The sequence below is a fragment of the Rhopalosiphum maidis genome, chromosome 1 (assembly GCF_003676215.2).
Source record: "Rhopalosiphum maidis isolate BTI-1 chromosome 1, ASM367621v3, whole genome shotgun sequence".
NCBI classification, from domain to species: domain Eukaryota; kingdom Metazoa; phylum Arthropoda; class Insecta; order Hemiptera; family Aphididae; genus Rhopalosiphum; species Rhopalosiphum maidis.
This window is the reverse complement of record NC_040877.1, coordinates 41,108,817-41,230,712: the sequence shown is the minus strand read 5'-3', so window position 1 is coordinate 41,230,712 and position 121,896 is coordinate 41,108,817. Positions and strand designations below refer to the sequence as shown.

Genomic DNA, 121,896 nt, shown 5'->3' with positions numbered 1-121,896 from the left:
TAATATTATATAATTATAAAAATAAAAATTTAAAAATTAGGAAAGTAAGTAATACAAATTGTGAAAAAAAAATTGATTACCTATAGTTAAAAAAATTTTATAAAAATACTGGCACATATACTGAGTTAATAAGATTAATAAGAATTAAGAAATAACGTAAATACATGATATAATGTGACGTTAACCGTGATTAACGAACGAACACGTACTGCTTATCATTTCGTCGTACAATTTAGAATCTAGATGCCATTAGGTTGTACCACAACTATACAATTTATTACTGTCGATAAAAAGATTTATTCTTAAGTGACAAAGAAACTATCGTTTGCAGATGTACGAGTCAGATACGACAGATTACGACCTTAATTTATTTAAATAAATATTTTTAAATGTTTTTCAAATATAATTTTTTCCGATAATTTTACGTACATATAAATTTTAAAAATGCGAAATTTGCAGAAATATGAGAAATATTACTCAAATATGCACTTTATCTAAAATATGACGAATTATGCAAAAATGTGCAAATCTAAACTTATAGTATTTAGTTTCACCATTTCACAAAATTAATTTATATCTCACCTAGAATAATTTATGACCACTAAAAAAAACATATAAATGCAAAAAGTCCCAAACCCTACTTATAATTAGTTAATAAATAAATATAATTAGAGTGTAATAAACATTATTTTTTTATTTAAAATATATTATGTATTATACATTGTACACATTGTTGGCACTTATAAATACAGTCAATAACAGACATTGTATAAATATTTTTAATATGTATTAAATTTATTTGAACCCAATTTAAGCGCATGAACGAAACCGGCTCCATAAGAAGATGAAAGTGGCTGCAGAAATTTTCAAATTTTGGGTTTGATATTATCATAATAATTATTTATATAATAGTTTTTTTTACATTAATATATATAATCTTAATTTCAAATAAGTGTTACTATAGATAATATATAAATAACAAATTTATGTTGACAATATCTAAAAATATGCAGTACAAACCAATGGTTATATTATTTTAACTCTAAAACCCACAGCCGCTATAGGAATTTATACCTTTAAACATTAAAACGTATTTGAAGCCATCACATTCTTTTAAAATGGTCAAAAACAAACTTATATGCACATTTTTGGTAGCCAAACGGTTGTCGAGAAATGTAAAATAGTTTCCATAAATCATTCTCAGCCTCGCCCGAATACCCAATAATTTCTTTTTGTAGTTGACACCTATTTTACGATTTTTATGAACCTCCCCCGCAAACACTCACATAATGTTCGTATCAATGGTATGTATTATATGTATATGTATGGACAAATTGTCTGCACCCTCGTATAACGGACAATGCGCGAATGTCGCACTGCAGGACGTCGAATAAAAATATATATTATTTTCCCCTCCTCAGTTCATTCTCGCTGATAATACGCAGTCCTAAAGAATTCTATTCATTTGATATCTGTTCTCTTTTTTTACGCTTCTTGAGTTGTTATTCGTCGGAGTTTATGAGCGAAATAATATATACGTACATAAGTATAGGTGCATAAAAAAAAACACATGTCTTCGTAAAATCTTCTATTCTGAGCACCCGTGCTCAAACAATAATTATGTTCGGGAGACACTTATAAAGGTATTATGTTTTTATATATATATATATAATATAAACGTTTGTGAAAAATGAATTTCGAAACATTCATTCAAAAGTTGTTCATAAGGGTCAACGCCTTTCGACTAAATAACCTATACAGATTTATAGTTATTCTATTGTAATTTTTTTCCTTATCGTGGAATTTCAGTTAATATAAATAATAAGTATACATAATATCTATTGTTGAATTTATATTCTGAAATATTAATCGTTTACCATGCATTCGTGTACCTACGTGTCCACCGCGCGTTAATATGATACAACGAAGTTTATTTTATTTTTCATTGGTTTATACTAATTTCAATAATAGCAGTAGACAAAACAAATTCATTACTACAGAAGAAATAGTATAAAATATATGGTGGATATATCTATATATTCAATAGGAATTAAGTTTAATTTTTATTTTAAAATAATTGTACACGGTTATATAAGGTAATTGATTTAATAAAAATAATTCGGGAAAATTACACTTTATTTTGTTAATATATATGTAGGTATTATAATATAATGAATATAAAATGCATGATTGCTTTACACTTAAATGATTTTATTTAAAACCACGTTGCACGCTGTTGATATACATATAATATTTAAGCGTACTTATAGCTATTTCATATCTGGTTTTAATATTTCACAATTCAACATTAAGCTGGTTTTATAATTTTTTTTTCTACGCCACAATAAGAAAATAGTAAAAATTAATTTAATTAGAAATCCTTTTGCTTGAGCAAATATCTTGTGTTTATCGAGTTGTTATAACTTAAAGTGATGTTAACACTTCATAGTTGTATCTATTAAAGTGTTAATTCATTTATAAATCGTATAAATGTAGGTATTAGGTATATTGTAAATTTTAATAATAACACATTTTTATTTGATATTAAAATGCAAATTTAAAATTAATAGTTATTGATAATGATATTAAAAATATATTACATATATGTATATATACACAATAAGTATAAAAGAAAAAAATTATTTTGATCGTTTAAGACTTAAAGTATCTTAGTATTATGTAACATTGTAGTTAATACAATAAAATTCTCAAAAATTTGTAAAACGAATTGTGTATCTTTTATTCTTTACATCGTAATTCAAAAAATATATTTGCCGAGAATATTTAAGCGGATTATTTGAGAAAAAAATTCTTCATTTGTTGTAGGTACGTATACATAATAGTGACGTCGTATATTCCATCTGATCTCTCACGTAGGTGGGTACATTTTTTTTCGCCAAGAATATTTAAAAACCGTGTGTTTGTGAAAAAAACTGCTTTTAAGTACGTGTATCATGATTGTTATATATAGTGAGTGTGTATTGTTAGTGTTATGTAAAAGGCATATAGACGGATACTTGTTATAGTTGTTAAGCTGTTGTGAAGAATTGCACCGGTGCATGAATAAAATGAGATCCTTTACTGAATCTTGTACTTATACGCATGGTATATTCGAGTCTGTGATGAAAATGAAATTTTTTTATTTATAGAAATAAAAATTGGTACAAAATATAAAACCTTAAGAGAGCCCGACCATACAATAGTGCAATAACTATGTATATAATATAGATATATATTTATATTATTTAGTGATGGAATTCTTCTGAAATGAAATATATTCGCGCATTTCCAATATATATTATGTAATACTTGTTCATACATTACATAGTATAGGTATATACATAGAGATATATTTTACGCCTGGTGGCCTGTTGGCGTATCTACTAATGTTAGAAATGTAATTTTTTACAGAACAAACTTGAGAATATTCAAATATGTACTTTAAATTACCAATAAAAATTATAGTATGGGGTTTTTTCATACAGTTTATATTATTATTAGAAATTCACATTTTTTAAAAGCTACATTACACATACAAATTAAAATACTATACAATAATGTAATAAAAATCCTTGAGTTTATTTAATGAAAATATTTTGTTTCTACAAGAGTTTACACTTTTACAGTTTAAAATGTTTAAATAATTACAATAATATTATACTCATTACGATAGAGTTTGAAAAAACGAAAACATATTATATCTACATTTTTTTAATTGAATTGTTGTATCAATTGTGATTATTTATTTTAATAAATAAAAAATATAAATAGCTCAAAAATACATTATTGCAAGATAAATTGATTTTATTTCAACATGAGATTTTGATTTTAAATTAAACATTTTAATCGTTTTATAATATAGACGTTTATATCAATAGAATATGATAATAAAATATTTTGTTGTAGGATAAATTGTAATTTATATATATATAATACAATAAAATAATTTACGCATAGGTTATATACACACATTGAGTTATTAAAATAAATCATAATTTCAAATAGAAATATTATTGATGGTACATAATAATTTAAAAAAGTTCAATAACATATTTCTCACGGTATAAAACTATTAATATTAGGATCGATTAATATTTATTGGTTTTTTTTAACTATTTCAAATTTTACATTTATTTATGCTTAAATACAATGTTTACATTTAAACTTAAATGTAAGTTAATTTATAGGATTTATAGTTTAATAATATTTATTATATGCTAGAAATATATAAAATTCAGGTTTATATGTAAATATATGTTTTTTATAGAGTATAATTTACTAACTTTGACCAGTGTAAAATTCGTATAAAAAAATAAAAATTCGTTGCTAAATAAGCTTACTTTTATCTTTCATTATATTATTATGTTTACATATTAAACAAACATTGCGTTAATAATATTAATATGAATATGTATAGGTAAATCGTAAAACGATAATCAAAATAAAATTACACTATACATATTCGTATAAGGCGAAGATACACATTTACAAAAATTATTTTTAAAATTATTTATCTGAAGACGATGAAGACGAAGTCAAAGAAAAAGTATTACATGAAGAAGTCATATCGTAAATATACAAAACGCATTAACTGAGATAAAAATGTTACATCAGTTTGTTATTGATCAAAAAAATGATAATTTTCTTCAAATGGATTTTTCAATTAAACAATATACAGAAGGAAAAATAGCAGCAACAAACAAAAAACTCTTTATGATTTTTGAAAAGCCATTTAAATTTAATTACATTCATATGTATTATGCAATAATAAAAAAAGTCATTAACTCAATAAAAATTATAATTCTTACAAACTTATTTTTTAATATGAAAAATATAATTTAGAATCGAATTTATAATCCGGAATTTTTACATTTTATTCAATAAAGCGGAAAACTGCTTACAGAGGAATTTTGGGTTGATCCTATGCTATTCCGTATTAGACAGTTTCAGTTTTTCATTTTCACTATGTAGTTATTATGGAATAAATGGGGTATTATTGTAAACTTAATTTACTACTTGAGTCATTAAAAGTATGAAATATAAATAAGTACTACATCGGTTAAAGTAAATTTATAATTTTATCATCTGTAAACTATAAATGGTTTTTATTGATATATAGGTACATATTTTAATTTTTTTAATACATTCAAATCTAAGCCCTAGCTAGAATTAGTAATGAATATAATTTCCGTTTATTTTCTTAACCATTGTTCGAATATATGTTTTAAATTAAATCTATTTAATGTTTTCCAATTGAATTTTATGTAAATACATTACATGTTGGTTCCAAAATATCATAATGTCAATACTATTTGATATGTGGTTTTACGTTTTCAGATATTTCACACAATTGCGGGTATTTTGAATGCCACCACAGGTGACCTCTGTCTATGGCTGTCAATCAATAAAATACGTATTTATTGGTATTTTCGCTATAGATATTCTCATAATTTAATATATAAGGACCCCATAAACGTTATCGAACTGCGATTGTTTAAATCAGTACATATAGTCAGAACAATAGAAGGGGAGAAAAATATATATTGAGAACGGTCAACATAAGTATATTATATTATTCAAGTGTGTGTATAAATGTATTATATACAAACGTAAATGTTATTAAATTTAAGATCATAATTAATAAGAAACATTAACCAATAAGTAATAAACTAATAACTATTATAGTGTTATATACCATATTACTGTACAACTATTCAATATGTTGATTGTTAACAACAGTATAACGAAATAATAGAATCTATATTATAGATATATAATGCAGCATATCTCGTGACAAGATATATCATTTGCTCAAAAGTTACTAATATATATATATATATATATGTATATCGACAAATGAAGTATGAGGTTTTCATCAACTACAAAATATGGAAAAATTATTGAGATTTCATATCGCTCACAAATAACCTTGAAAAGATTAAAAATATTTATTTAAAATGGCATATTCTACGAAATTTCAAAAGCATCATGGTAAATCACTATAGTCAGAGGTGCTATACTTAAAATATTATTGATACTTCCTTGAATGGAATTTCGATTAAACAAACTTAACCTACCCATTCTTTGTGAACTAGGACTTTTCCCTAGACTCAATGATTGCGAAGTCAGAATATATCTATATGAACTAACCTATCTACACTAATAGTTATTTAAATGAAGTTCTAAGTCAGAGGTCGACAAGTAATTTCTATTGGAAATTAAAACAATAAATCAATGAGTTCAGTAAACAAAATCTTTGTAACATCTTTAAATTTGAAAAATAGCTGTATACAAATAATTATTTAGTTATTACAATCAATTTAAATTAAAAAATTAAGCCAGTTAAAAATGGTACGCGGACTGTTAGTTGCCTATCCTTACTATATACTATCAGAGTAAATAACATAATCAAGTATAATGTACTGATACGGGGTTCAGAGTTTTGTCTTTCGCAGTCCGGATCCGGACCGCAGTCCGCCAGTTGCCGACCCCTACTCTAAGTCTAAATGAAGAAAAATGCTACACAATATGAATTTAAGTCATAATTAATCACGAAAATCAAAATCATAAATAAATTCTAAAATTATATTAGATCATCTTCATATGTAATTGTTTAAAAAAAAAAAATTACTATCCTTAATATTATTTTAATAGTAATTAATCTGGCTAATCATCCATGTAATTCAAGTCAAAATAATTATAATAAAAAGGTAGTAAATTTAAATAGATACATTACATACATTTTAAAAATATGTGAGGAAATTCATAGTATTAATTATAAGCATTTAAGTTATATTGTATATTATACAGCTAATTACAGACGCACTAAATAATTGGTTTGTTTTAAATCGAATTTATGAATCATAAGTATACTGTCTAATTGAATTATGACAACATGTTTATATGTGTCCATATAGTTACATATGTATAATATTGTGTAATGTGTGATATATAGTACAAATCTGTCACACTTGTGATAATATGATGTACCTACCTAAATATACAGGTATTAGTGTATTATACAGCATTCGAATTAAATTTGCGTGTTTAAATTATAAAACGGTTAATTAAATTTATTATTATTAAATAATAATAATTTGAATGAAACGATTCTATAAGTTATACAATCTCAGGTTAATTAAATAGAAAATACACAAGCGTTTGTTCATAATATAAATATAGTTTACTGAACTAAAAATATCGCATAAAGTACTTTGAATAGTATAATTGCAACTTTCAATAAAAACTTTTCGATATAATATTAAACGTATTGAACTTGGATATAATATTGGATTACACGATCGAAAAGTTGTCTTGGTACCTCCACGTGAACATGACTTTTATTCTGTACTCAGTTCTCTTAGATTTTGATCTTGTCCGTCGCTTGTCGTAATTATCAGTATATTTCTACCTTAAATTAGTAAGTTTATATAATATTATAACTTGTTATTCATTTATAATTCAAGAAAACAATTTAAACTGAAAATGGAAATATGGCATGGATCTTATATTGTTATTATTGCTTATTGTAAGAAATATATTAAAATTAAATGCAAAAATAAATATACCGATAGGTACATTATATTATATATAGTTACAAAAAACATCGAAAAAAAGATCCAATTTTTTTTATTATATTTATAGATTATCGATAAAATGTAATTAAACTATATTTTGTAAATATAAAATGCACATTATTTTTAATCGTAAACACAAATCTTTACATTATAAACACTGGTCATATTTGAATTAGATTTAGCTCAATATTCTCCCTCAACTATATTCCTACACGACTACACCGACGTTTAAGTGTGTCAATGCAATTATATCTGATGTTTAGCAACGAGGGAGAACACTGTAGGTACACTGTATTGTGTATAATATAATATTATACATTTATAAAATACGTTTAACCCTGATGAACTCATCATTTAAGCTGACTGCCAAAAGATAATATCGCTTTAAAACGTAAATAAATCCCGCAATGTTATATAATATATTATATCGTGACCATACATACGTCGCTTGTATACTGTTTACATAGATCCTTGTTTTCGAAATGACCGTTTCTGTGGAGCTGAGGCGGACACACGTGTAATCCTGACTCATGAATTTGGTGACATCTTATACTTGACTTTTGATAAGAACATATTTTCCGCCTGAGATTCAATAAAAAAAAAAAGGTGGGAAATTTAATACCACTCTACTCTACGGTAAGTGCATTTCGAGTGGGCCACTGTAATGTTAAATTTTAATTCAATGATATATCATTGTATGTATGAATAACAATTCTGAGCAGATATTTATTAGCGGTTATTTTAGTAAGTACCTTTCATCTTATGTTTTTTCGATATTGATATTAGGTAAAACAATATATTATCTTTCTTTTAGTAATAGCTGGTAGGTCGTAGGTTGAATTAATTTTATGCCGAATATATTGCATTTAATATATCATTGTGAGTGTATAAAATATAATAAAATAATTAATATTATTCGTAATTCATTATTAAAATATATAATTTCATAAACATTTGAATTTAAAATAATTATAAATAATAATTGAGATTGTATATTTTTTAGAATTTTTGATTTCTGTATGAATACTAATAGAGAAACTCTATTATATTTTCAAAGATTGGATTTAAATATTGGAAATTATTTTATACATTTTCAATTGAAAAACACATCCAATTTTTGTTACATTAAAGAATTTAGCTAAACATTGATCTTCGAATGCTTAAAAAAATGAATTGCCCATATTTTAAACATTTTACATATTTATAAGAGTAACTTAATCTTCTATTAACATTTATACAAATAAAACTTAAAAAAAAAATTGAAAGTTGAAAATGAACATAAATAACTTAATAATCAAAATATTTTAAAACTTTACTATATTAATACTTAATAAATAAATAAATAAATATTACACCGAAAATTATCATATACAAATTCGGCGGAAATGTATCTATATTTAAAAAAGTGTAAATATCTATATGGTTTTTCACTTTTATGTCATAAGAATATTAATCGTTTGTGGAGAAACATATTATATATTTATATAATTATTTTATTTGTGAATATGCAGTATTATAAAAATTTGAACTTCAAATACTCATAACAAATTTACTTGACTTACGTAAAATATTTTTTTTATTTTAGGTTGAAAAACTTACAAAGAACTTTATATTGCATTTTCAAATATTTTCATAAATTTCTAACTACAAAACAATTTAAATTTTTTTAAGATTTTACGGATTTAGTCGAAATTCGTTATTTATTACGAGTTTGTATTGTTGTCGATATAACTATGTGAAAATATATTACTTCTAATTTTTGTAACAAAAGACGAAATTTTAACTTAAAATTAAAATGCATTTTGGTTTATATTATTTAAGTTATGACTTACGTCTTATTGTTTTATTAATTTTTTTATAAGCCAGCTTCGTGTGATTAAACGTATTATCCTACTCAGTGTCAGATTAAAAGATTTGGTGCCCCTAGGTGTCTTGTATAAAACACCACCCTTATTTTGATTTTTTAAATATGAACAAAAAAAAAAATTAAACATATTTCTTCCGAGCATAAGCACGTCTTATTTAAAACCATAAATAATAATATGCATTGAGGTAAAATATGTTTAAATACGTAACTATACTCGTAACTATACTGCATATACCTTCATGTAATTGATAATAATTGTGTTATAGTCGGCCCAAAATTGAAGACTATGTATACATATTATATAATGTATCTTACTTAGAAACTCGATGGATACAATAAACGACTGATATATGACAGAAACGAATGTATATATTATACATACTATGAACATATGTGGTGTGTGCGTGTGTTGTAGTATAGGTATATATTATAATAATATGTATTTCTCCGGGAAACCATGTGCGTTTCACCAAGCGAGAAAATAAACTCCCAAAGTCTTTACAGTGACTCGAGGCGCCTGATGATGCGTTTATACATTATATATATATATATAAGGAAATCGCGACTAATTCTTAGAACACTGCATGCGTGCTTTTCTGCAATGTGTGCGTGGGTGATGTACTCGACTATATATACGATACGTGTTTTCTTAAAGCCGATTCGTTTACATACGAAAGAGCGCACTTTGGTGCGATAATTATTTCGACACATGGAATACTACATAATATATATAAGTACCGGTATATCGTATATACTTATATATTTATATATATATATATATGTGAGTGTTTATAGTATATAGTACTCTATACGAACGAAAACGGCTAAACACACACTCATACATATACATTCACATACACTTGTCGTCTATTTTTATAAGTGCATGTGTGTGTTATAAGTTTAGAGTGACGGAAAGAGCACATATTATTGGCTTAATGTTTTCCGATCGGCCGAGCGGAAGCGCGAGGGAGTCTTAACGTTTTGACGTTGTACCCACGGCGGCGGCGATGGTGGTGGTGGTGGTGGTGGTGGTGGTAGTTCCTCATCTCTTGACACACAATTATACTATACTGCACCCTTAACATATATGCGCACGCGTATTATTTACACAGACATATCCTATAAATAATATACACACACACACACACACACACACACACACACACATATATATATATATATATATAGATATGTGTGTGTGTGTGTCAGATGCACACACACGCGCCCACGTCGCACTTGTTATTCGAATTTGGTAAATGTGATTAAAACTCGGCGCTATATGTCTATAAATACATAAATATGTATATATGTGTGTGTGTGTATGTGTGTGAATACGTTTCTATATATAATATGCAAACTTTCGTGATTTCAATATATACGCTTTTATGATTAGCCAGTTATTGTTGATAATATAAATTATAAAACATATATAGATATACGCGATTAATCCCCGACACGAGAATGTTTCTATTCTAATGCAAAAAATGACTACGATGCTTGTACTAGTCGTACCAATATATACTAAATATTTAAATAATCAAGTGTACATAATAGTTATGATAGTAATCACGTGATTGCTGAAAAGTTGTTAGTATATATTTAAGTACAGTAAGATACGCATGCAAAACCATTGTTATAATATCATATAATAAATCTATTGTACGCGTGTCACTAAAAATCATGTGCACATTTATCGATTAGTTAACAATTCATAATTGGTTATTTATAAAATATAATAAATTAACGTTAGAAGGTATACAAATATTGTAACGAAAGAATAACTCTGTGAAAGGAATATTTACAACACTATATAATATATGTATGACTATTATAGGTCCTTTTTATTGTAGCGTAACTAATAGTAGTTTAATGATGATGATGATTTATTACCTTAATAGATATTCACTATCGTCTATCTCCCTTGGTTTTTAGTCAAATTTTAATAAATGTCCAGTAAATACAGGTACAAAAATGCTCTCTTAAAAATAATAATTAAATATTGTGTTTGAGAGAGTTATAATAGTTATATACTTATATATTATATATTACATTACATTGTCATGATGTACTAATATAATGTATATCAAATGTCAGCGTTTTTTAAAAATTGTGTAGATCTAATTATTTTTCGACGGACGATTAACTTTAATAGTTTTTTGATAGATATACCTATTTAAAAAATATTGACTCATAATACATTAATGTTATACGTGTAATATAATGTTAAGAGAAAAAAAGTTTTATTTAACATATTCCTTTTTTGATGTGTCTATATAATCTTACAATTTAATTTGATTATAAAATAATCATTGTATGTATCCATTTACAATAAAAATAGTTAGTCCATGATATATAAATTAACAAAAAACTTGTATTAAAATCAATTTCGATAAATTAGTTATTTTATTTTATTTTTGTTTTAGTCGCTGTGTTAATTGTATTGTTAATTGTTAAGCTATCTCAGTTTATACTGGTAGCTAAAAAAAAAGTATTGTTATTTGCTTGTATACAATAAATTATGCAACTGAGCAGCTTCCTTTCAAGTATTATTAACGGACATATGAACATTAATAGGGTTACTACAATCAAGAAATTCAAATAAATAATCTCCTTTACTGATTACATCATAATTTAATTTATCTCGTAATATTTTAATACAAATAATGAAATAAAGAATAACACATAGTAGCTACCTATATAAAAATAAATAAAATATATATAATTTAAACTATTTGAATATTTATTATTTTATAAGAAATCGACTGTGGATGATTTAATACTTATCACATCAATCCCTGAAGTCGAAAACTTTTTATAAAAATTATGATCACCGAGTTCTACAATAGTAGAATACTATATATACTCAATATATTTTTACGAAATTAAAGTTTTAAAATTGATGGTTGTATTCAACCAAATGGATACTCGGATATTATACTGAAATTAGAGAAATATTAATATATTGTTTAGTTGTTGATATATCATAAATAATAATTGATAATATACCTATAAATCAGGCACGTATACAAGGGGGGGGGGGTTCAAACCCCAAATGTTGCGGCACAGTTTTTATTGCTAAATTTTGAAAATCGCCCCGAAATTTTTTTTGTGTACGTGCCTGCTATAAATGTACCTTATATATATTAATAATTTTGTACATCTACATGATTAAAATTATTGATGATCACTCCCTATTAACTATATATTTAGTATACACTTTTGGCTTTAGACCACACTGCATCCGATATCGTACTCTATGCATGTTTGTTGTGTAGACAATAAAGTTAATGATAATATTATAAACGCTTCCAAGACTCCAAACTATATATTATTTTATACTCTATAATTTACATAATTTATGTAACATTATCTACTTTCAGTACATACATTTTATTATGTCACAAAATGACAAAATAATAAAATGAAATTAATTTTCAAAAAAATTATAATTTCTCAAACTGATAAATATGATGGATTAGTTAGATTAAAGTTGAAAACTATTGCTCACATTTAGGACACTTTAAAATCGTCATACAACAAAATAATAATATTATAGTCTCATTGACGTTTTTAAAATGAAAATATGTATAATATTATATACGTACACCCACAACTCGAGTGGGTAATTAAAAAATCTATGCTGTTATTTAAATTATAAAGACTTTTTATTTTTATTGAGTGCATACACCTGAGCAAGATGAGCGCTATAAATTTGAAATTTTTTAAAAACGTGTTTTGCAATGTCAATATTATTTAGTGTTACATCTAACTTTGAACACACTATATTATATAATTATATGACGATAATTTGGAATCCGAATATATAAGTGGTTTATTGTGCTCGTTTATCATACATAATATAATGTGCATACTTATCAACATTTTTTCGCGAAAGACCTATATAATTTATTCCCACAAATAAAGGTATATGAGTATATATATGGGATCTTTACACTGCAGTATATAGCAATACAAGCGACGGTTTTCGGATGACTACTTCGTGTGATTTGTTAGCAGGTGTTATCGCCACGGTTGTGGTGAGTAAATACACACACACACATATATATATATATAGGTCCATGTACAATAAGTATATATATATATATATATATATATATATATATGTACATGAGCTACAGTAAAATACAAATATGATTTCCATATACGATGTATATTTCCGTTTCCTCGCCTCGTCGTGTATAGCCTAATTTGATTTGGCTGCGATATTTACCGTTCGTTAGAGCCTTCAGTACAATGAATAATATATTTTAATGCCGAAACAGATTTCATTTGTACCTCATCGCCGGAACCGGTAAACAGACCTTTTTCTTTTCTTTTTTTCTTTTTTTTATTTTTACTTCCCCTTATTCATTTCGCACAGTAGAATTATACGTCTATATAATGATATACACATACATAACTTCCCCACCTTCTCACTCGGCACCCTTGCTGAATACTCACTGTATAGCGCCGAAGAATATTATATAGGCACCTTAGAATATAATATATAACATTATGTGTATGTATTATAATATTTCGTATGGCCAAACGATGGTGGTGGATAGACGAATGGTAGTGGGTGGGGGTGATGGTAGGTGGCAGCAGGAAGGAAAGCGCCGTGTCTGTTTTCACGGCGGATTACACACGGAAATAATGGTCCAGTGAGCACACACGTCGCGGGCGGCGCGCGAAAGGGGGACTTTATAATTTCGTATTAGCTCTGAATTTTTTTTATCGTATTATTATTATTATTATTATTATTATTATTATTATTATCAGTAAAGAAAGGGCCGAACAATCGTGTAAATACAATTTTTTTTCATTCCCCGTCTTCCGGTCGGTTTTTTGTTCGGAAGCGACGAAAAAAAAAATAAAATAAATAATCGACGAAGATTTTCCAAAAATACTTTCTACGTTAATACTTTTCACGTTGCAAAAATATTATTACAATGTAATTTAAAAATTGGGAATCTCCCGAATTTTATTTTAAATTCAACATATTTCTCTTTTTTTCTAATGGATGAATAAATAAATTGTTATTATTATAGGTATATGCATATAAAATAATATTAAAATATTGTGTGTTTTATTACGTTTGACGAAAAACAAAATTCAGTCAAAGAATAGAAAATATTTAATGTGTTTTTGCGGACGTATCACACACATTCGCACTACGCATAGTAGTGAAGTTTCTACATCTCAACACCGCTAGACCTGCTGCTACGGCAAAAGTAACCTGCACATAATTTAATATCATACTATATAAATGTAAAATATACTGAAACGGTTTTTAATTGGTAGTGGGCAAGTCGATAAAAAAAAAAAAAAATACTATTTACTACTAGATATATTTTATTATATAGGTGAAAATATTAAAAAAACCTTATGGTGGACAGAATACAAAGGTACACCTGCACACAGCATGTATGCACTGTGGTGTCTCCACGTCACCGCTGCACCGTAATCGTCCGTTATTGCAAAAAGTTCCTATATAATAAAGTAATGCGATAACGGCTGCAGCGGCAGAAGCAACAGACGTTTAATATATCATTATAATATATATATTATTGTGTGTAGACGTGCGAAGCCGTGAGAGGGTGACGAATGACGATATATTATTATGAGATGTAAAAACGAATAACAACCATATCTGCAAATACACGTGTAATGTAGGTGTGTATAATATAATATATATATTATAATACTCATCGAATCTCACTTTAGTACCTACTTGGTGCCTATACGACTGCACAAGCGAATGAACAGCAATAATACGTTTTAACTTTGAGTTCTCGATCCTCGTGCGGATAAAAATATAATATATTATAATATACAACAATGTGATGATGACTACAGTATACGTATAATATATATTATATACGGTCATTATCGTTGAATCGTTGTGAACACGCGCCCTCGACGATCAACAGTTTCTCGTGATGATGTACATTTTTTTTTTTTTTTTAATACTAATAATATCGTATCCGTGAAATTGTGACGGGAACCAAAAAAAAAAATTACGATATTATAACGCGGGCGAGGGTTAAAAAACAACTATGTACGAATATTGGACATACACATGATATATATAATATATATATATATTTAAGTACGCAGTGGTCACGTGTCGTCCGTGTCTTCTAAACTTATGCAGCAATAATACACATATATAAGTGTAGAACCGTCCGACCCCTGAACGAAACAATAAAAGGGGTGAGGAGTGGGTCTAACGGGGGTGGGTGAGCCGCTTCCCGCTGTACATTATTATTATTATTATTATTATTATATAGATCTTATCAGTCGTTTCTGCATGATGTGTTAATATTATTGGCACGGCGCACGCGCGATATACGAGTATTATAATGAAAATGTTGTGTTTGGAAAATCGGCGGCAGCGTGGCAAACGAGACACCGTTTTATGTCGTAAGGTCACCACCACTCGAAATCGGCACACGCCGTGTGATGGTGGATTTGTATTTATATCACATTTAATAATATAGTATATTTATACATCAAAACGAATCTACTACGGTTCAAAAGCATCCATTATTTACTTATGTATATATATATATATATATATATAAGTGCGAGTAAACGAGTATATTATATAATAGTCGTATGACGTATTTAAAACACGCTATAATGTGTTTGTAGATGTATTGTATAAACAAAAAAACACGTATATGACATACACTTACCTATACTTCAAACAAACGCGTAGAGCCGCGTTAGTCGCGTGTTCTATATTAGACGATGTTTAGTTAAAGCTCAGTTGACATTGGAACGAGCCCTTTGTGTCCACTGCAGAGTGCATAGTACCTATATGGCTATAATATATTATGTTTGTATTAGGACGGGTTGTATTTTTATGTTTTAGAATCAATTTTTATAATCGAGTTTTTCACCGTTTATATAATATATATATATATATATTATAATAACCTTAAGAATAGTGAAATATATAGATTTTTGTACTTTCAGACTAAACGGTACATGACCTGCCAATGTCATTTCATTGCAGTATAAAAATGATTTTTGAATGATGATACTTCGTGCCTGCTAAATTACAATCCATGTACCTATTGTACCTATATAATATACTCGTATATCATACCGAACACCACGCCGCACAGTAATGATTTTGTTATTATCCATCACTATCTATTATTTTCATCACGATAAAATTTAAATATGTCATTATATAAAAATAAATTTAAATACAACCATTTATTAAAAAGACTAGTGTTTTTAATTAATAATAAAACTATTATTCAGTATTTATCATTGTCGTATTCAAAATTAAAATACTTGAATTTAAAAAATACTCGGCAAAGACACACATACAGTTTGAAAGTTTCTTGGTAATATATAGAATATATAAATACTATAAAAATATTATATCATTATATGATAAAATGATATACAGTGGCGTAACTAGGATTATAGGGGCCTGTGACATAAAATCTCCTGGGTGGCTGGGTCTTTATAATTTTTTAAATAAACAAAATATAGCTCTTTACTATTTAAAATTGAAAAATAAACGTTTAATTATAATGTAAAGTCATTTAAACATAAATAAATAGTTCAAACTATAAATATCAAAAGTGTCAAGGAATATTAACATATTTATAAAAAATTCATTCAATAATAAATATAAGGAAAACATTAACTAAAAATGTACAAATATAAAATATTTGAAATAGATTATATTAATTTGTTTCTTAATTTTAATTGTACAAACCATATAATTAAATATTAATCCATCAAAGTTTATTTTTGAAACCTCTTAGTGCAGATCTATATCTTTCAACTAAATAGCTGTGGATACTATATTAATAGTTTCTAAAATTTGCTAAATTAGAAGGTATATTCCAATAATAAATACTTTGTCTAAAAAAAAACATAAACTTTTTGTACTATATCAAAAAATAGGCTATTTTTAAATTATGATGACTGATGAGCACAATGCTGATTGTGAACTGAATTTTGTTCAATTACTATTTATTTGTACATTATTGTATATACCAGATAATATGTTAGGTCTGCCTCAACCTTGGTTTCTACATTTTGATAAAAACTACCCTTTTTTTCTTATTGCAGTTTGTGGATAACTTAAATGTCATATAACCGTAACAAATAAGATAAAGTTTAATCGTTACAAATTAGTAAATTTAAAATGATTAAATCAGGTAATATGAATGAACACTAATACAAACTACAAATGTTGTATTATGTATAACATATAAAACAAATTATTAGATAAATGTTTATTCAATATAAATATGTATTTAATAAATTATTTTAAAAAATAAATATGAAATAAGAAATATATACAAAAATATCATTATTATAAGTATAAGTAAATGTTTTATCTCGTTGACTTAAATATTGAGTTTGGTAGTAGCTTTGGGGCCCGTAGAAATGAGCTACCCAAGTCACTCTTTATTTACGCATTATACCATTGATTATAATATATTAAGGTGTCTACTGTCTAGGTACATTTAACAAAACATAATTTGTTTTTGCCATGCCTCCCTCCCCCCTTGACAGTATTATATTATATTTGTAAGGTCTAACATCAAATCCTAAATAAAGTGTTTACAAAATAATATGATATGATGTATAATAATATGAAAAATCCCCCCCCCCCACAGCAAAAAATCTAAATTCGCTTCTGACGCCCATCCGTACCTATCGTCAGTACCTTTCTTATATTTTTGAAATGTTTTTTTTTTTTGATATTTTATTAGTATAATTATTTACTTTCCATTTGATTTCTATTATTGCAAAATAAAAGTGTTATAAAAATGTTATATTTTGTATTAGTCTTATTTTTTTCTAATCCAAAGCCCCTAAACCTATTAAGTAGTAGGTACCAGTTGACATTTCAATGTAGAATGATATCGTATTGATATTTTGTTTTGTCAATTATCAATGTTTTATAAATAAATACATTATAATCAGTACGGTATTGCAGTAGTATAAAAAAAATTATTTAATTTTAAGTTTTAATTTATTACTATACGTCTATATTTATATACTATATGTAGTAGATGACATTTCATCATCACAATATTTTAAGAATCAACTCATTTTTCAATCTTCGTTATTAGCAGTCAATTTAAATTTTGTTGTTACTTCAAATTCATTTTTTCTAAATTGTTTTATTTTTAATATGAGAAAATATACTTATATAATGTTTTTTCAGATATTAATATTTTATTAAAATGTTTTTTTCCGTCACGTTTAGACTGACGTACAGCAAACGATTCCACATACGCGAAGCCCTTATTATTAGACGATAGAGAAAAATCTCGAGATTTCATACAGAATCCGCACGCGTATACCGTATACCCTCGGGGTAGGTGTGTGTTCTGTATATGTATGTATACACTACGAGCAACGAGCTATAACACTATATATATACAATATACTATGTATACTGACGGGCCAAGTAATTGAACTAGAACCCTCTGACAACCGAACTGTCAATGTTGTGGACGTTGTGGTATATCTTATCGGGTGAAAAAATCATTTTCCCTCTCTCAGTACATATACACACAGAGACCGTGCGGTCTCTGTGTGTATATAATATGACACCTCTTTACCAACACTATCCTTAATTTCTCTCTGATGTACAATATGATGAATGTGCGTGTGGGGGGTAATTTTGTGTAATTACTGTATTACACACACGTTCACGTATACATATGTGTGGTACTATAGCGCACTGTTCTATAGTACAATTTATTATGTATACAGATTATAATAATATATAGACAAGTAATTTGATTTAGGAGATAAACCACGAGGTCTGTAGAGGAGTATGGATTAACAAAGCGTAGAGTAGATTATTACATTATAATTACATATAGACATAGTGAGATCAGAGACTGATTTAAAGAAATATACGTCCTATAAACAATTTATTTTGAGTCTATATTTAACTTAAAAGATCGGAAAACATATAAATTATAAAAATAATGAATATAATATAAGGTATAGCTGACTATCAAATACAAGTTATCTATACATCACAATATTGTATTCAGTTAATAATAATACGCATTTTTTTTTTTTTTTTTGAAAATTCGACAATAGTGTTTTTTTTAACATCGCATGAATCATGATTGATTGCTATAGAGATGACAAAGAATCCAGTTCAACTTATAATGTTATAAATAAATTATAAATATAAAATTTTCTGTATTAATACAATAAAATGTGTGTATGGTATAAATAAGTATTTTTCTTTTTGTATCTATATAAAGTATATAAAGTATTAATGGGTTCTAAATATTTGAGGGTCTTGTTCTTGTAAGCCGTAAATAGGAACAGAATGGGATTGCATAAATTTTACAACCTCGTGCCGCCACACACGGCAATTCAAGTTCCCCATTTTTTTTTTAAATGTTACAAACTTAGATTTTACTCAGTAAATCAAAAATGGTATTAAGTATATCAACCTAGGTGGATCAGATTTTAAATTTTTATTAGTAACATATTATTCACATTTCAAGAAATAGACAAATATGAAAAATAAAGTATTTCACCTTTTATTTACCATTAGATTTTTATAGAGACTCCAGGATATTTAATTTCATGGATCCTTAACGAGCTTACAAGTTATAACCTAATTCCACTAAAAGTACCTATAACTTACAAGTAGAGTTTTGAGAGAAGATAAAACAGTAGAGAAAAGATAACAAAACAAATTTAAAAAAAAATACCAATAGAAATAATTAAGATTTATAAGAAGTACTTTTTTTTATTGAAAGGTAAATATTAAAACTATGTAAAGTGCATACTTATTATAGGTACCTAGGTATAGCTACTATATAGTTAAAATAATGTGGACTATTAATCTTAGACAAGCGTTTAACTAGGTGTCTAGGTCTATTGTCTATACCTAAAAACTAAAAGTAAAGTTTTTAACAATAGATTTCATCTATTATGCTTTAATCTCAAATTCAAACTCTCAATCAACCAGTGGCAAAACTTGAGTTTATATTTAGGAGGGGGGGCTAAAAGTACAAAGATAACACAGACCAACGGGAGCTAAGCCCACACTCCCATATCGAACATAATAAATTCACATTGATAATACATATATACAAATTCAACTCAATAATTGTAATACAAATTTTCTGTCTTTAGTATGTACAGTATAATTTTAAAATGTCTTTATTATTTATCAAGTTAACAACATCTTTCTCTATGTTCAGAACTTCCAAATTCGTGAAACGATCTTTTAGCATACTGATTCGTAAAAAATATTTGATACGCCTCATAGAAGAAAACGATCTGTTATCAGTTCTGTAGCAAGTGACTAAGCTTATGGGAATATTTATTGGTACTTATAACAACTTATAAAGATTAGGATAAACATGTTTTTCGATCATTTTTCTAATATCAATAATAGGTTTAATAGTATTCAGGCAATTTTTTGCTACAGTCATTTCTTATTTTAAAGCATGAATATTTATTATTAAAGCAATTAAATATTACAATAAATGTATTTAGAAAAAAATATAATTGAAAATTGTAATATTAACCGTGTAAAAATAAAATATAAACTTCCAAGTAAATATATTTTAATAAAATATTTAACTGAACTATTAAACTTGATAATTATTTCATTTAGATATTGAGATTATAGATATAAATTATTATATAATGAATAATGATTATTATTATTATTATTATTATTAGATTTTATCACAAAAATCACAAAATTTTGAGATTCAATGTTTTTCATCAGGGAGGGCTATGGGAATATTAAGGGGGGCTAAGCACCCCAAGCTTCCTTAGTTGCGCCATGCAATCAACAACTAACTTAATATACAAATCAATGTTAAAACCACCTTCCCAAGTACGGTACCATCCAGGTATAATTCAATTAACAAGGCCGTAACTGAAAAAAAATTCGGGCGGGGGGTGTCCAACTCTTTTTTTAATATAGATACTGAAATTTTATAGTCAATAAAATATTTTCACCTCTAACATGTTTCTATTTTTAAAAATGTTGACGGCGGAGAGTAAAAAAATATTCTATAAATGTAGTACGACAGAAATTATTTTATGGTTTAACTATACCTCTGAAGAGTAATGACAGCGCCATCTACCAGCGCTATTTTATAATTCTCAAAGTGCTCTCAAAAAACAAAACACACACATATATATATAGGTACAAGGTACCTACTTCGAAAATATTGTTAATCTTACACAGACGCTGAAAAATCTTTTCGTGTTCCTTTATCTTGGAGTTGAAATCTAAATTAACATTTAGACCTGATCATAGATAAACTATAACTATTAACTTACCCAGGACCCACATTTAAGATCAATAAGAAAAAAACTAAACAGTATACTACAGTAGCACAACTTTCCCGTCCTATCCTTAAATCAAATCTTTTCCTCAGCAATTAATTTACTATAATTAAAAATAAATGCTGTGACCCATTCGCCCATTTGGGTTTATTGAATACAAACACGGGGTTATTCAAAACCATTACAAACTAGAACAATTCACGCATTTTGATTCATATTACCTTCCGTTTACTAACCTTTGCTTTTGGTATGTTTCCAAAACCTCACTCCACAATAACATTAACATTGAAACCATGATAGATTCTATAACCTACCGTGATTGAAACATTTGAAACCATCAACGCCATAGGCGTGCGCAGGGGTGTTACAGGGTATGCTTATAGGAACACCTGCGGGCTGTAAATAGCAAATATTTACAGTTTTCACTCACAATTTTTATTTTTTCTAACTAACTATAGTTAGTACTGTTAGTAGTTACAACTTACAATTTAGAAATAAGAACCAATAATATTATGCTAAAGTGTAAATCGTGAATGGTTTGCTCTTGGTACTTGCACAGACTACATGAATAAAATGTTACACGACAGACTATATGAAATTGGCACCTCTATAAAAACTTGCTTAATATTTGCTGTGATAATGATAATCTGATGTCATGTAAATAATAATTTTTGCAATACATTTTTGTATCAATCAAATAAATTTTCAAAACTGAAGAAAAAGTGCTATTTTTATAAAGTATGATTAGTGTGAATACTCTTTTTTAAAGCTTAAACACATATAAATGAAAAATTTTCATCAACACCTACTACTAAGTGTCTAAGTCGGTATTATACTTAAAAGTCCGACGAAAAAAAGTCCCAAATTTAATAGTTATTAAGTTAAGTAACCTAATAATATCTGCTTAGGAGAATTCCTAACCAAATTATATGTTATATTAAATTATAGATGTTATAGAGATTTATTAAATCCCAAACATTATAATGCCATATCTGAAGGTTTTGTCACTGGACAGCATCTTTAGTCTTTATTATTGTAATTTAACAAAAAATTTCTTGTATTTTAGAAGCCACTTACTACTTTCAGTGTCTTCAAATAATATATTAATATAAATGTTTAATCTAATCAGTTCGTTTTTATTGTTGAGCTTAACTTTTAAAGTTAAGTCTTAATATATAAATTTAAAAATTTGTTCTTTAACTCAATATATACTGAGTACGCACATACAACAGAACAAAGACATACAATTAAATATCATTGACTATTGACAAAATTAAATCACTTAAAAATAGAAATATTTGCTTTAACTACCTTTAATTGTTATACTTACTGGCTACTTCATTACTTATGTCACCGTAAATAAGTGAACGGCTAACCTATAAGGATAATAAAAAAACGTCCCTTTACTCTTTAGGAATAGCTTTAAGCTTATAAGACATATTTTAAGTCATAACAATTAACAATAATTGATTAACCAATTCCGACAATTCCATAGTTACATATTTTTACGGTTATCGTCAATCAAGGTGATTTGGAACTACGAGATGAAATGAAACGATTTGATATCTACGAGGGTAAATAATAATCATAAATAGTCTATCTATATAGTAATTAGTTATGGAGAGTTAAAAGAGACTTAAAAGAGTGTTAAAATATTTAACTGTAAAATTTAAAGGTAAGTCGAGAAAAATGTCGTTGTTTGTGTAACTTAAGTTGTGAACTAAGATAAAAAGTACCTTTTTTTTCGTTTTTAAACTGACGGCGCCGCGGGACCATTTTAGCAATACTTCCGCGACGTCGATAAATAAAAAAAAGTACCTACTTTAAAATTAAAAGTACTTACATAACGATTTACAATCTTTGGATAGGTACCTATTGAAAAGGAAAAAAAATTATATTGTATAACATCAGTACAATAATTTAGACAAATTATTTCGCTATTTCAGCTACACTGATTTTATCATGACCAATCAGAGAATATTATTTATTTTTCCAAATGCTTTCGGTTCCGGCGAGTGTGTTACTGAGTTATCTGTTCTGTTAAGACTTAAAACTTAAAAAGTTAGGATTAACTGTTTAGTGTTTTAAATTTCAAATTTTCAAGTCTGTGATTCCATTTACCGACACTCGTTGGTATAAAAATTCTAACATAAATATGGACGATTCTACCAAAGCTGCAATATTTGAAGATTTTGATACTAGTACATGCATTTATACATTTTATTCAAATGTTTAATATTATTATTAGAACCTTAAATCATTACCACCATAATATGTGTATTTTACAGGCCAAAATGAATTTCAAATGGATTTTACTGATGATTTGACTAAATCAAAATTTAGAAAATCTCAGTTCAATTTGTCTGTTTCATTAACACCCGGGGAACTTAGTGCTATATTTGATACACCTGCGACTCAACCAAAACTAAATTGTAAGATTTAAAATTTCTATAATTGTCTCTAAAAATATGTAGGTTTAAATATAATTAATAATATATATTTTATTAGCTGAAAATGGATTGTACAATCAGTTTCTAGATGTTCTTCAAGCATTTCGTATTAGTTCACCTCTACAACTTTTAGAAATACTTCAATACTTTATTGATAATTGTATAGACACCATATCCGTCTTAAAAGATCAAAATCAAGTAAAAAAAAAAATTATCAATTTCCCTGTTTTTTTTATTTACTATGTTACTTTGTATTTTTGTAGAATGTAGATTGGTTAGAACAAGAATTGAATACATGGCGTTTATTGTTAACACTTTTTCAAGTACAACATTTAGAATCTGAAAAAGTTGATAATATAGTTAGTGATCGAGATTTATCAGATGCCTTATTCAAAGAAGATCAGAAATTAAAAGGGGTAATTTTAATTTGTGTTGTAGATAAAAAAAAATGCCAAACAATATTAGTGTTATTACTATTTTTAATATTAATTTATATTCAGATACAAAGAATTGTCGATTGGCTAGAGCACTGTGCTGCTGAAAATATGGAAAATGAATTTATGAAAGACGCAAAACATTTCTCTGATGAGGAAGTCGCTTGGCCTAATACTTTAGGTCAATTATTGGTATATATCTGAGTATAATATAATATACTTTGGCTCTTTTATTTAACAATTTGGAAAAATCACCTAAAATATAAATATTTACCTGTAATATTATTTGTTCTATATAATTTTAGAAAAAAGAATTGATATATCAAAGTTCTGGAGCTATGGTCACTAAATTAGATCCAGATGCGCCTAACAGGGAATCAAGATCTATTCACGATCTAGACCAGGTATGTTCTTAATTATGCTATTATGTATTATTATTTAGCTTTTGTATAATAAAGTATTTTAAAATTACTTGATATAAATGTTATAACTAACTGTTTTGTAATATTAAATGTTCAAACAATTATAATGCAACAATGTTTTATAGAAATGAATTAAGCCATTAAATGTTTGACTTTTTTATATTATACTGATGGTTAATATGTGGGAACAGTGGTATTGGTAGCAAAATCTCGACTTTTGAGAGTCATAAAAAATAATGAAGTTAAACTTTTTCCTTAAATAAATTAGTGTTTAATCCTCGAAGAAGCTAAATGATCTATTTTGCTATTTTCAACCGTAATTTTAGTATTAAAAATATTTCTGGAACTTGTTTCACGTCAAAAAAATTTTTTTTTCATTTTTAGAATACTTAAGAGTATTTGCAGTATGTGCATGATTTTTATAAAAAAAATATATAAGTATACAATGTATATTTAATGTATAGTAATGGGCCTATGTTTGGTTAAGATCTGTCACTGATTCACTGTATTAAAGGTAGATAATTTGTTATAGTTATGATTATGTATTTGTACATATTACTATACAGTTATAGTTTGTAAATATTATGTTATATTTAGATACTTTATTTGAAATTATTTTCCACCTTTAGTCCATAGAATTAGAACTTCTAAACTGTTTTTTTTATTCACTATTATTGTATAGTCTAGAAATAAGATCATCAAAATACTTTTTATTGTATTATTATATATATTTATTTGAACTTAATGTATTTATGATGTACAATGTGCACTTGAATGATTAATAACAATAAAAAAAAAAAAAAAAATGTTTAAATAATTTTATGTTTGTATGTTCAAACTGATTTTGAATTATTTGTTGCTCTGAACACAACTATTTAAATTATTTTGGTATTTATTTTTAGAGTATAGGCCATAAATATTTTATGATTTTAAAATAATTTATTTAAAACTAATATAATATGTAATTGAAATTATTATTAAATAGGTTGACGATGATAGACTTCTAACTCAAGTGTTTACTGAGATTCGTTGTGGTCGATTAGAAAAGGCTGAGCTGTTGTGTTGCCAATATGGTCAGTTTTGGAGGTCAGCAATAATGGAAGGATGGCGGTTATATCATGATCCATTTTATAAACCCAAAGAAGAACAGAACCCTTCAGATGAAATACTTGGGAATCCAAATAGGTATTCAATCTATTTTATATATATATATATAACAAAACAGTTATTTCACGTACTATATTTTATCAAAAATCATAGAGATGTTTGGAAAGCGTGTGCTTGGAAAATATCATCAGACCAGAAAAATTCACCGTATTGGAGAGCTACTATTGGCATATTATGTGGAAACATTGATGCTGTTTTGCCTGTCTGTAACCGATGGGAGGACATTTTATGGGCACATCTTCATACTATAGTTAACGTAGCTGTTGAAAGCCACATACAAACACACAAATCCAACAACTTTATAAGTTTACCAGAGAAATATTGGGAGTATAAGTAATGGAATATTTTCTTGTTTTCAATTAATTTTCCTGTAAATTTAAACTTTATATTAATATTTTTTTTTTATAGAATGACAATGGATGATATTATAGCTGAATTGAAATCCAATCCTAAATTGGCAGTACGTCAGGAAGCACATAAACCCAGACGTCAAATTCAGCAGTATTTTATGACCAATCAGTTTCGTGAATTAGTAAATACCATGGCAGATTGGGCTGAAAATAGTTTGGAATCTGATCCTCAGTTTTTACGTTTTCTTGCACATTTAATTTTAGTCATTCGATGGGCTGGAATTCAACATGATGAACTGGCTGCAAATTCAATAATACAAAAATATATAGAGGTATATTTGAATTTTAAAACACTACACAACATATATTCTATGAATTTAATCCAATTATATTTTTTGCTAGGTCTTAATCCCAATGAATGATTCATTATTAGTAGCTTATTATACATCTCAATTGGAACAAGCTAGTCAAGTTATTATATATTCCAAGTTTCTGGAAAAAAGTGTTTTGGCTGAACAACGAACTCAAGGATTGTTGGCTGCTGAAAAATTTTCACTTCCAGTGGAAGAGATAACTAAACGCATTGTAGAAACATACAGGTATGTATTCATTTTTTTATTATTAATGAAGTCAAATATTATTCTTTTATATCTTTCTTTGTAATAGTTGTAGAATATTCAGTACTTATCAGCAATCATATTTACTTATTAAAGTTTTGAGTTAACCCCTTAATTCTGTTATTGCAACTATCTCGGATTAACATTGCATTAATACATTTTATTATTTTAAAATAGTTCTGTTATAAACAAATCAAAATGATCCAATAAAATATATATCAACAAATTGTGTGTTTCTAAGTACAATTAGTATTTCTGACCCACATATTTGGCTCTTTGATATAGAAAAAACTTATAGATTGTAATATGGTCAATGTTCCAAAGGAAAGTCACGGCTAATTTTTTTTTTTTTTTGTGATAAACCTTAATTATATGAGATGAAATTATGTATTAAAGAGTACTAATTTATTGGCAACAGCATTGTTTTTATATGCTTGATACTTTAAGTTTTGTTTGGCAGAACTACTTATATTAATTTATTTTGTAAATAACAAAATTGCTTTAAAATAATATTACAGTAAATGGTATATTCAGTTGTAAATTGTAATAGTTGATAGATATTTAATATTCTATGTTATATATAAATTTGTGTTCTGATGCAAATTTTAAACACATTATTGTTCTTCATTTTCATATGTCAATTTATCTACATCATTGTATTGTGGCTTATTTATTTTTATTCATCCAATTATTATGAATAATGAATATACAGATGTCTACAGAATCAGAAAATTGATTAATAATTTGTATATCTTATTATAATAAACTATTATAATGCAATTAAAAGTTATGAATTTATGATTATATATAATAAATTTAAAAAAATTATAGAAACCGATTTACCAATATGACTACTGGCCAAGATCTATTTTCGGAAATTACCAGTGATGACTGTGAACTAATTTCTGCATTAGATTGGATAATTTATTATCCTCACCAAGTAGAAGAGGCATTTATACAAATTAATGCCGTTGTACGTAACTTTGTTGCTCAAGGAAAAATCCAAGCAGCCCGTCTAGCATTTAATAAGGTATATTATTTTATTCTGGTCAAGTAACACTATAATATCATTAAGTAAAACTTTAGGTTCAAAAGGATTCAATCAATAGATTATTAAATAACTCTGATATTGATATTGAAAAACTCCTAGAATTTGACATGGTATTAGTTTCTAAAAGAATACAATCACTCGTCTTGGAATATTTAGCATATAAATGTTACTTGGTAAGAAATATTCCTTAATTTTAAATGCCAAATGATAATTTTTAAATAAAATAATTAATGCATTTTTAAATCAGGACGCAGAAGAAGGATTTGCTGAATGGTTTCATGAATATCATCAGACCAAACCAATCGAACCAATCAAACTACATGGAAATGTAGATTATGCTAAAAAATTGGTCCATGATCACCACATGGAACAGTATCAAACAGCATTAAGCAACTGGAAAAAGAATGTATCCAGTTCATCACAAGTATGTGTAACTATTTTGTTGAATCTAAAATTATAGTAAAGCGTTAATTTAAATTTTCAGATTGTTGTTGAACAACTCTTTAATTTGCTTTTTTTTCCTAATGGCTGGCTTGTTGACCATGAAAATGAGGACAAAAATCGCCATGAACATTTTGAACTTTTGCGAACTATTTGTATTCCTAAGGTCAGTTATTCAGTATTTATAAAGAATTTTTTTTTCTTAACAAACTAAATTATTTTAAATTACCTGCAACTAAATTTGTGTCCGGATACTAAATATTGCCCATCTTTATTTTTATTTCAGATTTTTATGCTTTTACATACTATATTACATAGTGCTGAAAAGTATACTGAATGTATCAAGTTAGCTAGTTATATAACAGACAAGACCAATAAGTTCTATCAAGTAATAGAAATTAAAAATAATTTAATATTAATAATCATTAATAATTCCATAAATGATCTATTATTTGTTTCAGTTATTCACTCAAGCTGATTTAAAGAAGTTATTAGCAAAGATTGCTGAATCATCAGTTTGTTTGATGGAGTCAAATAATCAAGAATTAGATCCTTGGGGATTCTGATTGTCTTTATCGTATATTATGAAAAATAAATGTTTAATGTTGTAAATATTTTTTTTTATAACTAAGTTTTATTTTTAAGAAGACATCCTTTTTGTATTTTTTGTTTTTATCTTAAATATACATAACATAATTAATTTAAATTCACATCAATCAGTAAAAAATTGTTATTTTTAATCTACTAGAATAAATAAATTAATCACACTACATAGGTGTAGAAACTTTTAATAGACTTATATCAGTTTAATGAATTAAAGTTGATTAGGAAGATATGTAAATAATATTCAAATACATTTTTAACTTAAACGACAATGAGATACTTAGATTTTTAAAACTTGAATAGTAAGCACAGTATATAGATAAAAGTATAATTTTTGTTTGATTAAAAAATCTTTAATCAATTTGAACTTGAATTCATACGATAATTAAAAAAATATATATATTTTATTCCATAAAAATGCCACCTGAAATTGAATTTGATAATATAAACATCATTTTTTGAGTAAACCCTTATATTTCTTTAATTTCTATACAACAATTATGAAATATTTATACACTTTATTAAATGTCAACATATAATTATAGATTACAGAAAATGCAAAGGTACAACAGTTGTATAATCAATATAATATTTATTTTGATTTTACAAATAGGATATTTTTTTTTTTTAGTAACTAAAGTAACCTAAATAAATAAAGAAATTGCATTCGAGGGTTCAGAATTTGTATGATCTGTAAACAAAAACAAAATAAAATATTAAAAATGTTAAATAGTTCACTATGGTGCAACCAAGCCAAGATTACCAGTTAACATGGGACAAAACCAATTATAGATGGGTTAACTAGAAATTTTCTTAACTTGGTTGTACTATAAAATACAATGAAACTCCTAATTAAGAAAAAATTATAATTTTCAAAGTATGTTTAATGTGTAATGTATAATATGTATCTATACCCTAAAAAACTACACAAATTTTATATTTTTATCTACTACTTTATATATCTTGTATTGCTAAACATAAAATGTATATTATAAATTTTATGATATATTTTATAATTATTCTTAATAAAGATTATTTGTCAAGTAAATATCAGTCAACAGAAGCAAGTCCAAATTTAAGAATATTGATAAAATATTAAGTTTTAGAGCATATTAATAATATAACAAATCCTAATATTTGAGAAACAACAGAAAATTGAACATAAAAATTTAGTTGATTAGTAGGAAATGCTTTCCATTTTTTTTTTTTGCAAGAAAGTTATAAGTGTATGCAAACCATTTTAAGTTATAGTATTAAATAATAAATCTCAACGAACTCAATTTTATCTAAATATATCTTAAAAATATTATATTTTTATAACTTTTTTTATCCACCTTAATACATTAAAAAAAAATTAATTTAATTGAACTTAATAATCTGTTTGTTTTTTTTTTATATTAGACTTGTTTTAAATAAATATTTGTAAGATTAAAATAAATCAATGAAAATATTTTAAATTTATAAATATAATGTATATAATAATATATTATTTATTTTAAATATAAAAATATTTATATAATATTATAAATACATATACCTAATTCTAAATAAGTAATAAGTTAAACTTTATTTGGATGTAAGGAAAATACTTAAAAGGACCATGGAATTCTCACCTTTAATACTGATGACTAGGCTGATACATCCATCATTCATATTAATACCACACGCTCTCGCTCACATGTCGTAAACTGCTAGAAAATTCTCACATTACATCAAAGTAGTATCGAACATTTTGGTAGAAAACTATTATTAATGTAATTATTTATATAGTATAAATTATAACAACACTCAATGGAAAGATGAAAAAAAAAAAACCAAAACACACATTATTTATAATAACACTCATAAAATATAACAGTCATAAATTACAATTTATTTGTTTTTAACATGTAATACTATAAATGAATTGTAAATTGTAATGTGATTAAGTAATTAAATAATTGAAAAAGTATTTAATTTTTTTTTATAATTGGTTTGAATTATGAGAACTAGTTAATTAATATGACTAGGATAAATGAAAGGAAGGGAAGTTAAGGACACACATTTGGTCAATCATTAACCATCACAATTCACATTAATTTAGTCTAAAAATAGCAGATTACATTAATTACCCCGGCGTTTCCAGTCTTGTACTTTTCCATACGTACGATGGGTTTGGTAAGGAATTGGTTGTGTTTGATATGCAACTTGGTTAAGTGCAGCAGCTAGCATTCCGTTTGTTAGAACACTGCTCATATATTGTTGTTGGTTACTAACTTGTTTATCCTATACAATGCCAGCACCAGTATATAAAAATTGATAAAGATGAAAACGGTTATTCAACTTACCCTGTTTTGGTCAGACTTAGGATTTGCTTCAGATATATGGAGGGATACTCCTTTAACAATATGATCTTCATCACAGAGGCTTTGTGCTACAGAGGCATCGTTAAAGGTAACAAAACCAAAGGCTCTAAATGGTTTTGGTATGAATACATCAGTGATTTCGCCATACTGAGAGAAATATTTGCTTAAATCTGGTTCACTAATATCTTCAGTAAGGCGGCCTACAAATATCTTGTGGGGTACTTTAGAATAATATCCTTCCTAATAAAATATAACAATAAAAGTTGTGTTTTAAAATCTCTGTACTTAACTGGAAATTTAATTTTATAAGAATATAATATTAAATACAATACTCTAATCTACACATTTTTTTTTTAGCTTAATAGGCTTTAATCAAACTAGTAGTGCATATTAGTAATAAGTGTGTACATACTACATAATAATAGGCAATGTATTCTGGATAGTAAATATACTTAAAAATTTTACTTTTGAGGCAGGTATTTTGACTTCAACCCATCGATTATTAACATAATGTCGCTGTCCAAGGGCTTTTGCCTGAGAACTATAATCTTCATATCGAATAAAACCAAATCCTTTAGAATTTCCAGATGCATCTCGCTTTATCTGAACATCATTTAAATTGTAATGTATTTTTAATTAATATAAATGCTGTTAAATACCTGAACCATGACTAGTTTTCCAAATTGTACAAAATATTCTCGCATTTGAGTTTCTGATAGTTGATAGGGTAAACCAAGAACAATTAGATCCGTACAACTCATACTATGGTAACCTTTAGACGGTTTGCAGTCAGTCTCTTCAAGTTTTCTCTTATCGCCTTTTGGGAAAATAACCATATTAAATTAGATGCCCACCTCTATATACAGGCCAAATCAAATTGGACTATAATCTCATTATTAAGTAGCTATAGTAGTAGTTACCCACCCTTAGGATGGACACAATAGAATTTATGACCAGCCCAACTGCCTTCTGGAGCGTGGAATTTACCGTCGTACAGTCTAAGTGCTCTGTACGGTGAATACGAATCGAGACGGAACTTGAGACCTGTGACTCCGGGAAAATATGCGCTCAGTGTAGCTGTTGAAAGAGTACCGTCACTTTCCAACGGTATCTCCATAAAATCTTCGCCTTCGCATTCACACACCGGAATATACTTTTCTATGTTTTCCATCGTAATATTTACAATATTTTGCTATAGATCAAAAGCGTCAAATTTAAGCTACCAGAATTACTGATTGATAAATAATTAATATAACAACAACTGTACAGTTATTGCGGTATATGGAAGCAATACGGTAAATAATATTATTATTATAATAACAGTAGGCAAATTATCTGTAATAATGTAGCATAAATAAAAAATAAATGTAAATATTACAAACTATACAATAATAATAATAATAATAGTAAATTAGTAACAATACGATGTAGTATGTACCTATATAGTACGTACCAATGATTATCAATTGTTTTATCGAACGTTGGTGTTTTGGTTTTAAATGTGCTCAAGTTGCTCCCACTGTATCGCATTAACCTCAAACAGTTGTCCCGGTTCAATTCTGTTGGATCGAAGCAAAATAACAAGTCACTAAAAAAATATTATATTCTTTAACAGATACCGATTACAATATTCGCTAATCATTGTACTACAATTCTTTGTTTTTTCTTAACATTTAGTACCTATTTTTATAGACAATAAACTTCATTGACCAATTTGGATATAAAGTATATTTAAAGAGAAACTAATCCAAACATAATGGTAAGTTCAATAATTCATTTTTTTTATTATTATTACATATTATTTCTTTTCTGGACTTAAATAACCAAAGTTAGTGCTGAGATATTGAATGTAGTATAATCATTATTATTAAATACTAAAGTACTCATACCTTGTCATGTCTATTTCAGTAGAAGGTTATTTTCATTTAGGAATTTGGAATAATATGTCAGAGTGTATTCAATAATAATAACATAGAATAAAATAAAATCTTCACAGAAATTAATTCCAATAATAAGTATATACAATTTTTTTATTTAATATGTGAATGATTTATATTATATAGTATTCTGTTTAATTTTTTTCATCATCATTTTTCAATCATTTCAATTGTTCACAGAATCGATATAATTTTAAGTATTACAACCTTCATACTTATTTAGTATAGATATTCTGAAAATTTAACAATTTTTTTTTTTAATTATAGGTAAAATACATTTATTTATTAAAGATAGATTATTCTTAAGTAAATATATTTATGATTTTGAAATTAATAGATGTTTGAGGTATATTAAAATTATTCTGATATTGTTTGTTTTGGTATTCAGTTTTCATTCCTCTCGATTGATTTTATTACATTTTTAATTTATTTTATTTCTTATTTCAGTTTCGTAATCAGTATGATAGTGATGTTACCGTATGGAGTCCCCAAGGCCGCTTGCATCAAGTGGAATATGCTATGGAAGCTGTAAAATTAGGTTCAGCAGTAGTTGCATTAAAGAACAAAACACACGCTGCTATTGTTGCTCTCAAGCGTGCACCAAATGAACTGTCAGCTTATCAAAAAAAAATTATTCCTGTAGACGATCATATTGGATTTTCATTTTCTGGTTTATTGGCTGATGCTCGCATTCTTAGGTAAAACTTTTATGCAATATTTAATGCCACGTCTAGACACCCAACTATGGTTAGTAAGTAAGGAACATCCGACCATAGATGAATAAACAGTGCTTTTATTTGAACTTAACCGATGTTTTGCCTTAAGTTTTCTATTTCTGTTTTTTTTTTATAATTTTAATAATTTATTATTTATATAAATGTGCTTAAAATCAGTCAAATATTTACTTCTTATTTTGATTTCCAAAGTATTTTGGAGAAATATTAAGAATAATGTTTGTGAATTTTTGTTATCTTATTGTCATACTTTAAATGCAGTTCAACAAAAATATCCACAAAAATTAAAAAATTACTCCAAGTTTTTTTAAATAGTACTTTATAAAATTTAAAATAATATGTTCATGATAACAATTTTAAGAAGAGAAGTAGTACTAAGAATGAACAGCCATGATTCACTTCATAGGTATTTATATTAATTATTAAATTGTATTAATTATATAGTTTAGTACTTCGAAGCAAAACTGCTTATTCAAATACGCAGGAGTAATGGCTCTTGATTAAAATTTCACTTCTGGATGAAACCTATATTCAATACTACATAAATGTTGATTAACTCCACAAACTAAGTCAAATGTGATTGAGAAAATATTACAAAGATAACTATTTCAATTAGCTCTAAGTTTTTGATATTGGACAGCTGTTTCTCATCCTACTGTCTATGGTTGTACATCTAGACACAGACAATATTTTAATCTTGAAGCTTTATTGTGGTAACTTAAAATTTAATAAATTTATTTTTATTTGTTTGTAGCAAGTATATGAGATCAGAATGTTCTTCACATCAATTTGCACATGGAGATAATCTTCCTGTAAATAGATTAATGATCAAAGTTAGTAACAGAATGCAATTGTGCACACAACGGTATGATAAACGCCCATATGGAGTTGGTTTACTTGTAGCTGGTTATGATGTGAGTACTTATTAGTTATTATATTGTCAAATTTAATTATATGGCTTAGTGTAAGAAGGATCATGTCAATCTTAACTATTATTTTTATTATTGAGTGTTATTTTAAAAGCTTTAATATTTCATTCCATAATATCAGTCATTACAAACTAAAATCCAAATTGCTATGTATGTAAACAGTAGCTAAAATTATATAGTTATAATGATAGTTTTTACCCCAAACTACTGTGTGATCCACAAAGTTAATAGTTTAAAAATTGAATTATGTTATAATAGGATAATGGTCCTCATATTTACCAAACATGTCCTTCTGCAAACTACACAAATTGTAAAGCTATGGCTATAGGCTCACGATCACAGAGTGCTCGTACATACCTTGAAAGAAACTTAGAAGCATTTAAGGAAGCAAGTTTGGAGGAATTATTGAAACATGGTATGAGAGCTTTGAGAGATACTCTGCCCAATGATGTCAATCTAACTTCAAAGGTAAATTTTATTTTATTTATAATCAACAGGATTGTTTTAAATTTGTATCATTAATTTTATAGAATGTTTCAATTGCTGTTGTGGGCAAAGATCATTTATTTGAGATTTATGACGAAGAAAAAACTCAAGAAAAATTATCATTAATTGAGGGTGAGGAAAGAAGAGCTCCAGTTCCAACAACCGATTCATCAAGTGGTGGATCTCAGCCACCACAAGACGGACCTGATGCCCCTCCAAGTGATTCTGTGCCAGCAGTTGCAATGGAAACAGAATAATTATAATACAATTTAAGCTAAGAATATTCATTTTTTTTTTTTTACTAATATGTCTCAATTGATTAAAGAAAACATTGGTTATAAGGTTTTTACTTTATTTATTTTAAAAACAAAATTATAAATTACTTAACAGTAATGTTATGCTTTGGTATACACGTGTTCATAATTATTTACAGATTTTTTTCACATTATATTTAATAGTAAACTTGGTCGTTGAAGATTAGTATCTAGCACTCCTCTTCATTAACTTGGCAGTAATTTTAATTTAATAACTATTATTCTTATTATTGTAAGGTGCAAACTTATAAACTATATATTATTATTTTATTTATTAACATATAGAATAGTATCAGGTGAACAAATAGTATTGCTTCTGTATAAAAAAATTATCTTTATTATTGCAAGTATATCAATACTTAAACATTTCCATCAGATTGAATATTTTTATGACGTATACTTTTAGATGATTTATATTTTAACAATCATGCTTATAATTATAATATGCCTAGGGAAAACACCTCGATGAATGGTTAAATTATTTTTTTACATTTATCTGCTAATTCATATTTATTTTATTATTTACGTTTTTGCCAACTCAAAATTATAATATTGTGAATGTATTATCTGCTCAGTGCAAGTGCTAACATTTTAAAACTAGCTCTAATTCTATAATATGTTTGGTGCGATTGTTAACTATTAGGAAATCACAATACCAATTCATATTTTGTTTATAAATGTGTAATCCATACATTAATCATAACATAAATTCCGTCAACAATAATAATTGCTTTATAAAAATACACTTTGTCGTATATACATAATCGTTCAAATGTAATACATAGAAATTATAATATTTTAATAACGATAAAATTTATTGAAATGTACATAAAAAGTAATAATAACATATAGGTAGTCGAATAACATATACTGTTTGCAATGTACAAGGTAAACAAAACAAAAAAAAAAGAGATTTCAACATTGGGGGATTTTCACGCCCCATTGTGGAAGTATACAGCACAGCAGCACCGGATGTAATCATCCGGTCTAGACCAACGTGTCCAACACCCTGGTCGCGTGATGGTGGTTTTCGACCTGGTTCTGTGGATTGTGGTGGTGCCGGCCTTGCAGGAGTTCGATGGATCCCATCAAGTACTCGTTCTCGCTATCCACGATGGCCGCCTCGTACTGCAACTGTTCGATGTAGCTCAGCCTGGTGCGCAGTTCGGTGTCGGTATCGCGTATCAGCAGAGCGTTTTCGCGGTACATCCGTTCGGTGTCGGCCAGCTCGGTTTCGACCCGTTTCAGTTCGTCCAGCAGTTGCTCTTGGTCCCTGCATCGTTCCACGTTCACGTACAATCGGATCAGACGTTCCTCGTATTCGTACAATTTCTTGTTGATCTTGACGATCCTTTCCAGATAGACGATGGCTTCTTGCGTCGACGACGGCGGCGGGGTTCCGGAGTCTGCGATTTCACCGACGACTCCTCCTTTCCCTCTAACATCACAACCACCATCGTCGTCGTTTTCGTCATCGCGGTCATCGTTCTCTACGCTAGCGCCTTCTGTGATACCGCTGTCCTTTTCCTCCTTGTCGTCGCCGCATCCACTGCCGCCCAGGTACGCTTCCAACAGATAATTCGATCCCAATGCGTCCGCCCGGTTTCTATGCGTTTCCGTCTCGATCTTTTCGATCTTCTTGTCGCGATCCTGCAACTTTTTCAGCTGCGCTCGAATCGTGTCGCTCTGTTCCAGTATGAGTTTCAGTAGCTCCTCGGCTGCCTGCGTGTTGCTCAGTCGCTTCGGGTGTAATGTCCGCGAGGCATATTTGACTACCACTTCCCGGCGGCGTTTCCTATGAGCGCCCCGGTAACCGCTCATCTCAGACGTTACGTCGTCATCGTCGCCGACGCCGCCGCTGGTGACGCTGTCGACGATGTGACCGTTACGGTGTTGTTGCTGGTAGCCATTTCCGCTCACTTTTCGCAAGCACAGCTTTTGGTCCGGCCGCAAGCTCTGCCAGATCTTTAGCACTCTGACGCTGGGATCCGCCACCATGGTGGCTGTGTGCGCACCGTCTACGGCCACAGCGTAATCACTGCCGCGGCCTGTCAACGTGGTCGCCACGTCGGCGCACGTGGTATGCCTGTCCGCGTCGTTGATCCAGAGTTTTTTGTCGTAAAGCCATATGGGAATTCTGTCGGTCGTCATCTCCTACGAAAAAAACAATTTAAAGTTAATACGCGTTTTTTAATTTCATATTATTATATTATTATGTATTCCAACAATGCAACATAATGAAGTATGAACACTATGATACAATATAGCAGGGATGAGTAACTGAAACTTATTAGATGGCCAATTTTTAGAAAATTAAAATTTAGTGTGGGCCAGAGTATCGAGTAAAAAAAAAGTCATTCAAAATATGCATTTTAATTTAGCATAGACGATTGACTTTGAAATTGTATGATGTAATTTGAAAATGTAGCGTGGGCCGCCAGTTGCCCACCCCTGCAATATAGTATATACTATATACATTATGAGTTTATGACCATTATGTGTATAATGCAGTGGTTTTCATATTTTTTAGGACCACGACCCAAATTTTCCCCTTAAAATCTATCGCGACCTATACTACATAGTTTCACTTTTACAAGATCAATACGTAGTTCTAAAAAAGTTTGTTTATTACTTTAATTATTAGTTATTAGTTTATTACTTTTTAGTGTGAAATTTATACTATAAAGTGCAGAGGTTAATACATTTATAATTAATAATATTAATTTACAAATTTACATAAGTATCTTAGAATCTATATAATTAAGAAAGACCCACTAAAAATTGTCTTGCAAGTTTGCAACCTACAGTTAGAGAGACTCTGCCACGCTGGTATAATAAATGATGCGATTATGCGAATATGTTTAAACCCGAAAACGTGCTTTCATATAACATTTTTTTGTTTGGTTAATTTTTGCTTATTTAATTAAATAAAAACAATCGATTTCATCGAGATATGTAAGATATTTTCTAAAACATTATTAATAATATTGAAAACGGCCTATGGGTTGCATAAAACCTCAGCGTAATCAAAAGTTGTTGCTACTCTGACTCACGCGGCGAAGAATGATAGTTATTATCATATCATATTCATATAATATTATAGGTAGGTGTATCATTATTAAAGTCTCTGCGCGCGGTACCAATTGAAAGTACGTACTATGCTCGTATGCACCTAGCTATCTCACCTATCTACATACCTATAAAAATTGTATTACGCAATAGGTTTTCGGTTTTGAAGAAGTGAATTTCCGACATTTTGTTATACCTGCACGCCACATAGTGATTAAGCTCAGCTAGGTAGTGCATAAATTTACTTAAAAATCACTTAGTGATAAAAAAAAAATCCATGTAAATATACCTAGCTATTCGACAAAATTGTGCATGTTACTATATAGTTGGGTAGTAATATACTTTTTGTATTACACGCAAATGCGAATTATTTACAAACCTGTTCTCTTGGTAGACACCTAATTTTCAATCCGTTGACTGCCTAATTTGGTATTAAGAGGACGTCTCGCCGACATTTATTGTCTCTGTCTTACAAATGCGTAATCCATTATTATCATACCTATGGCAGCAAATTTACGCTCACACAGTATAGTTGACGTTTAGTTTCGTTAATTATATATTATAATGTTAAAGGCTGTAGTACATGGATCACCAAATTGGTCTATTGGCTACTATTCAACCTATAAAGGCAAGAACATATATTTTAGTATCGAAACAAATATTAAATAAGTGTGTAGAATATTAAAATTAAAAAGTATTAATAACTTTCAAAAATTAAAATTTTGAAAATAAACTCCGACGACAAAATAAGTAATGACTATTTAATTCTTGACTTTTATTCGGTTGCGGAGTAGGAAGGTGTCATTGCAATGTCCCCGGATTATAATTTTAAATTTCAATGGAAAACTTATCTTACCTAGTTATTTTATTTCTGGTTAAATTTGACATAGAGAACGATGAAAGCAATACACTTATACTGTTAGTAAAGTATTAGTATTAAGGAATTTTCAATATAAAATGAACGTGCTACAAAACTACAATAAGTGTCGCACATATTCTTATTTATTTTTGAACAGTGATTCTACATTAATGACGAAAAGAAAAATCGAGAATTAATATAAAACGTGTATACAAGTTATTTTATATTGTTTATTAAAAGTTATAACGACGACCTCGGGCACTTTTTTCACGAAATTTTCTTATTTTCAAGAAAATTTTCTATGTACCTATAGGATGTATATTATTATAGAATATTGTGTTCTGGAAAAATGTAATAACACATTTTAACACTAATATCTGTGTTGTTGAGATAATACGTAATTTAATGTCCTAGTCCTACACTAAAAACGTGAAGATATAAGTATGTAGAAACGTGACTTTATATTGTAGCAGTACATGAGCTGCAAGGCACTTCAATTTCATTTCGTATAGGTAATTATTTTTGCTTTTTTTCAAAAATATTTTGATTGCATGGTGGAAAGTCTGATCGATTTCACGATTTTGAATTATGACGATTCTTTAAGGCTTAATTTTTGTATTCCTATCAGAATATTAATGTTTTCCTTTGTCGTCGTCGTCATCATTATTTATTGTCGGAGCAACAGATAGCAATGGGCAATGGCAGTACTGCAGCGGCAGTGAAAGCCAAACGCTTTAAAACGGACCGACGCGGCGTGGACAATAATAATAACATTTATTATTATATATTATTAGGACGACCACTGCGGGGTAAAAACGTGTTGGGATGTGAACACCTACCTACCTACCTATCTACGAGTTTTTTTCAAGATTTAAAAAGATAATTTTTGGTTTTCGAATTAGACTCTTCTATGCGCCACACGCATCTAGATTTTTTTTTCTCTTTCTATTAATCCAAATGTACGCAGAGGCAGTGAGGCGCGTCATATAATATCCACAAATATTTCGTTAAAAAGTTTTTTTGTTTTTTCACAGGAAACCACGTACCTCTCTATTCATCTGCATTATTATACCCATCTATCACTTGAACCTGCAAAATGTGTGTATGTGTGTTTGTGTTTGGTTTTCCGGCGGATTTGACGTGAACAAAAAACTTTTGTTACATAGATTTCTCCTGCGGTATTACAATATTTACAAGTATCTAATATATATATATATATATACCTATACTTTATTTATTTCGGTTTGTATTCGCACAACGTACCTATCAGGTTCCTATAATACAGTTACAGTACCTATATTACACTGGTGTACTACACGCACTAATGGACTTTCTACGAATAATAACAATGATAATAATGGAAATAAAAATTAATCGGACGATTGTACTGTATGAAGTATTAATGAAGTAATAATTAGCGGTGTGATATCGTGGATACAGAAAAGTAATTCAATTTGATTTTCTGTTATTTGCTCCCGAAAGGTGTTTTCTCTCGAGTGAAACAATAGTTTATCCGAACCTAAACCGGATATTATCACGTATCCATTATTATTTTGTGTATTCCTAACTATAACATAATATGTAAACAGAAAATAAATTATACCTACCTATATAACTATATATAATATAGTTTATACTACATATATAATAAATATCATAGATATATGGTATGGTAAATTGGTAAATAACATGTGTTAATTCTTAAAACACTACTGTTGTCATTTTGGACAAACAACAGTTTTAAATATATAATATTAGTTATATAGTATTATATAATGTTATTTTATAGATACGAGTGCCAATGTACACGTAATATTATGAAATTGATCGTCGTGCGCGCTAAAATATGAAATAGACTCGGAACGACAAACAATTAAATAAGTACATTTATAATTTATACCAGCCGACAGCCATCAGTCTCAGTTACGACTATGGTATTAAGTATTAACCAAGTGTAAGTCGAAAAACCGCATCCTGTCTATTATTTAATGTACGTTACGGCGCAAGACGAATTATTATTAATAGATAATAATTATCGTCGCGTAAAATTGCCGTATGTATACATACTTATATATTATTGTTTCGCGGTGAGATGATAATCATTCGATTGTGCACCCGAATGCAGTTATTGTTTTCTGCGGTGTCTAAAATTATTATATTCTTGTAATATTTATGTGTTAAGTTTATAGCGTGAACAGTGCACACTACCCATATATATATATATATATATATATTCTAATAACACCACATTGTATTGTGTGGTCCGTAGTGGTGCACTGGTGCCTGTATTATATGTTTTATACGCGCCACGATTTATAGAAGTCATAATAATATAATAGGACGAAACGTCGTGCGTATTTCTCATAGTGCAGTGTAGGTAGGTACATGTTATTATTATTATTATTATTATATTGGTCCATTATTATAATATATACATACATATATATATATATTATACATACATACATAATATAATAATCTATCCCTGGCTATCCATTGTTGTTTTCGTGAGTACGATAATTATTATATATATATATATATACATGTTATGCGTATTATAGTACATATATTACATTCACGAATACGACACAATAATATTGTTATAAATTTATAAATACACCGTTGCAGCCGAGAGTAGTGTTTCACTGCGATGCTTGTGGCTTGTCCACTGTCGATTACTTATTTATCTATTTGATGATATTTTTTAAATATAATTTATCTATCAATTATATATAATTATTATATACTAATATTATTATTTTTACGGTCGAATTACTAATTTCTATTGTATGTTCAAATGTATAGTAATATAATATATTAAATCATATTTTTATATGTTTTAAAATTTAGACGGGAATGAAACAGTGAAACTTCCGCTAATGGATACTTCCGAGTTCCGAGTATCAGACAAAATTGCAGTTACTGAGAGTGATATTTAGAGGTTTCACTATGATAAATTTCCGATTAAGTTGAGGTGTACGATGACAACCACGGTGTAACTGCACTCTATATGCAAGTATGAAATATTATTACTTCCTATAGTACATAATATATAAACGATATATATTAAAATAATGAAACTTAAGTGTATAACTGTACGTCTTTTCTAAACACATTTCCGATGGTGGAGGAAGTACGTGTTTTTATTTTTTTTTTTAGAAAAAAATCATTTGGTTTCTTTAGTTTAACTGAATACTTTTTTGAAAATCAGTTGCCGTGTATAAAATATAAAATATTATATAACTTCGCGTGCAATTGAAATCGCAATAATTTTTAAACCGTATTTACGTGCGCGTCCAACGCTTCAATGTTTTTAGCGCTGCATTCTGGCTGTTACTTATACACATCACAATAATATATTATATAGTTATACATTATAATAATAAATGTGTATAACGTGATATTATATTATATTATTATTATCATCATCATCGTCACTTTAATATTATTTTGTTATACTTACACTACTCTATCTAAATGGTCGTTAGAAGTAATTTTTTTTCTATAATATAATACATAATAATATTAAATTATATAATATATAGTGCCTTTTGTGAACTTCAAAGCGGTCGTTTAAAATGTAATTTCTAGTTCGTTGTTTATAATAAAATAATAACAACACGTTCATAATACCATTATACTGCTCGTGTATATAAAAATAATAATATATTTACTTTAAACCTATATAGTATTAGGTATATATCGAGTAGTTGTTTTAGATGAATCTACTACTAGCTAATAGCTACAGGAACGATAACAACGATTCCATTTTGTTTAAATTTTATTACGTACAAAATATTATGTAGGTACTATATTATGTAAACGGATACCGGCTTACATAGCCATATGGGTGTTATATTTAATAACTAATATTGCAGAATAATCAACATTTTGTGTTAGAATAACTATTATAACTTAAAAATTTTGGTGGAAACTGCATTCAATTATAATGTTGATACCTCCTATAATCTATACAGGTTTTTTAAAGTAAAATCTGGATAATCCGATTTATATACTCAGTATTATTTAGTGTGTATACATATATACTCATTATTCACGTATATTAAGTACCTATAATAGTATAATCTACGTATACTATAATAACTACGGAAATATTATTGTAAAGTATACGAATAACGAGTTTAATTTATGTTAAAAAAAAAGAAAACAAAAGTAGGTAGTTATAATATACAGTATATAATATTATTTAACTGTGACTTACCGTGTTTATATTATATTTATATAAGTACTTATCAACTATGTATACTCGACTACATTATACATTGTATCTAACCTGTTACTTTACTGACGCGAAATTATCTATGGTTTATTCCGTCTACTATACCACGAAACTTACTTATAAGTAATTACTATATTTGAATAATTAATTTAAGTAAATAATTCAACTTTTAAAATATTAATGTAAATTATAGTCACCTTATACATTTTCCATTTTAGAATTTGAAGTCAATATGCAAAATATACACAAAAATTAAATTTGTTTTAAAAAAAATTATTTTGAACTTTAGTGAATCCGCATAAACTACTTACAACATTATAATAAACGTGGCTCTATATATCCGTTCAGCATAATGTTTCAAAAATACCAATTTTAAACAAGTATAACTGACGGGGATAAAGGATAAACTTACTCTGTAATACTATATAATTATATACATATTATATTATATTATTATATACATGAGTCTTTCATTGATTAATTGCTTAAAGTTAAGATGAGCTGTCGAATCACATTAAAGTATAGCCCTTTCGTATGTACGAGTAATATAAATTATTATGCATATCTAGTTGGCGTTTAAAATGTTCACAATCTTCACTGAAAAAAATGTATCAAAGGTGATTGAAAAGTGTTTGAGATACATGCATTTTTGTATAATATATAAACCACACTGCAATATTTATATTTTATTTACCTATGCTAATGTTATACTTAACATATACCGATACCATAAATAATAGTGTGCATTGTACAATATTTTCGTTATAAAATTTCGAAATTACCAACATTGATTAGTCGACAACTTCAAACTGTAATACAATCAAAAAGTAATCATCCGCAGTGGTTGGTTTTCGAAAAATGCGTATAATATAAATTTAGGCGTAGGCATGATATTAATACTATATTTGTATACAATGATAATACGTAGAGACGTTAAATATTAAAGTGATTTAAACTGTCTGTATTTATAATGGATTTTTACTTTATAATCGTCTTATAACTTACAGCAATATGGTAAAAAATAATATTTACCCATTTATGCATAATTATACTAGGCATCACAATAATTTAGTAAAATACTGGAAAAGTTGTTTTACACAGAATATAAATAAAACGAAGAATAAGTTTCCAAATGAACATGGTCATATTTATGGCCACATGGCGTATGAAAAATGTAGAAAACCTTTGAAAATTGTATCGACTGATGCAGTCTATAGACTCTTAATTATTGTTATTCTTGACGAGGCCAATTAGGGAAGTGTTTTTAAATTACCACGGCGGAAAGTTAAAGTAAAATACAAATAAAAATAGACAAACAGTTATAAGTGCTATAGTTAGTACACATCTACTGTTGAATTATTGAAGCACTTGTTCCTTGTTCGTATTGTTATATTGTTTGCAAACATTCTTGTTGTTAATATTGACACTGAGGTTCCTTGCTCCAATTACTATTTAAGATTCGTCAAAAAAAATTAAAAAAGTATTTTTATTTTCTTGGATATAATATGTATTGTCCCGGCCAGTAGGTAGTCAGTTATTAATGTATTAATAATTAACGGTATACACATGCACCGCAGCCTTTTTAATTGCATTATAAAAAAAACCTTGAATTTAGTAACCTGCACACTACACTGCAATACTCGTAGTATAGAAATCCTTAATTTTCATATTATACTCGCATAGAAGGTACAAATTACAGATGTTATGTGAACCGTGATAATTATTTTCTAGCAATACACCGTTCCTTATGGTTAAAAAACGCACATCTAACTTTGTTATATGAAATATTCAAATTTATAAATATTATGTTCTAAAATGCTTTAGACTAAGAAACTTATATATATATATATATATATATATATATTAGGAAATGTTATGTATTCTAATTTACAATAGCAGGTTTACTCAACTAATCACGTGTCTTAAGGCTAAACAATAATCATAGATTATTTTCCTGCTACACATTAAATTTTTTACTTATTTTTGTAATTAATTAAATTTTTTATTGAATTAAAAAAATCGATCAAATTAAATATAAGGTCTGAATTTGGGAAAAATTATGTGCCACCTACGACTTTTTGGCATATTAAAAATTTGAATTCTATATTTATTTTTTAAAGAACTGAGAAGTATTACTAACTGAAACTCAATTGGATGACTATATTACGGTTCAAATCGAGATTTTAAAAAGACATAAAATAATTAATTAATTCTTAAATATATATACATTTTTAGAAAATTTAATTTTTTTATACTTCTTTTGTACGCACCTGAATCACATAATTTTTTTTTTTTTTTTAAGGCAATGGCAATGGCAATTTCTTCCACGGATTCACAGATTTTTTTTAAACAATTTTTTTACAAGAATTATACGTATAGTTTTATTTATAAAATTAACAACAAGTTAAAATAAGTTTAAATTTACACATAATTTTTTTTTAACTTTGATTATATTTTATCCTTGTTAAATCAGAAAAATTGATAAAAAAAATGTTTTGCTATATTTAAGAACAAATTTAAATTGTCCATATACGTAGGTATTTGAAATTTTCTTAAAATGTGTATTCTGATACTCCTTTTCACTTTCTTTCAATTCAATTTTAATCTAAGGCCATCCAGCTGAACTATTTTGTGGTATTAACTTCTTACCTAGCAATAATACTGTTGTATATACTATACAATAAAAAAAACTTAAAAAAAATTGCTTATAGAATCAAAATTTTAGTATGCCAATAAAAAATTAATAATAATAAATGTTTAAATCTAATAATATACCGTACTTATATAATGGTTGTTTGCAATGTCAAATTTGAAGGTTACCTAGGTTAAATACCTAGTGGTATATAATTTTAAATTAATATCTGTTATGTTTTTTATTAGATTTAATGACGTGATTAAAACGTGCAGCGAGTATAATACTCGTATATACGAGTAGTAATATTGGTAATTATATTTGTATTGACATTTCATTTTTTAAATATTTCACAAAAGAAAAAGGTAATCTACAGAAGAAGAAAAAAAATACGTACACTTTTATTAAGTCATCACATTACACGCAATACCAGAATAATATAAATATCGTACCTACATAATACTACGCGTCGCCAAGCTCTGCCGGGAGACCGGCAAATTGTATAATAATAATTCGTAATAATAACAATTTGTCCGATTGAGACGCCGCCGCCGCCGTCGTTTTCACGAGATGAACGTGTAGCAGACGATTCGTTATTACACGGACAAATGAGCCGTACTAAAAGCTATTGTCGTTTTCAATGTCATTTCTCGCATGCATAGTGTCTCTTACGTATAATAACATAATATACAATTGGTGTAGTGTGTGTGTGTGTCTGCGCGAGAGAGTGCGTTCAAGCCTGTGTGTGTGTGTGTGTCTCAGTGTCTCTATAGAAAGCCACCACAGCCGGGTTATTATTATTATTATTATTATTATTATCATTGTTGTGGGCAGGTACATTATTATATATTACGGGCACGCTGCTAAGCAAGACTCGAACGCGTTTTTACTTTTTTTTTTTGTGGCGCGTCGACAGGCCGTTTGAAAGGAGCCAATTTCCACGGCTCGTTATATCGGACAATTGACGATGGTCGTGGTGCCCAAACTGCACCCTATTCAAGGAGGTACGCATATACGACATAATGTTATATATACGCTGCAGATCGCGGGAAGACACGTCGAGCTATATGTATATTATATTTATAACCCTTTAGTTATGGGGATCGTTCGAATTACGAAATGTATTATATTATATACATATACTCGGGCACTCGACTGCTACACAGTACATAACTAATGGTTTGTATATGATAAGTATAATAATAATATTACACTGCCACCATCCAGTGCGCAACATGTATAAGAGTAAGCGCTACGGAGCGACGTGTTACCTTCGCGTCCCACGGCGGAGACATGCGTGCAACAGTTTTCCGGCTATTTTCGTGTTCCGGCTGTTGTTTGTAGGTTAGGCACGAAATATTATTATCGCCGTTGATGACACGCACTATTAATTGAATAATATCGATGGTTAAGCGCACGCTCGTGACGCGCGTCAAGCGCGATTTTATTTTATTACATTTAGTTCGAAAAAAGGTGAATTTAAATAGTTTTGAATATTTACGTTTTTAGTTAAAAGTTAGTTTTAAAGACTATTTTATGGGTAATAATAATTAATATTATAATGATTACTTTTCCTGAAGTGTTAAGCGTACGATATGCATAACTCGTATTTCCAATTTAAAACCAATACTACGTTTGATTTTTTACAAAATAACATGTTAACTATTTTCTAATAAATTGTTTCAGACTGACAGTCGAGTGCAGTCGACAGCACTCGCAACGGTATAAATATAACCTTAATATGAATTGACATAGGTATAAACTATATTATTTTTATTATTTTATTAGATATATGCATTATTTCAATTTTTTTGTATAGCGTCTTGTCCTCGATATAAAACATGCGCAATACAGTTAATTAAACATTTTCCTAATAATTTCGTTTCCACCTTATTTATAATTTTAATATAGTTTAGATAATATTATATAATTATAACATAAAAATATTACCTTGGCCCAAATTTTGCTAAAAAATTACGTTAACGATTCTTCTTTGATTCTTTGTTATTGCTTTTTTTTTTATACTAATGACTGTAACAAACGATGACCTATCGCGAGATTCGCATTCTCATTAAAAAAAAAAAGAAAAGAAAAAGTGTACCTATAAAATAAAATAACGATATTATACGTATATCTACGTAGGTGTATGTTATTTTAAATAACGAAATAATAGATAATAAAATTAAAAATGTTGACTTAATTTTATTTTATTTACGGTTATGACTAGACGAACTTAATTAATAATTAAATTTATAATTTGTTAGGAGTGGGAAGAAAATTTCATTAAAATTAAGACGTAGGTATAACGGTAGCGAAAAAGTTACGTTGGACAATTTTCAAAATATAATCAAACATTTTACATTTGATTTTTTGAAATAGTCACAATATAATTATTGTTTTAATAGATACCTAATGAATTCATTGTTAATACTATATTTCATACTCGATTAATTTTGTTTTTATTGGCTATTGGATAGATACCATAGGTTTATGTAAAAAAAGTTCATAGTTATTCGTAATATTGAAAACTTAATCTTTAAAAAGTATTGCCACTATCAGTATTATACCAATATTATTCTTATCAAGTTGGAGAACACATTTAATATGAGAGAAATTCGTAGCATTAAAAAATGTTGTTTTTGTATGAATACAATTTGTACGTATACCCAGTCATAATATTATTCCATTCCAATTATTTTACTTGTTCAATAGTTTCTAAATTGTTTAGTTCAAAATTTGTAATTGTTTTATTTTATTTCGTGGAAAATTACTGGGGGTATTTAATACGTCATGTGACAATTAATTTGATTATGTTTATTATGAATTATTGAACATTTATTTAACTATATCATTAATTTTTATACTGTTTTTCATACAATTCGGTTATTTGATTACTACCTATACATTTGCTATTTTACGTTTTCGGTACCTATTTGCAAATAATCTATCCATCTAAATTAAATTATAATATCACGAAGATTAATGAATGTTAAGCAATAATATGATGTCTTATAAGAGATACTTGATTGTGGGGTGTACGTCTATAACACTAACACTAATCCTGACTATAATACAACCTTAGATCATACACAAACATACAGTATATGATCCAAAAATATAATACACTTCAAACTACATTTTAGATTACTTAAAGTATATTTTATATCATATGTCAGTTTTGTCGTGCATTCTAAAAATATATGCAAGTCATTATTTATAAATTATTACCAGTATTGATTGACTTCGGATCGTGTGATCTAAACACGAAAGCCTGTGACGGAGAATACTTATAATGTCAGGATTGAGTTCGCGATAAAATATAAACATTGGTAGGTACACGAAGAATCATACTATATTTCTTGCCCTAAATAATAAATTATACATAATATATTTCAATATTTCATTATTATATAATATTATCGATAAATACGACGCATCATTTTAGCACTTATGTAGTATAATAGACATAAGTTCAAAGTTAGTATCATCTTTAATATCGGTTTTGAATAACAAAAATAATAAATATGGTATAACGTGAGTAGGATAAATATAGTTCTGTATAATACTACATATAGTATAATAACTATTATTATTACGTACTGTCTTCTGAACTGATATTACCAATGATGTTCGTATGGGAGCCGTATATTTTATTTAAAAATCAAAAAGAGCCGTGGACCCAAAAAGGTTGATAACCACTGATCTAGTTGGTACTTTAAGAGAATAAAAAGTTAAAAATTAACAGTACTTTAAGAAAAATAATAATAAAATCTATTAAAGGAAAAAGAACATTTTTACGCAATATCAATGTTTGACATAATCACATTTGCTTTGTTTTTTTTTTTGTAACTCAAAAACAAATAAACGTAGGTAGGCATTTGAAGTAGACAAATAGTATTGTACCGCTTAACGAATGTCCTGCTGTGGTGATACAAACTTAGAATTTATAACTACAATTTTTAAGCATATGATTACATTTAATTTAAACACATTTGTATCGACACAAGATGCTCCTTAAATGGTATAAATAACTTTGATGTTTTTAAAAATATGATCCTTATTACTCAAGTATATTAGTAAATTAATAAAAAGTATAATTTGAATAAATATATTATTTAAAGATAAAAGGGGATAAGCAATGGGTATGCTTAGAAATACTGTACATACACGTAAACTTAAATTTATTCATTGTACAAGTTTAGTTTTGTGTTTGACGGCAATCGTCGTATGATAATAATCTAGTTCACGTCGCAATCGCCAACATCTGTAAAGTGACTGTACACGATGTTTTCACACGGGGCACAAGAAAAACGACACACACTCAGCGTGCAGAAGTTCTTTAATTGGCGACAATTTTCTTTCCGGTGCCAAATTTTGGGACTTTCTGAATAGATATAAGTACCACACACAATAAAATACATAGCTGGTTTACGTTTCTCGCGACTACCGTAATGGGAATGGTGACGCCGATGTGAACATTTTCAAATTAGTGTTGGTTTTATTTTCAACAAAATACACTTATCCAACAAAATATTAAGGTGATAATATTTTATGTACCTCCAAACATCAATACAAGTATTACACTATGAAATATATTTACTTTGATTCTTCTGTCGGCTGTACCAATTATATAATATGCAAATTTCTTGTAATTATTAATTATAAAATAATCAATAGCGTTATAATTAGGATTCTAAATTAGGAAATATTTCACTTGAAATATTTCAATGAAATATTTAAAAATATTTTTTATTTTTTTAAATGTGTTCAGTTATAGTTGATTAGAAATAATATATTGATTATAAACAGAAAATATTATGCAAAAATATGCACTATAAATTTTTGATTTATTAATTGGATCCTTATTGGTTATTATTATTATTATTTATTATACATATTTTCTTTGTTTCACACAACAAATTAACTTTTGAAAATTTTCACTTGCAAGTGGACGTGATTATAAACTTTAAGATATAATAATTTATATTTTAGTTTTCATTGCAATGAAATATTTCAAGAAAATAAATTTCGTAAAATTTTAAAATCCTAATTATAATTATTATCATACATTTATGTATATTTTGAGACAATTAATTTAAATCAATTAATTTGTATGTATATAAAATGATAACATAGTCTACACGCCGAGGACAGACATGGTTAGAAATTGCTTTCGATACAAATGTGCATGTTGTAGAGGGTAAAGCATTATGTTTCATAATCAGTCTTCCGTAAACAGCTGAGTCAATACTCGAATATATGAAATAAATTATATTAATAAGCCAAATCAAATAATATTTATTGTTAAATTTTTTTATTCTTGAAAAAGTTTTTCTTTTAAAATTTAAAACCAACAAATTTTCAAATATATATATTCTTCTTTGCTTATTAAAAAGTAAACTGCGGATTAATATGTGTTGCATTCTACTGGGAAGACAATAATTTATGTAAAGCTATATAATATGTATTATATGGTACCATCAAATTGGATTTTATTCACATTGTTATTGCCGTACATATTATATTGAATATTTGAATATATAATTACTTCAGAAGCTTATAAATAGTGGCGCCGAGCCGACCGACAAATTTTACTGTTTCTGTATGTATATAAAATTACAGTACCTATACATAGTACATATATATATATATGCATTTGGCGGGAATGTATAATAGCTGGTACTTACTCGAACCGTAACACGTGCACTTAAAATGTGTTAATATGATACATGCGGTTTTAACTATTTTAAGATATATATAGTAAGTGTTGTGGAGCGATTTTTCGATTTTTTTTTTATAATGAGTATTATAATATTATAAAGGTGTTATTGCTTATTTATAACCCATCAGTGGAATGATATAGCAGGCAGGTATGTCAATTTGGTCACGTAATTTGGCGATTTAGAGATTTGTGTTACGGTCACTGCTGCAACTGGAGATTTCCTATGCTACAATACATGAAATATATATATGTATATATAAATACACGCTGCTAACTGTACAGGTTTTTTACTACGAGCGCGTATACATTAAAAAGAAAAAAAATTGTATAATTTTAAAAAACAGTCTCATGCTCAATATCTATTCAAATTAAAAACAAAAAAAAAACTCTAGTTAAAGACCCAGTTAATATTTAAATATTTAAGCCATAATAGTTTTTGTTTTTGCAATATTATTTTAACAAAATAATATTATAGTTTACATAAAATTGTAATATAATAAAAAATGTTCACGTCTTTAGATTAATGAATGACGATGGACGATGGTCGTAGCCCGTATGTGATTGATAAATGGATAGGTATATTAGATATTAGTCGCCACTTTTAAATGCTTATACAATTTGTCAACCGACGGAATGGTACATTTGAACTCAAAAAAATAATCAAATACTTAAATAATTTGAACTAAATCATAATTTTGTTATAGTCTTCATGAAATTAAAATATAATTAAAATGAAAATATTATTTAAAAACGCCGAAAAATATGATATAGTAATTAAACAAAAAAAGTATTGCAATGCAAAACTTGATAAAAATGTATTAATGTTAAAAAAAGAAATTTTCATGTGTAATCTTAAATTTAGAACAATGTCAGGTATAATTCTTTATTGAGATTAAGTTTTAATCACTATGAATAATATTCTTATAAAATTATAGCAATAACTTTTCAATTAAAAAGAAGTTGGTATCAGCAGGACACTTGTTAAATAGTATAAACATCTAAATATTTTGAAATGTGATCCTTAAATTTACTTAAAAATTCCAAAAATCCAAATTTAAACAAGTTAACTATTTAAGAAAAAATGATAGTGGCACACTCGGCGATTTACTTTGTTTAATACTATTTAATTATATTATAATAATATAGCATTTAGTTTTAAAGATATTTGCATTTCACGAGAGTTAGCATATTGTAATATGGCTGGAAACGAAATAGTACTAGCACGCCAAATTACAATTTCACTATATAAATAATACGTTTAAACTTAATAATGTTACATTATTAATGTATATTTTTACGTGTATATAATTATTGCTAGTATATTATAAGTTATTATTATTGTTGTTTTAATCATTATAACTTTAAAAAAAAATGTTTACTATAATATGTACCTCTTAAAAGAACTAACACTACAATTATTTAATTTTAAAATAGTTTTAAATAAATATCAACACAATAATAATTGCTTAAATTTTTAATAAGATATAGTTTATTATAGTTATAATGCTGTTTTATACGCATAATAAATTGACTACTAAAATATATTCAAATATTGTCTATTCATAATAATTATTTCATAAAATTAGGAATATCCACGGGCTTAATTATAGTTTTATGAAATTAAATTATCATAAATTATTCAATCTGATGAATGAATAATAATTACACCTTTTACACACCTTTTATTTTTTACTTTTCATTAAATGCATTACTATATAATTGTCATCACACCCAGCAGTGTTATGATATTTTGTAAATCAACATTTTTATAATATTTTAATTCATAGAGAAATCTACAGTTAATAGGTAGGTACAAATACAATTTAAAGTTGTACGACGTAAATTTCAGTGTAATAAGAAAATTTTGATTTTTATAGGTTCGAAAAAATCGAAGATTTTTTTCTTCTTCGCCGTACTTATTTACTGTACGGTATTGTATCGCATAAAAGTACTGCAATATGCGTTCATTTGTATCATAAAAACTTCGTCTTCAATCTTATATTTTTATGATTTAGAAAATCGGCGCCAGAAAAAAAAATATCGAACCACGCACTACTTAACTCTTGTAAACGATATAAGTGTAGTACAGCACTGACCCGTGTTATACATCTAATCGTTTTGCTCGCCAACAAATATATAATAAACTTTGTGCGTTTTATTTGTATATAATAAGACATACATCCGGGTGTGCTGTATACACTTGCAGTTAGAATTATATAAAAGGATGTTATATCGCCAAAGAATATATGAGTCATATTGTACATGATATTATATATTCGGTGTGTGGTTGCTAATTCACGCCAATCTAATATTATACGCTGTATTATCAATTATCATTGTCTATCTGTATATACATATTGTACATTTTAAAATAGGAAATAAAAAAAATGTAGGCAGGTGTATAATACTGTTCATGTATATATTGCCGAAATTAAAAAGTTTATGACGTGACTAATTCATTTGTTTTAGGATGCGACTAACTGCTTATATAAGGTGAATATAGTTACCGGTACCATATATATATATATGTGTGTATAATATGAAAATTACGATTCTACCGCGTTGTACATATAGATACCTATACATAATATAATAACGTCCTCTTCCCGTCACATTCTCACATCGTCAACGTTATCATTGTCATCCCTACTTCTCCGTTTTGTCATTTTAATCACGTAGACAATATATTATATGTGCAATATACATCATGTGTATAATATTATATTTCACAATACCCACGGACACGGTATGTTGTTTTGAATTCCGGTGACAGCAAAACATAAGTTAAATTTTGACACTTCGCCAGCACATTCATAATATATGATAATAATGAAAAGTACCTAAATAAAAATTGGGGGCTATAAGGTGTCGGTGATATACTTTATAGGTATAACATACCTATACGATCGTACGCGGTACAATTGTACATACGGTGTCGTTTTGGAATGTTTGGAATGTAAGATGTAAGCAATATATTATTGTAAATAAAACATTTTTAAATATACCTTTATCAAGTGATTCATATGTATACGTTTCACAATAGGTTCGTGTGCTAAATATATCTGGCTATGCAAAAACAAAAACGAAAACAAATTAAAAAGAAGGTAATCTCATTTATAGCCTGTACTGAGTGTGCTGTATAAAAAACAGTGCTTAGACAGTAATAATTGCAATAGGATGTCTCCGAAGATGTCCCAATAATTTGACTCAATGTTTTTTAGATTTATATTATACCTATAACCTATGTGTCGTCTAGATTCCAAAAAAAATTCAAATTCTATTATTTAGAATTATTTATTATTTATTTTAGATTGAAGGTAATAAAATGTAAGTTACTGATTTGCATAATATTTGTTATCCTGCGAATTCGAAAGTATTATAAAAAACATATACTTTCAAATAATTAAATAAGTTCAACGTTTAAAATGGCAATTACTTAAATGTTTTGTACGAATTGTTTTGTCCTAATTATGATTTTACACTGATTACATATTATTGCAAATGATTTAAATCCATATTATTGAAGTTTATACTATTATTTGTCCAATGTAACATTACCCGTGGGCACACTATATTAATTATTCAACGAAGAAAATTTATTGGAAACTAATTACGTAACATCGCTACTGATTGACTGTCGAAAAACAGTTAAACTCGAGTATGTAGATCACGTTATACGCATATTTAACCGACGTAACTAGAAGAATGAAGGTTGCAATTTTCATCAATAGAGAGATGCTTTATCGAAAATATCTGGAACGCGAGAGAATCGATTTTAATCAAACCACTTCTCAGTAATGTTTGATTTTTCGCGAAGAGGTAAATTGAGACCAATTTAACACCATTGAAATATTATATTATTCTGACAGGATAATCATTGAGCATTGTATCGTGTGTGTTGTTACAACTTAATGGGTACGAACAAATGTATAGTATATGCCTATATAATATGAGTGTGAAATATACTAAAATGGTATATATTATTATATGGTCGTTAATGATTTTATGAATAAATGGTTTTTATTTAAAGTATATCGTTATATATGTATATCATACGTCATACATCAAAGTAATCATACATGGTCTGTTTTGTATGTGATGTGCTCGATAAAAAATCAAATTGTTATTGTTTATGAAATGAATCCTCGAGTACTGAAGCTTGGAGTACAATATTATTTATGTGTATTTCAAGTAGGTAGTCGCGTGAAAAGCAGCAACTCTTATAAGATATATTTGAGTACCTACCCATACGTCTTTGATTCATTTCAGTTCAAATAAAATAAGTAATAACGATAATATGTCAATGTGCCTGCAGCAGGTCAACGCTCGAAAATGATTGTTTATGATTTATTGATAAACGTATCCAGTAAACTTCACGCCGTCGATTCAACGAATGCTACAATAATATGATGCAACCTATACATCAGCTATTATACCTATACGACAGTATTTCGTACAATATTATCTCCGTATTATTGATCTAATAAACCTATTGACTAAACTAAGTAGGTACATATACTTTATATTTGATAACGATTGCGGTATAGCAATCGGAACAAACCCGTGGCCAATTCATACGTTTTAATGTGTATATTATGTATATTCCACTAGACTTTATTTGTGTTTAGACCATAAAAACCACATTTTAATTATGGTTAAATATCATTATATCCTGCTTTATCTATATTCAAATTTACGATTGACGTAGGTTTACTGTTTTTCGTTTTACACGCATCTATAATGCTAGTACCTAAACGTTGGTTTTTTTTTTTTTTTTTTTAATATCTCGGACATTTAGTTATTATATAAACCATTCAAGACATTTTAATTTAGTCACACAAATCTATATACTCGTGTTTACGAATGGTATAATTATTCATTGTAGGTTCGTTTTAACACTCGTCGCGAGAGCGTCTTTATTGAATAACTATTCCCGAAGGTATTGACGATGGTACTTACATATAGTTTATGAGAAATATTTCGATAGGGCATAGCACTTACACACGGATGCGCATAAATATTAATGGTTTTTTTTATAATATTAAAGTTAGTAATGATGTTTATTGAATATTTTAATGTTATGGTCAAAATATAAATTAAATTAAAAAAAAATTTTATACTTTTTTTAGATCTTTGTGAAAGTCTTTTTTCATCTGTTACAAATAAAAATATGACCGCATAATAATATATTTATATATTAAGTAGAGCGTATTTTTACAATAACATACGTATAATTTATATTTTAAAAATAATATTATATACACAAATACAAAATAAATTATTTTTATTCGTTTAATTTAAATGTATATACGTGTATATATATAAGTATTAAAGGTATATCTATTTCACTTATTTTTTTGTTAGATAAAACAAGATGTTAGATACGTTGTGATAAAATCCCGGATAATCACTCATCTGGAATTCACACATAAGTTAAAACGCAAGCGCAAGACGGTGACTAAAAAATTCTTTCATCTGTGACTCAAGTTAATATATACATAATATTATAAATACGATTACACAAAAGAACCAGTTAATACATTTAAAAATAAAAACTATCGGCTGTATTTAATGAAAACTTTGTATTTTAGAATTTGAATTCGTAATATGAAAGTATATGGAGTATAAAAATTATGATTTTTCGCGTATTATACAACTTGTATAATTAATATAAAAATAGTGATTGTAATTTATTCTTAAGCCATAATATTTGCATTATATTTTTCCATGTATAAACTAAGCATTTAATTTATTATAAAACTAGTTGAATCAACATATGTGTATTAAATTTCAGAAACTTTTTTGCGAAACTAAACATTTTCTATAGTTTTAAAATAATTATAAAACATCAATTACAAACATATATAAAACCTCTACAGTAGTGGGTAGGTATATTTGTATTAATTAATTTATTTTAATTAGAATGAAAATAAAATAAATACTATTAATAACAAATTGTGTTTTTATAAAAATGATCTATATATTTTTTTAATTTATAGCTAACTTCAATTAACAAATCTTTTATAACACTTTGTGATTTAATTAAATATTTTTAATAAAAACTGTTTTGGTGAGATATTACCAACACAATATAATAAAAGTTACATAATCTATTAAAAATAAAAATAAACCTTTCATTCAATGGTATAACACAAGGTCAGAAATCGATCTATATTGTATTTAGGTTTACCGCCTTTTTAAAGTATCATATCATTCATGAAGATTTGCAATAAATACAATTTGAAACAGTCAAGGTATTATGGTACCATAGGTTAATAAATAATAGAAATCATACAACAATACCGTGGAAAATATAATAAGAATTAAGTAATTTGTTCTTTTGAGCAAAAATGTCTAGTTAAAAACGAATGATCGTTTTCCGAATCGTAGACTTAATAAATTATTGCGTCTAATTATTAAAATTATAACTATTCTTTACAATACTTAACATTAAAAAATGATCTTATTTAAATGGCTAAATAATAAAAAAAATGTTTATATACCTATATATAGTTTGATTTATTTGACTATTATAATATAGTGCGTACACTTAAAAAATGTGTTAACATAATTATATACAATGTTATTAACGTAAAACAACATATATTATATAAAATATAAAATATAAATTACACAACTACTTCCAACATTTAATAATAAATTAGGTAGGTAGGTAGGTAGGTATAATACATAAACATCATAAACAGTTTAATACGACGCATTTATCCAAGAACGTGTACCTATATATTTACATAATATGTATTACAATTGGTTGACATATTATGCGTGTTTCAATCATTACATTTTATTTGAGAGTTAAGATTTTTGAACATTTGCTTATTGCATTTGAATGATAGATATAGGTAGGTTATAATGAATGAATACAGGAATTAAAAATCATATTTTATCACGATGAACGTTTAAGATATTTCTCGAGTGTCTTAAAAAATATGAACGTACAGATATAAGAACGTTAAATAATCAACATTCAGCATTGTAAATAATGTGTAATACAAGCGTCTCCAGGTTTATTACTACCTTGTGATTACATTCGTCAAGGTAACATTACGCACATTTTAATACACTATATAATATTATGATTATTATGTATACAAACATTACGGTTTAAACGAAATAGACAATATTATTATAGATCCAACAAAAATAAGTCTATAAAACTACATTTTTAGCTTTTCTGTAGTTTATTAGTTTATAAGAAAACATTTGAGTAAATTACAGAAATGTATAATACTGTACTATAGGTATATTTTCAAGGTATCCACTTAATTTAATTTTAAATTTAAATAAAATGTATAATGACAATATATTCGATTATATTGATGACACATTATGTTTAAATAGTTAATTATCTCTTTTAGATAGTAAAACACGTTTTTCCTTTATGAAGAACCCTTATACAGTATTAATTAAAAAATTCGATGCATAAAAGTACTATCGTTTTAAATTATAATGATATTACTATAAAAGGCATATTAAGTATATATTAGTATTAGTATTATATATATATATTTTTTTAAATATATGCTTTTTTACAAGTAGTAGATACATATTAATTTATTATATAATATATATATATATGTATGTATACATATACTCTATATATGTATGGGTAAAATATATATTATCATAATATTATTCTAATGGCATATTTTAAATTCAAATGTATTATGACTGGGAACGTTGTTTATACAATAAATACGTTTTGCTTATGACAAATAGAATTCACTGTATCTACGTAACCAGATAAATTTGTGTATCATAATATCTCTCAAATAAAATGATTCATTACTGTGCATTTTTCAGACGAATTTAATTACAATAATGTATGTACCTCTACTCTTTTGTATAAAATGTATATATATATAATATTATGATGTGTGTGTATTTCGTATATTATCATCATTTGTCGTGACTAGCTCAAGCTCTCTGCAGAACTCGTATCCGATCCTAACTCGACGTGGTCAGACTTGAAAAGTTTCCCTATGGGCGACGTTCGGTCGGAAGAAAATAATCATTATTATTATTATATTGTATTGTATTACAACTATCGCGTGTAGGCGGTATTAAACGATTCGTAGTTCCTTGTATACACGTAATAATAATACTATAATAATATCATTCTACGACGCGCGTGTGGTATTCTGTATATACACACATACATACATACATACATACATACATGCATAATAATACTATATCAAATTGCACGAATGATATTATATATATTAAATATTTTGATGTATACTTAGTACGTGGAGAGACTTTAACGCTGCAGAGCCACGTGTGGCGCAAGTTCGCTACGAAACCAATAGCGATACAGTATTTTATTATTTCGAACGTATACAAAAAACAACCATATAATAACGCATTAAGTATATATACTTAAAAAAATTAATTTTTTTTTATTTGAATATAAAACATAGACTCACTGAGATTTCATTCGTACGATCATCTCAGACAGATCGCAATTGCTGCCGCTAACACTTTTCAATCGTTTACACGCGATGTATATGGTGTATATATGTATTATAAAGCATTCACTCGCGCGATAACTATAATTATCACAATTACGATAAACGAATATAATGTAATATTATATTTATATAAATTAACACTCGACGAGTTGTAACTTGTGAGTATGTTCCGATCTCGGCCGCATGTCCCGGACGAGACGAATAAGACTACGAAGTCATCGATGACTACACTTGCACGGTGATGGCGAGGCCGCGGTTCGCGTCACACTGAACACTCATTCAAAAAAAAAAAAAGAATACAACAAAACGTAGAAACACACGAATCGGTCTGGTCGACGGCCGTATGCAAGCGGCGTGTCCACAGTCAACTCCCACTACATTACAATAATGTTTATGCGTGTATATATAACGTATACGACTGTATCACATCGTTCAGGTAGTGGAGGTGAGTTATTACGTCATCACGACGAGACCCACATTTCTTGGGCGGCGGCGATGTACTTACCTATATTTATACGATATTATAATAGATGATGTACATCTACATTATATTGTACCCATCGCAACCACGAGATCAATCTCAAAATCCCGGAAATCCTATAATTTTATGTTACACTATGTGCATATACAAAGCTATTATAACTAAACTATATTATAGTACGTGTCTATCGAAACAACACTAAATATTATTATACCTCCACAGTCTTAAAATTCTATAAAAACATTCTATACAATTGTAAGAATACTCTAATTTATCAATTTTATTTCGTATTATCTATTTATAATATATATATCTATAAATTAAATTAAATTTTATCTAAGTACTAACTAAAAAAAAATTGTTATATTATTGATATATATATATTGGGGTACAATATTTCAAATTATATAATTATAATAAATTGCAATACGTTTGCGAAAAAAATTACGATTTCTTACTATTTTTTATTAAATACTGCTTTTCTGACGAATAGAGTATACCTACTCTATATAGTGAATCAAACATTTGTAGGATATCTCCAAGGCACTCGACTTCTCAATTATTTTATGAGCTATCTAACGATTGTCCTTCCTCCAATCCCCCAACCATTAAGAGTCGAGTGAGGATTAAGGGTGGTATTATTAAATTGGTGTTTATAGATACAATTTCAAGCATTGGGTATGGATATAATTCTATAGATATTAAAAAATTATATATATAGAAACTCTTTTTATTATCTATATTTTCGGAAAAACTTATACGAAAATACATACTGCTTTTGAGATTTTAAATATACTTTAAGGGTTGTCTACGACCTGATTATGCTTGAACTGTAGCAGCTTTGAGTATAGTTACAAATTATTGAGGAATTAAACTCATTAATTTATGTTAACCTTTTTAATATTGTATTAAACATTTCTAGTAGAAAAACAATATTGTTCCGATAAATAATCTCAATGAATTGACCGTCGATTTTTTAAACAAACACGCGTGTACCTATTGGATATTAAAAACAATTTAAATGTTTTATTAATTGATTTATATTTTGTGGTATGCCAAGATGTGGAATTTATGGCGCTAAAGTGCACTTTGACAACAATATAACATGTCGTCAACTGGTGGCCGTTTGTTAACCGCGGAGGATTGATAAGATTTTTCACTAAACAATTTACACGACTCATGCTTATTCGTTATCCTAGTGACCCAGTTTATGTAAAATAAAATATATTATTAACCCTAAATACTGTCACACGATAAAAGAGCGTCTTACATTAGAAAACATTATCTTTATAATAATAACGCATTATAATATATACCTATATTATAAAAATATATCATTTGTACTGCTATTGCAGCTAATATCGTAAAATAGTTTCCTAATCAGTTTTCGAGACAAACTCGCCAAATATCTCGCGCGCCTCGTAACTGACCGAAATAACGCGATTTCGGTTCACTATTATTATCATCATCATCGTCGTGATTATCACGATCATGATCACGATACGCGTATCGCTATTATTATTTATATATATGTGTGTGTACGTCATCGGTTTTCCGTTAAAAATCGTTTACAAGACACGCCAATTGCCGATCGCCATATACCGCGATGAGAGTGTATAAGTGCGTGTGCGGTGTGCGTCGATATACTATAATAGGTTCAATGTTTGATTGGTTTGACTGAACCATTTATCGTCTTAAACCGCCAATTATTATCGTTCGCCAAAGTACGATAATAAATGAACGTACGTATATAATATTACATACAGCTGAGTTTCTACAAGACTGCAATCGAAACTATTTTTCTATTTGATGTCTTTAAAAGATCATGATTTTGGAAAATTAGTATTTTGATAGAGACTCATTGCAATATTATAAAAATGTATTACATAGTGAAATTGTTGTTTTCGTTTTTATTATCAAATATATTAAGTAGGATGCACGCGTGCCTAGTTCAATCAGCTATACATGGCATTAGGCAATCACGTAGTCGGGGGTTCATTCGCCCCTCTCGAAATGTTTATGAAAACATTTTTTTTCATTGAAGTAATATTATAACTTTTAATTTTTAATTTATGCATATACATTCTTTCTCCGAGCCAGTATAGGCACTGTGCCTATAGGGTCCATCCGACCCAGAATGGACACCCTAGTTGTACATAAAAACAATGTGTACTACTATGATACCACTTAGCATACTGCGCTATGGCACCTATAATGTTTTATCGAATCGGTTTTGGCAGGTCGCGCGCCTCAGGTGAAAAATAAAACCACTTCTGACGTTATAATATACGATTATTATTATTATTAGTATATAATAATGTTATATATATGTTATAGGATATCGCGCAATAATATCACGCGATCTTTATTCGATTATGATTACCACCCGAGACGCTGCGTTCAATTAATTATCCAATACACGACTGCGTGCTGCTACCGGTCTTGAGTCGTTCGAACTGCGTTTAAATGGCTTTCCAACCGCTCAAATAATAAATGTGAACCTGTAATTATTATGTATTTTTTTTTAATACTCGTAATACTTATACTGGAAAAATATGCATTTTTTTCTTCTATAAATCGTCAAATATTTTTGTAAACAGCGTCTAAAACTTTTCTACGGACTAATCACATTTAATTTAAACTGCTAAATTTAAAAATAATTCATATTTTCAAATTAATTGTAAATTTCACAACGTAAAGTATTAATTTATTCAAATACGTATTTCCAATTAGATTTAAATATATAATATATATTTTAAACATATTTTTATTTTTTACCACATTCAACCGTTAAGGAATTTCCGTTTTTCCTTATAACGAGAGTATTTATTTCCTAGTTTCAGTTCGACGTTTATTTTTTTAAGCATACTATATTAAAAAAAACTTGGGTACAAACTGGTTTTTATATTTATCTGTCAACATAAATACTCGATGTCGCCAGCTTTAACACAAAGCGCGTACCCTTAATATTATAAAATCATCATAATATGTTTGAACACTTCCAAAATGAAAAACATAAGATACTCATCCTCTTCTGTAGGCAATTAAATTAAATAATTTTTAACTAAACGATTTTTACTATAAATAGGTTTTCAGAATTTTCTATGTAGTAAAAAGTAAGCCCTATAAACATTTAAAATCATTAACCTTATTTATCATATATTATAATATTGTATGAGTAATATTACCTACTCTGTTATGGTACTTATTAATTTAAGAAATTTAATTAATTTAATGTACATACCCATCTTACAGTTAATAGAATAATAATAAAATTATACAAGTATAATTGTATATATTTTAAATTGTATTCAGTGTACAGTGTACACATTGCCATTGTTACATTGACGATTAAGGAATGTACCGACACAACGTTACTTTCCTCCGTAAAATATGTAAGTTATAGTATTAATAGAACCAAATGACCAATATCTCTTGCTTGAATCACAAAAAAATCAATCATTAAATTAGAAATGTCACTGAAAGCGATACCAACCATACAATATTTAAATTTCTAAATTCTAATATATAATTTATACATCGTAAGATCTTGTTTTTCAACAAATATATACAATTACTATTTTAATGATTCAGATAACATATTATACGGCCATATATATATACATACATAATAAGTGTGTGTGTGTGTAGATATTGATAGATAAATGTGTTTTCTTTTTTAAATTATTGTTTTTAATATTGACGGCTGGGTCAGTCTGGGAAGCTAATTTTGGGTATTTTAAAGATTTTCTTTAATAGATACAAGATTCAAATACATCAGAGCTGATTATTTGATTATACGATCTTGATGTTCCTCACGTAGATATATTGCCCCTCAAAAAAAAAAACACACTGCCTGCAGTGATTGTTTACACAAGATAAAAAATGCTTTCCACAGCTCTATTATAGGCTAGTTATATGAGCCTGTCACGAATTTTATTTTTAATGCACAATATATTGTTCCCAGGAATTATGCATATCTTTTACTTCTAAAATAATATGATGTTTTCTTATTATATACACGAATGAAATTTATTACACTACAATGTATTATAGTATTTTTATTGTTTTAAGCGATTGAGATTAAGTGTCTTTCATCTTTGAAGTTTTAGACCGAAAAAAGAATCATTTGATGGATTTCATTGTACCCATTACCCACGTTAAAAATATTTTGTTTTTCGAATATAAGTTTGTTTACTAAAATAATAATACATGAAATAAATTCATATTTTATAGCAAAATATTTTAACCATTCGAATATTATGAATGTTTTCGAAATTATATATTTTATAACAGAACAAATAAAACATTATAAACAGCCAGCTGCACGTTTGCAATTATACCTATAATTTATAAATTCATGTGTACCTATAGGCACCTTTAATATAATATTCATTAATCTCTTATTTTAATTTATTTATTAATGAAATAGTTCCATTTATCCAAGCATTGTGTTTATATTATGAAAAATTTATAAATCGACCAGAAATGCAGTTCGTTTTCAATATTTTACCTTTATTTATTATATTTTTATGTAATATAATATTTTAATAAAAGATCTTTAATTTATTAAGACTACTAACGGATGTATTTCTCATAAATTGAAATGATAATATTCAAAGAGTATAGAATCACCAACCTACTTATTATCTATTCTATTAGTTATTGCAAACCGCAAAATTATAAAGTATTAATTCCGAGATGAAAAGCAAATAATGTGTAGGTATACTAAAGAAAATCAGAAGACCACCACCTCGCTATAACTATAACTGTACAATGGTGGAAATGATCCATCATTAATTTTTATTTTTTATTTTTAAATCTATGTTTAATGACGTTAATCGCTGATGTGTATAACTGAACTGCGTTTTAAAAATCGTTTTGTAAAGATTATTTTTTGCCGTTTACAGTTAATAAATATTTGTAGATTGTACAGTGTTAGTAAACTAAACATATATTTATCCAAAATAAAAGTGATGTAAAATAATATGTAATTTATTAAATTAAGTAATAAAAAACTTTTATTTGTTTATACTTAACAAAGAAACAGTAATTGTTCATAATATAATTTATTACAAATACCATGGTAAATTAAGTATAAGGATTAAGGACCAAATAAGAATATATTAAATTGTATTGATCTCCAATCTAATATAAAGTATAACTAGATAGATACCTACTTTTCCAAATTCCGGTCGTAATTTCTTGGTGTTATTTTTTATTTTAATAAAATAAAACTGTATTTTTTCTATACAAAACTCTTTATTTTAGACTATACGTAAGAGTAATAAGGAAGTTATTTTATTTTTTTTCACAGTTATCTGGATATATTGATTGAAAAACTGATTTTTTTTTTTATAAAATGTTTCATGAAAACTTATCTTATAAAAAATAACAATGTTATTGGGTTATACGCAGTTATTTAAATTTTGAAACGTAGGTAGAAAAAAAAAGTAGCATATAGTACGAAATTAAATTGGTGCTAAAAATAATTTTCTCTATTCTTTGTTGAAACTATGAAATTTAATATTAAATGCTATTGAATCATAAACTGTTTTTATTCTTTTTTTTTATCACTTTTTTAAAAGTAGCTCAAGACTGAATATAAAATATTTATTATTTCTGATTAAAATAGAAACAAATGTGGACATTCCCCTTTCTCATAAATTGGAAATTCTGAATTATAAATAATTATAAGTTAGTAAGTACCTAAAATATATACTCTGACAATTTCTACATAATGAAATTATTTAGTTAAAATAAATGACAACTTAATTAAATACTATGTAGTGAATATAGTATTATTAAAGTAGGTACTTAAATAATAATATCATTTAGTATTAGCAAATTTTATTTTAATATTTTTGACATTTTTTAACATAAAATAATATGTATATAATAAATTGTAATTAAATATAAAAAAAAAAAAAGGTGGGCAAATGGTTATCAATCTGCTGTACGGTAGTGGGTCATGCTAAGGATGTGTTATAAATTTAAATTCAATGATATATCGCATTGTATACGAAAACCGAATTTGATTGTAGACGGTCATCACTCATCAGCCTATATCATTAGGTACAAAATTATGTTATGATTTTTTATATTACTATTTATTTTACTATTAGTAATACAGTAGGTTGAAATAATTTATTTTACTATTAGTAGTACAATAGTCAATAGGTTGAAATAGGTGTTGCCGAAAACATTGCATTTAAAAATATTATAGTGTGTTCAAAATATAATAATATACATGAAAGTTGTGTTCCCATTAATAATGTTTTTGAATTATAAAAAAATAATGAATTTTATCATTCATATTTGTGATTTTGAGGAATTTTGTCAAAATTTGAACTTAAAATTCTTATGAAAATAAATTATACCAATATATTTAAAATATTTTTATTTCTCTGTAAGCACAATTGATGTGGGATCTTATATGCAATTTTCAAGTATTATTACCCAACGAATAATACTTTATCAATATTTATAAAAAGAAAAAAACTAAAAAATTTTAATGTTTTTAAATAAATAAAAAAGAGCAGAAATAATTTAAAAATTCTATCGTGTTTAGGAATTAATCATATAAACGATTTAAGTATTTACGGTTATTCCGTTAAAATCGAGTCGTATATATAAAAATAAAAAAATGATTTTGTTGTAAACTACATTTGTGTAAAAATTTCCCTTTTTTTTTCTTGTTTATGACCCCTCTAAAGTTTAAGCAAGATCTAATCTGCTCTCCGAAAACCACCCCCAAAGTTAAAAATAGAAGGTTTTTTCAACTATTCATCGTGTATACAAAAACAAAAATTATTATTGTTTAGATTTCTTCGTAGGTAGTGAAATTGTATGCAATAAATTAAGAAACGAAATTACTCAAAGTAATGTTTTAAAAAAAAAAAAAAAAAAAAACGTCAGTACTTATTTACGTAAATGGTAAAATCATGAAACTCAGGAAAAATCAAAAAAAAAAAAAAAATAATTAATTTGTAAACAATGTTGAAGTGAATATTTAGATGATAATTCTTCTTTGCATGGGTGGGAGGGCAACAAGAAATAATAGATAGTATGAGATGAAACTACTTGTCTATAGGGAGTCTAACACGGGTTGGATTTCAAACATAATATGTAATGGAAACTGACGGAAGTTGTGCGGTGATCGTATAGCACACGCCTTCTCGGTCGAGCGGTGGGTATGCATATTATGATTTTATTATAGTTTTAAACAAGTTAATAATAAATTATTAATTTGATTTAGGTATAATAGATTCATATACTTCACTACTTCAGAGTTTTAATATTTCAAGACAAATATTTTACACATTGCACAATAGACGGTACTGACTTATTATTATACTGTCTACCCTATTCTATAGAACTACTAACATAATTTCCATATAATAGATACGAGTATTCTGCAATTGTTCAAAAAAAAAAAAAAAAATGAACACAGTCAATTTTTAAATAATAAGTTGTTGTTTAACGTCATTTTTCAGATTTTTAGTATAATTTAAACTAAATATTTAATGAGCCAATAATATAGATAAAAGTATTTTTATAGAAACCTTGATTGTGAAAATTTTAAATTTATGTTTAGAGTAAAAAATTACATGTTACCACAGATTAAAAAAGATTATTGCATTCGTGCCATAAGTGGTGTATATATACGTACACTTTTATGTTCTGTAAAAAATACTTTTTAATTTTATCACAGTACCTACATAATTATTAATTATACATATTAAATTAAACCTAATGAAAACTACATTTACCTTTGCTTAAAATGTAATCTAATATTTGATTTACACACCGCCCTTTTAGTTAACAATTTAGTGGCGGTACGTGACTATACCTAAGCATCACTGTAAGGAAGATAATTGAAATAAAAGCGAGCGTTCTGAATTCCAATTTCGTATAGTCATCACAATATAAAACTTATTGAGAAATGTAAATATTATAATAATTTTATTGCACGTATATATTATATTATGTCATAGTAATATTTAAATTCTATAAATAAAACTTACCGGAAACAAATGATCTAGTATTGCAGAGAATATAATATATATAAAAAAAAGGATATAAAATGTAACTAAATATGAAATACCTTCTTGTCATTTCAGTTTTAACCCGAAACGTTTAATCTGTAGCCACTATAATATAAACATGATAAAAACGAAATACTCGTAAAACTACGTTTGGTCTTGGGAGTTACAACTAACAAAGACGACCATTGATCGTCGAGCAATAAGAACCATCATTTACCTACTATAACTACATGTTATATACACATAGACGCAGACTTCTCGTATCTTACGTTGTCTACTGTTCACTGTACTTTCGCCATAGAATACCTATTATACGATTATCGGCCCATAATTGAATGTGATATTTATACACACATATATATATATACAAATTACAACAGTAAAATGGTAACTACAAGAGTGCGTTGGACGGTAGTCGATAAAAATGTCTAGCCGTCTATAAGAATATATTTCCACGCAGATTTACCTTTAGGTACAACAATTATTATATACCAAAATTTCATGGTATGAAAATGACCAGAAGAAAAATCATTAAAATTATTGGATAACTATTCAATAAACATATTATTTTTTTATTTTTTTTTTGATACTATAACATTCTATTCATTAAAATTATTAGTCCTAAACTATTCATGCGGTATCAAAAATGTAGTAATTTAATATTGAAGAATATTATTTTTTCGCGTATTTAACCTAAAAATTCATACATTTTGACAATTTCAGACGCCTCAATCAAAACTGGTCAAGTTCTTCTCAGCTCCCTATAATTTATATTAAATTCATGTACAGGTAACACCTAGCCATTGTCAATCTTCCCTCAAATTTACTCAATGTGCATATAGAATGTACAGATCTATCAATTGTAAATATATCAATAAATGTCATTACAAAAAAAAAAAAAATTGGACAATAATATTTTTGACACCCCTTTTTTTATTATTTTTTTGAAGACTGTTTTTGTGATATCATAGCATGATTAATTTATCCAATAAATCGTATATTATCTATGTCCCGTTAATTTTTCTATGTTGTAATTATAGGTATATAGAGATATCAATAGATTTAACCAAGATAATTCATCAATATTTTACTTAATTTTTCAAATCACGATAAATTTATTGACGTTTTATTTCGTTGGTTATACATAAGATTTCAAAAAACTTTGTAACTTCATATTCAGAGCGAGTAATTTGTGTATTATTTTTGTCAATTGTTTATAATACCTATGTAGGTACCAAAACCATATTGCCAATAACCATAAAAGTTTATATATATATAGGTAATATATAGATAAATTTTAAATTATCGATATAGTTTTTTTTTTGTTTTATCATAGAAGCTTAATTAAGAATCGATAGTGTTGGGAAAAACTCTCTACCTAAATAGGTATAATTAATTGATGGTTAATAATTATCTATAATATAAAATTTATAAATTTCAATAAATTGCAATATACTATTAATGATAGATTTGTCAGTAAATCTATATGAATAATATAATAATAAATTAAAATATATTTTATAATTAATAAAGTAAATTTAAACAAATTCGATAATATAGTGTTATAATTGAGTTCACTAACTATAGTTTTTATTTTAGCCAAATTGTATTTATTTAAACATTGATAATACATTATCTTATTTCTTTATAGTACTAAATTATTGAATACATTTTAATAAAATCATACAATTTAAATTTATGTGATGTAGTCTTTATAAACATCATTGGTCATTGGTCTTTGGAGTCTTTTGGCCCAAAAAAATTGTTAGAAGGTATTAAAGAATAATATACATAAATATATAATATAATTGCAAAAATGTGATGATATTTAACATTGTGTTGATGGAGATTTTTTTTGCCCTTACTTTTCTTGTTTTAAAACACAATATATATTTATTACACTGACAGTTTTAATAGACGAGATGCATTTATGACGGTGTCCAACTAGTTTTATCGTGTATTTTTCGTAACAAAAAGCGTAAAAAATGCGTGTTTTTGTGTTTAAATCCTAGTTGGTTTATAATTATAAGATTGGCTGCATATACCTATTATATTCACTTCGACGACAGCCGAGTTGGGACAGATAGCTGGTTTATACGAAATACTCAGTTTTAGGATTGAAATAAAATCAAACAATTATAACCAAATGGTTGTTTAATATTTGTTAAGTGTATTAAAGTTTTAAAGGTTATTCCGATTCTGTATCACACAAAAATAGTATAACATTTGGCGATTTTTAGAGATGATTTATTAATAATTAAGAACGTAATCATTATTTTAAAAACTAGTAGGCTAAATGTCCACACATCTACACAATGTTTAAGGTCATGCACCTTGTCATGCACTCTTACAAAAATAAAATAAAATTTCATTAGCTTGCATTAGCTATTTTTCACTTATTGCGAATTTACTTAAAATTTCAAAGTGTATAACGAAATATTAAATGTCATTGAAATAAAAATTAAGTTAATTTTTAAATTGGGATGTTGTATTTCTCTAACGGAAATGAATAAATTAATTTGATATAATAGTTGTAAAGTAAAATATTATTATTATCTTGATTAGCAACAATTTATTCATGATTTGTTTAATATTTGCTGTAGTATTATATTTGAAAAGGACGTAGGTATTAGACATATTATTATTGTTTAGTTTGAACTCAAAATGTATATTTGCGTTTATTTATTTTTTTGTTGCCATTAATTTATAAGTTCTAAAGAATTATTTTTTTTAAATTAAAATTTTTTTTTATTTATTTAAACTTTCAATGTGTCAACATATTACATGTTATTACAAGGTATTATTTTATAATAATGATACGGTTAAAAGAAAATAATAATGTTGTTGTGGAATGAAAATAATGGATAACTATTTTAGAGAGAGATAATAATAATAATATATAAATTTTAAATTAACAAAACATAGTTGTTAATAATGATAGACATGGTTGGACGTAAAAATTTAAATTTAAATATCTAAATATTAAATATGAATATAAATATACTTACATTATAGTTAGGTTGTGTATCATCAGTTGAATACTTTATTTTGTATTTGTACATAGATATGTTATGAATTTATTTGCGACATACACTACTGTGTTTTTACTTACAAATCTTAAATTTATTATTATACAACTTTTAAGGTTAAACAGATGTTTTATTCTGGTAGTTGATACCAAGAAATTCAACGATGTATGAACGGAAATCATACGGATACGCTACAGTGAACAATTATAACATTGTTTTTGTATGGGGGACGGAGTTGCATTTATATGTGCAAGTACTTTATGTACTGACAAGTTTTTTTTTTTGGGGGGGGGGATAAAATGTATATTTTTCTATTGTTGACATTTAAGAATTGAATACTCGCAGGGTTATGAATTCCACCTAAACTTAACCTATTTTACCGTTGACATGTTGTTTTTCACAAATTTAAAAACACGTTTTACCTGGTTAGCAAGTTAATTGATTTTTAAGTATAAATTATTTTAATTTTATACACAGGAATTTAACTGAAAAATAAAAATCTAAAACGTCGTATTAGCCTTAGTCATGGTTTTTGATTTTGTTGTTTGATAATTGATGGTATTTTACATCTTAATGTTATATAATAATAATAAGAAATAATTACATAGATAGCAGACTTTGAACGGGCTAAAATAATTAAACGTAATAAACCATTAATAGAAGCGGAAATTAACATTAGTAAAAGTAGCTAATGTTTAAATTTAACAAGATTTACAAGGTGTCTATTTAACTAATATTAATTAACCGCACGAGTTTAAACAAAATCTAAAAGCAATTGTAATTTCATACTCGAATACTAGAAATGTTAATGTTTATTTCATAACTCTTTTTAAGTATAATTAATTTGATTAATATTAAATATTCGTTATATACTTCAAATATTCTAACTGCGCACATTTTTTGTTAAGTGTATTATATTCATAAAATACATTTGTAAGTTAATAATTTGTTTAATTTAGAGTTATTTATATTATTTATATTTACTTTTATGTGACCGTGATTTTGAGCATATTTTGCTATATTTAATTTTTATAGTCTAATAATGGTCTTCATTTTATTCATATTTGAATAAAGACATCTGCAATTTCAATCTTCTATATAAGTTCGTAAGTTAATTTTAAGTTATAACTGATTAATATAACTGTTTCGAGTCTATAAAAATTTACGTTTGAATAATTGTTATTCACCTTTTGTATTATTCTTTTTTAATGCATTTATTAGAATATGCATAATTATGTATATAATAGGTTAATACCTTATACATATAAACATATTGTATAATTTAAACCTAAATTAGCTCAAATTATGAACGAGGAAACATAATTTTTGTTCATAAGATAAAAAATAAATAAATATAATTTTGGTTATTAATATTTAATATTTACCTGAACAAAAAAAAAATCAGTATATATAAATGCACAAAAATATTTTTAATTGATTACTTGAATGTAATAATATTATTACGGAGGCATGGGTACATAATATATTAATTTTATTTCACAATCTGATGTAATAGTACATAGTCTGTAAATTTAGGGCTAAAAGTTAATATTTTTTTTTTGTGGTAGTACTTTCAAAAATTGAGAATTTACGTCTCATTTTTCGTATTCCGCTTGGAAGTTGGGTAAATAACTATTGTAACCTGAAATATAAAAGATATAATAATCAATGCTTATGTTAAATAAATATTATTGTTAAACTATTATTATATTTTAACATGATGGTAATTTATTGCGGTGAGCATAAAATACAACAAGGTTTTTTGAGTCCATATAATATATACAAGAGAAACAACATGAATTGATGGGCGTCGTGTGGTTCGTCTAGGAAACGGTAAAGGGAGATGACGAGTGAATTTTGTAGAAGTAAAACAAAGCGAAATTTAAGTTATGTTATCAAGTCTATAAATAAATTAAGTTGACAAGATTGTGGTGTCATTAATTGGTACCTAAGTATAAGTAATTAATAATTATTATTCCCCTTGATTACGCTAATAACTTGTGCCTAGTAAAAAGTGAGCAAGGAAGATCATGTTTTTGGTTGATGCGGGATCGTGAATGAGTGAGTTACACCCCACTAACACTATATTTTCCAGAATATTGAAAGTGAAAATCTTTGTGGAAAACGTTTATAGAAATTTCGGGGAGAAACGATGAAATTGTGTATTCTGATTTCATACGATGACATAATAATATATGAATCATCATTATAGGAACTGCATGTGTAGGGCCTTCGTTGTAGGGCTGATAGACTAAAGGTTTTATGATGCGCACTCAATTGTGATAAGTTGGAATTAAAGTGGTTAGAGAAAATATCAAGAAGACATAATATACGGGTAGTCTGAAATAATAATGAAATATGACTTAAAAATGAGAAAAACCATAGACCATAAAACCACAAATCATATGAATTTTTCTAAAATTAAATTTAAAATTACTGTCATTGTAAAATTGATAAATTTAAATTTAAAAATGTCATAAAATAGATTAAAATCGAGGTAAAATTATCACGGATAAGAATCCTATATAAATTGAAATAGAACATCGTTTAGAAATTACAGTTATTTCATTATTCTTTCAAATAAAAAACGTCGTCGTAATTAAAAAAAAAAGTCATGCCAATTTGTGTTGTTTTCAAAGATATTATTGATTTTCTAATGTCTCGTTATTATTATTATTCAGTAGTATGTATAGATAAACATAGGTATGTATAATTTAATAAAAAATTAGACTATGAACTCCCTAGTCTCACCACAAACTTGCTTAATGCTTATACCGATATAAAATTGTAAATGTAAACATAAATTTAGATATAGTGTATTGTATAGTTGAATTTCAATAAATAAATACCATGCTATATGGTTAAATTTCATAGGATATTTGGAATTAAAATTGGAAATTTCTGTATTAAGTCTAACGTCAACGTTTCAAGTATGAAATAACATGTAAAAAGTTTTGTTCCCAATCGGGAATCAAATCTAAATTTGCCAAACACTTTTCAAGCCACTAGTTTTCGTATTTTCTAGAAAACTATTGGGTAATTCCATAAATGAGCTTTTTAAAGTACCATTTATCTCCACTAATTAATTTCTACAGAAATTGAATTACGAATAAAATAAAATATTTGCAGCATTCATTTTACCCAAAAATGAATAAACATACAATTTTTTTATTTTTAAAACATTCAAAAATATTCAAGATATTTATTTTTATTTTTTATTTTAAGTTTATCGTTTTTCAAGTTAAATTTTAATGCAACGTAACAATTAATATATTTTTTTAATTACCTAGTTATAATATTATTATTTTAATTTTAAATTAAGCAATTATTTTCACTGATACAATAATATCTAATTATACTGGACGTTTATTATTTATTGTATACATGATGATATTTATTGAATAACTGTTAAAAAATTTTATTCCAAAACCGTTATATATGACTTTAATCGTTAACAAAGTAATATACACCTGTTGTGAATGACTATACATAATAACAGGTGCTTAGCACATATTTTCAATTCAAATTACAAGCGTAACAATCCTCTACGAACCCATATTGTAAACGAATAGTATATATTAAGTATTCAATTTAAACATAATTTACCTGGCGGAAAAATATAAGCTTTGTAATTATCGTTGTCTCCATATCCTGAATACTCGTTCATGTAGTCCACGGGATTTCTTTTCCCCCATGAACCTGTTTGCACACCAAGTATTTTATTATTATTATTTATTCATTTTTTTTATTTACAATATACATGCGCATAATAAACTTCAGCACAAGGAGTTTAATCTATTCATCTTATACTTGCAACACATTAAAATAGAATAGTGTTGATAAGTTGCCCGCCGTTAGCGACCACAGCCAGTATAAGTACTTATAATTTAAAATTATATATTATACAAATTGAAAAACATAACATATTTCTACATATTACATCATCATACTATTGTATAGAATTAATAAATATTGAGTTAGGATTTTATTTAAACATATAAAAGAAATAATAAATTATTTAAAAAAAAATTAGTAAAACGATTTCAAAATAAAATAAATTCATATGGAATTGCCAAATATATATATTTTTTTAAGATATTATAATAATTTATAAAATAAAATAAATTTTTTATCGTATAGACCTATAAAATTTAAAATAAATATGTCTCAATAAAAATGAATATAGTTTTAATCTAACAACATTAGACTGAAATTAAATATATGTTATGATATGTTTAAAGTTTAAATTAGATACTTGTAACTATATTGTAACACCATAGCATAACTAAGATTTTATTAACATTATTAAGAGTCAAGTTTGAATATTTATACATCCCTCATGGCTAAAACGTCCATGTATATTAAAATCCCCATGTTAAGGTGTTATTATATATTATAATGAATAATAACCAAAAGTATAATCTTGTTTACCTATATTACCGCCTATATGCTATGAATATTTTGCCATTTAGAGCAGCTGCCCTTCTTACGTGCATTAAATTATTGCGCCGTAATAATTATTGCATACATAATGACTTAAAGGATTGTTATGTTAAATAATATATTTTCAAAATATTAAACTACTTATATAATGTAATGTAACAATAAAATTAATAACGTTTTAATTATCTATAACTAATCGACTGAATAATTATTAATTATTAGGTAATTGAAAAATATAATTTTTACAAACTATATTATAACACTCAAGTCATTGCCATGTAAACTGTTTAAGTAAAGTAAGTGTATATTTACTAAACATTTTTTATTCTATCAATAACACGAAATATTTCTAACATTAATTGTTATTGGTTTATTTGTTTAAAAATCTATCTAAGTGGGTAACAAATTAATTTAATACAAATACATATTTTATGTAATTTTTTTTCGGAATTTATCTTTTTATCTTTAAAAAATATTATAAAAATAAAAGGTTTTGGTTCAATTATATTATAATAATAATATACTAATGCGATGAAATAGGAAATAATAATTTGGTCGTATGTATATAATTGTGTAATATTGAAATGTAAAATTTAGGGTATAAAATTATTTATAAACACATTTCACATGGTTTTGCATAAGCACATAATGTTAATAGAATATAACCTAATATTTTAATAACTATAATTTTAACACGAAGGATTTAAATGCTAAACGATGCTTTTGTTTAAATGTAGATTATAGTAATCCTTTTAACTTAAAACATCACTTATAGTATATTTCAGTCTTCAATTCTAATAGAAAAGCTAATCCAAGGATAATTTTCCTGTATGCTTCCAGCTGGAGCCTTCTGGTAATTCCGTATTAATGGAGCTTCTAATTATCTCCAATTCAGAAACCATGTATCAAAAGCTATTGTTATAATAATATATTTTATTATATAAGTAAATATTATATTCAATGAAAAAAAAAGAAGTTATAACTTCATAAATATAATAATTTAGCTTTTCTTGTAACCTAATTAATTATTAATTATATATATATAACTATATTTTACTGTAAATCTTACCATCTTTATAGTACAATTTAGTAGACAGTTTTGTTATTTTTTTCCTAATAGGAATACTCGAAGAAAGAATCTCCAATGTCTCACTCAAGAAGCTCATAGGAATCTCCTTAGGAACTACTTAGTATTTGGGAAACATTTTAACGGTTGTATACTTAAGCCATGCTGATTAATAAATATAAATTCTTGAGAAACACGTACAATTGACTTATTTTTAATTGTATTTGTATATTCAATGACTAACAAATTTGAAAAATATGTATTTGTATTTGAAAATAAAAATAATTCTCAATAAGTAGTAAGATTAAAATATTGGTTGGTTTTGCAAATAAAAAATCTTTCAAGCATATTTGTGTTATTATGTATAAAAGCCTTTATATTATTATAGTGTGTATAATATACTGTAATGTTCATTTTGATAACACACAAATAACAAGAATAATTAAATCAAAAATACCAATTATTGCTTAAAAGATTTTTTATTTCAAAGAGTCAAATGAGTCAATAGATTATATATTAAATAAATAATTAATAAAGGCAAACCTTAACAGATCAATTGATATTTATCGTTAATTACAACGTTTTGCATATCAAAAATAAAAAACCGTCTTAAACTAAATTAAATAAAATGTTTAGCTTACCGGCTTACCTCTAAAGCTTGTCCAATCAGCTGCTCTCTTGCCCCAAGATCCTTGAAAATTGTCCCATGATCGTTTTTCTGCTTCATTAGGATTTTCGTCTTCGTATTTGTCTAAATATTCGTCAAACTGAGACAATTGATCACTGCTAGGCTATATCATGATAAAAATTATGTATGATATTAATTATATTAGAATATACTTATATTGTATTATTATCTCTATGCGCAGGATGAACATTTAAATAATTATTGACATCAACTATAATATATAAAAGTGCAGTACTACAAAAATACGCCGTAAATCATAAAACTCTGTTCGATGGTTTACGCGTAAGTACCAAAATCCACGTACCTGATCCTTAAACCTCTTTCCCCAGCCCCCAGACTGCATATCTTTCCATCCGCGTTTTCCCCATCCACCGTGTAACTTTTGCCAGCCCTGCCTCTTGCCCCACGATGAGTGCAAGTTCTGCCAGTCCTGTGCCCGTTTTCCCCACGTGGTTTTTAAATTTTGCCAACCACGTTTGCCCCAACCAGCCGTCTGCAAATCTCGCCATGCCCGTTTTTCCTCTTGATCTTCGTCAAAAGATCTCGTATAGTCCGAGTTATCCTATATATGGTAATTTAAACGTATATTATAATTTGGTATAAGTATGTCATTAAAATATAGAGCTGATCACTAAAATGTTTAAAATATATGTAGTACTATAATTAATAATTATTTGAATATTATTTAACTTTTATTGTTGTATTTGTAAATACGTATACAAAGTTTATAAAATATTAAAGTAAAAGAATTATAATGCAAATATTTTGTAATTAAAAAAAAAACCAAGACTACGTAAGTATATTTAATAAATATAGAGTGTACTATTACGTTGGAATATAGAAATACATTTTTTTTAATAAAAGTAAAAATAACATGTTTAATTAATTTTTGTACCTAAATGTATTAAAAAAAATTAAATATATTTAGAAGGACTATACCTAAAAAGTATAAAGTAAACATTATACATTATATTTACTTCATTTACTCACTATTATACTTTAATCATAGACATATTTAGATATAATATGATTTTGTTTGTCAGAATTTAATGTGTAATAAAACGAGATACATCACTTCTATTTATAACTAATGATATTTGTATTTATTCTGTAAGTATACTTAAAAGTGGCTTCCGTGAATATTCACGTATGTATACAGTGTCCCGTGAGGATTTATCCATAGCGATATCTCCTAAAATAATGGTGATATCATAATTCTGGGTTTTTAATAAGATTCACAGGGACGAGAACTCCTAATATTTCATGTTTTCATTTATTTTAATGTTTTAGTAAAAAGTTAAAAATATATTTTTTTATTTAATTATTTTCAAAATATTGAAGATAACCATTTTGTAGAATTCATTTTTATAAAAATATTGACGTTTCAACAATTTAATTTCATTAATCTCCTGATTTTTAATATTTTTCTAGTTTTGAAAAAAACTGCGAATTATTTAATTCAATACGATAGTGGTATCATAATATTGTATACTATTTAATGGCCCACGTGCTCGTACGGTCGGCGAACGCTTTCAGTATTGATTCGCACGTGAAGATATTAGGTGAAAAAAGTTAATTTTATTTTTATTATGTATAAATATGGATCAATTCAAAATAATATTTATTTACTTGTTCAGATTGACTTGATTTGATTGATGACGCTTGAATAGCAGACTCCGGTATTGAAAAGACAATTACTGGACATAAAATAACCAATGTGGCCGCTATCCTCCCTAAAACATTCTGCATTCCGCCACTTAAGTTAATCCTAAAACAAAGAAATACAATAATATTTCTCACTGGTGATAGTTATGATTTATGAGCATTATATTCCAGCTAAAAGTAAATTATACGAATCCTACACAATTATTTAAATGATTAAATACTCAAAACATAATATTATTATATTATAGTTATTTATAATTCATTTCATATAAAAACAAACGGTACTTTATATTATTTTATTATCACTATACAAAATACAATGTCTATATAAATATTTTCATTAATAAAAACTAATATTAGAAATGTCTAAAAGACATTATATATTATAATTACTATTTTATTTAAGTAAAATGTTGCATAATTAAATGGGTTTTATTTATATAGCTTTAAAAAAAAACTTATTATATTTTAAATTAAATTTTAAATGTTTTTAAAGGTTTATTATTACAAAATCTTAGATTAAATGTTCATTTTTTTTTTTTTTTTTTATCAGGTATATTACATTTACTTATATTTTTTTAGCTAAACATTAGATTTTTAAAATAAGTTTTCTGAATTTATTGATTGAAGTGAATCATATTGAACATAAAAAATAACTACTAAACATTATCATAATCGGGCAATCAGCAAATAAAAAAACCTCATTAATATGTTAATCACGACGCTTATAATACTATTCTTATCGTATGTCCAATCTCCTTATATTGATAACCGTGTTAATAATTTTTCCAGGAAGAAATCTTTACTAGGTATTAAAAAAGTTGCACGTATAATATTATAATAATTTCAAATGTTGTCTGAGTTAATCATCAATTAACTGAACATATCGGTATAAATATGATTACATTCAAACTCTAGAAAAATGTTTTCATTTAAATTAAATAGGCCATTTAGAATAAATAATATAGGTAGGTAGATATGTTTTGCATAAAGAAAACATAAAACTGGATTATTTATTTTTATTGATTATTACTTTTTGACTTATGACTATTTTTTTAGGCATACAAATACACAGTCGTTGAATAAATGTAAATAATATGACTTATTTATATTTTATACTTATTTACAATCGATTTTAATTATTATTGCTTTACTAAAGTAAATAATATACATAGGTCATATATTGTTTCAATATAGTCTAATGATATTATAAAATTTAAAATTTAAAAGGTAGGTTATTATACTACCTACTAAAAGGTTATATCATATTTAACATCATTTTACAAACTAGTAAAATTCTTTTGCTGTTTGATGATTATGAATTACGATAATTACATTGGTTTACTTAGGTTACATTTTCTTGATGTCCGGTTTTGTTTTTTTTTTTTATCAAACCATTCACACAATAATGAAATTCTCATTGTTGTTTAATGTTTATCTACGTTATTTTTGTCTCAAATAGTTGACATTTGTATAAACACGAAGGGCTATCCTGTCATACAATGTCAATCACTGCGGGGGCGTGTATCTACCCATGATTTTCTCATGGCTAACGATTATAAAATTATTTATGGAAAAAGAACCGATGGTATTATATAAGTTTATTATATCATCAGTATAATATAACTATATCGCACAATCCAACTGTAAGTTTTTACATAAGTATACAACACAAAATATACATTTAAATTCCTACTTTGTAATATAATTTATTATCATACAGCATCGCTTTAAAGTAAAAAAGAAAACTTTAAAACTGAAAGAATTGTGATCATATTTTGTAGTCTAATTCATAGTAATTATTTATCTAATTTCTTTTTCCAACTCAACTAATATTTCATCCAAAGTTTTAAATATTTATTTTTGTATTGCTATCCTGGTAAATGCATTGAGATGGTTTTATATAAACATGAACACACAGTAGCACAATTTAAAATTTAAATATCTACTTAATGAACAGTTGACCATCATTAGTAAGAATTATTTAAAGTACATAGTAGTTTGTACAAAATTAAAATTATCTACTAAACTTTTACTCATTAAATCTGAACAAGAAATATTTAATTTTCTCATGGTATTTCTTAAATAGTTTTCAATATTTTAAAACAAGAAAACATATCCGTTTAGGTTTAACCATTGACATAAGAAATGTGTAAAGTATTTTCAACAACTAATATAATATGTTGGGAAATATATCAGTGTTACAAAGTTAAATAGTATCTACCTTTTCCAGTATTTGGGAAAGTTTTTAGCCTTGAACATTTTGCTTTCCATAAATGCAACGCTCATTTTACATTATACCTAGACTACGTCTTTCTGTTTTTAGTGAATAATAAATTGTGTTTCCTTCTGTTTTACTAAATACTATGCCAATGTAATATATAGTTTATTTTAATTCGTCTAATCGAATACAATAAATATTAAATTATGTCTAAATAATATTATGTTAATAAATGCAAATAAAAATAATCTAATAATTAAAAAAAGGTCATAGGCGCTCCGTCTCCTATTTTCCCCTACTGACAGATGAGTTTTAATATTTTCATCCGGGTTTATAATATTAATATTTAACTACGGTTAATGGCTGGACCTGTTACAGTACCCCAACCATAACATTGCAGTTATACATGCTTATTAAGTAATTATACAAACATTATGTATCGTTTATTTTTAGTAAATATTAGTGGTTTAAACAAAATAAAATGTTATCGTATAGCACTTTTACATTTATCTATAAACGCCATAAAATAACATTGCATCTTATACTGGCATTTGTTTACTTGACATTCGACAATAATATACTGTAGTCTGTATAGATAGGTACATTATAAAAATACACAACAACAAAGAACTATTATAACACACCACCGGAATTACTGTTCAATGTTATATTATTTTGTCGGTTTTTTCAAATAAATATAATAACATTAAATAGTAATTGGTATTATTTCTCATAAATGTTTTATTATTTTGTGCATTTTTTTACATGCATACGAAAAAAATAAGAAAAGTATGTAAAACGTAATTTATCTATACAATTCACGGTTTAAACATATAAACATAGTTTAGCATAATTCAGCGGTAAACAACAATTTAAGAACACATTATATTATTATGGTAAATTATACGGCAAAGTAGTAGGGAAAGTGAAATGCATCGGTAAATTAGCGTCCCGCGTAACCTGTTTCCCGCGTTTGCTCACCATATGGGTCATCTGTATTGTAGAGACACTATCTCTTCAGCAGTCGACAAAAAAAAAAAAAAAATAATAATAATAATCATAAAAAGTAACATCTCGTACGTAATGTAAATTGATAATAATTATTAAATCTCTGCAGTATTGAGCAACGTGCGTGCGGGCCTGCAAGTGTCGGCGGGACCGCGTCTGAAAGATCGATGACGAGTAGGTGAGTGGGGGTGTGCGTAATGCGAAAATGATGCAAACCGCTTGCAGTGATGAATGCGCTTATATTGGCTGACGTATAAAAAAAAGTTCACATGCGCTTGAGAACTTTTCCACGTAACATATTACACGAAAAAATAATACTGTGCACGTTCCTTATTTTGTAACTCATGACGTTGTGATTTTCCTACTTTTTTTCTGTTTTCTTTTGATAAATTACGTCAGGTACTACGTACGTTTGATTTCGATAGTAAACATTATTTGTCATTTATAATGTATACACTAGAAATATAGAATTTTTGAGATATTCAACATGGTATTCTTATTTATTTATTTATCTTTTTTTTTCATAACTGTGTTAATAATTGCGGTTTATTTGAGTAATATATAGTTACGCTTTGATCATTACAGATAACTAATAAAACAATCAAAATTAAATTATTGTAAAAATATAACGTCCGTGTGAAGTTAAGTGATGCAATCATAGAAATGTTGATTTTTTTGTCATTGTTTCCTTATATTATAGAATAAAATGTGATAATAATTATTTAAATAATGCATCATGTCGGGAATTGTGCAACATTGCAACTGTGCGTTGAAAATAGTAGGTAGGTACAGTGACCGTTGATTCATTTATCAAGTCAGATATTATTGCCCATTGCATTCAATATATTTATACAACAATAATAAAAATCTTATATCTATTATGACTATCAATGTATAATCCAATATCCCCTTATATGAATATAAGTAATTACATAATAAATAATGGTGTTTCAAAATGTAATCAAGTTAATTATTATAAACTCAATTTGCATAGCTTCGCATATTATAACATAAGCATCTAGTATGTAATATAAATAAAATTTAAAATATTCGTAATTGCATTTATAAATTATTAGTGCATGATAGATTGTGTAACGTGATTTTTAATTAGTTAATAAGATTTATATGATATTAACCTTTCTAAAAAATAAAAGCGATAGCAAGAACTGTGAATTATACCTTTGGACGTAATTATGTCAAGCAATCGTGTTTAATGGTTAGATACTATAGTTGTTATGTTGTTATGTATAATTTTAAGGTCGGTAGTTTTTTTGTTTGAGTATTCTGTCATATTATGTTCTTTATAAGTATCTCAAAATAAATGAATCTGTACAATTGGTTTTACAAAATTATGATTAACTGTCAGTATATGGTAATACATGCGTATAACGTGTAATTAATTATAGTTATAATATAGGCATAATATTATATTATGTATTATAATATGTAATATGTTGCTATATTAGTTATTGTGATAAATACCAATATTTCAATATATTATTTGAAAAACTATACATACATAAATGTGTTGACATTTTAATCATTTGAGTTTTATATTGTAATTTAAATTGTTTTTTTTTTTTTTTTGGAAAAGTATCTATAGTATACAGATATAACTTAAAAGTTAGGTAAATATAAAGTTTGATAGCAAAGGTCCCAATTTTAATGTATAAGTAAAAGTTTAGGAAAAACGAGAAAAATCACTCAACCCGTAAATTTAAAAGTTTGATCATTTACAGAAACTCTATAAGAGTGTATGTCCATAGAATGTTAAATAATAAATATATGGACAAACGTAGAATACAAAAGAAACATAAATACTAAACAGGAAGCATAGCATTTGGATATTTATTTACATATGTAGTGTTGGCTTATAAAAAATAAAAATCAATCACGGATAATGATATTTAAAATGTTTAATGGGAAATCTGAAACGATAGAGTAATCGAACTGTACCGAGAGAACAATTATTATAAAATATCATGTTTATTAAAAAAAAAAGGATCGTGTGAAATTACATGGTAATAAATAAAAACGTAACCGAGATAATCGCAGAGTAATTTAGAAAGAAAATAAATAAAATAATGCTGTATTAATAATAACTGAAAGATTAATAAATGTATCGGATACCTTCACTAAAGTGACAGTATTGGTACATTAATTTCGTTATTTTTAAAAAAAAAAAAAAAAAATAAAAGAATAATTATTACGTACTTCAAACAAGCAAACAGAACGAGAGTTTGAAAACGATTTAGCATTATTATTTATTATAACTGTTTTCTACAAATCACAATTTATCTCATAAATAAAAATGTTTTTTTTTTTATATATATATATATATTTAAATTTAGTCTTGGCATTTGAACTTATATTTGTCTTAAATTAAATTACATTAAGTTAAAAACACTGAGTTCGGATAGGTATAAGTCACTACTTATTTGCTGATTTGTTTATCAGGTCCATAAATATATGATAATACTAGATTTATATGTCGTGAGATAGAAAGAAGTTATAACTTCAGTTTCTGTATTTATATAATGTATATAAGCTATTAGATTGTGAAAAAAATATAGGTTTAACTTATTTACACGTTTACAATATGCCAAGAATAATGTATAAACTAAAAACATTTTTTTGTCTATTCATTTTCACCGAAACTAATCATTGTCACATTAATTTGGTATGGTATATATTTTTTTAACTTTATGATTTCGGTGATTCAGACAAAAATAAATACTCCAGGATTTTAATTTAAAAATGAGCATACTAGCTTAATTGAAAAATTTGTTGTACCCATCGTCCAATTAGAGTTTGTGTGGAATTATTTCGCAACTTTTTCATTATACTCCGTACCAACTGCAACTTACACCCTTCCGCTGTATAATTGTAATTATAACATTACACATAATTACAATGAAAATAACTCATGTACATTTTTTTGAAACATTCCTTCATTTTCAATTCAGAGGTAAAAGTAGAATTAAAAAACTTTCTGCAATAAATTCAATAATTAATTTTAATTTGTCTCTTTTTTTCAAAAACTTTTTTATCTGTTAAAATAGCAAGAGAATTTTGTGTTTACAACGTTTACTTTTTTTTTTTTGTAGTCATTCCGTTTAGTCGGGTTGAAATAAATGGACATTTTTATAAACCACGATAAATGATTATAATTAATGTTAACCGTTGTGCAGTTTATAATGAATTGTCTTTCATCTATTATTCACGATTCTGATCATTTCATACGAAAATTATTTACACAAATTCAATGTAATAGTGAGTAAAAATTATAATTATTATCTATTAATAATCTATTAATTTTATTAAGTAAGGAATGGATGGTTGTTTCGTTTCATTTCGTTTAGTAAATGTCAAATTTTAATTTCTACTCAACAGTATGGTTTTTTTTTAAATTCGATGTAATATTATATACCTAGATAATAACATTTTATGTAAGCAGTATAAATTAGATTCTTTATTGTAAAAACAATTAAATAAATATTATTTTTAATATATATATAAGATACTAATTTACAGTACATTTTTCAATAATATATATTTTTTTTTAACTAATAAACAAAAATATAATTTAGCATTTTTAATTTGTGATATAGGAGATATTCGTTAATTATATACTTACACATTTTGATTCAATTGACAATTATTTTTTTTTTGGCATTGTTCCAAGCTTGGTTACTATTCAGTATTTCATAAAGGTTAATAGTTAAATGTATATATGCAAATACGTGCAAGTAATGATCATCATTCATCATTAATCATTATTCATTAGAATATAATTTATATGGCGTATAAGTTACATAGTATAATTATGATAGTTTTATAAGCCAAACTGCATCACCTATATTACCTATGTGGCTATACGTCTTTATATCACTGTATATTATTTTTTATTTTAATATTATGACACAAGTTCAGCGTAGTCTCTGTCAATTTTTCTTCAATCGATGTTGAACGTTAACTTAATCAATAATATTCATCTGTTATATTGTATTGTAATGTTATATTTAGCTAGAACTATCAAATTACCATTTTTAAACATCTTATACTATTAATTTTTAAATATATTAAATATAGCATTATTACATAAATCTTCGAATCAAATTAATTATGATATTATGCAGTACCGGATCTACAAATTATGTAACCCGGGGCACAACATAATATTAATACCCCTAAAAGTCAACAATAAAAAATGCATACGTCCTAAAGTGTGTCAAAATACGGATTATTATAGGCGATTTAATTAATCTCCAATGATTTTCTTCTAATTTTATTTCATTTTGTTACTATATCAATTCCTTTACCTTCACAAATTGATATTTCAAGCATTTTCTATGAACAAAAATACTTTTTATGAATATTAGAATTTTCATTGTCATTTGAATTTAATAACAATTTGCATGGTACCCAAAATAATGCATTTTTCTATTTGAAGTAGCTAAGCCAAGTTCGACGACATTGATTTTCATTAACAAGACTTTTGAAAAACCAAGAAACATTAACAGATCGCCCTTTTTTCAGATTTAGTAAGATCCAATTTTTCAATATAATTCATTCTCATTCTAACAATATGAGTTCTTTGATAAACTATTATTTTTTCAAGCCATGTATCACAATATTTGAAATCTAAAGTTTCATTTTCACTTAATTTCAATGACATAAATTCGGACACATTTAGATTTTGATCTTTGTTATGATCATAATTAATGTTAATCTCCTCAACAATTACCTCAGAACTAAATTTCTCAGTATTCTCATCCTCGTCCCATTCTCTTAATTTTCTATAAAATATTAGATATTTATATTTCAATATAATATAATAAAATATTATTAATATTAATTCACAAAATTTTCCGAAAACTATTATTTTAGAAATTATACCTGTTTCAAATTTGCGGTTAGGTATTAAATTCTAAAATAGTATGTATTATAATATCGATAGTAATAAATAATAATAATATTAAAACATGTCGTTAATTATTATAATACTATACAGACCTAATAGTTATAATATAGAATAATAATTATAAATAATTTCTAACCTGTGGTACATTGTGTATTAGTATTACCCAACCAATTATGAAAATACGCCAAAGTTAGCTTATTTTCTTTTTTTTTCAAGAGCTTTTTTCCGGAACTCACAACCAGATAATTTTTTGACAAATGTCTTTTTTTAATCATTGCCAGAATGACTATATTGAATTAAAACTATTTAATTTGAAATACTTGTGTAATTCAAAACAAAAGATTCAATTTGTTTAAAAAAAAAAATTAAAATGTAATAAAAGTGATATCATAATATTATTATGATAAGAAAATAATAATTTAATGATTTTTGTAACTATAAATTCTCCTTTTATGGTTTATTAAAATAAATATAACTTTGTAATAAGCTGCCAATAACAATAGCTGCCAATAAGAATAATAGTAAGTTCTTAGTTATTATTTTTAAAAAAATGTTGAAAACATTTATCAAATAATTTCCTTGATATAATAAGGATTTTGACGTACAAAAGTTTTATGACCATACTTGGAATATCATCCTAACAAAACTGGTAGTGGTAGTGTTTTTTTAATGTTGGTTATTACACTAAGTATTTTCTTTGTAATTTTTAAAAACTTAATTTTAATTGAAAAATTAATACTAACAAATCGGCTTTTTAATGAACATTGTCCATAAGCGATTTTAAAAGTCTGTAAAGGGTGACAGAGTTTTGAAACCGTACGAGAAAAAATGTATAAGTTATCAAACAAAAAAAATCGCAGTCAGTCTGGGTTAAGCGAAACATTTAATTTGTGTAATGCGTTTTTTCTTTACTATCAAAACATAAAGTCTTGTTTTAAGATTTTCAATATTCATTGCCACCATTAAATCGTTTGTAACTGACTGCTGGGAAAGAAGATCTATTTACTATAGTACTATATTAGCACTCGTAAATAAAGTATATAATACATATATACATTCGATGCATTAAGGATCTATGACTGTACGATCATTTTATACTTGAGTTGTTCTTTTATTTTTTTCCGCTTCAAAAAACCCATCCATGTATCTTTCGTGTACAACGTATTTTTTTCTATTATTTCCACCCCCGCCGTTTTCCTCCACGGTTTGATAAAACTGTACAGCCATGAGAGTTCACTGAACGAATTATTAATTGTCATTGCGAACGATTAGTCGTTTACATTTCCTTCTCCCAAAAATAAATTTCAAGTTTAATGTATAGCCTACATATAGATAAATAGGCTGCAACAAAGTATTTTACTATTTTCTGGTTTGTGGATTTTGTCAATTCTTTTACGCGTATAACGTTGTAATTGGTTGTCATGGTTCTGGTTTATGATATACATATATATATATATACATTTACTTAGTTCTACGACTATATGAATTTCCTTAAATCAAAAACCAAATTTATACATGTAACATAAAAGTTAAAATATTTTTCTAGAACTCTAGAAAGAGTGTGGGTTGTATAAGACTAAAAAAATAATGTTCAACTTTAATAAGACTATATTTGTTAGTTAATATTGTTATTTTAATTACACAAAATTAAAGAAAAAAAAAACTATATTAAAGTATGTCAATACTTTCAAATATAATTTAAATAACGGTTTTATGAGCTTATAGCAACCTAGTTGTGTTGTGCGTAATCGATTCGTTTCATAAAAAAATATAATTATGTTTATTCGCATAAACTATTAAGTACAAGCCAAAAATCAATAAAACAATTTAACAGAGTCAACGATTGAAATTAATTTATTCTTAACGATAGTTATTTATTATTATTATTTGTTGTTTTTATTTTTTATTTTTTTGAAAAACACTAAAAAATATTTTCTCATTAATATTGTTTTTCTGTTTTTGTTTTATCAAGAAACTATTACAGCCGCAATTGTAAACAGTTTCTTAACCATTCACTTACATTTACGTAAATTGTGTTTCCAATTGAATATTAAGATGCTTATTTTAATTTGATTTAACAAAGTTAAAGGTTAAAGGTGATGTTTTAGATTTTCAAAAAAATATGATTTTAATTTTTAATTATATAATGAGTTTTAATACTGAGTGTAATTATTTAGCTTTATTTTTATCTTTTATATATATATATTAAATACTTATAATTAAATTGAAAATATAATACATCAATGTTTCGCTCATATCTAAAGAAAAAACCGAAAATAATTCAACTAGGATTCTATTAAAAAAAAAACCTACCCAGTTTGTTTTGTCTAATAAATTTAGAAGTCAAACACTTAATTATAAATATACTATTAAAATAGATACCATTATGGTATAAGCTATATTAGAGTTTCTTATTTAAATTGTATTGGTATAAAGAAGACTCGACAATTTATTTTTCTTAAATGATATTTTTGCCACGTGTATTAAATAAAATGACACTTGAAATAAAAAATCTATTTGTTTATCGGATAATACACTACACTAACTATCAATAATTGTGTCAAATCAAAATTTCAATAAGATGATAAACGTGAAAACTCGATTAATTTAATTTTAATAATGTGATCTTTATAAATTTTATATTATAATTTCTTGTAATAAGAATGCTTTCAATGTACAAAAAACATAACAATATAATTATATTCCTATAGTACTTTTATTTTCATATTTAACTAATAATAACACAATTGTAGATGTGATAATTAATATGGTATTGTAATCTTTTTTTATGAGTTTCTATAATAGACATTTTATAAATTATAACTTACAACCATACTTTCCATTCAAATTCATGTCTAGTTATTTACCACAATGATCATGATAATTGTGTTAATAACTATTGGACAAATGCTAGTAAAATATTAAAAAACAGTATAATAAATAATATTAAATACCTAGTAATTAATGTGACAATATTTTTTAAAAATTATGTATTATTATGTATAACAGCAGTCTAATATTAAACAAATACTAATAAATAATAATTAATTTAACTATATTATAAGGTTATTTATACTATAATAGTATATACATTATTCAATAGTTGTATATTTGTAATAAAAACGTGCAATTTATATAGATTGTAGGTACATTAAATATATTATTATACAAACTCGTGTACCTATATTATAGTATAATTAAAAAGTATAGTATAATATGAACTTTGTTAACATAGGATCACTATTAAATTACTTTTTGGTAAATCTGTGACGTAGAACCCTTCAAGTCTATATATAATGCAAACAATTACGGAGCCCGAACAATATATTTTTATTGGGCCCTAAAAATTATAATGCCTAGGTACGTCCCGTTTTAAATTTTGAAAAAACAAAATAATTAATGTAAATTATATCAATATTGTTAAATTAAGTTTAAAATTATCTTATAATGTGTTGTGTACACAGCAGTAGCATATTCGATCTATTATTGAAATTCATGCCTTTTTTTTATGTGTATCGTATTTTATAATTGTATAAGATATTGTTAGAATCGAATTAATATTAAATTAAATTAAAAGTCTACGAGACAGTTTACAAAAACTTAAGAACTTGACTAATGATAGACTAAATAGGGAAGAAACATTTTATATCATAGTTATAAAATCATAAAATTTTAACCACCCTCTTTCACTCATTGATGGAACTTAAGATACACTATTGATAACTATGACACATGTGGAGTTTATATATGTAATTCTCGTGTAATATTGTTTTTGCTTATTATATTTTAAAATAACGTCATAAGAATTTTTTTCAAATTTCAGTTATAAGTATTGAGTTAGTTTTAGTAGGTTTTAAGATATCTAGATTATAGGTATGTACAAGAATACTCAGAATTATCAAAATTTGTCATATGTTTATTTTCAGTTTAATTGTCCGAAATACGGGGCTAAAATTGTACGTCTCAAAATAACACATAATATGCCGTAACCCCGGGGGACTCTGAGTCGGAAGGCTGTAACCGAATAATATTAAAGCCAAACATATTATAATATGCATATTGTCTATAGTATTCCCCGGCGCTAGGTAGGCTGTCATTCAATTATGGTGTGTGGATATATGTTGACTGGTCTCTGGAATTATTTCACGTTCGAATTCTTCACGCAACTACATAAACATAATATATATTGCAGCATACTAAACTCAAGATATTGTTTTCAATGTCAGTTATGGTCCAAGTATTTGCTCGCACATATTATACTAAATATGTTGTCATCTCAGCATAGTAAATATCTATTCTTGTTATTAAAAATTATCTAAATATCATCTGATAAAAATCCGAGAGACATTTGAGATTGAATTTAGCCAAAATATTGTATGCAGTAGATCAGCGGTTCCCAGTCTTTTTTTTCCTTGGTGCTTTTTTAAACCAAATTTAGCCACGGTGCCCTGCTGTAAATTTCATGAAAGACAGAACAAAAAAATACTCATTGATAACGATAAATTATTTAATATGAGCCGTAGACCGCGGTGCCCCTATAGTGCACCGAGGTGCACAGTTTAGGAACCACCGCAGAAGATAATAGGTGAGGATTCTGGATTAGTTGTCTAAAAAGATTATCTGGTATATTTCCTGTTAAAGTGTAAAAGTACCATAAATGGATCAAATCTCATTCATTTTTACTTTTCAAACATACGGACTGTGTAGGTGGTCTTAGAAATAGAGAGAAATTAAGTAAAAATTTGCAATAATAATTATGATAGCTCTTTTAATAGAAAATTCACCAACTAGAGTATAATTCGAATTTAACTTATCAAATCTATATTGAATAAGTTAAAATGCAGTGAGGTGGTTTCTACAAACTGTCATTTTTCCCTGTTGAAGATAACGTATTTAACGAGGAATTTATAATTAGAATATAGAAGAATTTTTAGTTTAAATAGTAGGCTTTACAAAACGTCCTATAACAATTTAATCTCACTGTCAATACGTTGACTAATTTACTTATTGTATAATTATATATACAGATTGTAAATGTCTTTAATAAATAAAAATAATGACGGGAAAACTGGAATACTTGGAAAATACTAGTATTTAATAAAATCAATCATGTTGTTTGTCATAATTTTAGTAAGAATAATCGTAAAGATTTAAAATGTTTCATCATTACGTATATTATTTTTTCTCTATAAATACAATTAAATTTCCAAAATCTTAAAAATAAATTTTAGCTATTTATAACATAATATATATATATATATATATATAATTATTAACATTTTTTTTAATATTCTCATCAATTTATGGTATTTCAGCATTAATTAAGTTATATATAGAATTTTTTTGATAAAAAATAGATGAAATTATCATATTAATTAAGACAATACTAAAGAATAATATAAATATAATAGTGTAACATAAACTATCCTTGAAAATATTTGCTCATTCACCCGTCTTATTCACTCAGAATTATTTTTCATACAAATAATGCGATTTATCCTTCAACTCAAATTTAACACATTCATTATAACAGTGACCTACTCAATTAAGAGGTATACTCAAAAGCAACCACATAGCTGAGCAACTTCCCAATTTTTTTCTACAAAAACAAACATAAAAAATAGAATTGGCATTAAAAATTCAAGCCTCCGTTATATAACATTTAATATGATGAAAAACAACGATAAATAATAAGCAATTACATTAATTATAAATGTATACTTTTTTTTACATTTAAGTCGTAGAATGACAATAAACATTACGTAGTAATTCGTTGAATTCAAAATATTATTTAACAGACGTGATGAAAACAAAATTAAAACTACAGTGTGGTAAGTCTTGCCGGTAAAGTATAACAAAAACAAGTAATCAAAACGCAGAAATCACGTACTTATATTTGATTCTATTTGATTATATACGCAAACATTCTTATACAGAAGTACAGACTACTGAACATCCACATTTCGGTTTCAAGATTTTTCTTTTTGACCATTCATATCGCTCACTAAGTGAATAGTTAATAAATTATAATTATTTTCCGTTTTATGTAAACAAAATTGAAAATTGTCAATAAACATTGAAAAATAAACTGAATAATTTCAACATTTCTTATGTATTATTACAACCAGTTTTTTTGCTGGTTAATATACACAAATAATTTATTACTTTCTTTTTATTACTCTATAAATTAAATTTAAAATAAGTTGAGAAAATATTAATACTATATATTATAATGATTTATGAATATCCATTACCCATAAACATTTAGTAAAAATCATTCACATATCACATTATATTATACTATATTATTTTGGTATTAAACAAAATATTGAATTCTACAAATGGAATATTATAAATTTTTGTTTTAAAAAATTGCTCTTCCTAATTTAAGTGCATAGAAATCATTAAATCAATACATGTCAGTGATCATTCTGAAACCATAATATGCAAACGATAGTTTTATTGTTGATAATCTCTAATAGTTATATACTATATATAATCTGGTTATATTAAGCCTAAATGTATTTAAATTCACATTATTTTATGTAACGATTTGATTAAATTCACATTCGATGGACATAATATGTAAAAAAAAAAGTAGGCTAAATTATGTAGGTATAATGTATTATTAAAAATGTATCTTTGCCTTAGGACTAAAAGTAAAAATATTTGCCAACATAATACTGTGAATAATGTGTGTATATAAGTGTATATAAATATATGCTTGTATGACTGTATACCATTCACATTCTTGAATTTGATTGTCTTATTACAATAACGTCCACTTCCACGTTCATCGTAATACTATAAATACGATAAATTATCATAAAATAGCTTTTTATAGTTGTTTATTACGATTTACGTGATTCGAATCACGTAGTTTTACAGTTTACCTACTTTGGTACGCCCCTGGTCATTTTTTTTTCAATTCAAGTCTTGTTGTCTAAGAAAAAGTCTGATAGAATACACGTCATAAATAAGTCACTGGAACAGATTAAAAAAAAAATTGCTTTCATTTGATCACCCCGTTAAACAGGTTGTATATTATTGAGTTTAAATTAAAATGTATAGTATAATCAATTTATATATATTCTAATGATTCTTCCTATCAGCATAGGTTACACTAGTATACTACGATATTTTTAGGACTTGGCTTTTTAAAATAAATGTTTTATTTATTTTAAATATTTGATTGTCCGCTCTTATCTAAAATACAAAAAATATATATAATTAATAATTATATCGCAGGTATGTGAATTTGATGTTAGACCAAAAATAAACTTTATTATGTTTAATAATTAGGTATAAAGTTCATAATTTAAAATTGATAAATCTTGATAAATAAACAGTCATTGAATTCACCAATACAAAAGAATTGAGAAATTAAGATTAAGTATTGATTATAAAAAATAAATTAAATTTTACTGTTAAAAAAACGAATTGTTCCAATCAATCATACTTTGTGAGTAAAAATGCAATCATTATCCATAATTGATTATGTTTAGTTTTATTTATATTGTAAATTACATTTTCAATTAAAATTATTATTACTACTGATCTACCGATATAATACGAGTGATGATTACTGGTGACAAAAATACAAAATCAAATCATTTACATTTAATGATACCTATTTATGAATTTTGTATGAGGTATATAGTCATCTTTATACACTTCAATCATAATTTAATCATTGAGTATTTTCTTTTACTTAACACTGTGTACATCTAATATTTTATTTTTTATAATAATGTCTAACACAGTAATTCAAATTCTAAAAGTAAACCTTTTTAATAAAATGCTATTTATAATAAATGAACCTTTTATATAATATATGCTTATTATCAATTATAATAAGCTAGTATGTAAGCACGTATATAATAATAAACAATTTACAATAATTTTAAGAAATCAAAAAATTAAAATATTTTAGGTGTAATAATAAAAATAGATTTGATGTTAGAAAATAGAAATAATAAAATTTAAAATTTTAAGCATTGTAGCATTAAAGCTAAGCATTGTAATAGCTAGGTTGGTGTTTTATGAAAGAGATTTCGGGATATAAAACTAGAATGTTAAAATGTTATGTTTTCGTTATTTTATTATACGGAATGGAAGATTGAATGAAATTTTACTATAAGACAACGGAAATTAGAAATTTTTAATTAGGGTTTATAAAAATACATAAAAAAATGTATAAATTCACCATGTAAAGAATAAATAAATCGCCGAAAGGAAGACAAAATAAACAATTTATGTGGTATATGACTCATCGTTTAAAAATAAAGTTGTATGTACATCTACGTAGCACGTATAACACTCGTAACATATAAAATGATGTGTTAGGTTATTCATAGCATATATAGTATACATATTTTACATCCAAAAAATGTATTTCAAAAATCGACTTTTTTATCTATTCGTTTACTATATTATGTAGAGTGATTCACCAAGCATTCTCACTTCCTCTTTTTTCTTCAATTATGCAGATATTCAAAATCTTATTTTTTAAATTTCTACACTTGTTTAAAGACCATATTTTCAAATTGTTAAGAATATTTGTACTAATTAAGGAATGTTCTGTTGATAAATAAACTACTTTAATTCAAATTAAAATCCCGCTTTCCTACTGTACATTATTTAATTAATAATTTTTACATCAAAATCACCAAAAAAATTCTCGTCTTAAAAATAGAAAATTAAATCCATAAGTAATACAAAAAAATTCAAGAATTTTATAATATGGTTTTTGAATAAGTAGGTACATTTAACAACTTAAAAATCAGAATTTGAATAAATCCATTTTTAAAGGAAAAATTAAGATTGATCATGATGAAACCTAAATTTTTCTTAAGTATTTAATAACTATTAATGAACTAAATTATTGATTAAAAACTTAAAAGTAAATTACCTACATCAAAATTCGTTAAAATTGTCAAATATTGTTACATTTTAATATTTTAAAGAAACTTTGGTTAATAATATTATATAATGATTAATTGGGTTGATCTTACTATATACTAAAAAACATCTAATTTTATCTTGTTACGATCGAGTGACCTACACGTGACCAGCTGCATCATAGCGTGCAGATACCTGCCAGCGCTATACAGTAAATATATTGTAGATAATGTATAATATAATATTATGTTAAGTGAACTTTCGCCGATTTGTTGCAATATAATTTACGCATATACGTATATTAATATACCTACGGGTTAATATAATATGGCTGTGCATTTAGCATATTACTAGAATAGCTGGTAGTAAATAAATACATAATATCAATTAAAAAAATCAATGACGTAACAGTATATGATGGTCGTAATTTATAATCACGTGGGGATATTGCAACAGCATCTATTTTAAATGCATTTTTTTATTCCGCTGCAGGTCTATCGCTGTAGCGTCTGCGTCACCGAGGGGAAAAATCCATCTGGACCAAGTCTCCGGGGGACGAATCCGTATATCGTTTCATTTCTTATAGACGGTAACAATATTATTATTATATTAAACAAGGTATCATCTTTTGCAGCGTCGTTCTCAAACTTCGTTAAAACAAACGGTGACGGACAAAATATGTTCGTCAAGACCATGCGATACTATACGAAAATATCTACACAGCTACCATTGATGAACGTGCCGGAAAAATACAAATGTCGCAAAATATTCAATGTACATTATATAGTATGTTTGCGATCGATGTATAATAAATTAAATTATGGATGGTCTGTGACTATATATATACTATGTATATGTTATGTCGTACTATATTTGCACACTACCGAAATGTACAATATAAATATATAGTTATGATTTTATTATATAAAACATGCGTATAATTGTAAAAAAGTGATGTTCATCATTTTGCGTTACAAAATTGATTGTGAATGAATAAAATGTGGTTACTTCGAGCAAGTTCGCTGAATATGGTTTAAAGTTCCAATACTCCAGCTGGTGTAAATTTTATAAATTCAAATTTAACAATCGTTTCCGCATGAGTGTAACACACAGTATAAGTATTTGTTATACATAACAATAAATAATAAATATTTTGCATGTAATACTGTAATCGATCATGTATACATTTTCCGTAATTTAAATTCCTATTGCGATGACTAGAAATATTTACCGTTATGTTTAATATAGTTAATAATACAGTTTGTCAATTATATTATTATTATTATTATTATTATATACACCAGTCGATATTGAAAAATATTACTGTAGATATAATACTCAAAGCTTAAAATAAGAAATAACTATCATAATATAATTGAAAATAAATTTCACGAACTAATTTTACAAAGGCAACTTCTATTTACAATCCAATACATAGGTATAACAATAAATAACGAGCCGATATATTATTATATAAATATAGGTATAAATCAATTGTTGTTTGAGTTTTTGAAAGCTGTTTTCATGACAATTCGAACTTTTTTGAATTTTTCTAAACTTTGTCAATTAATATGAATAATAGTGTCAAGAGAAATATTTCTAAGTAAAGTATAAATATAATTTTATAAAAGTGGCTTGGTGTGGTGCAATCGTACACTCAACTGCGGAAACGCAATGGAAAACTGTGCAGTACTAATAAGCATTGAGAACGTATCTTCTCACTACCTAATGAGTAATGCAAATATTACTATATACATTCAATGTTCCTATAATACTAAATACTAATATATATATACCTATTTATACATTGTACTCATATATTATATTTAAAGGTAATAGTAATAAAAATTATTCTTAGCTTGTATAAGTTATTATTATATTAAACATCGATAACTTAAAGAAATAAGAATGTATGAATTAATTTATCTGCGGAAAATGAAATGAATATAAAATTGATGTTTAATAGACCATATAATAATTTAAAGATAATTTTAAATTCTTATATAGTGCCGGGGTTTTGTAAAAAAAAAAAAAATGTGTAATTTAGTAATTGTTTACAGATCTTCAACAATTTCTGTTCAAGAAATTACATTTTTTAAAGACAATCTCTGTTTATATATTTATAATATACATTGCTACGCATGTGATGCGTGTTACATTTTAAGTTATACAGCCATAAAAAGCGTTAATCGAAATAAAAAAACCACTTCATTGTAAAACTCATATCAGCCTTGCATTGATCAAAATCTATGAAATCCGCATTATTTCCGAAAGCAATCAATTTTACATTAAATCAAACTTTAAACGAGTATGAAAAAAAAATTGTGTAAGGTGTTTTTTTTTTTTTTATTTACCATAGTTTGAATAAAATCGTTCAATAATCAATTTTAGGTTTTTTAAAATTGATAAGAAAAAATAACTGATTGACATAATAATATCTAATATAAAACATTTATATGAAATGCATATTATAATAAATATAGGCGTTAACCTATAAACATTATTTTAATAGTCTTGTGGCTGTTTAATTGTTGTTCTCTGGATTATATTGAATTTATATTTTATTAAAAATAAAGTTGATTCTTAAATATCATAATGGACATAATGTGGTCTAGTTTTTTATACGTTCTTGATAATGGCTAATAGGTAATTAACGACTGTACAATTCTAACAATGATCTTTCTAAGCTTTTCTAATCTGCAGTGTACTATTGCCGACGTATACAGATGGGCTTTACACATGAAACCATTGCAGCAGTAAAGTTTTTTTTTTCAACCAGTAAAAAACGAAAAAAAACATTGTGAAACCAAAGGTACATTTCTCTCCTCACTCAGAATCTAAAAATAAATAGATTAAAAAAAAAAACATTTATAAAAACCTATATATTTTTCATCTGCCTTTTACCCTGTGGCATAAAACAATATTAAAACGAAAACAAATATATATATATTATATATATTATAATATAGATGTAGTATAATATTAGCTATTGCTCAGTTATAAAAATACACACAAATAAAAATCGAATCTACAGTTGGAATATTAGTAATAATTTGTTTTGAATAATTAATATTTTATTGTTTTATTATTTCTACGTATAGTTAATACGCTTAAAAACATTTAATTGCATCGATCATTGACGATATTGTGATAATGGCGAATAAAATGATAATAGTTTTATTTTTTGATGGATAATGGTATATAACTACTAATGCTCCGACAACTACCTTATGGTGTACAATACAATTTCCTATAATTATATAATATTTTTATTTGTAGCATTGATTATACTAAATAATATTTATTTACAAAATTACTTTTAAATATGAATATGTATTTTAACTGACATACGGTTTAGTATAATATACATACAATGTCACACATACGTTTATCATTATTATTATCATGAAATCGAATAAATAAGAAAATAAATTTTTCATGTTAAGTTTTTAAAATTTTCAACTTTTTTTTAGAATTTTTTATTTTTATTTTGTAATTTATAGTATATGGACCAATTACAGAATTATTACCTACTAAAATTTTTGAAAATATTCTTGTTATATAGTTTTTAATCAAAATAAAACAACATAATATTTTGTATCTTTGTATTTTTTAAGTTTTTTTTTTTTTTTTGAATGACAACATACATTTTTAATTTCATATTCTGAAGCAGAATATTTTTCGTTGTATTTCGATACATAAAAATTGAAATTCGTTAGAGAAGCTTATGAATTATAAGTACTTAAAGACTAAAGTTTATATCTGTGGTGTGGAGAGGTACGGGGATATCCCGAAAATGTTGTTTACTACTCCACTCATCTAAACTTTAAAAACTTTTAACTCATAAGCTATTCATCCAAATTTTGATTTATATGTATCGAAATACTCCGCAAAATATTCTGCTTCAGAATATGAAATTAAAAAAATGAAAAATTTAAAAAATATATTGTTTTATTTTGACAATAAATTATATAAAAACAATATTTTCAAAAATGTTAATAGATTTTGAAATAATGAGTGTTCGATGATAGAATTACCTAAAATTAGGCGATAGTGCATTATTTTATTTTACTCGTTGTACACCATTTTATACATTCAAACAGTGGCGTAAACTGGATGGTGCAAATGCAGCACTTGCACCACCACGTTTAAAATGCGGTGGTGCAAAGGTATTTTTTTGCACCACCAGAAAAAATCATTGAAATATATAATAATATATAAACGGGTACAAAATTGTAATTTTTGTGCATGTATTATGCAATAGGTATTAAATTATTATTTTATCTATATTCTAAAATAGTAAAATCAAAAATATGGCAATAATTCAGTACCTGACAAATTAAAATCAAAGATAGAATACATAAAACAAAATGACATTCAAAAAGATTTTCCATTAATTACAGAGACATTAAAAATATTCCGAACAATACCTACTAATACAATAGGTTGCGAAAGATCTTGTTTAAAGAGGTTAAAAATTTACCTTAGAACGATTATGGGTCAAGAAAGGCTTAGTAGTTTAGCTACTTTGCAGCTCGAAAAAAAGAATAATATTAATTTGGACCAAGTAATTGATGAATTCGATTCGGGATCTGTGGAGAGGACGTCGTCTCGACTTAAAATAAATAAAAAAAATGTTTGACTGTTTTTTTTATTAATATTATAATAATAAAGGTTTTACTGTTAAAATAATTCAAAATATATTTATTATTTAAAGAAATATACCATGGAAAAAAATATTATAGTTTATAGGGAAGGATTTTACTTAGGAAGTTGGATTATTGGTGAGTTGGAAATAATTATAAATTGACAATATGACACTGTACCACCAGAAATTGGACCCAATTTACGCCACTGCATTCAAATGTTAACCATTCATGGTTTGTAACCAAAAAAATGACACAATAAAACGTACTAATTTTTAACCACCCCAGAATAGTTATAATATATTTTATACTGCTTATTTAGCGATGTTGATAAATGTATCGATTGTATTGTATTGTTGGGCGCAAACAATTATTTTAAAATTATTTAATTTAATTTAGTGCAATCTAGGTTTTAACTATATAAGTGCAAAACGCTTCCCATTCCCCACTATTGGGTCAGTCCACTAAATCTAGAAATATTAGACCTAGAACATCGCAGTAATCTAGATTACCTATGGGAATAAAAACTTATCATTATTCGATCTATGTAAGTTCACAAGTTAAAGCATTATTAATATTATTGTACAGAAGTTTGATAATCGTATAAAAAATGATTCTTTCTTTCTATGTTTAAATTCTTTAATATTAAACTTTAAATAGTATTTCTATAAACTTCTATTACACTTATACCATAATTTATTTATAATTTTATTTATATTTTTGAGAATAATATTTAATTTATTGAACTTAATACACTGTGGTACTTATACCTATTACCTATCTTGAAAAAATTACAATATATGTGATAATAGAACTAGGTAAATATTTTGATAATAACTTAACAATGTATTGTTAAAGTATCATTAATATGTATAAAATCGGCTACTTGAGGCTATATTATTTATTATGTTTTACAAAAAAAAATTGTTGACTTTTATTTATTTCTATAATAACATATGCATATTGTCTCATAGAATTTCAAATTTACAAAATATAGCCACCAATTTAGAACAAAAGGCAATTAAAATAATCTCAAACTATAAAACCACCATCTTGAATGAAAACAACAAAATATAATTAAGTGATCGAGATCAATTTTATTCAACAAAAATAGACGAATAATTGTATATTAACAATTAACTTTTTATTATAATAATATATATAATAAATCGTTTTCGAATAAAGTAGTCTGTAGTTAACATCAGTGTCAGTCATTTTTCAATTGTTGAATAATATAAAAAATATCCTAACTAAAATTTAAGTTTATTTCCACATTTTAATAACAATAATCAATAACAATTTTGCTACACAGTGTTCTATATAAACACATTTTACTATTAAAATTTGAATAACAAATACTTTACTTAGATTAATGTATTACACTTAAAATTATTGTTTAATCTGTTCTTGTAATATGATTTAAAAATATTCGTTAAATTATTCTTTAACGTTAATGAAAAATTCTATTAATATTATCAAAAATAATTTATTTGTATTCAAACATTTCAAACTGTTGTTCTTATTTATTTTTAATTTACAAAAAATAAATACTTTTTATTTAAATATATAAATATTTTATGTATAATATATTTTTTTTTAATAATCTAAAAGTTTATTGTTAACATAATATTTATTTTTACAACTTGGTATTTTGTATAGCAAATGGCTTGATTAAATTACAACATTGGGATTTATATTCAATATTACTGCGAATATAATTGTTATATAATATATTAATAAGGAGTATGAACAACGAGAATTATCAGTATCTCCATGTTAACAACTTAATCAGTGGATTAATATCACTTAGTTAAATTAATTAAACAAATAGTTTATATCACGACAAATACAGTTAACTAGTTAAGATGAAATTATACTTTTTTTTTAAATTGGTTAAGTGGAAAGGACTAATTTGATTAATTATTAAGTGACAGTACAAACATTTTACTGAAAAACTGCTTTCGAGAAAAAAATGAATGATGCATCTAATTCTTTTTTACAAGTTATTAATTAATTCTCCGTAAATATTATCTAAGGAACTATTATATCTCAATAAATATTTTTTTAGTATTTAGTGATCAAATTATAACAGAAAAACAGGAATATTATACGTTATATGACAATAATAGATTTTAAAGTATTTATGTATACTTTAAATATAACTAATTATTATTATTTTTAGTTTTACATTTTTTCTAGCTTTATATTACATAACACTGTTTTCATAATTTATTTTATTTTATTTTTTAATTTTAAAATAGAAAAACTTTAAATTATTTTAAAGGAACGATGCTGATAACTAAGAAGTATAATATATTAATAAAGTTATTGAAAATTATATTGATTTATAGCATATTATTATTTTAAAATGTTATTATATAATTTTAGCAAATATAGATATATTAAAAAATAATGTACGCATTAAAATAATTAAATAATTTTTATGTTTGAAGTTTTTTTATATTTCAAAAACTAAGCCATTCCACACGAATATTTTTTATGCTAAAATTATGCTGATTGCACAATATTTTATAGGTATTTAATAATGTCTACTAAGAATACTAAAAAATTTAAAACCAAATTGTTTTTACAGTCTTCATTATAATATCGATACATAATATTATGTTTATTATTTGAATAATAAATAACAAAAGAAAAACCATAATTACATAGTAAAATAAAACGATATATAATCATATAATATACACTTACTATAAAAAATAAAAAATATCAGCTATACTGTGATGCTTATCGTATTATGGAGGTGGTTATTAAAAATAGACAATTATTACTATTATGATTAATTCAGGGTATGTACAAACCTTTTCTGCGGTTATCCGGTAGTCAGACGAACGGTGTTAAATGTACACGCGTGTACGCCGTTTGCGTGCCGTTGGCGTATAAGGCGGCGGCGGATCAAAAGCCTGTTGCGTACAACGCCGTGTGTGCGGACGACGACGACGACGACGACGACGATGACAACTCAAAGGCGTACGGGTGCAAGTTGCGGCACTAACGTGCGCGTGTGGCGCCGAAGAGCGAAAATATTATGGAATATGCTTTTGGGACGGAAAAAAAGATCGACTCGATCGCGGATATCGGACCGACGACGGTCGCGTGTAGGTATACAACGACGAGATGATGTGCCGGAAGTGGATCTAATATAATATTATTATAACTAATATATACTATAGTCAGCCGTGATATTTTTTTAAACGTCGTGTGCGGCTCGACAACCCGTGACAACACGTTATATACACAATTTCCGCGCTAGTCCCGCCCCCGCAATCTTTTACACCCTCCGATCAGCACGCGCGCCCGCGCGAACGCTACCCCCCACGCCAAACGAAACACTCCCCCGCGACCAATATATATATATTTACTTACAGTAGTCATATGTACTTGCAGTGAACTTGCAGTTCTAAACTTTAAAGTGTCTACCCGAAAAGCATGTGTGTGTGTCTGTCACTTGTCGGTCGGTCGCCAAATTCTGCTGCCAACTGTTTCTTATCACCTCAATACTTACCTTCTATACTGTACCAGTAAGAGTGATGTTCCCAGCCCTGGATCCGCCCTCCGAGACTATATTTATTTCGGGCAAACATCATTTGTACCAAAAGTCAAAGAGGAAAATAAAAATAAAATTTGATAATTATATAAAAAAAGGTAAATCAATAATATTGCACCGATCCATTTCAAAATCAAAATTTTTTAAGTATTAATAACAAATGTTCATGCTCGGAAAAGTTGTAATAGATAGATATGTTTTACTTGTTATATCAGATAATCATTTTTGTACAATTTTTAATGGGACGCCTATAATATTGTTGGATGCGTACCTACACTCTACTCTAACTTGATTCAATAATATAATCAATATAGGAATATTAGGAATAACAAGACGGTGTTAATAAATGTATTGTTAATACCTCTACAGTATTCATGTTATTATGATCATTATTAATCACAATGGTCAAAAATTTGCTGTGATAATATTTATTGATGAGGTTAAAAAATGTAAACCTGACTAATCTTACGAGTGATTTATCTTACGATAAATTCAAGTATCCAGATATATTGCAATAACAACTAAATAGTCTAAAATAATAGTTTAACCTTTATGAATTAAAAAAGTAATAGATTTTTGTCTAATAAGACAGTATTATATAGTATCGTTACATGTATTTATATTTTATTTAAACTTTCATTTTTAATTTTAAGCAAGGCGGTGAATGCATTGATTTTAAAGTGATGTGCATTTTTTAATATCTGTCATCATCAGATTTTATAACAGAAAAATCTGTCAATTAGATTTTTAGGATAGTAATTGATAACAAATTGGACCTAATTGATAATTTTGGAGGTCACTTTTAGAAAATGTCCAGTATTTTTTAAAATAATTAGGAAATGCTAAATTCTTCAAAACTATAGAGCAGAGCTATTTTCCCAGTTTTTGGGATTAGTTTTTGTCAGAGACATCAGAAAATATTTTAAGTCCAAACACTGAATTTTCAATCTATAGTATTTTCAATTTGCCAACATTATAAATAAATTAGGAAATCCTTGGGGAACAATCCTAGAAGGATAAAAGGTATACATATAGTAGGTACTACAAGTATGATCGATATCTCACTATCTTAGTTTGGAAATATATTAAACGGCGATACGTATTCGTTTCTGACAGTCTCCGTATGTTCACGAATTTGGTGAAAAATTTCACCATTTATGTAAATATTTTAGTAATAAGTTGTTATCGAGTATTTTAAAATCAAAACCAAAAGTTGATTTATATTTAAATCTGTCCTCTGATCTTATCTCTTTAAACTGTGAATTATTCTCATTATATAGTATGGCATAATATCATAATACTGATAAATGAAAAATATATATCAAAATTCAAAACGAAACAGTTATTGAGTGACGACGTTGCTAAATAAGTAGCTAATAGATTGACATGATCTGTCTTTAATTTAATTTTGACGGATCATTATCAACAACGCCAGAATTAATTTAAAATGTAGTAGAATGTTTATTTTTTATTGTTTGTGAATAAAAACATATCATATTTTGAAATTACTGAAGTATTTATATTAGTACAGGTTGATAGTTATAACTTATTTTTTATTAGGTAGCTAAAGTTAATATATTTTTAATAGTTAAAACAAGTACAGTATAAACCTAACAAATATATTAGATCAAATTGTTATTTTTTACTTACAGTATTATTATTTGATTATTTGTTTTTTGTAATAATATAATAAAAAAAAAATAGGACATTGTAATTAAATCCATCAATTCCACAACGATGCAGCACAATTATACATGTTTACCTATTTCATATTCAAAATCAACTTAGCATTTGAGCTATCGATATATCAATAAAAGATACCACATCGAGCATTAAAATAATTGAAGTATCTTTTGTTAAGAAGTATATAAGTCATTTAATATGAGATGAATAAATATATTTATACTATAATTGGTATTAATAATATTTATGATAAATTATTCGTATACACGAAAAATGTGTTGGATACCTTAAATTTAGTATAACAACCAATAAAATAATAATAAATATAATTTATATAATATTATAATATTTTAAAAGATATTTATAAATTATAAATCGAGTTTTTTATATTCTCTATTATCGTTAAACAACCATACGTATAATTTACACATTTACGAGATTGGTATTATTATGGCTTTTAATTTTAATCCATGTCCATAAAATCATAATACATTATTTCTAACTTATAAATGTATATATAATAATAATTTATATAAAAAGATATACTTATAACAAATATAGACTAAAGTACTCTATTGTGTCCTGTTTTGGAATAAAATGCCCAAACGTGTTATATCCTTTCTACAAATATACCATCGATTCAACCATTATAAATTATAAATATTACATATTGTAACTAGAAACTTAATGTTTTGTTTTTATATTTTTAAGTGATAATTTTGCTTTTTTTTAAATTGAAATTTAACGATAAAACATAAGAATTAAATTGAAATACACCATTATTTATATGTATGACGCATAAAGTATAAGTCCTCTCTTTTTAAAATTTTGATCTACAAATACTTTTTATATGAAATAATAGATATCATACTATGTTAAGTAGAAATACATTCAACCATTTCATCTTTCAAACGATTTTATAGTAGGAGGGTACTTAATGTTTTTATATAAGTACAAGCTTTCTTAAATATAAGATTTTATATTTATTCAAAAGCACAAAAAATAAATATTATTAAAATCAATAAAAAAAAAAAAATTATTAGTATTATATTCTCTACAACAATTATCCTATGTGTAGGTGTATCAGACTAAAAATAGTGTGGTATCCCTTATTTTTAAATTGAAACAAGATAACGTACTAATTTAAAACTTACTAACGAACTTATTTGTTTTGTCGTTTCGAGAGTTTATATAGGTACTTTAAAATATGTATTGGTATAAGCTGTTCAATTTTCAAAGAATAAATTTATTTTTAAGCGAGACAAACACTTAACAATAGTATACGTCTCAATAATTATTAGACCGGAAACGTGTAAATACATAACGTTGTTTTATATACTTAACTATATAATAATATAAATAAACGATATAGTGGTGATGTAAAGCCTTCGGAGTGGAAGAAATTAATAACAGAGTTAATTTAAAAACTTCGAAACATATTCGAAAGAAAAAAAAGCATACCAATGAAAAAGGAGCGATAAGAGGAATCTTATTATTTAAACGGAGAACATTGTTGCGATAATTTATTAAAAAGAATAGCTGTAATGGGGAAAATAATAAAAATCATACGACAATAACGATATTGTCCGAAACACGGAGACACAAGAGCCACCATGATATAGGTGGATACTACACAAAATTATGTAAGGACAGTACAGTTGTGCGAGATATAGAATAAGATTATAGGTTAGCAAGGGATATTTTAAAATATATTGTATTCTACGCTAACACAATATTGTTTTTGTCAAAATAGTATTTCTGTATATAGCCCATATAGGTATAGGTACAATCATATATTTGTTTAACAAATTTCCATTATACTATAGTGAAACTCGCCCTCGCTATTTATGTGTGTTTTCTAAATACGCGAGTGACGAGTGTTAAGTATTAACATGAAAATGTTTTCGTTTCGAATACGCTAAAAGTCTTTGGATTTAAAAATAAAAAAAAGGGTCGAATCTGCACACGCGCACACACACACTCACGTGCAAATATTTTTGTACGAAAGACAACACGCGTGACGGTGAGCTCGTTTCGAAGCTTTACCTATAGGTACAATGGTATAAGGTATTGCGTACTTTTCGAATATTATACTCTAGATTTTTGTATATATTTACATGAAATACGATACGATTTACGATAATATTTTCATTCCATAAGCGTTGTTTTCATAGATTTGAGATTAATCAGTTTAATGTTTGCATTTCTCGTTCGCGACAATAAGTGACAAATATGTGAGAATGATCGTGCATACATAAAGTCTGAATATCAAGTGTAATGCTTGACAAGATTAATGAAAAGTTAAAACTATAGTACACAGTTCAGAAACTTCAACTAATTAGGTTTATAAATAATATAATATTATATGATATTATGTTGTATTTTCGCTGCTATATTATTATGTACTAAGTAGTATTTTAGATGCCTATAATAGCAAGTACAGCGGATACCTCTAAAGTTTAGAATCTAAACATTAGACGGTCTTTTTTAAGGCCAAACTACAAACTATCTACAGACTGCATTTTTAAATGACGGACACCTCAAAATAGCAGAAAAATAGTAAACACTGTTCTGGATACACGCTGGAATTGAAGTAAAAATTGTTTTGCATATCATTTTCAAAAGTTTTTAAATAAATTGTATTTATTTATTTTTATTACGTAATATGTACAATTTATTTACTGACAAATATATTATAACATTATGTAACAAGAAAACATTTAAAACAAGAGAAAGTATGGCTTAAGAAGTATTTTTAGCTTCCCTCAGAATCATTGTACATTCAAACATAAGGACAGCTGTGGCCAATTATTTAAATATTGTATAAACCAAACATGTATTTTAATAGTGGCCACCCTTGATCGTCGTGATACATTAATAAGACTTGACACGATTACTATTTTTTTATTTTGTCATTTTGAAAATAATTGATTTAATAGAAAAATAAAATCCAGTAAGCAATAACCATCATTAAAATATTATGTTTTTAATAAATCGTTTATTGTACATAACCTATATAACTGCCTCCGAGAAAATGGTTGCCTACAATGTATACAATTCAACAATTTATGTAATTAACAAGTAAGTAAGTACAAAATGTATTCAATGAAATATTCATTAGATTCAAAAAAAAAAATGTGTTTTACTGTTTTATCTCAACCTTATTCCCTTCTTAATATGCCATTTTCCTTAAATGAAAACAAATTGTATTTAAAACGCTCAAAATACGTAGATATATTTAAATCTTTTAATTCTGTGATATCTATACTTTGATATAAGTAATATATTATTCTATAAACTATAACATTCCTTGAATCTATGCCCATAGATTGATATAGCATTTAAAATAATATAGAATGGGTATGGGTGTTTGTAATTCACACCAAACGTAATATTTTCCATTCAGTAAAAACGTCAAAATGTTATTAAAAATCTGAATTATTTATTTTAAGAATATTTTACAACTCTATAACATAGATGTGAGTAACAATTGAATTGGATGAAGCAATTTTGTAGAAAACAATTTTTACTGGATGATTTATACATTTTTAATATTCTTGTATAAAGTAGACTTCAGTAAATTTATATATTTTACTGTTATATCATGGTTTTTCAATACTCATTATTAAATTACTTAATATGTTAAAAACAAATATTACACACTAATTTGCTACTGTATTATACTAGTACTCTATACTAATTACCAAGCATGCTCATCTCTTCCTTTTATCCTTTAACAATGTATTTATTTACATTTTTATTTTTTAAGTATAAAACATTAAACCTACTTAAAAAATACCACGTTTTAAAATGCTTAAATTTTTATATCATTAAAAAAAAAAATGGGAGTAAGAATGCTTGACGAAAATATTATTATACATTAAATGTGTATAAAAAGCATACCATACAGTATAACAATAATAGTTTTATAAACAGACTTTAAATTTAAAAGTTTAATTAAAAGTTTTTTTTTTTATTTGAACCATATTAAATCAGAAAAAATATTTTCAAATTCAGATAGTTAATGGATTTATAATCTATATAATCATATAATACAGGGTAATTTAACACTCACTATTGTACGTTTGACTGTCAATTTTTAAATAACACTTGCAGTGGTCCCCTTTGTAGTAATAATCTGTTATAATTTTATTTTTATAATAACCTATTTGTATTCAAATACAAAATTTTATTTATATAATTAAACGTATGTGAACTGATAAAGTAAAATAGTGAAAAATTATTGACAATAGTAATATTTTTCAATATAAAATACTTAATAAATAAAATTAATGATTGATTAACAAACTATAAAAAAGCTTATTTTGTAAACTCAATCATATAATTTAATGTGTATATTGTCAGTTACACTAATTTAAACCTATAGATGTGGCTGAATATTAATTATACATTTTAAAAATAACTAAGTATAAAAAAAATACCTACCAATATTGTATTTTAAGCCTTTTTACTGCATACAATATATTTATTCCATTACAAAAAAAAAATTATGATTGTTGGTTCATTTCTATCAATATATGTTAAACCAGTAAAGCGTTGAATAAACTATTCTTTATGACACATAATAAATCTGTATTTTGGTGGAGGTATATAATATACAATTATCTAAGTTTAATCAAGAAACTATGAAATTATTAATATAAATGTGTTTTGTTTAATAGTATATTAATTTAGACATAATTATAACTTATGAATATAAAAAATATATAAAGTAGTAAAATATAATATATGTATAAATTACCCAATAGAAGAAAGTTGAATGGATAAACGTTCATAAGTCGCAAACGGATAACTCAAATTTAATACTATAAACGTTAAAACTATTTTTTTTCAATATGTTTATAAATTTGCTATTTTGAATTTATTCAAAAAAAATCAAATCAAATTAAATTTTTTTATTTTCCGTTTAAAAAAATTAAAAGAAAATAAGGTTTTATTATGTGTAATACAAAGATCTATTAGTTTTATGAAAAAAAAAATATTGACTAAAACACAAATTATTTCAGTTGTCAGAACTTCCATGTGATACAGCATTTATAGTATACAATATTTGTATTTTAAATTTAAAGCGAAGCAATAATAAGATTGATTAAAGTGGAGTTTTTTTAATTAATTTATTTATTTTTGTATCGAACATCACTTTTTGAAACAGTAAAAATGCTTTAATCTTCAACTTTGAGGTTGGTTTTTGATGGCAAATTGGTTCTAGTTAGAACTCTGAGGGGTCAAAAGTAGCCACACTAATTCCGATGTGCACGTCCTTTTTAAAATAATCAGGAAAGTAAACATAAAATAATGCCGTTCAAAACGGGAAATTTTATGTAAAACCAATTTTTTACAAAATCGATTTGTTTTTATTTCGTGTGGCTCAAAAACGCAAATAATCATAAAAAATCATTACTTGAAAATTTTCACCAAATATTTATATCATCATTTTATATTTAGAAGTTCATACTGAACCAAAAATATAAAAGCATCGTTTATTTTTATGGATATTTGAAGTTTAAATTTGAACGAAATGACATATTTAAACAAAAAGTAACGATTTTAGTTATTTTGTAGTGATTCAAAAATATTACTTATGTAATCTTGAAACTTTAAAGTATCTATTGTTATAATTTTATTTATACACAAATAATAAAAAAAAAATTTTAAACCAGATTAATTTAATGCTATTGCATATTTATAACACCAAACTATTTACACCTTTCTACAGTAAGTCTTTATTGATTCAAAAATGAATAACAATAATATATGATGTATAGGGAATTTAATGCAATAAAAAACCTTAAAAACTGCATTAAAAATGTTAAAAATTATAGTACAAAATGCACTTGAAATATTGTTTTAATTTGATTTTTATATTTATATTGATATTAATATATTATATGCATAAAAATGTATTTATTTAATAAAAAGTTAATTTAATTTGAATTCAGATTTTGATTTAGAAATTTATTGATTTTTTAATAATGCTATTTGTCTGAAATATTTTTAAAAAATTTTCAGGTTTTCAAAGATTTTAAGTAAAGGAATTTAATTAAAAGTACCAACAAATGAACTAAAAAAGGAAAATATGACCTAAAGAGACAAAAAAATGACCTAAAAAATTAAAAACATCATACAATGCAAAATAAAAGTACTTTAAATGGATTTGTTGTTAAATAATTTAAATTATATACTTACAAAGCTACGTTTTACAACCACTAAAAAAATGTACTTTCTTACAAATTCACAGCCCTAATGGTATAAATAGATAGGTCCTATTATAATAATTAAAAAATAATAAATATGTTATGTATTCAGTAAAATTTAATTCGACAATTTTGACCTACTGCATTTTATTAATAAAATATACTTAGGTAGTAGTATAGGTTTATACATTCTAGACCGTCTAGTTATACTCCACATTTACTGTACAGCAAATCGATTTCCAAAAAATAACTTTCTAATTTTTTAACTTTTGATTCTAAAATTAAACTTTTTGAAAATTTAGTACACTATTCCTCATAAGCTGTTCTTATAATGAACAATATGATATCAAAAATACTTATTCATAATTATTTTATAAATGTTTGAAGTTAATATTTTGAATTTAATATTTGTTTAAATTATGGTGTTTACCTTATCCTAGAATCTTTGCTATTGATATACAAAAAATAAACATCCCTAACAGTTGATCGATTTAGAATTACTCCATCCCATTGTGTGCTCTAAAAAAAGTTATTTCTCTCCCAGAGGTATCTCTTTATATTTTTATTTTGAATGTATAAACTGTCCCAAATAGTATAAAGAGACGGAGTCAGTAAACAATTTGAAAATGTTTTAAAGTTCCAGTTGAATGTCTATTTACTTAATTCGTTTATTTATTTTTTTTTCAATTTAAAACTGATATAATAAACAGCCTTGTAAGTACTAACTTCTTAAAAATTGTACAACCATCATTCATATTACTATATTACAAAAAAGTAAAATAATTAAATAGTGGTAATACTATAATAATATTTTTTAATAACTATTTTAATTTAATATAAAATATTTTTTATTTAATATGGTTTAACATCAAAACCCTTTGCATACTAGGTTAAAGATTATTAGCTTTGATCTTTTCGATATACATTTTTTCTACCTAATCCTTGTATATCAAATATAATCATCCTCGACAACAGCTGATGGTAGTTTTGTTTCGTTTTTATTGTATATTTGATTTTCGTTTAAACAAACGGATACACAAATAAATTTAAAGAATACAAGCATAACATTATACACGATATCAAACTTTGTATTTATAAATATGATTGATCTTGAAACGATTTGGTAGCTCACTCGGTTTCAGATAGGTACAATTATTTACCATGGTCTACAAATATTCAACTATGACAAAAACTAAGAAAATCTAATAATTATAATTGGCTAATCGTTGTAACAAAAAAATATAGATTTTATGTACAACATGTTCGAATCATATATGTAAATGATATAAAAAAAAATGAATTGATTATCTAAAATATTCAATTAATTTTGAATTACATCACTTTAATATGGTATAACTTAAAATAAATGGTTCGATCTTAATTGTTATTCAAAACGTCAGGTTTTGTTTACTAATAATAAAATATTATATACATTTTTGGAGATCCGTGTTCGTGATGTATCGTACCCACCATACAAGCTGTATGCTGATTACGTGATTTAAATACTTCCATAACTAATTTATGGTAGTTACTCATGCCGTATATTGAACATTACACAACAAAACGTTAGATTTTAAAATTGGCCAATTTTGATTTAAAAATAATAAAAAAAATTATTTCGTATTACCTATTTTAATAATTGTAAACATGGAAAATAGTATGTATACCTAACGTTAACATAAAATGATTATTGATAATATGATCTCTCTTTACATAAATAAACTATTGCCTCGATCCATGATCATATTATGTTGTGATTATGTTATGTTGCTTCGCCCTGCAAAGAAAGATATTTTGTTGTGTGTTATTAAGCGATAAAATCCTAATAATGTGTCGGATTCTACAATAATACGTAGTACGTACGCGTCATAATTTATAAGCCCTTGTCAATATTATTGAATAGAATAAATTACATGATTGTTTTACATTATATTTCTTGTTACCAGTACTTACCACCACACAGCTTATTCTTTATTTTATTTTTTCCGTGGAACGTCTAGTCACAACGAATATTTTATAAATCCCTGTTTTATTACCATTGTTTATCACATTTAAAAAAATATTATATTGTGTGCGTAAAAATTATATTAAAAAGAATACATGTGTGAGAGCTTAATACATATTGATGAATTTACTATGGGAAAAAAAAATTAAATATGACACTTTAACACAATATTTAGAATTATAATCTATAATAATTATTAATTAAAATATGAATAAAATAAATTCGTCTGTTTAGACTAAGCATAATTATAAAATGTACAATATAATATTAAACTTTGAATTATAATATTATTATATATATTTTTTGATACGAAATTTAGATGTATTTCTTTTTTTTTAACCACAATGCTGTTAAAACTTTACTTAAACATAATGTATACTACAATATTTTGACATGAATACTCATAAAACAATTTCATGTAAAAGGTAATATACTTTATTTTTATGAATATAATTATGATTGGTTCAAAACTTAAAAACAACATTAAACGTGTTGAAAAAAATTGAAAGTCTTGAGTAATAAAATATTTCATAAATTTTGTTTTTATTTTAGATTATTAAAAATAAGTTAGACTATTTATCGTACATTTTTGATAGACAGACGACTCCACAATATTTTTAAAACCATCTAAACATTGTACCAATTTGTCATTAGTTTTAAATTGATTCTTGTCTCTCTTGTTGGTACATTCAAAACAAATTATTGTTGCGGTTTATTAAAAATATAAAGCTTTGCGTTAAATGCACATCACATCCAAAGATTCTGTAGATATCTTAGTCGCTTATTTAATTTCATGTTTTAAATTAATTTGTGTAGGTGTATGTAGTGTGTTCATTAAACCTAAATAAAAAATCTAAAATTTAAGAAGATGTGACAATTTTTTAATATTTACTTTTAACAATTTCCAACTTACTGAGTTTAAATTAATTTTACTCTATTACATCTAAGTAATAATATTTAAAATCTAACTTCTTAACATAAAAGTATAAACTAAGTTGTTTTAATATAAGACCGTGTAATTTAATTGTTGCTGTATAAAAAACTTAAAAAATACATAAATATTTTAAATTGTCCACCAAACACAAATGTATTATCTCCTCAGTTAATATGATCAAGTAAGCTCTAATTATAAAACAGCTTAATTAATTTTATTTTTTCAAGTTGCAATTATTTTTGAGGTAAAATAAAAGCATACAATTTTTCATTCAGCATCTCAGTTGATTAATAATTCATCAAGATAATGTGTAGTTGTTATAAAATATAAATTAAATATACCGTAAACTATATTCTATTTCAATAATAATTAAAGGAAGATGGGGTCAATTCAGCGTTGTTGACGAAAATTTCTTATACCCAAACTATACCAAGAAAAATAATAATAAAAAAATAAAAAACAATTATAATTTTCTCGAAAATAAAATGTTAATGATAAAATAAAATGTTTAATACAGTAGTAATAATAATAATAATATATAAAATTGAATTTTATGATTTTAATGCATCCCAGATATGAAAAATAACGAGTTTCTGTTGAATATTAGGCACCTGAAATTTATGACTATATATGACAAGGGAAAAATCTCGGGAAAACAACAAAAATATAATGGTTGAATACTGGAATATAATATAATAGTGTTAACATTTTTATTATATGGAGCCTTTATGATATCTATAAAATGTAGGAAAAAATGCTCACAATGATATAATAATATTATCTATAGTTGACAACAAATCGTAACGATCAATGTGCTAGTTTCAAGTTACGATAAACACGAATTGTTATATGTGTACTATGAATTCACGAAGTGTTTAACTTTATTCACAGTGACGCAATACCAACGTGGAAAGTCTAAACTAAAGCTTCACAAAAAGTGATTTCTTTGTCCTTTATATCTTGGTTTTCTTCGTGGCATGATCTATAATTCTATAAACTTATTTTTGCAAGTGTAATCTGCAGGGCTCTTGTGACTTGCATGTTTATGTCTTATCATCATACTATGTTCTGTAACTAATTTAGACATAAAATAATATAATGTTTATTTAAGTGTACTTACAACAATAGAACTTGATACACACACACACACACACACACACCTGTATACATGTCACCAACAACTACCCGTAAATAAAAACCAAGAAACAAATAATTTCATATTATTCAACGAATCTCATATCAGATTCATTTGATAATCTAATAAATGTAACTACAAACATTTTCATGTTAACTGGCAATAAGTACTAGAAATAGTGCGAAAAAACATTCATTTTTTTAAAAAACTGTTTAACTACAATTTCTTTATTTTCATACAAAACTGAAAATAATTTCATTATCGGAATAATGTGAAATATCACATTTCTACTGGCTACCGTGTTTTTGTAAAATAATCATAGTAGGTATGTAAATAAGGATATAATCTTCATAAAACAAATAATAGACAATGATTTTTGTATTTATTTACCTTTTTGTTGAAATTTTACTTTAGATATCTTAAAAATAATACTATCCTTAAGTTAAGTATCTATATATTTCTTGTATAAAATACACCATTATATTGATTAGGTCAAATTTTAAATCAACTTAGAGAGTTTATTACATAAAACTTGAGACACTATCATCATATAATCAATTATCACTATTATTATGTAGCAAATTATGTTTTATTTTTCTGTACAATTTGTAAGATATTATTTGGTTTAGTAAAAAAAAAAGTAATTATCTTAAGGAAGTTTATTTTAATATTAAGGAATCAACATAAAATGTATAATATAATGTTTAATTGAGCGTAAACTTACAAAGTTGGTAATTCGAACTTGGTTTAAGTTAGAAATTCCAAAAGTTTTGTTATCTAAAAAATTACAAAATTCGATTAAATATTAATTATCAATTCATTTTTATGATATTAGAGTTTCACGCAATTATACATACTTTTCGTGGAATAAGTTAAGCATTTATTTAGTAATAGATAATATAGGCGTGTACAGTTAAATGATAGGATTTAGTAGCAGTTGCTCTTATATATTTTTTTTAAAGTACCAATGACTGTAACAAATTCAGTTGTGCTATATTTATTAATATATTTAACTAAGTTAAGTAAACTAAATAATATCATATTCAATATACAAGCACACATTTTAATAAAACAAATCAACATTTTTCCAACAAACTAAATAATATAAGGTATAATAATATTTTTATTAAAAACCACTTTCAACATTTTAACTACCTTATTACTACTTTTTTATTTTTACTACATTTTACCATTTAATTCTAAGAACTTAATTACACTTTATAAATATACTGTTATATAACTATTATATTATTACATATTTTACTATATGCTTTTTGTTAAGATCCTAAAATATTTATTTTTTCATGACTATAATTTACAAACACATAAATTATATTTATTAGTACATATTGTACTTAATGGTTAATAATTGGTTATTTATTGTAAAAATAAACAAATAAATTAAAGATTATTTGTAAACGAATAATTCACTAATTAATAAATGACAAATCAGTAACTAGTAAAAAAAAATTATAATTTCATATTATATGTAAATTGAAAATGTTAGTCATTAAATTTTGCTATAACTTAGGATATATAGAAAAAATAAATACTTATAGAATATGGATATTGCTACAAATTAAATTTGCAATTTTATATTTTTTACTGGAATTAAAAATATAAAAATTGTTATATATGTACAATGTACATATACGTATTATATTAAAACTAATGTTCATATTTTTCTGTTTTTTTCCTAACAAATTGAAAAATTATGCTTATATTTTATTCATGATGCTATTTTAAAATACCATTTAGTATAATATTTATTGAAATTTGTTCGCAGGTTGAAGACATTGATTCCACAGATTATTAGCTTATTAAAATATATAGATGGATAGACCCGTATGTGTATTACTAAATTCATATTTTATCAACCATGTAATTATTTTAGTCAAATTTTCTCCTTTCTCACCACCATTAATATTTCGCGATAAAATATAATATAAATGTATTTATTATTTTTTCCTAACTATTATCATAGTATATTACTCTGACATATAAGTCCCCGTAAATATAACTATTTTTTAAATAAATATTTTTGATAAAATAATAACTATATCTAAGTATACCTATACTATAATTTAACTACAATTGATATACCTAATTATTAAGTATTATTTCATTTCGGTGCAATTTATTTAAAAATTTAAGAAAATAAAAAACCAAAATAATTATATTGTGTTATTATATTAAATTTTATATAAGTACCAAGTTAATTTATTTAATAATTTTCTGTTTGTATTTGAACTTTTAGTTTTTATTAATTTTATTATTATTTTTAAAAAACACCCGAAATAAAAATAAATATTATGCATATATACGTATACACCACAACGTTTTTAAGTTATGTTTTGTGTCTAAGTACGTTAACATATTACCTAACGTACGTGCACAAGACAATCAATGTTTCTGATATAGTGATATATCATCACTTCAATACGAATTTCGACGAAAAATGGCTCACATTGATAGTTCAGTTATTAATCTACTTTTTGTTGTATACCATATAGGTTAAAAAATTATGATAATTAAAATGTATTGATGAAATGTGTGTGATTGATTTTATACAAGACTAAAACCACAAGAGTGTTGGCGTTGTTTTAATTTGCATAATTTTCAATAGAGTTCAACAAATGTTCAACAGTTTTAAACATTTTCTAAGAATCCAGTAAAAATTTTTATTCTTTTTATGCATAATATTCACAACAATAAACACATTCATTTTTCATTTCCAAGATAATTTTTGATTTTAAATACACATATTTAAACACACTATATTTCTATAGTATTTGCGTATTTACAAATGGAGTTCATGAATTTTTTACTTAATTTTGCCGGGAATCCCATACAATATTTCATTACTATGTGTTTCACGTTCTTCTCAGCCTTCTTTTTATGAATATCATATTAGGTACAGGTTATAGAGTTCAAATGTTGTACTAGGGATATAAATAAAACATCAAAAGATTTCCGTGAGTTTCTATAAAATTGGATTTTAAATCGTATCTAGGCCGTTAACTTCAAAATATATCATTATAATTATATATATTTACAACTTTATCCTGAAACACGTATTTAATATATTATCATATACTTAATAATGGATTTATATTCACAATTATGTCCTAGTGCCATATTCAAATAACCATATATTTGTCATATATATTTTCGAATGAAATTAAGTTAAAAAAATATATAATTCTGTTTTTTGAAAGTTGTGTAATTCTAAGTATGAATACGAGTATATAGATATAATATCTCAAATTCACAAAAAGTGAACAATACAATATTTAGTGAAAATACAGTGATTATTCTTACAATAATTTCGTACTTGCATTAATTATAAATAATATATCACAAGACAAATCAATAACAATGCTTCAAATAAAAACAAATAAAAGTAAATAAATCGAAATGAACTAGCCATAAAAAGAAAATACACGTTTGACCATTAATATAGTTAGTTTGACACAATCATTCACGATTTATATTTTCAAACATGGGTATACATACAAAGTATTTAAAATTCTATACCATATTGTCTAAAAAAAAATGCCTAAGAACAATGTTATTTTATTTTCTATAATCTTGTTTATATCACGATCACAAGCGCAATATTTACAGTAGGTAGTATTATTATAGAAGATAATTTGTTAATGGACCATGAAATTAAATTGTCTAAATTTTTTGGTTTTGATTTTTTTATATCTAACATTATTTATGTTTTCTGTCCACGCGCACATATATTATATTACTATCCTTCAAATATTTTATAAAGATAAGTTTACTTTGTTCATAACTACTCTTTGTATTTTGTCCTACTGTCTGTTATTCCACCTTTGAGCTGTAATAATTACGTTCTTTAATTTATTTATTAAGGAGAAGTACTCTTTATCACAATTCTGAGTTAACCTAACCCCCAAGAGAATTACTTTTACATTACAACTCTCCCAAAGTTAACATATTGTATTTTAACCAAAACATTTTCCACGAATTTTATTTTTAACGAAACGTTATTTTATCTTAAATAAAATAATATATCGCTTAATAAAACTAATGAGAAAAATAATCTCATACTAACAAATAACATTACGAATCGTTAAATAGTTTTTTAAAGTACTTTTTTATATATATAAAAAAAATGTATAACTACAGTAAAAAC

The 121,896-nt window shown here is 26.0% G+C and overlaps 5 protein-coding genes across 9 annotated transcripts; 2 read left to right on the top strand and 3 right to left on the bottom strand.

Annotated features, from left to right (window-relative positions):
• Nucleotides 1–23,790: 23,790 nt before the first annotated feature.
• On the top strand, nucleotides 23,791–29,383 carry LOC113547892 (nuclear pore complex protein Nup107). The gene is made up of 16 exons (XM_026948468.1): nucleotides 23,791–23,975; nucleotides 24,063–24,206; nucleotides 24,283–24,422; nucleotides 24,488–24,640; nucleotides 24,725–24,850; nucleotides 24,964–25,062; nucleotides 26,066–26,265; nucleotides 26,341–26,580; nucleotides 26,656–26,929; nucleotides 27,000–27,196; nucleotides 28,046–28,244; nucleotides 28,301–28,438; nucleotides 28,513–28,689; nucleotides 28,750–28,872; nucleotides 28,993–29,094; nucleotides 29,168–29,383. The coding sequence occupies exons 1-16, from the start codon at nucleotides 23,930–23,932 to the stop codon at nucleotides 29,270–29,272; spliced, it is 2,463 nt and encodes an 820-aa protein (XP_026804269.1). The 5' UTR covers nucleotides 23,791–23,929; the 3' UTR covers nucleotides 29,273–29,383.
• Nucleotides 29,384–29,807: 424 nt separating this feature from the next.
• LOC113561107 (TAR DNA-binding protein 43-like) lies at nucleotides 29,808–33,033 on the bottom strand. Of its 3 annotated transcripts, XR_003406144.1 has the most exons (7): nucleotides 32,579–33,032; nucleotides 32,314–32,471; nucleotides 32,120–32,257; nucleotides 31,637–31,894; nucleotides 31,421–31,574; nucleotides 30,923–30,997; nucleotides 29,808–30,000 (listed from the first exon to the last, which is right to left on the bottom strand). XR_003406144.1 is itself a non-coding variant. In XM_026967329.1 (6 exons), the coding sequence occupies exons 1-6, from the start codon at nucleotides 32,823–32,825 to the stop codon at nucleotides 29,954–29,956; spliced, it is 1,002 nt and encodes a 333-aa protein (XP_026823130.1). In that variant the 5' UTR covers nucleotides 32,826–33,032; the 3' UTR covers nucleotides 29,808–29,953. The 3 variants fall into 3 exon arrangements, 2 of the variants coding, with proteins under 2 accessions (XP_026823130.1, XP_026823131.1); XM_026967329.1 differs by lacking the exon at nucleotides 30,923–30,997; XM_026967330.1 differs by lacking the exons at nucleotides 29,808–30,000; nucleotides 30,923–30,997 and having other exon boundaries at nucleotides 31,418–31,560; nucleotides 32,579–33,033.
• Nucleotides 33,034–33,232: 199 nt separating this feature from the next.
• Nucleotides 33,233–36,081, top strand: LOC113548508 (proteasome subunit alpha type-1). The gene is made up of 5 exons (XM_026949417.1): nucleotides 33,233–33,413; nucleotides 34,039–34,289; nucleotides 35,080–35,239; nucleotides 35,513–35,722; nucleotides 35,785–36,081. Exons 1-5 carry the CDS (start codon nucleotides 33,411–33,413, stop codon nucleotides 35,995–35,997), a joined length of 837 nt encoding a protein of 278 aa, XP_026805218.1. The 5' UTR covers nucleotides 33,233–33,410; the 3' UTR covers nucleotides 35,998–36,081.
• On the bottom strand, nucleotides 36,072–61,323 carry LOC113548507. Of its 2 annotated transcripts, XM_026949416.1 has the most exons (3): nucleotides 61,027–61,323; nucleotides 39,503–39,743; nucleotides 36,072–38,208 (listed from the first exon to the last, which is right to left on the bottom strand). In XM_026949416.1, exon 3 carries the CDS (start codon nucleotides 38,203–38,205, stop codon nucleotides 37,042–37,044), a length of 1,164 nt encoding a protein of 387 aa, XP_026805217.1. In that variant the 5' UTR covers nucleotides 38,206–38,208; nucleotides 39,503–39,743; nucleotides 61,027–61,323; the 3' UTR covers nucleotides 36,072–37,041. The 2 variants fall into 2 exon arrangements, with proteins under 2 accessions (XP_026805217.1, XP_026805216.1); XM_026949415.1 differs by lacking the exon at nucleotides 39,503–39,743.
• A 12,717-nt stretch (nucleotides 61,324–74,040) lies between these two features.
• LOC113548778 (prothoracicostatic peptides) lies at nucleotides 74,041–105,397 on the bottom strand. 2 transcript variants are annotated; one of them, XR_003404901.1, is made up of 6 exons: nucleotides 105,014–105,397; nucleotides 80,456–80,594; nucleotides 79,131–79,388; nucleotides 78,780–78,929; nucleotides 76,236–76,328; nucleotides 74,041–74,271 (listed from the first exon to the last, which is right to left on the bottom strand). XR_003404901.1 is itself a non-coding variant. In XM_026949838.1 (6 exons), the coding sequence occupies exons 2-6, from the start codon at nucleotides 80,573–80,575 to the stop codon at nucleotides 74,225–74,227; spliced, it is 660 nt and encodes a 219-aa protein (XP_026805639.1). In that variant the 5' UTR covers nucleotides 80,576–80,594; nucleotides 105,014–105,397; the 3' UTR covers nucleotides 74,041–74,224. The 2 variants fall into 2 exon arrangements, 1 of the variants encoding a protein (XP_026805639.1); XM_026949838.1 differs by having other exon boundaries at nucleotides 78,788–78,929.
• Nucleotides 105,398–121,896: the final 16,499 nt, after the last annotated feature.

What these genes read in the sequence shown, in the direction of transcription:
- LOC113547892 (XM_026948468.1), top strand. Translation starts at nt 23,930, where the DNA reads ATGGACGATTCTACCAAAGCTGCAATATTTGAAGATTTTGATACTA. An exon ending in GACTCAACCAAAACTAAATT is followed by an intron (nt 24,207 to 24,282) that starts GTAAGATTTAAA and finishes ATATTTTATTAG; the next exon opens with CTGAAAATGGATTGTACAAT. An exon ending in TAATACAAAAATATATAGAG is followed by an intron (nt 26,930 to 26,999) that starts GTATATTTGAAT and finishes ATTTTTTGCTAG; the next exon opens with GTCTTAATCCCAATGAATGA.
- LOC113561107 (XM_026967329.1), bottom strand. Translation starts at nt 32,825, where the DNA reads ATGGAAAACATAGAAAAGTATATTCCGGTGTGTGAATGCGAAGGCGAA. An exon ending in CTATTGTGTCCATCCTAAGG is followed by an intron (nt 32,472 to 32,578) that starts GTGGGTAACTAC and finishes TTTTCCCAAAAG; the next exon opens with GCGATAAGAGAAAACTTGAA. An exon ending in TCAAAATACCTGCCTCAAAA is followed by an intron (nt 31,895 to 32,119) that starts GTAAAATTTTTA and finishes ATATTTTATTAG; the next exon opens with GAAGGATATTATTCTAAAGT.
- LOC113548508 (XM_026949417.1), top strand. An exon ending in GCTGATGCTCGCATTCTTAG is followed by an intron (nt 34,290 to 35,079) that starts GTAAAACTTTTA and finishes ATTTGTTTGTAG; the next exon opens with CAAGTATATGAGATCAGAAT. An exon ending in TACTTGTAGCTGGTTATGAT is followed by an intron (nt 35,240 to 35,512) that starts GTGAGTACTTAT and finishes ATGTTATAATAG; the next exon opens with GATAATGGTCCTCATATTTA.
- LOC113548507 (XM_026949416.1), bottom strand. Translation starts at nt 38,205, where the DNA reads ATGACGACCGACAGAATTCCCATATGGCTTTACGACAAAAAACTCTGG.
- LOC113548778 (XM_026949838.1), bottom strand. Translation starts at nt 80,575, where the DNA reads ATGCAGAATGTTTTAGGGAGGATAGCGGCCACATTGGTTATTTTATGT. An exon ending in AATCAAGTCAATCTGAACAA is followed by an intron (nt 79,389 to 80,455) that starts GTAAATAAATAT and finishes TACCATATATAG; the next exon opens with GATAACTCGGACTATACGAG. An exon ending in AGCTTATATTTTTCCGCCAG is followed by an intron (nt 74,272 to 76,235) that starts GTAAATTATGTT and finishes TTTATATTTCAG; the next exon opens with GTTACAATAGTTATTTACCC.